This window comes from Mauremys reevesii, linkage group 3, assembly GCF_016161935.1.
Source record: "Mauremys reevesii isolate NIE-2019 linkage group 3, ASM1616193v1, whole genome shotgun sequence".
NCBI classification, from domain to species: Eukaryota; Metazoa; Chordata; order Testudines; family Geoemydidae; genus Mauremys; species Mauremys reevesii.
The window spans coordinates 204,010,159-204,150,545 of NC_052625.1; the positions used below are offsets into that span (position 1 = coordinate 204,010,159).

Here is a 140,387-nt window from a genome sequence, read left to right on the forward strand (position 1 = left end):
GTTGAGTGAAATCAGTGGGGTTGCACTCATGAGTACTGTACTATACACGGATGGAAGTGAGGAATCAGAACAGGTGTGTTTCCATCCAAGAAAGAATACCAAACGCCCATCAGTGCTATAGTCCAGACAGCCCGTATACCCTTAACTCTGCCCCCTTGTGTGTGTTATGAGTTATGTTTTAATTTCACAGCCACAAGCTATTTTTTCTCCAGGACCCTGCCTTGTTCAGGGCACCAGGTGGGTGATGCCCAGCGAATGAGGCAGGGATATATCGGGAATGAAGCCAGGGCCTACCCCGGGGCTGAGCCCTCCGCTCCGCCAATGCTCCTCGACCCTTCCAGCCCGTGATCTCCACTGCTGCTCCTGCCCCTTCCCCACCTCAGGGCACCCACAGACTGCGGTTTGTTCTCTAACACGGTCTGTCCCCACATGCCTCGCCCTGTCCCGATGAGGCACGTGGTGGTCAGATCAGTTGCCAAGGCCACACAGAAATTCGGGGGTAGAATCCAGGAGCTCCTGATTCTCAGGCCTGTGTGGAGGCCACTAGGCCATGCAGAGAAGACAATGGAAAGGAGAACAGCTGCCCCCCTTGAAATCATGGGGGAACTGATGACGTGGGAGATGCTCCCCTGATCTGTGAGCCCCCCACCTGGTGTTAGACGAACAGGGGCGCTCCCCTAGCGATCCCCAATCGGTGCTTCCATGGGGAAGTCAAGATCCGCCGAGGCCCCACTGTGACCCCTTGATGCCCCCTGGCAAAAGGGCACAGGGGCAGCCTAGGAGTTTACAGGGATCCCCTGGGTCTGATCTCAATATAATCATCGAAGGGTGTCTGTGACGTTATTGATATAAATGGGGACTATATAGAACATGGGTTGCAACCAAGGTCCTGTAGTGGCACCAAATCTTAAGTAAAGGGGGTCATATAAGGTGTCTAAGACCAGGTTCTGGGTTGCTGGTTATGATTATGCTGTCTGTATGTCTGTGTATCATTTTGTAGTTGAAGCTGTAAGTATTGGCTCTGTACTGTCTGTATTTTGTATTATGCTCTGCTTCTGGGAAATATCCCAGACAAGCTGGTGTTAGCCCTGCCTAGCTGGCTTGATGGCCCATTAAGGACCATCAGCTACACAATTGACCCATGGAGAGAAGGCAGACACGCCTTGTGACTCAGCAAAGTATGCAGAGACTTGTCCATGTGACTGCAGACTCCATTTTGCTGTAATTTTCCACAGTGAGGACAAAGAGATTCTTACACCTGGAAAAGTCTATATAAGGCTAATGCCTCATCTCCATGGGTCAATTGTGTAGCTGATGGTCCTTAATGGGCCATCAAGCCAGCTAGGCAGGGCTACCACCAGCTTGTCTGGGATATTTCCCAGAAGCAGAGCATAATACAAAATACAGACAGTACAGAGCCAATACTTATAACTTCAACTACAAAATGATACACAGACATACAGACAGCATAATCATAACCAGCAACCCAGAACCTGGTCTTAGACACCTTAGATGACCCCCTTTACCTAAGGTTTGGTGCCACTACAGGACCTTGGTTGCAACCCATGTTCTATATGGTCCCAATTTATATCAATAACGTCACAGTGTCAAGTAAGGTCTCTCCTGAAAGCCTGGTTATTGCCAATTGTCTGTACGGATAATAGGGAAGGAGTTACATGTCCCCACTAAGCTACGGGCTTAAAGGCTGTGAGTTGAGGCTGGTCACCAGACAGTGATAAACAAGTTTCTTTCATGCTTATCTCCCTGTCTGGCTGGCTGTAAACTGAGTACTGGGTATCATAGAATAAACAGGGTTGGAAGGGACCTCAGCAGGTATCTAGTCCAACCCCCTGCTCAAAGCAGGGCCAATCCCCAACTAAATCATCCCAGCCAGGGCTTTGTCAAGCCTGACCTTAAAAACCTCTAAGGAAGGAGATTCCACCACCTCCCTAGGGAACCCATTCCAGTGCTTCACCACCCTCCTAGTGAAACAGTTTTTCCTAATATCCAACTTAAACCTCCCCCACTGCAACTTGAGACCATTTCTCCTTGTTCTGTCATCTGCCACCACTGAGAACAGCCTAGATCCATCCTCTTTGGAACCCCCTTTCAGGTAGTTTCTCCACACCAGTCATGATTTTATAGACCTCTATCATTCATATCTCCTTGTAGTTGTCTCTTTCCCAAACTGAAAAGTCCCAGTCTTACTAATCTCTCCTCATATGGAAGCTGTTCCATACCCGTAATCATTTTTGTGGCCCTTTTCTGAACCTTTTCCAAGTCCACTACATCTTTTATGAGATGGGGCGACCACATACTGCGCGCAGTATTCAAGATGTGGTTGTACCATGGATTTATATAGAGGCAACATGATATTTTCTGTCTTGTTATCTATCCCTTTCTTAATGATTCCCAACATTCTGTTCGCTTTTTTGACTGCGCTGCACATTGAGTGGATGTTTTCAGAGAATTATCTACAGTGACTCCAAGATCTTTCTGGAGTGGGAACAGCTAATTTAGCCCCCATCATTATATATGTCTAGTTGGGATTATGTTTTCCAATGTGCATCACTTTACATTTATCAACATTCAATTTCATCTGCCATTTTGTTGCCCAGTCACCCAGTTTTGTGAGATCCTTTTGTAGCTCTTCGCAGTCTGCCTGAGACTGAACTATCTCGAGTAGTTTTGTAGCATCTGCAAATTTTGCCACCTCACTGTTTACCCCTTTTCCAGATCTTTTAGGAACAGGGATAAAGCCTTGTATAATGCAGCTGACGGTCTCTAACTAGAAGATGCTAAATCCTGTTCATTAAACACAAATGAGCCATTGTGCGAGATCAGTGGCTCTCAACTTTTCCGACTACTGTCCCCCTCTCAGGAGTCTGATCTGTCTTGCGTACTCCTCAGTTACACCTCACTTAAAAACAACTTGCTCACAAGATCAGAGGTAAAAATACAAGTGTCCCAGCACACTCTTACTGACAAATGGCTGACGTTCTCATTTCCCCATATAATTATAAAATAAATGGATTGGAATATAACTCTTGTACTTACATGTCGGTCTAGCATATGGAGCAGTAAGAACAAGTCATTGTCTGTATGAAAGTTTAGTTTGTACTGACTTCACTAGTGCTTTTTATGTAGCCTGTTGTAAAACTAGGCAAATATCTAGATGAGTTGATGTATCCCCTGGAAGAGCTCTGTGTACCCCCTGGGGTGTGTATATCCCTGGCTGAGAATCACTGTTCTAGAGCTAGGATCAAAGACTTTTTTTAATGTATCTCCCCAATCTAAAAAATTTTTTTTTATTAAAAAAAAAAGGTAAGAGAGAGAGGTAGGGTGGTTGGAATCAATCATTACACACAATGCAATGGTTTCTAGTTCAGGCTAGCAGCAGTGTGCTGCAGGTAAACTGCAGGTTCAGATTAGTCTCTGGACATCCCCTGGGCTGGATGGGTCCTCAGTCCCTGTAGAGCTTTTCAGTTTGTGGCAAAGTCCTCCAGCTTTTCCAGGTCAGTTGTGAATTCCCTCTGTCACTGAAATTTTAGCAAAAATGGAGTCTGGAGTCACATGGGCCAGTCCTGCCATACTTTGCTGAGTCACAAGTCTCTGCCTTCTCTCCATGGGTCAATTGTGCAGCCGATGCCTTTAATGGGCCATCAAGCCAGCTATGCAGGGCTGACATCAGCTTGTCTGGGACACTTCCCAGAGCTAGACTTATATGACCCCCCCCCTTTTTTTTTTTGGTGCCCACTACAGGACCTTTTGTTGCAATGTTGTTTATATATGGTCCCTTATATCATCAAACGTCACACCCCCGCTCCCCCTCTTCATGAATCAGGGACCTGTGTGGGAATTGTTGCTATCAGCTTGATTTCTGATGGCAGAAGCTATAAATATGCTAAACCCAGGGTTGTGAGTTCAATCCTTGAGGAAGCCATTTAGGGATCTGGGGCAAACATCTGTCTGGGGATTGGCCCTGCTTTGAGCAGGGGGTGGGACTAGATGACCTTCCAACCCTGATATTCTATGAGGTTCAACCTAGGTCCACCCTAAAAGACATTTTGAATGGACAGATTATTACAGCTCCATCACCTTTAGGAACCATAGATGGTAACTCAGGTGCATGTAGATGTTTCCTTGTTGTAACATGAAAATAAATCTCATTTCATCTTTCTAGTTAATAAACTGTTAGTTTATTCCAGGATTGGCTTTGTGTGTTGTCTTTGGTGTAAGATCTAGGGTACCAGTTGATCTGGGGAAGTGACTGGTCTCTTGGCACTGGGAACAACCTAAATGTGGTGTGATTTTTGGTAAGTGACATGGGATCTCTAAATCCAGCTTGTCTGGGTGGCAACATAGATCCAGAGAGCGCAAGGGGACTGTCTTTGACTCCATGGTAAGACTGTTGCAGTGATCCAGGAGTTCCCACCACCAGTTTGGGGTGTCTGTCCTGCTTTCGACAGTCTGCCCGGAGGTGGGGACTTGTGGTTGTGAGCCCCTCCGGACAGTGTGACAAGCGGGTCTGTGAATTTGGGGAGCATCCAGTGGGCCAGGGGCAGGGCGTGCCAGGGTGATGCTCAGAGGGTTTGGGGTCGGGGTGTGCCTATCGCTAATCTGCAGCAAGACGGCAGGGTCTGCATAGGCTGGGGGAGGGCAGTGCTTGAGTTGCCGGGGGCCGGTGGAGTCGGGGAGCTGATTCCTGGCAGGCACAGACAAGGCTCCCTCACGCTAAGAGCAGGTGGCAACGCTGGGTACCCCCAGGAAGTGTCACACCCACCAACATGCCATGGGGGACCATCCTCCCTCACCCCAATCCGGCAGCCCAGATACCTTCCATCTCCAATTGATACCCAGGGCACAGTTGATGCCTGCCATTCCCAGGGAATGGATCTGGCTGGTGCCCGGTGGGGTGGGGCGGGGGGGGGGGGTGGACAGAGGTTTTTGAAGGCCGATTTCCCTTGGAGGGGAAGAACCCCGTAACAACTTGAGCCATTCGAGGCACACCAGCTGATCACTGCCCACCTCTTCCTGGTGGGAGCCGGCCGCGCCGGAGCGGCCACAGGAGCTGGGAGTGGTGGAGCGCCTCCCAGGTCCCATCAGGGAGAAGTTCTGCTGTAGTGGTGAGTGACCCATCTTGGGAGCTTTGCCATTGAGGTCCCTGTTAATACGTCAGCTGCAATCACACCCCGGGACTGCAGGATCGGCCAGTGGTTCTTGTAAACCTTGATGGTCGGTCGTGCCCCTGGAAATAGCTTTAGTGCAAAAACCATCTGACGGATGAAATATTTTTTCCCCCAATAGGTAAGACAGGCGGTAACGTAATAAGTGCACCATGTGTTCCCTAGCAACAGCTCCAGGGGCTCCTGTCACCTGGAGCTGGCTCGGTGTGGCTTGCTCTTCTGGGTGTTGCAACCGCTGCAGCCAGGCCCCCGCATCAGGGCGGCTGCTGGGCCAAAATGTGTGTGAGCGGCGTGTGCCCGGATGCACGGGGGCGCAGTGCCACTCGCCCAACTTTGGCCCAGCCGATCTCCTGTCATCATGCCGGAGGGGTGGCTGGGCCGAAGCTGAGCGGTGCGGGAACCCCACACACCAGGTCGCAGCTCCCGCAGTGGGGAGCCGAGTCCAGCCAGCCCCATTGGACAGGAGCTGTGCAGGGCAGGCTCTGCAACCTTCCCCCAGTGACAGGACCTGACCCCCCACCCAGGTTCTCCCAGCCCCCCCCCCAGGGGCCGGACCTGATTCCCCCACCTCTCTGGCCCTCCCACAGGTTGAGTAACCCTGGTATAGACACAGTCAGTGAGTCCTGGCTTCATTTGGGGGCAGCGGGAGGTGTCTCCTCTTGGATCCCCATTTTTTGCTCCCTTCCCCGGCACTCTGAGACCTCATGTGGGGAGGGGCCACCCTTCCACCCCTGCTGTGCCCTAAACAGCTGGTCAGCACCAATCTTGGGCCTGCCAGCGTGACTGATGCTGAAATCTCCCCCTCAGGAGGGGAGCCCCTCACCCCCTGAGGTGCCAGCTGGGAGTAGGGTGTCTCCAGGATCCAGCCATGCGTCGGGCACTCGTCTCTTCGCCGAAACATCAAAGCAATGGGAAATGCGGTACACACAACGGAAGGGCACGGGCGCTCCCCATACAGTCGTATCTTTATTGATCCAGGAATACATTTGCCATTATAGCGTGGGTAGATACCAGGGTGAAAAGGGCAGGAGAGAGATGACGCAAACCAGCTGCCCCATGTAGCACACACGCGACATCACACCGGCCTGCGCCACGTCTCATCGCGTAAGGCACCATCACCGCTCAGCAGGAATGGGGCGAGACCCCCTCCCACGCCTGTGCCCAGAGCCAAGGCCAGGGGACTTTGTCTATGGGCTGGTTCCCTCGGGCCTGGCACAGGGGTGGCAGCCAGACCGGGCACTCCCCAGAGCGCTGGTGTTTTGGGTGGGTTTGGGGGGTTGCGGCAGGCCAGGGGATGGTCCTGCAGGTAGGTGCCCGCGCCAGCCCAGGCTCGGCACGCGAGAGGCAGGGTCTGAACCGTAACACAGTGGCTGTTCTGGGGCAGGGCCGGCTCAGGCAGCGAGGCCGAGCGTTGTGTTCACACGGGCCTCTGGGAGGCCGTTTTGCCCAGTTTTGTGCCTGCCACAAACCGTGGGCCCCGTGGCTGAACAGAGGCAGGGCCTGGGCCTGTCATCCTGGTGCGGCGCTGGGGCCACTTGCCAGTCAGGGGCTCAGATCCAGGATCTCCCCAGCCTCTTCACCGCTCCGCTTCCCAATCCCTCCCAGCTCCTGAGTCAGCCCGAGACCTCCCCCAGCCTGCTTCACCTCTAGGCCCCCAGCCAGACGGCTCCCCAGCTCCGTCTCCCCCCAAACACTTCCTCTTCCATTTGGCTCATGACCCCGGCCCCACAGCTCAGCCGCCCCCACCACCCAGGGTGTTCCCCAAAACCCACGTGGTGCCTCTCCCCTAGGCCTCCCCTTCCTTCCCCAGCTGCTGCAGCCACGTAAAGCCCCCCCTCCCCAAGCCTGGTGCCCCCATGCTCCATTAGTCATTGACCCCATGGTGATGGATTGCTGAATGGGAACGGACGAGGACGGATCTCCCTCCACATCTCTAAACTGCCCCTGCAAACAGGCCCGAATGGCAGTAACAAGCAGTGCTCTCCAGCCACACCTCTCGAAGCTGGGGGAGTCTTCTTGTTCCCATTTCACAGATGGGGAAACTGAGGCGCAGAGCGGTGGAAGGGACTTGACCACGCTCACTGACAGAGCTTCAAATGACACCTTAGAGAGGAGCCGACTAAGAAGGGACCTGATCGAAGCCTATAAAATAATGAGTCATCTGGAGGAGGGAGATCGGGAGCTTCTGTTCTCCCTGATTCATGAGACATAAACAAGGGGACATGCAAAGAAAATTAGAAGGGGCAGATTCAGAAGCTGATCAAAGGAAAATATTTTTTTCACACAAGGCACAATTAGTCTGTGGAACTCACTGCCACTGGAGGTCACTGAGGCTAAAACCTTAACATAAGTCAAAGGGACTTGGGCATGTCTATGGGTAACAGGAATATCCAGCCTTCTACCTAACTGTTAGGGATCAGGATTAGCCCTATGTCAGGGGCAGATTCTCCCTCATCAGCAGCTGGGGGGAGGGGGTGTCTCAGACCTTCCTCTGAATCATCTAGTGCTACTGCTGCCTGAGCCAGGACGCTGGGCTAGCTGGGCCGCAGGGCTGAGCCAGTCTGCCAATTCCTGTGAAACCCCAGTCTGCTGGCTCCCACCGCTGGGTGCAAGGTCCTGCAGAACTGCCAGGTGCTGCCGCTTCCTGCAGCCGGAATCCGGAGACCGGGGTTCGGTTCCCAGCTGTACTGTGCTGACTTGCTGCGTGACCCCTTCCTAGATTCTCACTGACTCCCCCCCAGCTTCTGCCAGACGATGAGCACTGGGCGATCTAAATACAATTCCTGAACAGCAATGAGCTGAGCTGTTCAGCCCAGCCACAGAGGGAGCCGTGCTCCTCTCAATCAGCCACCGGCCTGGGAGTGAGTCGGGGGCTTCGGTTCTAACTCCACCCTGGCTCAGCACGTGGCTTTCGGCAGGTCACCCAGGGCCTCTGTAGCTGTCAAAGGAGCTTTTCATGGATCCCAAGGCCAGGAGGGCCCACTGTGATCAGCTAGTCTGACCCCTTCCTCCCCACCCACCTGGCATGACACAGGCCGGAGACCTGCCCCAGATAATTCCTAGAGCAGAGCTTTTAGACAAACGTCCAATTGTGATTTAAAAATGGCACTGATGACAAATCCAGCACCGCCCATGGTAAGCTACTCCAACGGTTAATTACCCTCACTTTCTGAACTGTACATTTTCTATCCAGTCTGAATGTGTCTCGCTTCAACGCCCAGTCGTTGGGTTGTGTTAGACCTTCCTCTGCTAGACTGAAGATCCCATTACTAAATACTTACAGACCGGGATCAAGTCACCCCCTAGCCATCTCTCTGTGAAGCTAATAGATCGAGCTCCTTGCGTCTATCACTATAGCACATGTTCTCTGATTCTTTAATCAGTCACGGCTCCTCTCTGACCCCGCTGCAATCTGTCAGCATCCTTCTTAGGGGCTCTCGATGCAAAGGGGCTGGAGGTTTTAAACGTGAATTCAGAGCCTGTGGCCTTGGCTGCCTAGGGCACAGTGTCTGCTCCCCAAATCCCTCGATCTTGACTTGGAGGGAGCCCTCTTCGGGGGGAGCAGGGCCCGTTCGATCCTTGGCCCCTCTATTGCAAGCAGCCAGTGAGGGTGCCAGCGGAGATGGTGGGTGTAGTAAGATGAGGCCCTGAAATATAAACTCTTGTGTCAGAGGCCTAGTCTGAGGCCTGATGCCTGAACCAAAGTTCTTCCAGGCATTGCTAAGCAAAAGCTGGGCTGTGAGCCAGAGGCAGGCCCCACTCACAGAACTTAGCGAGAAGAGGGTTGTTAGAAGCAGGTGCGTTCACACATAAGGGCTAATAAGAGGAACTTGTGCCAAGATGGCACCCGGACAGCCTGATACAAGGACACTCCATAGACATAACAAGGAACAGGCAGGTGCATCTTAAAGACAGGACAGCACGATGGATAGATCTGTATGTCTGGAACAACATGATCAAAGGGGAGACAGCACCCTAATGAGCCAAGGGGCTGTATCTCAATACGTCAATAGGGATGAGTAATTTGTATAAAAGTAGGTCCCGGAGTGCGCGTCTTTGGCCAGTCTAGGGGGCAGTGGAGAGTCCGGTCACTGACTGAGCTGGTCCATTGCCAGGGGGCACAAATTCGTAGTATGTCTTGTAGAGTCTACGGGGAAGTATTACTGTGCTTCGTTTGACAATAAACCTGGCTCGGGTTCCTTCGTACCTTACTAGAGTCTGTGTCTTTGGGGGTTCTTGTCGGGTCTGCTGTGTCAGCGATCTGCGCAGAGCCGGGGCAGCACACAGAGGGGACACGCATGCAGCCGACTGTTATCATCATCGAACAAGAGCAAAGCACCACACCGGTAGCTACTGACAACAGGGGTGATTGTGCCATGGGTTTCTGCCCACCAGGAGCTGAACGGGTACCAGCAGCTGAGGCCATCTGGACCACGCCCAACTGGCTGCCATGTGGGCCAGGAGGGAGAATCAACGTGTCTGAATACACAGAGACAGCCCCGACCAGGTGTGGAATGAGAGCGCGGGGCCCAGACCCACTTGCAGTGAGCGAGGGCTGGAGCAGAGGATGCAGGGAAAGAAGCGGATGATGGAAACCAAGGCAATGAAGCGGCCGGAGGCACGTCGGTCTGTGCCAGGCAGCAAAACGCCCAGGCTCTGCCAGGGAACGAGAGACGTGGGAGGCCTGCTTGGGCCCAGCTGCAGGGCAAAGCCCAGGGTGTTCTTGGCAAGGCCTAGCACAGTCTCTTTCACACACACGGAGATTTAGCTCTTTGCCTTTCAAACAGCCCCACGTGTCTGGGTCAAACAGGTACAAGCAGGCTCTTGGAAAGGGAAGGGCGGGACGTGGACAGCGCTGGTTTCCCATCCAGGGGGCCGTGCTGCCCTCGGCTGTCTCTGGGGGCTGCCTGCTGTGCAGGTCAGCGTGGATCCAGGTCCTAACAGCGAGCGGGGATCCCAGCCGCTCTGCTCAGGCAGGACGTCCTGGGAAGGGTGCAGGGGGTCGGGCTCCCTGCCGGGATCACCGGCTGAATCTCCCAGGGGGATGCTAGTGACAGGCCTTGGGATGCGCCTCCGGCCAGCTGGCACGTTCACTCAGCACTGCAGAGACCTCCCCTCCCCGTCCCAGCTGGGCCAGCATCCCGTAGGGCAGGGCTGTGGGTGGGGCTGGCTTAGACACCCGGTGGCCCTGGTAAGCCTGGGGGCCCACGCACACCAGGGTCTCCCTTTGGACCTGGTGGGCCAAGCTGGCCTGGAGATCCTGGCTTCCCTGGGATCCCTGGCTTCCCTCGCGGCCCTGCTGGCCCCACCGGCCCCGGAGCTCCCTCCGGCCCCTGAGGGCCCATGTCGCCTTTCAGGCCCATCTGTCCTTTGAGGCCAGCTTGCCCAAAGCTGCCCTTAGCGCCTTTAAAGCCCGGCACGCCCTTCACGCCGATCGGTCCCCTCTCGCCTTGAGGGCCTGGGATGCCTGGAGGTCCTCTGGAGCCCTGCGGGCCGGGAGAGCCCAGGCCCCCGGCGTCACCCTTCTCCCCCTTGCTTCCTGCGGGCCCCTTCACTCCCACGTCGCCTTTGAGTCCTCTGGGTCCAGGGAGGCCAGGCACACCTTGGGGGAAAGGATCAAGTGGTGAGCACAGAGCATTGTTAACCAGTGTTACTTTGGTTACAGTAACCAGGGAACGGGAGAGGAACAGGTGGGGAGTGCAGAGCATCGTTAACCGGTGTTACCTTCATTACAGTAACCAGGGAATGGGAGAGGAACAGGTGGGGAATGCAGAACATTGTTAACCAGTGTTACCTTGGTTACAGTATCCAGGCAACAGGAGAGGAATAGGTGGGGAATGCAGAGCATCGTTAACCAGTGTTACCTTGGTTACAGTATCTAGGCAATGGGAGAGGAACAGGTGGGGAGTGCAGAGCATCATTAACCAGTGTTACCTTGGTTACAGTATCCAGGCAACAGGAGAGGAATAGGTGGGGAATGCAGAGCATCGTTAACCAGTGTTACCTTGGTTACAGTATCTAGGCAATGGGAGAGGAACAGGTGGGGAGTGCAGAGCATCATTAACCAGTGTTACCTTGGTTACAGTAACCAGGCAACGGGAGAGGAACAGGTGAGGAGCACAGCACATCGTTAACCAGTGTTACCTTGGTTACAGTGGGAGCCTGAGTGGTCCTCCTGCCCTGCAGGGGACATGCCACTGGATAGCACGGAGCTCGGCAGCTGGAGACCCCTCTCACCCCAGGCAGATGACACATTAAGGCCACAAAGAACCAAGGTCCACTGACACCTGCCCACACAGTCCCGGGGCACTAGGGTGACTAGACGTCCCGATTTTATAGGGACAGTCCCGATTTTTGGGTCTTTTTCTTATATAGGCTCCTATTACCCCCCACCCCCTGTACCGATTTTTCACACTTGCTGCCTGGTCACCCTACGGGGCACCAATCATGTGGGAGATGCCTACCCCGTCCTAACCCTGCTCAGCGTCACAGGGGAGGGGCAGCCCAGCCAACGCGCCCGGGGAGGGCAGCATCGTTCCTGCCCCTGCTCCCTGCCCCAGGATTTGGAGAGCGACTTGACCCTCTGCCGGAATTGCTGGGGTTAATCGTCCAGCTCCCAGGAAGCGGCTGGTGTCCGAGGAATTGTCCGATCTCCGCTGGGGGAGGCTGCTGTGGAATTGACTGGCAGCACCGGGGGACCACGTGGAGAATTCCACCAGCGGGAGCCAAGGGCAGGCGCCAGGTGCCCATCCCCTGCCAGCGCCTCCTGTTTACCCTCCCTGCCCACTAGAGATGCCGTCATGTGTTGACTCCAGCGGCCCGGCCCGCAGAGGGACACACAGCTAGGCACTGTCTGAGGCCAGGGGCTTTGTGGGAGGAGCTGCACCTGCTGCCTGGCCCTGCCAGATCCACAGCTCGTTGTGCATTGCTCCCTTTTTCCATGGCAGCCAGGAGAGCGGGGTGTGTTTGTGCCAGGGAGGCTTCCTGCTCTTGGGAAGCTGGGATTAACCCCTGCTCCCCCTTCACCTCTAAGCAATAGACTCACGCTCCGTCTCTGGACTGCAACATGCTGCTAGAGGGGGGTTAGCTAACATGGGATGTCAATAGGCGGTTCCCCGGTGCGTTTCATGGCTGGAGCACCCGGGCGTCCTGGCCAAATTCCAGCGTGGGCAATGTTCTCCCTTTCTATACTCCCTCCTGCAGCTTTCTCTCGCCCTTGCTGCAGTGTGTTGCCAACCAGCTGCTGTGCTCCATCCCAGAGGTGGCTGCATTTCAGTGGTCGCCGGCTAAAGTCATTCCTGTGCCCTGACTTTCGCCCAGCAGGTTCCCAGAGCGGTTTCCAAAAGGCTCCCAGGCTCACCGCACACACAGCAGCCTCTGTAGGCGCGCGGGGGCTGGCTCGGCAGCAGGGGGAGGCAGGAGAGCTGGGGCAGGGAACAGGGATCATGCGACAGCTGGGAGGCGGGGGCTGGAAGTCTCTGCAAGCGCAGCTGGGGGAAGAGGGACTAGGCTGGGGAAGGTCTCAGGTGGGAGACTGAGCCTAGGCACTTGTCCGGTGGGGGCAGGAGATGGGGAGGGAGGGGTCTGTAGCTGCAGTGTGTGTGGGGGGATATTGATGATAGTGTTATTTCTAGCACCCCAGTGCGGGTCAGACCCCTCTCACCCCAGAGCAAGACACCGCAGACCTGAAATGGGCCCTGGCTTCAGAATGCAGAGCTGGGTTTCAAACCCACCTGGATCTAGGTCTGGGCTCGGAACAGAACCTCCGGCCCTGACAAGATTGCCCCGTCCTGGTCTCCCGGGGTCACACCCAGCTGTGTTAACATGCGCTCCTTCTCCATGTGCTACACAGCCCTGGGAAACACGAAACCCACTTCCACTTGCTTGTATTGTCACCAAGGTACCTGTCAGTGTGCTGGAAACCTGTGCAGGTATCTCCCTCCTGCTGCAGGTGAGCAGCCCTCAGCCTCCATCTTCCTCGTGCCCACTCCTGGCCCCCAGGTGGCCCAGAGGAGCCCTGTCCCTGGCCACCCCCAGGGTGGCAATGCTGGGGACCCCAAAGCAGACAGCTCTGGGGGCCGGGGACCCTGCTCACAGCACTGCTGTCCCTCTTATAACGGGACTGAAATGCTGCTGGAGGAGATGCGACCATCACCATGTTCCGTAACCAGGCTCCCGGCTCAGAGACAGGAAAACAGGCCCTTGCTGGTTTCGGAGCTGTCCCGGCGCCCGAGCCCTGCCATCAGGATCGGCCCTGAAGACACGGATTCAGCGGCCAATGAATTTACAGGGCATGGCTTCTGATCCAGGCCTGGCACTACCACCCCCTCCCCAAAGGATTTCCAGTCTCTAATAAGCAATAACGTAGTGAAATGAGCTGCTGGGCCTCCAGCAGTTTCTAGTGGACGGGTGTTCCCCAGACCCTCCTGTAGCAGGGCACTGGGCTATCAGGCTGGAAGTCAGAAGGCACACGCTAGGCTCATGCATGTCACCTCCAGGAAACTAGATCTAAGGTGCCCTGTGTCACAGGCAGAGGCTGCAGAGACCCGGAGAAAGGGAAAAGGCTCTGGATGTGGGTCAAGTGAATGGCCCTGGGCAAGGACAGAACATGTCTGGGGTCACCCCAAATGACACGTCTCTGCGGCCGTTAGCTGGTTCGGAAGTAGCTGGCACGTACCACTCCCTGATATGGGGGTTTCCTTCGCTGCTAAGCCCTGTCCCCGGCCACCCCCAGCCCCTATTCCCTGTTGTAAATACTCCGTGCAGAAGAAAGTGGCTATGACTAGATATCTCCTCAGTCCCCGCCAGTCAGCGACAAGGGTGTGACACGTGCCAGCCATTTCAGAACCAGCTAACGCTGGCCAAGACGTGTCAATGCCAAAGGGGATGTGACCTGCACCGTTTGAGTCTGGGTGCTTTCACCATGGTGCGCAGAAGGGGAAACTGAGGCAGCAGACAAGTGACCTGAAGTGGGGAGCTGACTCTAGTACATGTCTGAACTGGAGGTTTCTGACTGCAGACACAGGCTTTTGGGTGGTTCTCAGGCCAGTGATTCTGCCACTAAAATTTCAGGGTGGAGATTTCAAAAGCGATAAGTGCGGGACATGAGATACCTTAAAGGGGCTGCTTTCCCGCGGGCGGGGGCTCAGCGCTTTCGGCAAATCAGGTCCCAGATCAGGTCTCCAGCCGCTGTGATCCGCTCAGCCCAGGGCAGTCGGGGTTACAGCTGTTGGTGTGGTGTGTGCCACACGTACGGGACGCCAGCTGAGAGGGAAACCTCGGCCTGCCAGCTACTTATTGACAACTGGACTGGTGTTCACACCTCACACAGCACCCCTCCTCCCTGCCACACTCCCATCCATCCACACCCACATCCACCAACTCCCATCCACACATCGTAACACACACCCACACATCACAACGCACAGCCGTCCCCCACCCCCACACATCACAGCTCCCATCCTTCCACACCCACATCCACCAACTCCCATCCACACATCGTAACACACACCCACACATCACAACGCACAGCCGTCCCCCACCCCCACACATCACAGCTCCCATCCATCCACACCCACATCCACCAACTCCCATCCACACATCCTAACACACACCCACACATCACAACGCACAGCCGTCCCCCACCCCCACACATCACAGCTCCCATCCATCCATCCACACCCACATCCACCAACTCCCATCCACACATCGTAACACACACCCACACATCACAACGCACAGCCGTCCCCCACCCCCACACATCACAGCTCCCATCCATCCACACCCACATCCACCAACTCCCATCCACACATCGTAACACACACCCACACATCACAACGCACAGCCGTCCCCCACCCCCACACATCACAGCACCCCTCTCCCCGCCACACTCCCATCCATCCACACCCACATCCACCAACTCCCATCCACACATCCTAACACACACCCACACATCACAATGCACAGCTGTCTCCCACCCCCACACATCACAGCTCCCATCCATCCATCCACACCCACATCCACCAACTCCCATCCACACATCGTAACACACACCCACACATCACAATGCACAGCCGTGCCCCTACCACACACATCACAGCTCCCATCCATCCACACCCACATCCACCAACTCCCATCCACACATCGTAACACACACCCACACATCACAATGCACAGCCGTCCCCCACCCCCACACATCACAGCACCCATCCATCCATCCACACCCACATCCACCAACTCCCATCCACACATCGTAACACACACCCACACATCACAATGCACAGCCGTCCCCCACCCCCACACATCACAGCTCCCATCCATCCACACCCACATCCACCAACTCCCATCCACACATCGTAACACACCCACACATCACAACGCACAGCCGTCCCCCACCCCCACACATCACAGCACCCCGGGGTTAGTGTTGTCCTCAGGGCATTTCGAGCAGCTGCATTGGGAGTGAGGGCCTCTGGCTAGCCACAGAACGGGGGGGTGGGATTCCATGCAAGCCGCCCCCACGCTGCCCCCTGCTGGCACGCCCCAGCCCCAACCAGCAGCAACCCCCTGTCATGCGGAGGGAGAAACAAGTGGCCCATTGAATACATAGCCTGTGTATGAGGGTGTGGGAGGAGGAGGGTGCTGTGATGTATGTGTGTGTTGTGATGTGTGGGTGGATGTATGTGGGTGTGGGGAGGTGTTGTGTGTGTCTGATGATGTATGAGTGTGGATGGGTGCATGTGGGTGTGGAGAGAAGGGGGTTCAGTATGTTTAGGGGTGCGTTGTGATCTGTGTGTTACGGTGTGTGGATAAGTGTGTGTGTTGAAGGGAGAGTGGGTTGGGTGTGAGGGGATGTGTTGTGATGTGTGTGTGTGTGTGTATGTGTGGGTGGGTGTGGGAGGAGAATTGTGTAGGGGGGATGCGTTCTGATGTGTGTGTGTTACAGTGTGTGGGTGAGTGTATGTGGGTGTGGAGGAGAGAGGGTGCGTGGGTGTGGGGGATGTGTTGTGATGTGTGTGCGCGCTACGGTGTGTGGATGACTGTATATGGGTGTAGAGTGGAGTGGTGTTGGAGGTGCATTGTGATGTGTGTGTGTGTGTTTGTGACACACACGAAGAAAGATGACACTACAGACACTACAGAAAGGATGTGGACAAATTGGAGAGAGTCCAGTGGAGGGTAACGAAAATGATCAGGGGCCTGGAGCACATGACTTACGAGGAGAGGCTGAGGGAACTGGGATTATTTAGTCTGCAGAAGAGAAGAGTGAGGGGGGATTTGATAGCAGCCTTCAACTACCTGAAAGGGGGTTCCAAAGAGGATGGAGCTTGGCTGTTCTCAGTAGTAGCAGATGACAGAACAAGGAGTAATGGTCTCAAGTTGCAGTGGGGGAGGTCTAGGTTGGATATTAGGGAAAACAATTTCACTAGGAGGGTGGTGAAGCACTGGAATGGGTTCCCTAGGGAGGTGGTGGAATCTCTTTCCTTAGAGGTTTTTAAGGCCTGGCTTGACAACGCCCTGGCTGGGATGATTTAGTTGGGGATTGGTCCTGCTTTGAGCAGGGGGTTGGACTAGATACCTCCTGAGGTCCCTTCCAACCCTGAGATTCTATGATTCTATTCTATGACGTGTGAACTCAGCCCTGTTTTCACCAGGGAGCTGGCAGGTCATGGCTTCCCCCTCAGCTGGTGTCTCCTAGGTGTGGCACCCACAGCAGCAGCAGCGGTAACCCCAGCTGCCTGGGGCTGAGCGCATCACAGCGGTTAGCCCCGATGGAGACACCATAGAGGGGCCTGCAATGCTGCAAGCACTGAGCCCCCTCCCCATCATTGAAAACCAGGCCCTTTCAAGTGTCTCATATCAAGCACCAAAGATCAGTCATCGCTTCTGAAATCACAGCCCTGAGATTTTTTGTGGCAGAACCAGCAGCCTCCAAAAGCCCCTGTCTGCAGCCAAAATCCTCCAGTTCAGACACATACAAGAGCTAGCTCCTCGCTTTGGGTCACCGGTCTGCTGCCTCAGTTTCCCCTCTGGGCTCCCCGGTGAATGCACACACACTCACGTGGGTCACTACCACAGAAGAGCTTTATGAGCTTGCTACTTCTTCCACCCAAGGGCCCTGGTCCTTTACCGCTGGTTCAAGCCCCGGACAGGAGGTACCCACATGCAACTCACCTCGTAAGATGGTGACGTTGCGCAGAATCTCCCCGTGCCTCACGTCCACCACTTTCATTTCCTCCATGATCATGGACAGGTTCCGGATGTCGAAGTCCAGCCGGGCGCTGAGCAGGCTGAACCGCTCCCGCAGCAGGTCCGTGGTGCTCAGCATCAGGCTGACAGACTTGTTCAGGTAATACAGCTCCTCGGCGTGGGAGTGGAAGCCCAAGGTGCAGGAGAGCCGCACGTCGTCCAGGTACTTGAGCATGCTGTGCACGTGGCTGTCCGTGGCGTTGATGTTGGTGAAGATGGTGCTGATCTCGATCTCGTGCGAGGTCATGCGCCCCTCCAGGGTCTCGAACTGCTCCGCCGTCCGGTTCTGTGTGTACCTGGTGTGGTACTGCAGGTCGTGCACGTTCTCCTCGTGGTCGTCCAGGAAGGAGGAGATATTATCTAGCTGCAGCTGGAGTCCCATCACCTGCAGCACCAGGTCATGCATGCCTTCCGCGTTCTGGCTGATCCTCTGCGAGGCCAAGCTCATGCTGGCCTGGATGCTCTTCACCAGCTCGCTGGTCTTGGACGAGGTGGCCCTCAGGTTCCCGAAGAGCCGGGTGTAGTTCTGCCACTCGGTCACCATCTTCTGCAGAGTCAGCGTCTCCTCGTCCGTCTTCCGCTGGATGGCGTGGATCCACTCCGAGGTCTGCCCCACCGTGAAGTTCATCTGCTCCACCACCGCCTTGACGTCGTACCGCTCCTGCAGCAGCCCCTTCAGGGAGTCATCCAGCGCCGAGGTGGCCGCCTGCCAGCCTCTCACCTGGGCTAGGAAATGCCCCAAGGTCTGGTTGACCTGCCGGATGGAGAACGAGCAGCCATCCATCTCACTGGTGATCTTGCTGCTGGTGGATGAGAGCCGCTGGTACCCCTGTGAGGTCTGGTCCAGCAGGATCTCCTGGCCCAAGAGCATCTTCTGAATCTTCTCCAGTTCCTCCTGCAACTTGCTTATCTCCTGCCCCAGCTGCCCTGTGTCATGGCAGAAGGAGCAGTTCCCCGAGGATTTCTGATCTGAATGAGAGATACATAGCTCCGTCATGCTGTGTGCCAAGCAACGACGCACGCGTCAGCTGTGGAGAATGGACACATTCCCCCTCGGACTAGACCCCGGTGTCTGCGAGGCTCTCTCCACAACACGTTCTTCTCCCCATGTGCTCTGGGATTATTCCTAATAGTTGGACACAGGTACTGCTAAGCCACATGTGGGCAAACTACAGATCTCTCCAGCAGGGGAGGCCCAAGAACCAGGATTGCCTGGGTTCTCAGTCATCCCCACTCTGACACTGACTCCCTGCACAGGCTTGGGCAAGTCACCTAATTGCTATGTACCTCAGTTTCCCCCACATGTAAAACAAGGATAGTGATACTTAACTTGCCTTTGGAACACACTTTCCCATCGACCCATAGAGTGTTCTCAGGATTATTATGATCCAGCTTTCCCATGTTTCCTACAGGAACTTGTACAAGGATATTGTAGGAGAGATGTAGGCCTTTCCTCCTCCCCTCCGGACTTCCTCTTAGTTCTTCCTCCAGTCAGGATAGAGGTTCACACTGAAGGCTCTGTGAGACCTTCCCTGCAGCAGCCCTCTTCCATTTGCTAGAGCAAATAGCAGCTTCCCCTGACCACCAACCCCCCTAATCCCATCCAACTAGTGACCCCGCAAAATCCCTTAACTCCAAGGGCTACTCTGCTGCCTGACGGATAGCAGCCCATGGTCAGGAGATATAATGGGGCCAGTGCTCCATGGGGATCAGAACACTCACCGAGCTCCTGGAGGTTCTCCTGGACAGACACGATCTTCTTCTCGTAGTAAGTCTGGGCCGAGCTGATGTCATCAGCTATGGAATTGACCTTCTTAAAGACTGCGGGGAAGAGAGAGATGGGAATATGGGGGATGGTCTGTGCTTTCAGCTCTTCTAGGTTAAGTGAGTGAATAATGATACTTTTCTGGAAACCAAATTGTCTGAAACGGATCCTCTTCCAATAGAAAGAGCTGTTAGTTGGTTTTAGCATTAGCAGACATTTTGGGCCAGAACCCCAGCTGGTAGAAACTGATTAAGCTCCGCTGAACTCAATGGGGCCAGATCCCTATCTGGTGTAAATAAGCACAGCTCCATTTAAATCAATGGGGTCAGATGCCCAGTTGGCATACATTTCCACCAGCTAAAGTCCTGACCTTTCATCTTTTGAATATATAAGAAATGGAAGAAAGCGGAAGTTGAGAGTAATGAAAATAAATCAGAAGCTAGGTGTTGTAGAACAATGATAAGAGATGCAAAGGAACACGTGGAGAAATCCATGGCCTGCAGAGTTAAGGACAATGAGTTTTCTAAGTATATTAGGAACAAAAAAAATCCTGACAATGGTATTGGTCCATTACTAGATGGAAATGGTAGAACTGTCAATAGTAATGTAAAAAAGGCAAAAGTGTTCAATAAATATTTCTATTCTGTATTTGGGGAAAAAAGCAGATAATGCAGTCTCAATATATGATGATGATAACACTCTTTCCATTCCACTAGTATCTCAGGAAGATGTTAAACAGCAGCTACAAAAGTTTCACATTTCTAAATCAGTGGGTCCAAGAGTTTTAAAAGAGTTGGCTGAGGAGCTCGCTGGACCACTAATGTAGATTTCCAATAAGTCTTGGAACACTGAGGAAGTTCCAGAAGACTGGAAGAAATCTAATGTTGGGCCAATAGCTAAAAAGAGTAAATGGGATGACCCAGGTATTTATAAGCCAGTTAGCCAGACGGATTCCAGGGAAGACAATGGAGCAGCTAATATGAGACTCGATTAATAAAAAAATAAAAGAGGGTAATGTAATTAATGCCAGTCAGCATGGGTTTACGGAAAATAGATCCTGTCAAGCTAACCTGATATCTTTTTGTGATGAGATTAAGAACATAGAACATAAGAACTACCATATTAGGTCAGACCTATGGTCCATCTAGCCCAGTATTCTGTCTTCTGATAGTGGCCAATGCCAAACGCTTCAGGGGAAATTAACAGAACAGGGCAATTATTGAGTGATCCATCATCCAGTCCCAGCTACTGGCAGTTGGAGGTTTAGGGACACCCAGAGCATGGGATTGCCCCCTGACTATTTTGACTAACAGCCACTGATGGTCCTATCCTCCATAAATGTATCATCTAATTCTTTTTTTAACCCAGTTATACTTCTGGCCTTCACAACATCCTCTGGCATTGAGTTCCACACATTGGCTATGCGTTATGTGAAGAAATACTTCCTTTTGTTTGTTTTAAGCCTGCTGCCTGTTAATTTCATTGGGGGACCCCTGGCTTTTGTGTTCCATAAGGGAGTAAATAACACTTCATTACTCACTTTCTCCACACCAGTCATCATTTTATAGCTCTCTAGCATATCCTCCCTTAGTCATCTCTATTCTAAGTCCCAGTCTTCTGCATATGGAAACTGTTACTTACCCACAATCATTTTTGTTGGCCTTCTCTGTACTTTCCCCAATTCTAATATATCTTTTTTGAGACGGGGCAACCAGAAATGGATACAGTATTTAAGATGTAGGTGTACCACAAACTTATATACTAGCATTATGATATTTTCTGTCTTATTATCTATTCCTTTCTTAATGGTTCCTAACATTCTGTGAGCTTTCTTGACTGCCGCTGCACATTGAACGGATGTTTTCAGAGAACTAACCACAACTCTGTCACAAACATACAGCTCAGGGGAGCATAAAATCCCTCCTTTACCTGTACGGGGTTAAGAAGCTCAGATAACCTGGCTGGCACCTGACCAAAGGACCAATAAGGGAAGAAGATCCTTTCAAATCTGTGGGGGGAGATTTTGTTTGTGCTTCTCTTTGTTGTTCTCTCCAGGACAGAGAGGGACCAGGGCAGGAAAAACCATCCCCTAAAACCCTACCTGAAATAAGCATCCAAGATTACAAAAAATTGTAAGTAATAGCAAGGAAATGCGTTAGCTTATCTTTTGTTTTAGCTTGTGAATTTCCCCTATGCTAAGAGGGAGGTTTATTCCTGTTTTTTGTAACTTTGAAGTTTTGCCTAGAGGGGAATCCTCTGTGTTTTAAATCTTATTACCCTGTAAAATTAGCTTCCATTCTGATTTTACAGAGATGCTGCTTTTACTTTTTTCTTTATAATAAAGTTCTGCTTTTAAGAACCTGATTGGTTTTTAGTGTCCTAAAAACCCAAGGGTCTGATCTGTGCTCACCTTGTTTACCCATTTGGTTGGTATATTATTTTCAAGCCTCCCCAGGAAAGGGGGTGAAGGGTTTGGGGGGATATTTTGGGGAAACAGGAACTCCAAGTTGTCCTTTTCCTGAATCTTTGTCTAACTCACTTGGTGGTGGCAGCAATACCGTCCAAGGACAAGGAAGATTTTGTGCCTTGGGGAAGTTTTTAACCTAAGCTGGTTAAATAAGCTTAGGTTAGAAATAAGCTTAGGGGGGTCTTTCATGCGGGTCCTCACATCTGTACCCCAGAGTTCAGAGTGGGGAGGGAACCCTGACAGACTCCAACAGCTTTTTCTTGAGTCGGAACAGATCATTTAGACTCCATCATTTTGTATGTATAGTTGGGATTATGTTTTCCAATGTACATTACTTTGCACTCAAAAGTTTGGCTGAGAAAGGTAATAGCGTGGATGTAATAGACTTCTGTAAGGCATTTGACTTGGTACCCCCCCCCATTTTGATTAAAAAAGTAAAAATATAAAATGAACATGGCACATATTAAATGGATTAAAAACTGGCTAACTGATAGGTCTCCAAATGTAATTGTTAATGGGGAATCTTCACTTCGAGCAGGTGTATTTCTAGTGTGGTCTTGCAAAAATCAGTTCTTGGCCCTTCACTATTTTACATTTTTAACCGTGCTCTGGAAGAAAACATAGAATCATCACTTATAAAGTTTGCAGATGACACTAAAATTGGGAGAGGGGTAAATAATGAAGAGGACAGGTCACTGCCACAGAGCGATCTGGATAGCTTGCTGCACCAAGCACACGCAAACGATATGCGTTTTAGAAGGGCTGAATGTAAATGTCTACACGCAGGAACAAAGACTGTAGGACACATTACATGACAGGGGACTCTATCCTGGGAAGCAGAGACGCTGAAAAAGATTTTGGGCTTGTGGTGGATCATCAGCTGAACAGGACCTCCCAGTGAGATGCTGTGGCCAGAAGAGATTCTTGGATTCTTAAAGAGGGGATCTTGAGCAGTAGCAGAGAGGAGATTTTACCTCTGGTACGACCGCTGCTGGAATCCTATGTCCAGCACTGGTGACCGCAATTCAAGAAGAATGTTGATAAATTGGAGAGGGGTCAGAGAAGAGCCACAAGAATGATTAAAGGATTAGAAACCTGCATTTTAGTGACAGCCTCAAGAACACAATCTATTTAGTTTAACAAAGAGAAGGTTAAGGGTTCACTTGATCACAGGCTGTAAGTACCTACGTGGGGAAAACATATTTAATCATGGGGTCTTCAGTGTAGCAGACAAAGATCTAACAAGATCCAATGGCTGGAAATTGAAGCTAGACAAATTCAGATTTGAGATAACTGTAATTTTTTAACAGGGAGGGTAATTAAACACTGGAACAACTTCCCAAGGGGTCATGGTGGATTCTCCATCACTGACCATTTATAAATCAAGACTGGATGTTTTCCTAACAGATCTGCTCTCGGAATTATCGGGGGGGGGGGGGGGCAGGTCTCTGGCCTGTGTTACCCAGGAGGTCAGACTAGATGATCACAATGGTCCTTGGAATCTGTGGCCTCTTCCCTTGTTGCTTCGTTCATTAGGGTCCCGACCTTGCCAGGTGCATAGAGCTCCCTCAAGGAAACTATCTCTTCCTGGCCCCTGCAGGTGACCAGCGGAAGCTCTGAAGCATGAGAATCTGCCTAACCCTAAACCTGGGGCAGATTCTTCCTCTCCCCTCTGCCTCTCTTACCGTGTGTCTATGGTATGGCTAAGGCAGGTCTGACCCTGCAATCGGATCAGCCACTAGGGATGGGCACCGGGAAAGGGTTTGCTCGAATCCTTCGGGTGGGTGGGATTCGACGGGGCTGCACACTCAGCCGGGGGGAGCTGCGAGGAAGTTGATGGCGCTCGGCCACTTTGCACCAGCTGGGGGTCTGGCCCATGGATGCTATTTGTACAAAGGCCCACCTGGCGTTTCCAACCCTTGCCAAGTGAGCCAACCTCTGCGTCAGCTTTGCAGAAACGCTGTCGCCTGCATCACCTCCCTCTGTCAAGAGCTTCTCCCGTATCATTGCTCTGTGGTGGCCTCTTCCCGTCCAAACCTGATTATGGAGGCAATTTTCATGGGATGACAAATGAGAGCGGCAGCCAAAGGCTAAAACGACACTTGCCTCCTGCCGCTCTGGAGTGTGGGATGGGCAAGGAGCCCAGAGCGGGCTGGAATCAGACCCACCAAGGGAAGCCAGCCCTTCTTCAGGAGTTGGGAAAGGTTACGGATCAGGGGAAGGTCACCTACGCTGGGGCGTTCGTTGAGCTGCTGCACCAGGGATCAGCAGGCCGAGGAGAAGGGACGGGCGCTGGCGGGCAGACGGGGTCAGGAGAGGTTCTGGGTTTGGATCGGAGGTACCAGCCTGAAGTGCTGTCTCAAGTGTGTTAACTCAGCCCTGACACTGGGCGGGTGTGACGCTGTGCGGTCTATATGGTTTTATAAAAATATGCTAATGAGTGAATATAATGTCACTGGAACATGCTTCGTGCAAAAGGTCTCTTGTAAGGTATCATTACAAAGCTTATAATCTACTGCGTGTGGTCATCCTATTTGTATGAATGTATCATTCTTGTAACTGAAACTAGGAATATGAAATATAACTCTGAGGGCCTATTGTAATCATGCAAAGTGTGGGCCATTAATGGTGGTTTGGAATCTTGATGACTCACATTAACTAGGACCATTGTCTGCAAATGGCTGTGTTTTACCTGTGAGTCTTCCTGTATATGTGTGTGCTGGCAAGTGACATGTGATCATATCACCTGAACTGGAATCCATCTTTAACCTGGTGTCTTTCCATTGAGAAGGAGGGGGTGGGAACCCAGAGAGGGACAAAGGGTTCCCGCCTTATGCAAAAGATATATAAAGGGGTGGAAGAGAACAAAGGGTGGGGAGGAGCCATCATAAGAATCCCCTAGCGACCACCTGAGCTGGAACAAGAGCTGTACCAGGGGAAAGAATTGTGCCCAGGCCTGGAAGGTGTCCAGTCTGAGGAAAAACTTACTGAAGCATCTCTGAGGGTGAGATTATCTGTATTCAGTTTGATTAGACATCGATTTGCGCATTTTATTGTATTTTGCTTGGTGACTTACTTTGTTCTGTCTGTTACTACTTGGAACCACTTAAATCCTACTTTTTATACTTAATAAAATCACTTTTGTTTATTATTAAACCCAGAGTAAGTGATTAATACCTGGGGGAGCAAACAGCTGTGCACATCTCTCTAGCAGTGTTACAGAGGGCAGACAATTTATGAGTTTACCCTGTATAAGCTTTATACAAGGTCAAATGGATTTATTTGGGTTTAGACCCCATTGGGAGTTGAGCATCTGAGTGTTAAAGACAGGAACACTTCTGTGAGCTGCTTTCAGGTAAACCTGCAGCTTTGGGGCAAGTAATTCAGACTCTGGCTCTGTGCTGGAGCAGACGGGAGTATCTGGCTCAGCAAGGCAGGGTGCTGGGGTCCCGAGCTGGCAGGGAAAACAGGGGCAGAGGTAGTCTTGGCACATCAGTTGGCAGCTCCCAGGGGGTTTCTGTGATCCCACCCGTCACAACACGTTCAGGTTCAGATCTGAGCACAGGCGGAGGGTGCCAGGTTCTGCTTTGGCCCATTGCAGAGACACGGGATTAACAACGTCGCTGGGTTGACGACGGAGCTCGTCAAGTGTACAAATGGGATTCCAGGATGGAGGCACCCAGGAGACCAGGGACCCAGAGTCGATGACCCAGATGGGCCCGGCCAGGCCTGAGTTCCCAGCTGCCACCCGTCTGGCGTTCTGCTGCGAAGGTGCTGAGTTTGGATCCTGCTCTTCGTTTGGCCCCATCTCTACGTCTGTGATGAAACAACTTGTTTGTTCTCTCTAATCTCTCGCAGGTACTCGCAGGGCCCCCATCACCGTCGTATCTGGGCTCCTCACAATCGTTAATGGGTTTATCCTCTCTTTGCCCCTCCCCCTGCTAGCTTCTTGGAGCCCAAGGAATGTGCCAGGCCCCTGCTCGGGGATGCCCAGGGAAGGGAAAGCCCCTTTACCCCAGTGCCGGGTGAGGCCCTGTCTAACGGCACTGTGCCGTGGGCGTGTCTGGGCAGCTGGGTGAGGTCCAGCCGGCTGGTCTCCGCGGGCAGCTGTCACACAGCATAGCAAGGTTGCATCACCAGGTCAGCGTCGCAGCCAGGTGGTGCTGCAGGACCAGCCCGGCAGGGCTCCACTCCCCTGGTGCAGTGGGCCAGCCAGGTGGCAGGGGCCCATGGAGAAGACCTGTGCTCTGGTGGGCCACCCTAGCTGGGGAGGAGGAGAAGCCCGGGGTGTGACGCGTGCTCTGTGTAGGAACTTCCAGAGAGCAGGGAGGAGGAGTAGCTGTTCTAGGCCACCCATGCTTAGCTCCTCAGGGCGGGAGAGAGAGCGGGGCTCAGGCAGAGGCTCCTCCAATACCCAGGGCTGTGGGATCTGGCAGCTCTCTCTGCCCAAAATGAAACTGCAAAAAAAGCCCAAAGGAAACCACCATGCCAATTACTGCACAAAGGCCAAACAAGAGATTCCCCGGGCAAGGCTGCTGGCGCATGGCTCTGAGGGACTGTGGGTGGTCTTCCCTCGTCGTGAGAGGCGGGAACCCACCCTGTGACTTGGGGATTTCTCCAGGCTGTGCTCGCCAAGATCTCTGCTCCTCGGTGGCTGCAGGTCAAGGGAGCCGCGCTGCTTTCCCACTGAAGCAGCCACAAGAGGACCGAGATGCCGGGCTCACTGGTGAGCGGTGCCCTGCCGGGATGCTGGCGGGGTCTCAGACCATGAGCTCTGTGCTGAGAATCAGGGGATGGAGAGGGAGTTGGACGCTGGCTTGGTTTGGATGGGGCTGCTCTAGTGCATGGGGCACTGAAGACCTGGGTTCTCCTCCTGGCCCTGCAAAGGTTGAGAGACAGCGAGGGAATGGACACAGCTAGACAGTGAGGGTAGGCAGCAAAGGGGAGCCATTATGATATAAGGGGGCTCTGGGGTGGGACTGAATTATGAGTGTTCGGGCCGTGGATTGGAGCTGGTCGTTGTTAGGAACTAGGGGTCACCAAATGAAATGAATAGGCAGCAGGTTTAAAACAAACAAAAGGCAGTATTTCTTCACAAAATGCACAGTCAACCTGTGGAACTCCTTGCCGGAGGATGTTGGGAAGACCAAGACTATAACAGGGTTCAAAAAGAACTAGATAAGTTCATGGAGGACAGGTCCATCAGTGGCTAGTAGCCAGGATGGGCAGGAATTGTGTCTCTAGTCTCTGTTTGCCAGAGGCTGGGAATGGGCGACAGGGGATGGATCACTTGATGACTCCCTGTTCTGTTCATTCCCTCTGGGGCACCTGGCATTGGCCACTGTCAGCAAACAGGACACTGGGCTAGATGGACCTTTGGTCTGACCCAGTCTGGCCGCTCTTATGTCTCTATGGCACGGGAGCTCTGCAGCATATACCAAGTCCCTGCAGCAGCAAGCCCCGTTACCTACGAGTGGCTCCTGGAGCAGCTGGGGGAACACAGACACTGTAACAAATCTTGGGCTTTGTGACTGGCTGCCTACAACCACACTCAGAACTTCACAGCGGCAGCGGGGACAGCACCCAGAGCCTTCTGCTCCCAAAGCCCAGGCCCCTGCTGCCATAGCTAAAGGGGAATTTCTGTTAGCAGTAGAGTAGCTATGACACACAGCAAAGAAGTTTGGATTCCATCTGCTAGTGGTATCAGGGGTGCACACGTATACTTAACCCGAGCAGGCGAGTGGCGAGGGCACTGGCGTTAGGAGACCCACGTTCTAGTCCAGCTCTGCCACTGATCCACTGCATGAGCTTGGGCAAGTCACTGCCCCTCTGTGCCTCAGTTTCCTCATGGGTAAAATGGGGGTGATTGTCCTCCCCCGCCCGCCTTTGTGACATGAGGATTTCAAGAGCTAAATACCATTATTATTACAATCCTCCAGACCCCCAGGTGACCAGGTGGGTTTCCTAGGCAGGGAAAGCCCATGTTACGCTGGTCCGCTCGTGTTTCCTGGGGAGGGGCAGGCAGGAAGGAAAAGGGAGTCGGGTCCCCCGAGGCTGCGCTTACCCAGGGACGCCAGCACCATCACGGCGATGATCAGCAAGACGCAGAAGACGTACAGCCCTTTGACGGAGGTCTGGAGCGACAGGTTCTTCTGGCACCGGCTGCAGTTGGTCCGTGTCCTGCCTGAACAGGGACAAAGGCGAGAAGGGAAGGTTGGACTTTTCCGGAACAAGGCCTGGAGTCCACCCTCCGGGGATGGGCAGGAAGGATGGAGCACGGACCAGGGGCATCCCTCAGACCCCGCCCTGCCACACCCCCGCCTCCTGGTTGTGAGCTCTGGGCAGCTACCCCTATTTACAGCAGCTGGCTGCCCAGCGCCATCCGGTGGATCTCTTTAAGCAGAGGGTAAACTCCAGAGGTAAACTCCCCCCAAATCAACCCATTTTGTCCACCAGATCTAAGGGCATCTCCCTGGGTCCCCGCTGGTACTGACAGCAGAAAGGCCAGGCCGGGAGCCTGAGGTAATGGCAGAGCTGGAGAGAGGGTAGAGAAAGGAAAAACGCAGCGTTTCTGCCTCCTCCTGGCTCTGTGTCCTTCATTTGGAGATTCCCTCCACCCCATCCCTCTTCCAAAGGCTATGAACAAGGATCCTGCCCTGCATCCTGCAGTCACCCACCCGGGGATAACAGTCCCATGGGTTGGCCCGGCCCAGGCTTTGGGTAGGAGCCGTTGGCCCCCTCCAGCCGGAGCACAACCAATGCTGGCGGCAGACAGGGCACAGGGCTGCAGGCCAACGTCCTTTGAACGTCATGGAAAGGCTCCCCCTGACTGGGGGGCCTAGGACTAGGCCTGGATGAACTTGCTCTGGCCATGACGAGGGCCGGGTTTGTACAGGTTTTTGTGCAGCTCAAGACGGAGCCGGGTGCCGAGGGGGATTTTTTAAAGCGCCTTGAGGTGCCTAAAGACTTTTAAAAACCCAGGCCTAGGGTCGCAGCTAGACAGGAGCCAAGCCCCCTTGTCAGAGCCCGCCCCGAGCGTCTCCTCAGTCGCCTCCTCTAGCCGAAGTGAGGAGAGATCGGGGTTCTCCATGGCTGGCTGAGGGCTCTGAACCCAGCTGGCTGGGCCCCCGAGCACAGGGCCTGGGACAGCCCCTGCCCTTCCATTAGGTGATGGTCCTGACAGAGGCCTGAGGCTGGTGGGACTTCACAGGAACCCCCCTGACATACAGGCAGCAGCTCCCCTCCATGACTGCCTAGCCCAGGCCAGGGCTTAGCCACGGCATGGCTGTGAGAGTGAATCTGGGAGCTGGAGAACCCCAGGGTCCTTTCACGTCCCGACTCCGGTCTCTACAGCCTACTCCTGTCTCTGCTCTCCTACACCTGCCAGCCAGCAGAGGGGAAAGGCCGCCATTCAGGGAACAAACCCTGCTCGGTCGCCTTCCTCAAACCCTTCCCCAAGATAAGGCACTTCCTCCCTCCCCCAGTTATGGGCACCTGGGCTCATTACAAGTTCTCCCCCGTATAGCACTTCACAGCCTCGGGCCTTGCCATGTGGAGCGAGCATCTAGGGAGCATCCCTGAATGGCCCACGGGGAATGGAGTGGGCGACACCCAATGGGCCTTCTCATGCACTGAGCTTCTCAGGCTGGTCGGTGCCCTCACCATCTGGTCTGTATCTGAAGGATGGCATGTCGTCGTCCTCTCCAATGAGGTCTTCTTCTGAAAGACAGGCAGATGCTTCAGAGCTTTCCCTGACTTTGCTCCACGGAATCACTAGCCGTGACGGCAGAGGGCCAGATTGTGCCACCCGCCCCCACCCTGCGAAGCCCCTTACTCCACAAGTAGCTCCAGTGGATAAGATGCTACTCGGGGTGAGTAGGGGCAGCAGAATCTGGCTGGCGGTGGAAGGTGCAAAGCTGGGTCCATGGTTATGATCTATTTTGGGCCTTTCTCCAATAAACTCCTTTGGGCTCAGTTCCCTCAGGCTTCCACCCGGGCCAGGCATTTTGGAAGGTGGGAAGACGCCCAGGCAGGGTGCTTTGGAAAACTCACCCTCCAAGCGCCGTTTGTTTCTAAAGGAGTTACAAAGCATTGCTCCTCTGCCTGTACACATCTGCTGGGTCCTAAAGCCCTTCTGCCTGGTGGCAACCACCAAGGGCTAGATTGTGCCTTTGGGCACAGGGATAGTGTGGAAACTGAGCCGGCCCAGGAGTAGCCCAAGAGCCGTGGTGTCTCTAAGATACCTCTGGAGTCCCAGTCCTCTCCCTATTCTCATCTTGCTCCTGCAGCACTCATAGACTCTAAGGCCAGAAGGGACCCTCATGATCATCTGGTCTGACCTCCTGCACCTCGCAGGCCACAGAACCTTACCCACCCACTCCTGTGATAGACCCCTGACCTCTGGCTGGGTTCCTGACGTCCTCAAACCATGGTTTAAAAACTCCAAGTGACAGAGAATCCACCGTTTACTCTGGGTCTGCGCTAGCTGTAAATTAACAGCTCCCAGCTCAGCTGCATTGGCCAGAGAGCAGACACCACCCATTCCCTGCCTCGCCCCCTCCACCTGCTCTGGGGCGGGCGTAAGGGCACACAGAGCCCTGCTCGCTCCCGCATGCCCAGCCCTCGGGGCCAGGGAGCCTGTGAAGAGGTGGAAGGGGAGCTCCTGCTCCCTGGCGTGGGGCTGGAGTCTGTGACACCCTGGCCCTCACGGAGCGCTGTAAATGGGCCCCACGCTGCAGCACCCGGCAGAGAGCGGGTCCCTGCTCTGAAGCGCTGGGAACCAGGAGTCACTGGGGTGGGACAGCAAAGGGGGAGCGAGATCCGCTCGCCTGCGGTCAGCCCAGCAGGAAACCTGGTGGGAGTGACATTCGCTTTGCCACTGGAATGAACCTGGGGCACCTCTCGCAGGCAGACGCGCCTGCCTCCCCGCTGGGGGAGCTTTACCCTCAAGGCAGACCATTGGCTTAATCACATCTAGCTCCGACAGAGCCCCCAGGGCCCTTCCTTTGGACCGTTCCCAGCCTGTCCTGCAAGGAGACGTCCCTCTGGGTGCAGAACGCCGGTTCCGTCAGAGGGGGGCCCTGTCCCGGACCCCGCCCCCACCAAGGCCTGGCTCTTCAGCCCTTCGTGCTCCGGGCTCCCAGGGAGTGCCCTGCTCATCTGCCCTTTGCTGTTAATTCCCCTGGGCTCTCCTGCAATTTAAACAAACGCCAGGGGAGAGGATGTGCCGCCTGCACCCTCTCAGACCTGGGAAAATCACCACGGTCAGGGCCGGCTTTAGGGCGATTCCCCCGATCCCCAGGAATCGGGCCCCATTGAGCTGGGTCCTCCTCTAAGCGTCATTAGAAAGAGGAAGGCCCCTTTCAAAATCCCACCCTAAATCCTGCCTCTCTTGTTCAGAATCTGCAGGGCTGTCCTCCCACGCAGACCGAGACCCCGGGCAGCCCCGCTGGGTCAGATCCAGAACCAAAGGGCAGAACACGTGGTGGCATTGTTCACAAATGAGAAGACGCAGTCAAGTCCCTATGGCTATGCCCTACAAATGGCTTCTTAGACCAGCTTGTCCCAAGGGTCGGCTCCCCAGGTCTGGGTTAGATAGAACCGAAATCCTGCAAGAATTCATCACAGGGGACTCCCTAAACCTCACCTGTATCTGAACCCCTCACCCCTCAAATCCATCTCTCTTGGTAACATACAACACGCTGTCACGGGCAAATGTGCACCCCGAGGAAAGGACAACACATTTTCCTTTCTCCCTTTGACCCAGAGAGGCTGGTAAATTAGACCAGGAAAGAGTGAAATACACAAGGAGTGATCCAGGCCGCTCGCTGCCTCTGTAGTGTGTTTTGTTTCACACGAGAACGGTCACAGGACAGGAAAGAGGAAAAAAGATCTCGTCTGAGTCTAATTTCCCCTGACACTGCAGATAATATGCACAATTCAGCTCCTCCTCATCGAGTCGCTGCATTGAATAAAGGGACTAATGAGGCCTAATCTGCTTCCAAATACTGTATTTCCTGAGCCGTAACATTCGGAAGTGGGTTCTGAGGGTGGTTGGATTGGGGTTTCGCCTTGGCATGTCATAAACACGGGAGAGCCAAGTGTGAAATACCGACTGTGCTTTCAAACCGCTTCCCACTAAACTCCAGGGCTGCCTGGGAGAGAATGTTGAACATAGACAGGATTTTGGCGTAGCCTCATCCCGGCTAAGCATCTTACTTTAGACAACTCCACGTCTGGAGGCTTCTTCTCCACGTTTTGCTTTACGGAGCCAAAGGATGGTGAGCGTTTCTGCAGCAGACAGACGACCCGTGCCCCTTCAGGGCTGGAAAGTCACCCGGGAGGTAATAAAAGTGGCGTTTATCAACGTCCACCTGGAGCCCGGTTTGTACATTTTTCTGGACCTGAACCCCAATTCTTGGCATTCCCCCCAAGTACAGTCATAGGAAGGTTGCCGGCTATATTGACTCCAACAACATGCTCTGGAGTTTCTTTGAAATTACAGAGCATGGGGGAAAAAACCTCAGCGGTTAAATGAGATTTATGTAGTAATTAGGATTTGCACTTTCCTTCTACAGCTTGGAGAATCCCCCACCATCTGTCAGCCTCAGATGTAACCAAATTTACTTAGCAGATATGTCCAAAAAATTCCACTGAGATCTCTAGCACATGGAAGAGCCACATCTCAGGGCTTTGATGTAATTACCATGAAACAGGACTGTTTAGCCAATAGGATCACACTATGCAAATAGCCGAGAGTCAGTTTCACGCTGAGTGGCTGAATCCCCTGCCAAAGCCAGAATTCTACAGACCAGGAAGAAAGAACAATTTGTTATTTACTGCTTGGAAGGGAAATTGAAAAGGCTAAAAAAAGATTCTCCCCCTTAACCAGGGCCCGGGGAAGTTCTGCACTATGGGGGTTATGAAAACCTGCTGCAGTTTTGATCTGCATTTGGCTCCGTCCCAAAGCTCTTATCTCAAAGTGCAAAACTCTGTCAAAATCCCCAGGTTTCATATCAAAACTAGAAGAGCACAAAAATAATGGAGGGAAAAATGTGACATTCACAATAGCTTTCTATGGACAAAGGCCGGTCGTTTATCTGGGAGTAACTTCGCAAACCCGAGTTACTGTTTTCATTCTGTGACCAACTCTACTTTTTATTCATTCTACAGGAAACGGCAAACCTGCAGCTTTTGAGGTTTACAAATTCTGCGGTGATTCTCTGACATGGCCCTAGAATCATGAACCATGCAGAACTGACAATGACACGGCTTGATTCTGCTCTCACTTATACCTCCATGCATCTGATGAAGTGGGTTTTAGCCCACGAAAGCTTATTCCCAAATACGTTCGTTAGTCTCTAAGGTGCCACAAGGACTCCTCGTTCTTTTCACTTATACGTGTGTAATTCAGGAATAACTAACCCTGCTGACATCAGAAGAGCGACACTGGTAGTTTATAACACCCCAGGAGCCTGCCCTCGCGTTGCCTAAGGAGAGCGCCACTGAATACCCTGCAGGGAGACATTCACAGGGTCCGGATCAGGGAAGGGAATGGGAGCCTTTCCTCTCTAGACGCAGGCCAGCGGCAGAGTGACCGAGAGCCGTTCCCGTCAGCTTCTGGGTAGGACGAGCTGGGCGGTCTCAGCCCAGTTTGTATCTGTGCCATCACTGCCAGTGGCGGCTCCAGGCACCAGCGCTTCAAGCACGTGCCTTGGGGAGCAAGCCCTGGGGGGCTCCCTGCCGGTCACTGTGCCGCCCCGCTGTGCCTGTGGGAGGCCCTCTGGTCCCGTGGCTTTGGCGGCAATTCGGCGGCAGGTATGCCAAAGCTGCGGGACCGGCGGACCTCCCGCAGGCAAGCCACCGAATCCACGGAACCGGGGACCTCCCGCAGGCGTGCAGCCGAAGGCTGCCTGCCTGCCGTGCTTGGGGCGGCAAAAAAGCTAGAGCCACCCCTGATCACTGCTACAACATGCTCCCCTGGTTGGATGTTGTCACAGGTTCAGAGTAACTGCTCCTGTATTCCCCCTCCGGGATCCCTCGAGGGCACCCACTTAAGGTTTCGGCTCCCAGCTCTCTGGACCAAGACCCGCATCTCTCTCCCACCCGACCAGGTAGCCAAACACTGCAGGAATCTGGAAATGCTACCTGGACAGGGAACTTCAGTCAAAAAAGTGACCAGAATGCTGGGAATGATTAAGAAAGGTGAGCTGAGAACAAGCCCATATAATTGATGGGAACCCATAAATCAGTTGCAGGTTTGCTCTGAGCTAGGTCTAGGTTCACGAGATGGAGAAGCCTCCTGCGCCATGGTCCAAGAGCTTAGTCTGAACCAACAACCTTCAGCGCCAAAGCACAGACTTAAGCTAGAGGAGTAACTCCCTTATCTGGTGCCAGTAGTAAGCGCGTATCCTCTGCGGATGCATAACACCCACATTGCGAGGGCACCCAGCCCAAGTGTGGCTTTATGACCACTCGCAAAACTGGGTGAGTTCTGCACGTTTACAGGCTCCTGCACAAAAATTTCATCCGTCTCTCTTTGCAACACCAGCTCTCTAAGCAAGGTCAAATGTTACCAAACACACACCCAGGAGGGGAGAGGAAACTGTTTGTATACAAGATATTAATGTTTGTGGTTTTAAACCTGTTTGTGATTATATTAATGAGTGGTCAGTCAGGTATTTTTAACAAAACAACCCAGCAAGACAGTCTGGTTTCCTGGTTGTGACTGTATCAAAAAGCCAATTGATTTGTGCTCTGCTGATTTCTGTGATCTCACCATAGACCTCCCTAGGGTGCTCATATTGCTCACAGTCACCTGCACAGCCGTCCTGCTCCTGCACCACCTGTCCCCCCTCTGTGGACGCCAGCAAGGCAGCCTGCAGCCCCGAATGGGCGCACCCCACCTCTCAGTGGTGTCAGGGCACGGTGCCAAGCTGGCAGGCCAGGCCAAAGCAGGTTGTAATCACATGAGATCCATGAGGTCAGTTTGCCCTGGCATTAACCCTGGTGCTTGGCCTTGGTCATTGGCGCCAGATGCCCTGCCCCAGCAAGACCTGACCATAACCGATTGCGGGGTACAACATACCTGCTCCTTCCAGCAGAGCTCCGACTGTGCTCCCCCCGCACATAGCCAGAGAGAGAAGCGGGGTTCTGCGGATGATTCCCGCCAGCAGTAATGGGATGGGTAAAGTATTGGGTGAGGTTCTCAGGAGGTCAGACTAGATGATCATAAAGGGTCTCTTTTAGCATTCGTATCTAAAAAATCCCAGACGCAAACTGCCAGCACACTGAATGATGCTTTGCGTTTCCGCAGCACTGCCACCAGAAGATGGCAAAGGGCTGTCACGACAAACATGGAGCCTCCCAGCCCACGACTGGGAGGCCAGTGTCATTGTTTCCATCTCATAGATGGGGAAACTGAGGCACAGGGGGGGCCTGACTTGCCCAAGGCCACAAAGTAAGATCAATGGCAGGGCTGTGAATAGAATCCAACAGCTGTTATGCCCTGTCTGTGGCCTAACCACTAGGCATGCTTCCCCTCTCAGGTCTATCTCCTCTCTCTGCATCCATCCAGGAACTCATATGAGGACGCCAAGCCAAACACTGTACCAATGGACACGCAAATCAGCAAGCAAGTGACAAATTACGTGCCAATGCCCAACCGTAACTCAGACCTCGCTCCTTGGTTATTTCCTTGGACAGCATATTATGAACACCTATGAAATGGGGCCCATGACTCCATATCGACTATTCGTCCAAATTGGATGGGAGACACCTGCATTCCTGCTAAGGTGAGCCACGCTGAGCACTCCTGCCACTCTACACGACTTCTCTGGCTCACGTGCTGGGCGTGGAGAAGCTGGCAGTGTAGTCTGAAGATAATACTGGTTCTCAAGTTATTAACTAATGTAACAGTGGGAGGTTGGGATTATTAAGGGTGATTTTCAGTCCTTTGATGTGTGCACTGAACAGAAGAACAGCCGTACCGGGTCAGACCAAAGGTCCATCTAGCCCAGTGTCCTGTCTTCTGACAGTGGCCAGTGCCAGGTGCCCCAGAAGGAATGAACAGAACAGGGAATCATCAAGTGATCCATCCCCCGTCGCCCATTCCCAGCTTCTGGCAAACAGAGGCTAGGGACACCATCCCTGTCCATCCTGGCTAATAGCCACTGATGCACCTGCCCTCCATGAACTTATCTAGTTCTTTTTTGAACCCTGTTATAGTCTTGGCCTTCACAACATCCTCTGGCAAGGAGTTCCACAGATTGACTGTGCGCTGTGTGAAGAAATACTTCCTTTTGTTTGTTTTAAACCTGCTGCTATTCATTTCATTGGGTGACCCCTAGTTCTTGTGTTATGAGAAGGAGTAAATATCACTTCCTTATTTACTTTCTCCACACCAGTCATGATTTTATTGACCTCAATCATATTTCCCCCCTTAGCCGTCTCTTTTCCAAGCTGACAAGTCCCAGTCTTATTAACCTCTCCTCATACAGAAGCTGTTCCCTACCCCTCATAATTTTTGTTGCCCTTTTCTGAACCTTTTCCAATTCCAATATATTTTTTTGAGATGGGGCGACCACATCTGCACGCAGTATTCAAGATGTGGGCGTACCAAGGATTTATATAGAGACAACATGATATTTTCTGCCTATTATCTATCCCATTCTTAATTATTCCCAGCATTGTGTTCGCTTTTTTGACTGAAGCTGCCTGTTGGTTGAACTGAAAGGGAGCGTGGGGGAGTGGTCTGTCTGTCTCCCGATGCTAGTGAGCCTGAAGACTGAGATTAGGTTGGGTGTGGCTGTTGCCTAGACTCAGAGAATTGCAGATTTTAAAGCCAGCAGGGACTGTTGTGATCATCTAGTCTGACCTGCATCACACAGGCCCTAATTCCTGTCTGAACTAGAGCAGCTGTTTAAAAAAAATCCACTCACAATTGAAAAATTGCAAGTGATGGAGATATAACTCTTGACTTCAATAAGACTTTTGATACTGTCTCGTGACTTTTTCATGAGCGGACTAGGGAAATACAACCTAGGTGGAGCTACTATAAGGTGGATGCACAACCGGTTGGAAAGTCATACTCAGAGAGTAGTTACCAATAGTCCAGGAAGGGCATAACGAGTGGGGTCCCACAGGGATCTATTCTTGGTCTGGTTCTAGTCAATATCTCCAGAAATGATTGAGGCAATGGCATAGAGAGTACACTGATAAAGTTTGTGGGTAATACCAACAAACATGATTAAAGATCTAGAAAACGTGACCTACAAGGGAAGATTGAAAAAGTTGGTTTGTTTAGTCTGGAGAAAAGACCATTGAGGCGGGACATGATAACGGCCTTTAAGTATGTACAAAGAGGAAGGTGGTAAATTGTTCTCCTTACCCACTGAGGCCAGGACAAGAAGCAATGGGCTTAAATTGCAGCAAGGGAGATTTAGGTTAGACAGCAGGAAAAACTTCCTGTCAGGGTCGCTAAGCACTGGAATAAATTGCTGAGGGAGGCAGGGTGACCAGACAGCAAGTGTGAAAAATCGGGACGGGGGTGGGGGGTAATAGGCGCCTATACAAGAAAAAGTCCCAAATATCGGGACTGTCCCTATAAAATCGGGACATCTGGTCACCCAAGAGGGAGGTTGTGGAATCGCTGTCAAGGGAGGTTTTTAAGAGCAGGTTAGACAAACCCGCGGCAGGGATGGTTTAGACCAGCAGTTCTCAAACGAGTTACCAGGTCTGGTCTGGTTTAGACTTGCTGGGGTCTGAGGCCGACGCTGAAGCCCGAGGGCTTTAGCCCTGGGCGTCGGCACTCAGATGACAGGCCCCTGCCTGGGACCGACGCCCTTGGGCTTCGGCTTTGTCCCACACGCCACCCCCTGGGGCTCGGGCTGGCTCAGGCTTTGGTCCCCCCTCCTGGGGCCATGTCGTAATTTGTATTGTCAAAAAGGGGGTCACGATGAGAAGAAGTTTGAGACCCGCTGGTCTAGATAATACTTAGTCCTGCCTCAGTGCAGGGGACTGGACTAGATTGTCTACCAAGGTCCCTTCCAGCCCGATGACTCTCTGAATCCACTACACCCCTCGGTCAATCGTTCCAGGGGTTAATTACCCTTGAATTGGCCTTAGCTTCGACTCCCAGTCATTAGACTTCGTTCTGCCTTTGCCAGTAGCTTGAAGGGCCCCCTAATATCAGAGCTCTTCCCCCTGCGTAGGAACATTCAGACCCTGATTCAGTCACCGCTCTGAGCCTGCCCGTCCATGAGCTAAACAGCCCGAGCTCCTGAATTCTTTCATTGTAAGGCAGGTTTTCCAGGCCTGTGCTCCTGCTTCCTCGTTAATGCTCGCGGTGTTCTGAGCAAATGCTCTCGAGCGCTAAATTAACCCCGTTTTCCATGGGTGACTCCACAGGCTTTGCAAACAGATAGTCAGCGAGGCCTGAATGGCAGCCTCTGACAGGGCCGCATTTAGCAACAGCTTATAAAACTCCCTCTCGTTTACCAAAATAAAACAGTCCTGGAAAGGGGCTGTCGGGTCGGAGCCCGGCCGGGCACATCTCATTTTCCAAGGCAGGAAAGCTGCCCTCTGATTTTCCATCACGCAGCATCACGGTGAGCGGCTCCAATATTTACCATCTGACGGCGTGGGGGGAGCGAGCTGACGGTTTAGCTGGAACTCTCAGCCCTCGGGTGGTTATTTGGGGGGGGGGGGAGTTTGGAACATGGCCATGCTGCCGCTCATTGCCCCGCAACAGAGCATGAGCCAGTGCCCACTGCTCTCAGATCCCCTGCAAGCGCCTGCGTTACAGCTGCAGGGTGTGTGTGTGTGCGTGGGGGGGGGGGGGGATGGCTGGACCTGCTCCGATGAGAATCAGCCCCCGCCACCACCCTAAACTCTGCCTTTGACCCTAGCGAGCTTTACACATTGTATGCAGGCAGGCAGCATGCCTGAAATGCGGCCCGCTCTGGGGAGGAGGGACCCTGCTGCACGGAACTCAGTTTATCTGCCTTGAAAAGACAAAAGGCTGAGCCAACCCTCCCATGCAGCTGTCAAGTCCTTACCCATTATCATGGCATCCTCCAACCATGTTACAATCACTAACCCTGTCTCCTGTATGACCCTTCCTGGGCAGGGAAACTGTGGCTTTAGGACCTTCCAAACCTGCGACGTAGCCCTCGAAGCACCCTGCTCCGGGGGTACGCAATGCTCTCCAGTGTCTCTAAGCAGGGCTACAGGGCGGCAGGGGGCTGCCAGGTGGGCACTCAGAAATCCCCGTGAGCTAAGATGCAATCGGAGAAGCTTCCACGCTGTTCTCCTGGCCTTGGTTCTCTGTCCCTCTGTCTCCTGCCCCAGGGCTTCAGTGGGAGCGGGATCAATCTCTAGCCGTCCCCATAGTACTCAGTCACGGAACAGACTCACTCCCACTCCCCGTCCCGGAGCTGGCAGCCTGCCACGTGCTCCCCTGCGCACCAGGAAGGATGGATCCCGCTAGGCAGGGTGGCTAGCAGCATCCTTGCTCACCACTGCCCGGTGGCACACAGGCTGGGCTGATGGGGAGGGACAGCGGCTGGCCCAGGGGGATGGGGAGGCAGCTCCTCGTGGGGCTGATCTTGCACCAGTCCCCGTGGACACGCACTGCACCGAGGGGACGACATCCTTGGCACAGGGATGGGGAAGCCCCGGATCCGTGCTGGGGGCTCCCTCTTCAGGATCCTGCCACAGGCAGACGGAGCAGGGGGGTTGGGACAGACAGTGAGGGGCTGGTCGGAGGGGATTTCTCACCTCTCAGCTCCTGACTCCAGTGTCTCAGCCCCTTACCCACTTTGTCCCACAAAACTATCCCTTGCCCCCTCCTCTCTCTGCTCCCAAACCCTCTCTCCCCCACCCTGGCTGCCTCCCTTGCTGTCCCCAGTTCTGTATCTGAATTCAGTGCTGTGTCTAGACCAGGGGAGGGTCTCTGGCCTCCGTTAGACAGGGAGGCTCAGATCAGGGGGTCCCTTCCAGCCTTGGGATCTGTGAATCTGCCTGTCTCTCCTCAACCTCCCCACTTTCAGCACTCCCAGGTCACTGGATCCACCCCGGTCCCCTGAACCCCGGGCTGGATACTCCCACCTTGCCCGAGGCTGCCAGGAGACAAAAGGGCCCCTTGCACCTCGCCCGAGGCCGCCGTACCCGGGTGCAGAACTCACCTTTCATGGTCCTCTCGCCAGGGGCACGGAGGGGCCGGGAGCTGCAGCTGAGTCCAAGCAAGCGGGGTCTGGGGAGAGGGAGGCTGGTCAGCCCCCAGATGGAAAAGGCCCCACAGCCCCCTCCCTGCGGACACGTACTCCCCCTCAGCGCTCTGCACTGGGGTCGCCTCTCCTCACAGACATCCCCGTCTGGCCTGCTGGGCTTCAACGAGCCGAGTGCATGATCCTGGCTCCTCCCGGCTCCCCCTTTCCTCTCTCCCTCTCGCTCCTTGGTCGGCAGCCCAGATCAACTTCCTCGCTATTTCAAAACCACCCCGAGCAGCGGGTCTCCCCCGGCAGCCTCCACTCCTCCCATGGCCGCGGCCTGGGGAGCTGGCTGGGGCGAGCCGGCGTCGGAGTTCTCTCCGCCCGAGCTCGCCCGCCCGCCGGAGTACGACACACAAAGTATGTGCTGGAGAAGACAGGCTGCTCCCCGCTCCCTCCCGCCAGCCCTAATTGCTAACAAATGTCCAGGCTCCAGCAAAGAGCGGGGACTCTGCTGTGTGGGAGGAACCGGGCAGGGGGAGCGGAGAGAAGCTGGGGTGGGGAATGGGCCTCCCCAGAGCTGGAGTTTAACTAGCTGCAAAGTTCGGTTGGCCCTGAGCATCTACAAAACTCCAGGAGTGTTTGGAGCTGGGGGGCTGTGTCTGCCCATCTAAGAAATCGGGGGACAGTTGGGATCCAGTGCAGACCCAAATTCAGGGGGGAGGGAGCTGGGTCAGTGATGCTGATCCTGCCAATCATAGGGGCCAGATCCTGAGCTGGCACCTGGCTCGGGGAGGGCAGGTTTCCCCATCTGGGTTCCTGGCTCAGTCCATTTATAGAAACAGGGGCCAACGGGGCATTTGGGGGAACGATGGTCAGATCTGGGGTGCTGGGTCTGTCGGGCACAAAGACGGAGGAAGCGGAGCCGCGTTAACCCTTTCACTGCTGCTGCGGTGTTTGGTCAGCACGTGAACAGAGGGGCAGAGAAATGGCAGCTGCAGTTCCTCACCCACTGAGCAGCTCCCACATGTGCTGTTCTCCACGGTGGAGCACGGTCACCAGCGTTTAGCAACGGCTTTTCGGGAATGGGCAGCTTGCCCCCAAGCCAGTTTGGAAGTGGTTCCCAGTGTCTTGCAGACACAACAAATCCTGCATCTCGGGGGGCAGGGGGGTTGACTACATGACCCTTGCGGTCCCTTCTAACCCTGTGGTTCCAGGTTTCTAGGATTCCCTGCTTTGAGTAGTCCCCGTCTGGAGTGTCTCACCAAGGCCCTGCCAATACTTGCTGGGGATGGCGACGGAATCCAAGGGTGCATCTAAAAATGGGCCCTTCTGGTTGCGAAGGGACCCCCACAGGAATTACAGTCTGTGGGTCTGTAGCAGTCGTGACAAGCGCACAAAGCCCGGGAAGAAGAATGCAGGCAAATGTGGTTATTTCCTGGGGGTCTATGTTACGTCCTGGTGCATTTCACGAGGCAGAGCCGGTTTGACCACTCCATCGACGACAGCTTGGGCTACCGAATGCACTGTGGCCACGGGAAACGGTCGGATTTGGAAGCACTTTGACCCCAGATGGCACAGCTGTGACGACGATGCGGTTCTGGCAGGACCCAACTGAGAGTGACAATTCAGGACAAATCGCTTAAACAGGGCAGTCACAGCCCTAGGCTGGGGTTTTTCCACCTCTAAGGCAAACCAAACCAGCCAGACAAAAAGGACTTCGGTTTCACCCCACTGGCTAACCACAAGTCTCACAAGCAATTCCCTTAGACACTCCAGTCTCCCAGTATCACCACCAGCGCCACTCGTCCTGGGGATGAATGGTTATGAAAACCAACACCCCAATAAAAGAAAACGGTTCTCTCAATCCCAAAGAATCAAGCCCCAGACCCAGGTCAATATACACATCAGATCTTACCCACAAATCACGCTGTTGCCAATCCTTTAGAATCTAAAATCTAAAGGTTTATTCATAAAAGGAAAAGGGTATAGATGAGAGCTAGAATTGGTCAAATGGAATCAATTCCATACAGTAATGGCAAAGTTCTTAGTTCAGGCTTGCAGCAGTGATGGAGTAAACTGCAGGTTCAATTTAAGTCTCTGGAGTACATCCCCTGCTGGGATGGGTCATTCAGTCCTTTGTTCAGAGCTTCAGTCTGTAGCAAAGTTCCTCCCGAGGTAAGAAGCAGGATTGAAGACAAGATGGAGATGAGGCATCGGCTTTATAGAGGCTTTTCCAGGTGTAAGAACACCTCTCTGTTCTTACTGTGGAAAATTACAGCAAAATGGAGTCTGGAGTCACATGGGCCCGTCCCTGCATACTTTGCTGAGTCACAAGGCGTGTCTGCCTTCTCTCAATGGGTCAATTGTGTAGCTGATGGCTCTTAATGGGCCATCAAGCAGGCTAGGCAGAGCTAACACCAACTTGTCTGGGGTGTCAAGTTTGAAATACAGACAGCATAGAGCCAATACTCATAACTTTAACTATTAATGGCTTGCCAATTACAGAACCAGTTTCTCCTCCCTTGGTTTTCACACCTCAGCTGCTGGAACAGGGCCCCATCCTCCCTGATTGATCTAACCTCGTTATCTCTAGCCTGCTTCTTGCTTGCTTATATATACACACCTGCCCCTGGAAATTTCCACTGCTTGCATCCGAAGAAGTGGGTATTCACCCACGAAAGCTCATGCTGCAAAACATCTGTTAGTCTATAAGGTGCCACAGGATTCTTTGCTGCTTCTACAGAACCAGACTAACACGGCTACCCCTCTGATACGGAACTTTAACTACAAAATGATACAGACACACAGACAGCATAATCATAACCACCAACCCATAACCTGGTCTTAGTCACCTTATATGACCCCCTTTTACATAAGATTTGGTGCCACTACAGGACCTTGGTTGCAACCATGTTCTATATGGTCCCAGATTATATCAATAACGTCACAACAGCCACCACCAGGCACCAGCGCTCCTGGTGTATTGCAGCAACAGCAAGGGATTCTGGGCAACGGGGACTTGGGCAGCTCGCGGGACGTGCTGGGACCCGGCTGAGAACTCCAGGGGGTGTCTCAGGCAGCAATCCCCCATGGCAGTGAAGAGCTAGGCCTGGGCTGTAATGACTCTACCAGGGGAGCTGGGCACAGAGAGATCTGGTGGCTCTCTCTGACTCATGATACCTGCTGCCTGGTGTCACCACGCAGGGTCTCCCTAAGCCCTGGCCTGGACTCCACAGTCAGGGAACCCTAAACTTCCGATTTGGGGTGCTGGTGTCTCTGGGCCTGCACCTCGGGCACAGCGAGGCCTCCTGGCTCTGGGCAGGGTCCCAGTGGACGCCTGACCCCATCTGCCAGCGAGGAACCCCACACTAGGGGGGGGATGGGAGCCAGGCAAACAGGCCGATGCTGTCGCTGCATGTTTCTCTCTAGCCTTGGAGCCAGACCTGAGCAGGGCTGCGGGACCCCGTGCTGCCCTCTGCTGCGGGAAAGGGAAGCGAGAGCACAGAACGCAGCCTTCCAAGTCCAGCGCTCCCTTGATGGCTCTGCAGACTGAAGGCCCCTGACGCAGCGCGGGCAGCACGGGCCTCCCCACCGGAGGGACCCTGCTCTAGGGCTGAGCATGCTCCATGCCTGTGATGCTGCAAGGGGCTGGACAGTTCAGCCTGATCCTCAAAGGTATTTAGGCACCTACCTAACTCCTATTGATTTAGATCAGGGGTCGGCAGCCTTTGGGAAGTGGTGTGCCAAGTCTTCATTCATTTAAGGTTTCCCGTGCCAGTAAAAGGTTTTGCTTGCCAGACCGGCAGCGCAGGTGGCAGATGGAACCCCAGGCTGGCAGCGGGCTGAGCAGCTCATCCCACTGCTGATCTGCAGTTCCGTAATCCAGGCCGGCAGCAGGCTGAGCGGGGCCGGCGGCTGGGACCCCGGCTGGCAGCAGCATGCCACTAAAAATCAGCCCGCATGCCGCAGGTTGCCGACCCCTGATTTAGATCATGGCATAGAGAGCACACATAAAGTGTGTGGATGATACCAAGCTGGGAGGGGTTGCGAGTGCTTTGGAGGACAGGATTAAAATTCAAAATGATCTGGACAAACTGGAGAAATGGTCTGAAGTAAATAGGATGAAATTCAATAAGGAGAAATGCAAAGTACTCCACTTAGGAAGGAACAATCAGTTGCACACATACAGAATGGGAAATGGCTGCCTAGGAAGGAGCACTGCGGAAAGGGGTCTGGGGGTCATAATGGATCACAAGCTAAATATGAGCCAACAGTGTAACGCTGTTGCAAAAAAACCAAACATCCTTCTGGGATGGATTAGCAGAATTGTTGTAAGCAAGACACAAGAAGTAATTCTTCCACTCTACTCTGTGCTGATAAGGCCTCAGCTGGAGTATTGTGTCCAGTTCTGGGCGCCACATTTCAGGAAAGATTTGGAGAAACTGGAGAAAATCCAGAGAAGAGCAACAAAAACGACTAAAGGTCTAGAAAACATGACCTACGAGGGAAGATTGAAAAAATCTGGTTTATTTAGTCTGGAGAAGAGAGGACTGAGAGGGGACATGATAACAGTTTTCAAGTACATAAAAGGTTTTACAAGGAGAGAGAAAAATTGGTCATCTTAACCTCTGAGGCTAGGACAAGAAGAAATGGGCTTAAATTGCAGAAGGGGGGTTAGAAAGATTTTCCTAAAATCCAACCTGTCAGGGTGGTTAAACACTGGAATAAATTACCTAGGCGGGTTGTGGAAGCTCCATCATTAGCGAATGTTAAGAGCAGGATGGACAAACCCCTCTCAGGGATGGTCTAGATAATACTTAGTCCTGCCACGAGTGCAGGGACTGGACTAGACGACCTCTCAAGGTCCCTTCTAATCGTATGATTCTATAAATTAGGCACCTACATACTGCTGAGGATATGGGCCTCAGACACCTCTCTCCTAGGCCCGAACAAGACCCCACTGACTAATTTTGCCTGATCAATAGCTGCTGCATGATGCCCAAGCTGGGCTGGATTTGAACCCATGACTTAGGGGCATGCGACCCCTAACGGCCCAGGGAGCCATCTCCCAAGAGATGCACGCTTAGCCAACCCCATGACCGAGATCCAGACGCAACCCCAGCTCCCTCAGGAGCCAGGGGAGGCGAGCTGCACTGGAGGAATGGATCCAGTTCTAGGCCTGAGCCGGGGAGTTTACCAGCAGAGTTTCATCCAAGCGTTCCCAGATTCCTGCAGTGTTTGGCCGGAACTCGACTGGATCCTGTACCGCAAAGCACCATTAGACGCCACAGGCCTATACACAGGTGCCATCAGGCCTCACCCGTTTTATAACACAAGCCCCACTCACATGTGGTATTTATGCTAATTAGGGAGGGGTTAGAGCCTCTCTATTCTCTTGGCCCAGTCACTTCACTGCTGGGTTATAACCCAGCTCACTAGCCCAAGGCCAGGCAATGTACAGGCCCCCTAAGGGCACCCTCAAGTTCATGTTTCAGAGTAGCAGCCGTGTTAGTCTGTATCCGCAAAAAGAACAGGCGTACTTGTGGCACCTTAGAGACTAACACATTTATTTTAGCATGAGCTTTCGTGAGCTACAGCTCACTTCTTCGGATGCATAGAATGGAACACACAGACAGGGGATATTTATACATACAGAGAACATGAAAAGGTGGAAGTATGCATACCAACAGGCAGAGTCTAATCAATTGAGATGAGCTATCATCAGCAGGAGGAAAAAAAAACCACTTTTTGAAGTGATAATTAAGATGGCCCATAGAAGGTGTGAGGAGAACTTAACATAGGGAAATAGATTCAATTGGTGTAATGATCCAACCATTCCCAGTCTCTGTTTAGGCCAGTGTTAATTGTATCTAATTTGCATATTAATTCGAGTTCAGCAGTTTCTCTTTGGAGTCTGTTTTTGAAGTTTTTTTGTTGCAAAATGGCCACCTTCACGTCTGTCACTGAGTGGTTAGAGAGGTTGAAGTGTTCTCCCACTGGTTTTTGAATGTTATGATTCCTGATGTCAGATTTGTGTCCATTTATTCTTTTGCGTAGAGACTGTCCGGTTTGGCCAATGTACATGGCAGAGGGGCATTGCTGGCACATGATGGCATATATCACGTTGGTAGATGTGCAGGTGTATGAGCCCCTGATGGCGTGTCTGATGTGATTAGGTCCTATGATGGTGTCACTATATCTACCAACGTGATATATGCCATCATGTGCCAGCAATGCCCCTCTGCCATGTACATTGGCCAAACCAGACAGTCTCTACGCAAAAGAATAAATGGACACAAATCTGACATCAGGAATCATAACATTCAAAAACCAGCAGGAGACACTTCAACCTCTCTAACCACTCAGTGACAGACGTGAAGGTGGCAATTTTGCAACAAAAAAACTTCAAAAACAGACTCCAAAGAGAAACTGCTGAACTTGAATTAATATGCAAACTAGATACTATTAACTGTGGCCTAAACAAAGACTGGGAATGGTTGGGTCATTACACCAATTGAATCTATTTCCCTATGTTAAGTTCTCCTCACACCTTCTATGGGCCATCTTAATTATCACTTCAAAAAGTTTTTTTCCTCCTGCTAACGATAGCTCATCTCAATTGATTAGACTCTGCCTGTTGGTATGCATACTTCCACCTTTTCATGTTCTCTGTATGTATAAATATCCCCTGTCTGTGTGTTCCATTCTATGCATCCAAAGAAGTGAGCTGCAGCTCACGAAAGCTCATGCTGAAATAAATTTGTTAGTCTTTAAGGTGCCACAAGTACGCCTGTTCCTCTAGTTCATGTAAGTCTACCTGTGGGTGGGGGGGGGGTGGGGGTTACATTATGAAATTTACCAACAGCCTCCAACACCCTGAGCCCTCCTGGTCTGGGAAGGTGCCTGAAGCAGGCAGGGCTGAGGGTGGGGCAGGGAGAAAGGGCAGCAGGACTGGAAAAATACATGGTGCAGCAGAGGGATGGGAAGGGTTAAAAAGCCACATGTGCAGCCTCTGAGCATCTGGTGAGCGTCCCCTGTCCACAGCCCTGCCCGGAGTGACAGAAGGGGCAGTTTCCCGCAATCTGCTTGGAAAACCTTCTTGAACAACGACGTTTAAGTCTCTTTGGAGTCCATTGTACTAAATACAAAGGGGGTGTTTACTGTGGGCGAGGATCGTATGTAATCTTGCTGCAGGGGATCAATGGGACGGGAACTCTGGGAAGTGTTCTGAACTTCAAAGGGCTCGACAGTGACGAAAGGGACTCTGGGGACAAAGGGTATCAAATGCCTGGGGAAAATCTAGCAGGAGGCGAATGCAAATGCAAATTTCTGCCTCCAGTTGCAAAACCTCAGGCTTTGAAGCTACCCCCCTGAGCGGGGCTATTGTCTGCGGATTACCTGTTCCTAAAGATCAAAGGTCCAGGTGATATAAAGAAACAGGCCCAGCGGCCCAGCTAAACTGAGTTGAGGCTGTTGCAAACTTGCAAAACGCTGTGGTGGGGCTGGAAGGACTGACTCTTCCCGGAGCCCTGGTTGGAATTGGGGTGATCTTTGGTTAGCACGAGTGTCGGTTCTTTGAGTCTTTTTACTACGTTTTCTTGGTAATGCTTTCACCTTAAGAATAAAGGCACTTGCTTAGAAAGGGCAGGGTGGTCACTTCTAACTGGGGGCAATTGCACTCTTTATGGCCTCTGAAGAGAGTGCAAAGCGCAGACGCTGGGCTGTTTAGGCAGTCTGGCTTGCTGGGGATATCGCAGTGTAGGCAGGGAAGTGTCCAGCCTGGGAAAACCCCCGTCAAGAGGGAGAGAGATGTGGGTCTCCACCCAAGAGAGGTGATGGCTGGGAATTAGAAGCCCAACAGTGGGTGCCTATAAGGGTGAAGTACAGGTGAAATTACCCTGAACTGTGCCTCAGATTCAGATTTTAAGGCCAGAAGGGACCATCATGATCATCTAGTCTGACCTCCTGCACATGGCAGGCCAGAGAACCTCACCCACCCACTCCTGTGATAGACCCAGAACCTCTGGCTGAGTCACTGACGTCCTCAAATCATGAGGTCAAGACTTCCAGAGAATCCACCATTGACACTCATTTAAACCTGCAAGTGACCCGTGCTCACACACAGAGGAAAGAAAAAAAAACCCAATCACTGCCGATCTGACTCCAAATACGGCAATTGGTCAGTCCCTCAGCAAGTCTGCAAGACCCACCAGCCAGACACCTAGGAAAGAATCCTCTGTAGGAACTAAGAGCCCTTTGCATCCAATGGTCCATCTCCAGCCCCTGGGGATTTTTGCTAGCTGCCGCTGATGGGCCACGTGCATTGTAGGCAGTCTCATCATCCCCTCTCCTCCATCCGCTTATCAAGCCGAGTCCTGAAGCCAGTTAGGGTTTGCCCCCATCTCTCCCCTTCGAAGGCTGTTCTAGGACTTCACTCACCTGGGAATGAGCCACCCACCTCCTAAGGGCTGCTGTGCCGCCCCTTCTGTGTCCCTGTCCCCCCGACCTTGTGTCTGTGTGTCATCCCCCCACCCCACCTCTCTCAATACACAAGGGCAGGCAGCAGGGAGGGAGGAGCACAACTTACCTGCTAGCCCCAAGGAGCTAGGATCTGGCTGCACAAGCTGTGGGGAGGGAGATGGGCCGGGGGAGCCATTGGGGACATTTTATGGAGAGGCTATGGGAGGACAGAGGAGAAGGGAGGAGGCCGTGGGTAGAGAAAGAAGGGAAGGGAAGGGAGAAGATGTAGATGGTAGAGAGGCCTGAATGGGTTTGTGGTTAATGGAGGGTGGGCAGGACTCCTGGGTTCTAGTTCCAGCTCTACCACTAACTCTGGGCCTCAGTTTCCCCCTTCCCAAAGGGGGATGCTCTTCCTGACCCATCTGTCGGGGGCGAAGGGGGCTGGAAGAAGGAGCACAGTGTAGCATCGTCCCCAGTAACATACCCCTAGATGGCCAAACGGGCGGAGTCACTGCATGAGACCCCAGAGCTAGACAGAGACCGGCAGCTGGAGACAGGGACTGGGCAGGCAAAGCTGAGCTCTGCAGGGGAGCATGATCAGGCCCTTAATCTCCCCTAAGGCACCTGTGGCAGAAGGGGGTATGTGAGCTCCTAGCTCCCAGCCAGGGGCAGGGTGGGCGAGGAAAGGGGCAGTGACGTGCCTGGGGTTTCCCAGACCAGGGTATGGGGCGGGGCTGCAAGCAGACCCAGTGCCTGTTACAGGGGGGGCCGTGAGCCCCCCAGATCGCTGCTGGCCCCGTGCTGGGCTGGGTGACCCCCAGGGGACTGGGCTGGGGTGGCATGGATGGGGCAGGGCCTCAGGGGCACCCAGTAGTTGGAGCAGACCAAGGCACCCGCCTAGACCCTGGCTTAGGTGGTACCCAGCCAGGAGCGCATTTATGGCGCTGCCAGAGAGTGTGTGGCGGGGAGGGGGGCGCCCCTCACCGCAGCCTCACTCCAGCGGCCCCCTCCAACCTGGGAGCCCCCGGGAGGACGCAGCCCGGCCGTGCGCGGTACAAGGGCGCCCACTGGCTGCCGCCGAGACGCAGGGGCCGGGCCGGCCCCTTTCCAGGCCGTTCTGCGGGCGTGACTCAGAGCGCGGCGCGGGTATAAATACGGTCCCCGCGCTGCAGTCCCCACTTGCGCAGCGCAGGACGCGGAGCCGCAGAGGTGAGCCCCGCAGGGCTGCGCGGGGAGAGCTCGGGGGGCGGGGAGGGCTCGTTTGACCCCCTTGGTTGCGCAAACTGCGCGGCTCGCCTGCAGCTGCCAGTGCGCCCTGCCGGGGCGAGGGGTGTGCGCGCCACGGGCTCCGCAAGGGCCGCCCTGGCCGCCGCGCAAAGCTCCGCAGGCGCGAAGCTGGCGCTGGAGGCTCCGGGTGAGGGGCGCTTCGCGCTTCTCCAGCGTCCGGGGCAGTGCGCGCTCCTGGGGAGGGGAGAGAGACGGGCTAGGGGGTGTGGGGGATCCTGATCCGTCCTGGGTGGATCCATGCAGCGATCCCTAGGGGAAGCCCTGGGGAAGGGACCGGCACACCCCCTTTCCAGCTCAAAGCAGGGGTGGGCTTGCAAGGGCTTTCTCTGACAGAGGGGTGGGTGTAGGCACCAGCGCAGGAAGCAGCCAATGGAGAGGGGTGGCACGTCTGGGTCTTCAGCGACAATTCGGTGGTGGGTCCCTCAGTCCCTCTCGGAGGGAAGGACCGGCTGCCGAATTGCTGCTGAAGAATGAAGTCGGCTCTGGTAACTAAGGTCTGTGCACAGTTTGGTCTGGTGGGTGGAGGCATTTAACTGTCCCCCTCCCAGCTCCCACAATGGTCTCCTTGCAAGCAGCAGTGTCCCCTGTAATTCCACCTTCTCTGCAGGTATGTAACCCAGGAGAATTCTTTAATGGTTTTGAATCCTCATGACCTGAGGTCAGGAGGGAATTCCTACATCTTGGCCAGTCCCTTGGGTGGGAATGGGCTGCCCGTGGATATGTCATACTGGGCTACAGGCCCTAGTGATTTGCCATGTCATGGCCATTTCCAGCTTTTCACTGGCATGTCTTGATTACGAAAGTGAGGTGCTAATAAACAACGTATGGGAGAGAAGGCCTGACTGAGAGAGAGTGATGCAGTTAGTGGCTCTTGGCATTTGGTTGGTTCTTGTCATGAGACCATTGGCCTGGCAAACCTGGGAACGGCCTCCAGGAGTTCCCAATGCCGGATGCTTCAAAGGAAGGCAAAATTAGCCATAGAGCACTGGGCCACTTGTGCAATGCAGTAAGGGAAACCATGTTGCTGCCACTGACTGTTTTATTGCAGGTCTTGTGATAGTTGCTGTTTTCTTTCAAAACCCCAGCGAGTGTCAGCCTGGCTTTCTTTTCAGAGTTCACTTCTAGCTCTCCTAGGTGCAGAGCAGCTTGAAAATGGGACCTTTGCTAGAGGCCTGGAAGGCCAATAAAAAAAAATCCAGCTTTTGTTGTTTGTTTTTTCATCTCCAGATTTTGTTTTAAACTAATCTCTTGGGGCTCTGACTCATGGTATTTAAACATTGGGGAAATAACCACAATGCACCTCACCAATTGAGCAGTGTGTGTGTGTGTGTGTGGGGGGAAATAACCACAATGCACCTGGCTAGTTGCCTAGTGTGGGGGTGGGGAATGCATGGATGTTGGTCAAAACGGGGAGAAGTTCCGTAGCAGCGCCTGGTGCGGGGAGCCTGCGCTGATGGGGAGTGGGAGTTCCAGGTAACGGCAAAAAGCTCTCTGACCACAACACTGTATGGCTATGCCACTGTCTGCCTGTGAAGCGATTGCTCTGTAGGGGGGCCCACAGGGAGTATTGTTCCCCCTCCTAAGCCATATTGAAGATATTTACATGGGACCCATGGAACGCCGAGGTAATGCCCAGGGCTCCAGTCAGGTTGTGCTCCGGGCTTAGATGACAGGCAAGATGAGTCTCCAATCTTATCCTAACCCTGACTTGATGCTGGACAACGTCAGATGAAACCTACCCCCCAGTTCAGCAGGGTTGGGGGGGTCTCTGTTTCACTCAGGACTGCAGCATCAGAGCTGTGCAGGCGAAGGCCACGCCCGGAGGAGTAGGGGGGCTGTGGGTCAGGATTGAGAGGGGGGACATCTACAGAGGTGTCTCAGGGAGCTGAGGGCTGGAATAGCAGGGGGCTGTGGGTCAGGACTGGGGGGGCATCTGCAGCACTGTGGGAGCGCAGGCTGGATTAATGGAGTAGCTTCATTCCTTCACTTTCTACAGCTCTAAATAACCCTGGAGCCCATTGCACCGGACACGTTCTGATCGCCCTGGCTTGCTTTGTGTTTCTTTCCTTGTCCCCCTGTCCAGTCCCCCTTCCCTGGGAGAGCTGCTACTTCCCAGCTACACCCCCGACTCCTACACTTCCCTCTGCCTCCCCCTTGGTTGCCTTGTGGCTCCTGCTGCTCAGCTCCGATCGATCCTGCTGCCTCTGGCCTGAGGGATCTGGTGTCTCTGGCAAGGTCGTTCAGCGTCTTGTTATCGCTTTGGCGTCATTCGCTTGGGCTGGGTCCAGCCCCCACGCAGAGCTGGCGCTGAACCCAGTCTGGGTGCTCCCCCCCTAGGGTGACCAGATGTCCCGATTTTATAGGGACAGTTCTGATTTTTGGGCCTTTTTCTTATATAGGCTCCTATTACCCCCCCACCCCCATCCCGATTTTTCACACTTGCTGTCTGGTCACCCTAGGCCCCCCTTCCCCGGTGCTGCTGGCGAATGGGGTCGCCTGTGCAGCATTTCGCTTGATGAGGGACTCTGCGTTGATTCCTGCTGTTGCCAGATGTGACAGTCCCGAGCCCCTGTCCCTTGTAAAAGCCCCCTATGCCAAAGGCATAATTCAAAGCCTCCCCTGCTGCCTAGGACTGGGAGGGAAGCCCAGGGAGGCAATGACAACGCAGTGAAGTGTGTGCTACCTGCTGACCTGCGAGTGCCATTCAGTGGCTACAACACGGAGCTAGGAGGCAGGAGACCTGTACTCTCACAGCTGTCCACCTGCTAGGCGACCTGTGCCTCAGTTTCCCCAGCCGCTGCATGGGGATCGTGCTACCAGCCCATCTTTGAGATCTGCTGATCAGAGGTCCTGACCATTCACTTTATTTCTGCTGATGGTCTCTGCTGTCCTGGTGTCTGACGCACTTGCCCCTGTTGTATCCGGCAGCGGGCGCTACGCTTGAAGGCAAACCCGCTAGCTGGGCTCTCGCCGGTGGAGGAAAACATTTCATGTTCTCTCCTGGCTGGAAAGCACAGGAAGCTTTGCTTAGGCTCCAGGGGTTCTGTTATGCACCTTGGGCTGCTGGGCTTGCAATCTGGCTGGATTTGGGGTGTACCAAAGCGAGGGCTGAGTGATGCTCTGAGCCTGCATCCCGCACGGCTGTAGTGAATTGGAGACGGCAGAGATCGGCCTCTGCGGATCAGTTTTTTTCTCCTACTTTATTCTCTAGCTTCTGGCAGGATTTGACTGAGCTGCTCGCTAACACTGCGGGTGAGAAATCTGAGGCAGCCTGGCCCCAGACTCCCCAAGCCCATGCCAACTGCGCTGTGATTCACTGACCTGTCGGGAAAGAGCCCGGCCCCCAAAGCAGTGCTGGAACTGGTTGTCCTCCAGCTGCTCGCAACATGGGCTGGGGGCTCTTATGTAAGATCTTCCAATTGCTGCACAATAGAGACGTTCCCAGACATCAAGTGTTGGCATCCGCTCCCGGCCTGTGTTCAGGGCTGCGGTAGCCACCCCCCGGCCAGAAATTCATGGGCATTTGGGTCACAGTAGGGACACCGGGGCCTTGTGCATGTATAAATAAGCAGATAACCGTGGTGGGGGTTGAGTCATTAGAATGACTCATAGCTCATTTTTCTCCTGTGGTTTTTTGTTTTGGTTCTCGGGGCAAAGCTCTGCTAAGCCATCCTAATTCTGAGCTCCAGCATGGCTCGCTTGTGGCTGGAGCAGTCACTGTTCAGTCCTCGTTTATTCAGTCCTCTTGCTTTGAGATCTGTGGGTTCACTCGAATCCGGGACTCCTGGGGTGCAGACCCTACTCTGCCTGTGGCCAAAGAGCAGTCTCCCCTGAGCCCAGAACAGCCCTGCTCCCCCCGAGCATTACTCCATGTCCCCAGTCCAGCCACCCACCCCAGCAAGTCTCTGTGGCTCGGATAAAGCTAGAGATGGCGCTGGATCCAAACACCTCACGCTGCTGAGCACTCAGAATCTAGATCTTATTTTTCCAGCTTGCTGGTATCCAAATCCCTCCCCAAAGGGTCACTAGCAGGATAGAACCTGGGACCTTCAGCACAAAGAACGTGGACCTTGAGCTAAATGAGTAACTCCATGAGCTGTAGCAGTAGTAGGCTCTTACCTCCAGGGCTGGTCCACACAGAGGCTATCAGACGCTGAACCAGTGGGTTGGACAATCACTTCAATAAGTGGACTTATCCGGGGTCAGTGCTGGGCATAGCCACAGTGCTAGAGGGATAAACGCGCTGCTGTAATGTCTAGCACTTAGGAAAGGCCTGAGGCTTTCATGGTGCTTCCCAAACACCTGTGTGAGGTAAACTTTCTGCCTTCCACTGTCGTGTGGGGATAAGGGACATGCCCATGGCCGTGACAGGAGCCTGGGTCAGAGCAGAAGTTAGAGCTTAGTTCTTCCTGGCTCCCAGGCCTCTGGTCAGGCTGGTGGAGTTTGGCTCTCTTGTTAAATCCCAGACCATTTTTAGCCCCGTTTCTTGAATGCATTTTTCTCTCTCTCTCTCTCGGGCAGCTGGGCTGGAGCAGCCTGTTGTACTCACTTAGCTGCAACGCAAGGGCTGAAGCTGTCAATAGAACTAGTCACCGTCCAGTGTTAAACCAGGCTGGGGGGTTGCTGTATAGAGATGTCAGCCTGCTTAGCACCCTGGCAAACCCACCAGTAATTGTTTTTAAAACCTTCTATTCAAGATCTAGAGAAGCCTTTGAAATGTCAAGTATCGAGTCAGGCTTTCGTTTGAACAACGTCCCTTGTTCCTTTTACCTGGAGACCATTTTTAGAAGGAAAAGCCCCCAGTTCTGCAGTCTTTGCCCGTATCAGATGCTGATCGCGCCCATGGCAGATGGTGGTTGGGACACATCTGGAGGGGGCAATCTCAGCTGGGTTGCTCTCTGGCCTGTTCTGGCCAGGACATCCCTCAGGGTGAGGCTGAAGGGGGCCTAGGGGATGGCGGGGTGCCAGTCGGGATGGGGACGCTTGCTGGAGTAGCTGGTCTGTTCTTATTTTTTCTTTTCTTTTGTACTTTTTGCCATTCAACTATTTTTCTTTTAATCACAGAATCTCAGGGTTGGAAGGGACCTCAGGAGGTATCTAGTCCAACCCCCTGCTCAAAGCAGGACCAAACCCAACTAAGTCATCCCAGCCAGGGCTTTGTCAAGCCTGACCAAAAGCTTTAAGGACCCCAAAAGCGAGTGATGGGCAGAACAGCCCATCCCCCCCTCACTATTTTGTCCGTGAATTAGGCCTAATCTCCGACGTACTGATTTCTGGCTCTAGGTCCTGTTTGCTAACCAGCATAGTTGCAACGCTGTCCTTGAATCAGATCAACTGGCCTTTTGGTTTAGATTCATTCAGTCTCTCTGTCTCCTTGGCCCTTGGCCCGGCACCACTTGTCCTTTGAGGCTATTGTAACATCCTAGGAGCGTCCACATACTTGTGACAGCTTGAGCTCCTGTGTGGGTAGATGTAGGCCCCGTGGGTTCAATGTGCCTTCGGCCTGGGGGAACCTGTCTGATTTCTCCTCCTCTCTGTCTTTCAGGCCTGCACACAACCTTGGAGTTTGCTAGGGGGTGAGGAAGATGACGCTGCTGCTGCTCTCCTTGCTGGGGCTCCTGCTGTCCTGGGAGGAAGGCCAGGCCCTGGTTCCTCCCAATGAATTGCAACGTAAGTGGCGGTGGGGAGGCTCCGTGCGCCGGGGTGGAAACTCCCCGGGTGGCTGGGGCTGGTGGGATCGGCACATGCAGAGTAATATGGGTTACACAGCGCCACGGACAGCATGAAGCTCTGCTGCAGGGCCAGGCAGGCTGTTACAGGGATGAGTTTATCCGATTTGTGACCTGTGCTTCAGCTGACAGGTGCCTCACCAGCCACTGACTACGGCTGTTACTCAGGCTTTGCTGCTAGGGGTTGCTTCTAGAACCCCCCCAGAAAGCGGATCTATTTATCTATGGCTCCCATCGCCATTGTACTGACCACCTGTAAGAGTCAGGGGAGCAGCATGTGTATGAGGGGCTAAATCAGGGTGTGGGACCCCAGTGTTTGTGTGGGACGAGCAGGGGAGGGAGCTAGGCTGATGTGGGTTTAGATCTGAAATGTGGCAAACCTCCAGGCCTTTGGCTGAGTTTCTCTTTGGATTAGGCTGGAAAGAACCTAGAAACCGGGTGCAAGAGCCCCCAGGAACCAAAACAAAAGGTCTGGGACGGACCCAGTCAGTTTACTGAAGGCCGTGGTGGATTCTCTGTCGGTGATTTTGATTTAACAAAAAAAAGACTGGATGTTTTTCTTAAAGCTCTGCTCTGGGAATTATTGAGGGGCAGTTCTCTCTCCTGTGCTGTATAGGAGATCACAATGGTCCCTTCTGGCCTGGGGATCTATGAATCTGTGGTCCAAACCCCTGAGGCCAGGACCCCAAGCCCTGGGGAAATCTGGATCTGGGGCAGGTGGTGTGGATCAGGCCCATCTAAACAAACTACCCCCCCCCCCCAAAGTTCCTGGCATCAGGAGTGTCATGGGTCCAAGCCAGGTGCTTGCATCATGAGATCATGTCTCCCACAGCTCCCCACCGGGTGACACTGCAAAGTATCGACTCTTCAGGGTTCGCTAGGTAGGGTCCTGCAGAAAATGGTGCACCCGAGTAGCAGACCTGAGAGAAGGCTGCTGCAGCTCAGAGGGGAGTGGGTTCAGGGGGACTGGGTGAGATCAGTCTTTACTCTAAATCTTTGGCACCGGAATTCAGTTGTTGTTGGCTACCTCCCTCTGGCTTGGTCCCAGCCCAAATCTAAGCAAGGTTCAGGCCTCAAAGGCCTGAGAATGGAGCTGGGCAAATAAGTTTTGTGTGAAATTTCAGCTGAATTGGATTTGACCCTTTTTTTGGGCAAATAGGCTTTGGAGACACCAATATTTGGGTGGGGAAGATGGTGTTTGTGGAGTCTGGGCGGCCATCTTGGAAGAGGTGTCCTCAGCTGAAGGCCATCTTAGCATAGCTCTCCTGAGGCAATTAACGTCTCTCCCCCCGCCCCCCTTCAGAAATGTCTGTAACTGGGAGCAAATACATAGACACCGAGATCGAGAACGCCATCAACGGGGTGAAGCAGATGAAAAGCCTCATGGACAAAACCAGCAAAGACCACCAGGAGATCCTGACCACACTGGAGAAGACCAAGCAGAAGAAAGAGGTGAGTAAATGGCAGGAACGCAGGCAGGGGAACCAATGGGAGAACGTCCCTGTAAAGCTTTTCGCTGAATCTCACCACGATTTGGGCCACGGGGCTGACGCTCATGTGGAACAAGGCAAAATGGCTGTGTCACTTGTCCTCTCTGCGTTGGGAGCTTGGGGACAATCTCTAATGAATCCACAGCCCCCCTGAGGTTCCGGTGGTGGGCTTCCCATGCTAGCCAGCAGCAACTTCCTATCAAGAGTGGGGCTAGAACTCTGATTCTCCTGTTCTAAAGACCCAGGCTCCTGCTTTTCGAGCTAAGGGAGAATCCCCATTAGTGGCCCAGCCCCTCACAGTCCTGGTTTTAATGCATTTGCTTCCAGCAAGCCATGCAACTAGCCAAGGAAACGGAGAAGAAGCTGACTGAGAAGCCGGATGTGTGCAATGAGACCATGCTGGCCCTGTGGGAGGAATGCAAGCCTTGCCTGAAGCAGACCTGCATGAGGTTCTATTCCAGGACGTGCAGGAGCGGCTCGGGCCTGGTTGGCCGGCAGGTGAGTGAGCTGTTTGGTCTAGGTCCGTCTCTGGCACTGGGCATCGTGGTATAGGAGAGCCAGGACCTCTTTCCGCCAGGGTGTGGGATGCTGTGAAAGATCAGCAGGGCTTGTACGGGAGAGTGGGCCAGCACATGAACTAGGTGATGTGGCTGAGGACGGAGCCTGTAGGGCTCCCTGGCACCAGGAGACCCATGTGCCAGTGCTTTCTTGGTAGATTTCTTCAATGGCTCCAACTCTGAGATGAACAGAAGGCACCGGGCGGGGGAGGGCTCTAGCCTTGATTGTCTCTCAGCCGCTGGAGAGCCAACAGGAATTAGCTGGCAGCCATTGTCCACCACATCATCCATATGGAGCGTGGGTCTGCAGCACATGTTCCCGGTGGTCCGTAGCCGTCACCGACTCGGCCCAGTTGAGGCCGGTAGGGAGCGGGTCTCCCTGCGATGCAGCAGCGTGGGCCCCAGTGCTGTGTAGGGTGGGGGGTGGGTGGGTCTGCGGCAGCCTGCCCAGCTCACCGGGTCCTGTCCCTGCCTTGCTCTGGTAGCTGGAGGAGTTCCTGAACCGCTCCTCCCCCGTCTCCATCTGGGTGAACGGCGAGCGCATCGACTCCCTGCTGCAGGAGGACCAGCAGCAGGGCCGCTGGCTGGAGGACCTGGAGGAGCGCTACAGCCTGGTGGAGGACAGCGTGGACGACCTGTTCCAGGAGAGCACGCGGGCCTACGGCCACATGGGCCCGTTCTTCCGCATGCCCTTTGGGGGGGGCTCCCGCAGGGCCATGCATGCCCCCTTCCGCTTCCGCTTCCCCTACTCAAATGCCAGGGTGGTCCGGGACACGCACCCCTTCTTCTCCCCACCCCGTCACCACGGCTTCCACCGCCTCTTCGAGCCGCTCTTCGAGATGACCCAGCGCATGTTCGAGGGAGCCCAGAAGGCCATGGAGCGGGATGGCCAGTGGTTCGAAGGCAGCCAGGACCCTCTGCTGGGAGGCTCCACCACAGGTGGGGGATATTCAGGGGCCTCTAGGGGCAGATTCAGCAGAGCTGGTGGGTGGTAATGACTAGCGTGTGCCTGGGGGCAGGGCCCTGGCTCTGGTCACCGGGGGGAGTCCAGAAGGAATTGAGATGACTTATCCAGCACTATCCTTGTGCCCAAGGCACTTTTATAAACAGGGAGGGTGGTTAACCCTTGGAACAGCCCATCTAGGGATGGGGGCAGGAGGATTCATCACCACTGGCCATTTTTAAATCAAGATGGGATGTTCTTCTAAAAGATCTGCTCTAGTTCAGACCGGAACTAACTCAACTAACTACATCTTTGATAGGATAATGAGCCTTGTGGGTAAGGGAGAAGCAGTGGATGTGGTATACCTGGACTTTAGTAAGGCATTTGATACAGTCTCGCATGATATTCTTCTCAATAAACTAGGCAAATACAACTTAGATGGCGCTACTATAAGGTGGGTGCATAACTGGCTGGATAACAGTACTCAGAGTAGTTATTAACGGTTCCCAATCCAGCTGGAAAGGTAGAACAAGTGGGGTTCCGCAGGGGTCTGTTTTGGGACCGGCTCTGTTCAATGCCTTCATCAACGACTTGGATGTTGGCACAGAAAGTTCGCTTATTAAGTTTGCAGATGATACCAAACTGGGAGGGATTGCAACTGCTTTGGAGGACAGGGTCATAGTTCAAAATGATCAGGACAAACTGGAGAAATGGTCTGAGGTAAACAGGATGAAGTTTAATAAAGACAAATGCAAAGTGCTCCACTTAGGAAGGAACAATCAGTTTCACACATACAGAATGGGAAGAGACTGTCTAGGAAGGAGTATGGTGGAAAGGGATCTAGGGGTTATAGTGGACCACAAGCTAAATATGAGTCAACAGTGTGATGCTGTTGCAAAAAAAGCAAACGTGATTCTGGGATGCGTTAACAGGTGTGTTGTGAGCAAGACACGAGGTCATTCTTCCACTCTACTCTGTGCTGGTTAGGCCTCAACTGGAGTATTGTGTCCAGTTCTGGGCACCGCATTTCAAGAAAGATGTGGAGAAATTGGAGAGGGTCCAGAGAAGAGCAACAAGAATGATTAAAGGTCTTGAGAACATGACCTATGAAGGAAGGCTGAAAGAACTGGGTTTGTTTAGTTTGGAAAAGAGAAGACTGCGAGGGGACATGAGAGCAGTTTTCAGGTGTCTAAAAGGGTGTCATCAGGAGGAGGGAGAAAACTTGTTCCCCTTCCCCTCTAAGGATGGAACAAGAAGCAATGGGCTTAAACTGCAGCAAGGGAGGTTTAGGTTGGACATTAGGAAAAAGTTCCTAACTGTCAGGGTGGTTAAACACTGGAATAAATTGCCTAGGGAGGTTGTGGAATCTCCATCTCTGGAGATATTTAAGAGTAGGTTAGATAAATGTCTATCTGGGATGGTCTAGACAGTATTTGGTCCTGCCATGAGGGCAGGGGACTGGACTCGATGACCTCTTGAGGTCCCTTCCAGTCCTAGAACCTATGAATCAGGGCAGTCCCATGGCCTGTGTAGACAGGAGGTCAGAGTAGGTGATAACAGTGGTTCCTTCTGGCCTTAATCTGTGGTGTCTTCCCCCCCTCTGTCCTCCCAGAGAAGGGCTCCTCCCTGGGGACAGACAGTCTGGTTCACATAGCTGGCCCCCCAGCTGGCTGCCTTGGCAGGGCCCAAAGTACAGCTAGTGGGAAACTTTGCAACCAAATGTTTGGGTTCAGCGAAGGGGAGAGGGGACTTTCTATGTTGATTTTAGCAAAGTTTTGTTTAAAAACTATTGGGGGGGGGGGTGGAGGATTCAAGGAAGGGTTTTGCCGCAGTTGGTCAAAACATTCCGTCCTGATGCTTTCTGGTTGGGATGTTTTGACTTGTCTTGAAATTTGTTTATATTCTGTATTCTTTCTTCCCCCTTCTCTTCTCTCCCCCCCCCCCCAAAAAAAAGAAAAGTCTAAATTGACCCCAAACTAATCTAATTTAATTTTTTATTTTGGAAAAATTCCATTTCAAGGGAAACTTCGAACAAAGTTTTTTGTTTGTGTTTGTTTTGTCTTGGGTTGGAGGAAAACCAAGAAATGTTGAAATCCTGGAATTTCCCGCAATATGGAATGTCCAGTTTCCACCCAGCTCCAGTCTCTGGACTGAGCGAGCCCAAGACTGAGTCCCCCCCCCCACCCCAATCCTGTTTCTTCCCCCCTGATCCTGTTATACTTTCAGCAATGGTCAAAGCAGACTGAAACTGCAGGGGAGCTGCAGCATCCAAGTTTGCTCTCAACTGCTGTTAACAAAGGAGGGGGAGCCATCTTCCCCCCCCCCCCCCTGCTCTGATCCCTGGATTTATTTTGCAAGGCAGCAGCTCTCATGGAATGAAAAGGACACTGGTTAGCTTCCTGCTGAGCAGTGGGGTGGCCATTCTGGTTCAAAGCGCCATTCGGGGAAACCGCACGAGCCGCCCCCAGATTCAGTGACGGAGGTTTGCTCTTGTGATCTGAGCACAGGGTGGCAAGCGGGGGGGATGCTGGCTTCTGCTCCAGCACTGGGCGAGTTGTTTTGTCTCTGCCTCGTGTTCCCTAGCCATAGAGTGGGTCTGACTCTGACAAATCCATGGCTGCGTAGGGCTCCGAGATTCTCTATGCTGCACTCGGGAAGTTTAGCAGCAAAGCTAGAACCCAGAGCCTCGCGCTCCTGATAAAACCCAGGCCCTGGCCATTTGAGCTAAAGGAGACGCTCGTAGCAGTGCAAGGCCTGGGACACACAGATGGAGTTCTGATTCTGTCCAGTAGAGGGCAGTGCTGGTCGTCTCACCTCCCTCACAGGGGTGGGCGAAACTTGATTAGTTAATGTATTAACACTTCAGACTATTAACAATCCCACTGGAATTATGTGTATATGTCTTCCCTCCAGGAGCCAGGCGGTGATGTGTTGCCTCATCCTGGCTTGGCTTGAAAGCAATCACAGGAGCATTTTCAAGCCTTGTAGAATAAATACATGTCAGAGTCAGGGAATTATGGCAAAAGCAATGAGAAGCTTATTTGCACTCCTCAGTAGGTGATTCACAAGCTCTTGAATCATTTGCCAGGCTTAATAGGAATAACAGGACAGACTATAAACCTTAAATTCTTGTGCAGGTGTCTTAGGGATAGCTGTTAATTAAAAGACTCCAGGGTCTGGTTAATTACGATATTTCCCTGGTTCTGAATGGCTGCAGTATTCTGTTTCCCATCCTGAGCTGTTGTGCAGAGTTGCTGTGCTCTGTCAAACAGCTGCCACACTCCACCCCAGAAGCAGCCGCATTTCAGTGGGGCGGGAAGGCTTTACTGTCTACATGACTAGTACTTTGTAAAGAGCATTGGAGTGCAAGGTGCTGTACGAATGCACGAGAGCTGGTGCATCTGGCAGTGTCGGGTGGTTTTGCCTGTGCTGAGAAGTAAAGCTATACCGCTGTGGTGTGTCTCCTCCCTCTCTCATCCCCTCAGAGACTCGCAACTCCAGCGACGACCGCATGGTGTGCCGGGAAATCCGCCGCAATTCTGCTGGCTGCCTGAAGATGAAGGATAAGTGTGAAAAATGCCAGGAAATTCTGTCTGTAGGTGAGCGAAGGAGACGCAGTATAACCAGGGGCTGGTAACAGCCTGTAGTTTCATAGATAAACACACCAGAGGGGAAGTAGAACCTGCGTCCTCTAGTTCCATCCCTGCCTGGTGAACGCCTTTCACTGGCACTGGGGCAAATGGGGTCTTCTCTAGATGTGATTTCCCCTTTTCCCCCAGCAGGGGGCAGTGTTGCATCTCTTCTCCCCCCCCCTCCCCTCCTTATGAATTTTGTGTTCCTAGATTAGGCAGTTTCGGTGCAGAATATCCCACGTTTCAGTACCGCTCCAGTATCTTCGGCTTCAATGTGTAACCAACATTTAGGCCCACACCAGATCCAGGACCAGGTTCTCAGTGGTGTAAACTGGCACAGCTCCATGGGAGTCAGGCCAAAATCGATAACACCTCAGAGCTGGCCCTAGAGCTCAGTTACCGCCCACGTGTAACATGGAGGGGGATGGAAGGGGAGACCACCTGCACCAGGCCCTCAGGCCTCAATCTGAGCAGCCTGTGGTTCTCAGAGCAGGTGGCGGCTGGTTGGCTGCAGGTTTAGTGATGGGGTGCGAGTGGACTCGGGTGATGACCACATGCTGTTAACCTCCCCACCCCGAGTTAGCCAGCAGGGCTGGAGGGCTTGGTGCTGTTAGGGGAGACGTTCTCATGTCCTAACACCAGTAGTGGCACTGGTTGGTTTGGCTTTGCTGGTGGAGAAACCGAGGGCTGACAAAGCCAAGGAGCCAAAGTCCCACTCGATCCCTTGGGGATTTGAGGGGGGGGGGGTGTCTCCACAGGGTTTAGATCCACTGGCAGGGCAATGGGCAGGGACCCAGGTGTCCTGCTGCCCTCCTGCTTTCAGGGATCCTGGCAAGGTCATCTTTGACCCCTTCTTGTGTTTATAATGCCCTCTTCTCCTCCTCCCCCGGGCTGAAGACTGCTCCCAGACAGACCCGGCCCAGGCCCAGCTGCGGGAGCAGTTTGAGGACGCCCTGCGCCTGGCGGAGCGCTTCACCCGCAAGTATGACGAGCTGCTGAGGACCTTCCAGGAGGAGATGCTCAACACCTCCAGCCTCCTGGACCAGCTCAACAAGCAGTTTGGCTGGGTGTCCCGCCTGGCCAACCTCACCCAGAAAGGCGATGGCATGCTGCAGGTCACCACGGTGGGTCCCCACTTCCCTTCCTGCGCTGCCTAGGGGGCACCAAGATGGAGCCATGGGCTACCAAGATCTGATTCCCACGCTGTCCGCTGATTTCCCTCCGCTGGCCCATGGGGCACTTCCTGTTGGTGTCCGGAGAGCCGGTGGGCATGTGACACTCACTCTTTGTCACAAAGAGCCTGGACTGGAGGCAGCTGATGGCCAGGAGGGACCAGCTGTGGGGCAGAGCAGGGGGCTGGGAGATGCTCCCCAGAGGAGCAGGGGGAGAGGGGAATGGGGCAGCATGGGCTGGGGAGGAGTGGGGTGGCAGCATGCTCTGGACTAGGGGGCAGGGTGGCTCATTGGAGCCTGGCATTGGGTGCCACCCAAATGGCACCAGCTGGTGCCACCCAGATGAATGAGGCATCAAAGCCTGTTGGGGAAACAGACATCTGAGTGGCTCTGCTGCCAAGACTGGCCCATTCCCCACAGCCCCACCCCATGGATCCTGTGTCACGATGCCCATGCGTCCAGCTGGGCATGGAGCTCTTGAGTTCGGCTCAGCTGCAAATGTTTGCCCCCCCCCTTCCCTCCCTGGAATAGCAGAGAGCCGGGAAGAGGCAAAGTGGGTCAGGAGCGGGATGTGTATAATTGGGCTATTATCTCCAGGACAAAAGTGCTTCTCTGCCCTGACAGCCTCACACAAGCCTTTGAGCTGCACAGGGGCAGCTGCGGGCAGGGGCACCGCTGGGTCACTCAGGGCTGCTGCCGCCGGCCCAGTGAACAGAGTCCACCATGCTTCAGGGGCTCCAGGCTGCAGGTCAGGAGTGAGGGGTCCTGGTGGAGCTCGGGGCTGGACTGGCAGGGATGGGATTCAAGGGCACCAGCAGAGCTCCCAAGTTGCCCCTCCCCTGGTGCCGGATGCCTAAAGCCCTGGGTCTGTGCTAACAGGCTTCTTCCCGCTTCCGCTCCTAGGTGCTTTCCAAGACCCCCAACCGCAAGGATTCCTCCAGCCCTTCTGACACCCAGGTGACCGTGCAGCTCTTCGACTCAGATCCGCTGTCCCTGACTGTGCCGGGCGAGATCCCCTGGGATGACCCCAAGTTCATGGAGGTGGTGGCAGACGAGGCTCTGAAGCGCTACAAGCAGAATACCATGTGAGTTCGCAGCCGCGGCACGTAGGCCATGGTGCTTTGGGGTGTTAGCTCGTCAGAGCTCATAAGCTAAGCAGGGTCAGACTTCCTCTCCCCTAAACTCCTTCCCCCAGTCTCAACAGCTAGAGGCGGCTGCTTCTCCCATTCCCACCCTATGTTGTGTAGTGCTGTGTTCCACTCCAGAAATGGCTGCATTTCAGTGGCAAGTGGGCAGAGGTTTGCAACTGTTAGGTTCATAAATGACCATGGGATGGAAAGGGCCAGAGAGATGACCAATTGCCATCAAAAGGAACCCTGCTCATCCCCTGAAGTGCTCTGATCCAACCTCCCCCCTTACTCAGGCTGGGTTATATTATTCTTTGTATCTGGCACTGCACAAACCCACTAAGACCATCCCCACCCTAAAGAGCTCATGCTCTAAACAGACCAGACACAAGATGAGGGGGAAGGAAGGAACTATTCTGCTTTGCAGCTGGGGAAACTGAGGCAGACTCAATGACTTGCCCATAGATTCATGGGACCTTGAGAGGTCTAGTCCAGTCCCCCTGCACTCATGGCAGGACTAAGCTTTATCAGACTATCCCTGACAGGTGTCTGTCACACCTGCTCTTAAAACCCTCCAATGACTGAGATTTTTACAATTTATTCCTGGGCAATTTATTTCAGTGCTTAGCTATGCAGCCTGTAGCAGAATTGGGATTTAAACCTAGGGCTGAGCCCCAGACTAGGGCCTTTATCACCAGGCCAGCTCTCCTCTGAGGAGGATCTCCTCAGGGCAGCAATCTGATTTCCTTAGCCCTTTCCTGGCCCCATGCCACCCTACACCCCGCTCCGCTGCCCCATAACCTGTGCTGTGCTAAACTCCATGCACTGTCTCTTCTTGCCACCAGCGAGTGACGCCCTCGTCTGCCCTGAGCCTCCGTCTTGTCTTCGGAAGAGAGAAGCCATAGCCTTCAGCACCGCCCTTCTCCATGCTGCATAGACCCCCTAGCGCTGCGGAGGAGCCCGCGGCCTGGCACGCAGCCCTGATTCGCTGTCTGCACTAGTAGGTTAAACACTGTACTGCCTGCACTTTGCTGCTGGGTTGTAGGGACCCAAAAGGGGAAATAAAACTAGATCTGACGCGGAGAAGCTGCCTGGCTTGGTGCAGTTTATTGGCTTGGCCTCGGTGATCAAAAAGGCACAAGGAGCAGGTGGGTGAAGGGGAAACATGGTGATTCTGTAGTGGCTGAAGGAGGCTGCAGGGTGGGCTCTACAGGGCATTCCAACCCCCGGTCCATATCAGTGTGGTCATTATTCCAACATATGGGCCATGCTCTCTGCCCAGATCTATCACATCTTCCACATGCAGCACTCCCTGTAGGTGGGTTGCAGACAGGAACCCAGCATGGGGCCTGTGCATTTGAAAAGCACAAGCCTGCAGTGCTAGAGCTCCACCAACCGCAGGCAGCAGCATCAGATGTGGGCCCTCAAGGCCCGAGCTAGGAGCCCCCCTGTGGCACAGAGAAGCCCTGACGTAGCATATTCATGGGCACCGCAGCAGCCCTGCTGGGGGTGGGTGGAGTGCTGGCTAGGACAGCTCTCTAAAATCCCCCCCGCCCCCGCCACCTGAACACTCTCTGGGGCTGGCTCCAGCCAGGGGCTGTCACCCTGTGACGGAGCGATTCTGGCGGGACCCAACTGAGGTGCCAAATCAGGACCAATTGCTCAAACAGGGCAGTTACAGCCCTAGGCTGGGGTTTTTCCACCTCTAAGACAAACCAAACCAGCCAGACAAAGAGGACTTCAGTCTCACCCCACTGGCTAACCACAAGTCACACAAGCAATTCCCTTAGACACTCCAGTCTCCCAGTATCACCACCAGTGCACTCGTCCTGGGGATGAATGGTTATGAAAACCAACACCCCGATAAAGAAAAAGGTTCCCTCGATCCCAAAGGACCAAGCCCCAGACCCAGGTCAATATACACATCAGATCTTACCCACAAATCACGCTGTTGCCAACCCTTTAGAATCTAAAATCTAAAGATTTATTTACAAAGGGAAAAAGGTAGAGATGAGAGGTAGAATTGGTTAAATGGAATCAATTACATATAGTAATGGTAAAGTTCTTAGTTCAGGCTTGCAGCAGTGCTGGAGTAAACTGCAGGTTCAAATTAAGTCTCTCGAACATCCCCCGCTGGGATGGGTCATTCAGTCCTTTGTGCAGAGCTTCAGCCTGTAGCAAAGTCCCTCCAGAGGTCAGAAGCAGGGTTGAAGACCAGATGGAGATGAGGCATCAGCCTTATATAGGCTTTTCCAGGTGTAAGAACCTTTGTTCTTACTGTGGAAAATTACAACAAAATGGAGTCTGCAGTCACATGGACAAGTCTCTGCATACCTTGCTGAGTCACAAGGGTGTGTCTGCCTTCTCTCCATGGGTCAATTGTGTAGCTGATGGCCCTTAATGGGCCATCAAGCTGGCTAGGCAGAGCTAACACCAACTTGTCTGCGGGGTTACCCAGCAGCAGAACACGCTACAAAATACAGCCTGTACAAAGCCAATACTTACAACTTCCACTACAAAATGACACACAGACATACAGACAGCATAATCATAACCAGCAACCCAGAACCTGGTCTTAGACACCTTAGATGACCCCCTTTATCTAAGATTTGGTGCCACTGCAGGACCTTGGTTGCAGCCCATGTTCTATATGGTCCCAATTTATATCAATAACGTCACACCCCAGTGGAAAATCAAAGAACTATCCAAATCCCCCCCTAACCTGCAACTGATCTGGCCATACACCACCCTCCCCCCCAGCCCGCTGGAGTCTGAAAGATGAGGGGCCAGTGGTTAGGGAGCAGCCCATCGCCAAGAACAGGCCAAGCCAGCACCTTGGCCAGAGCATAACGCTCATTCGCCAGGCCACAGAGCCTCCCTTGGTCTCCCGCTGCAGCCCTGACTGGGCTAGGAGTGACAGGTGCCCAGCACAGTGGCTGCCCTCCCGCCCCCGGGTCCAGCCCAAAGCGCTTCCACACCTGCCAGGCCCCCGCCACAGGGAGGGGGAGCAGCTGTAACAGAATCCAAGAGAGCCAGAGCTTGTCTCATCACACGGCTCGCACGAGATCCCTGTGGGGACCGATCAGTGTTTGTGGGCGGGCTGGGGGCAGTGGGGGAGATACAACCAGGCACAAGGCCCATAGCACAGGCAGGGGGTAGCTGTATAATGTGGCAGGAACTAATGCATCTGCACAGCGTTACCCTAAGTGTGATAGGGAAGGGGAGGGACCGACACGAGGGTAGTTGGTGGGCAGGAGGGGGAGCAGAGGTTGGTAGGACCAGCTCCAGCCCAGAGAAGATCATTCCCACGGGTAACAGTCCAATATGCTACAGCACTGGCCCCACCCAGGCAGTCCCAGCTAGGACTGGTCAGGACAGTACAGTCACCAGGGCGTAACCCAGCCCCATGGACACGCCACATCCCAGCTCACAGATCCCGCCACCTCCTGCAGGGGCTGCCCCCTAGTGGCCGGCCAGGGCCAGTTGCTGGAGGGTGGCAGACACAGAGGCCACAGCAGCAGTGTTGGCCTGGCACTGGTAGAAGCCGGAATGGGTGGAGAAGCAGCCGTCCACGGTGTGCAGGAGTCCCGGGTGCTGGGCCTCCCGCCTGCTGCTGGCGTAGAGCTCGGCCCGCTCGTTGGGCTGGTGATGCAGCACCACCAGGATCATCTTCCTCGCCGCTGGGCCGGAGGGGAGAGAACAGCGGTCAGGGCAGAGGCAGATTAAGGGTTCCTGGGGCCCTCCTCATCCCTTCTACCTACAGCCCCTTCCCCAGGCCTGCCCCTCTTCCACCCAGGGTCCCCCACATTCCTCCCCCACCCCCTGCAGCTGCAAGACCAGAGAATCTCCAGCCCCATGCTGCAGTGGGGGTCAGGGCGCTGGGGCTTCCCCTGCCTGGTGATTCTGCTGGAGGCAGGGATCAGGGAGTGGGGGGCTTCCTCGGCCCAGCGGCAGTGGCTGCAGGGCAGGGTCCGGAAGCCACGGGAAGGGGCTTTCCCCAACCCCAGCTAGTAGCTGCTGCTGCAGAGTGGAGTCAAGGTGCAGGGACTCCCCCTGCCCTGGCAGCCAGGGCTCCAGGCATCCACTAGCAGTGGTGGATTTTTTCCGGGGCCCCCCCCCAGGCATGGGCCTGTGAGCCCAGTGGCTAAGTTAGGGGGCGGAGCACAAAGGGAGGAGCAGGGTTGAGGACCGACAGCTGGGGTGGGGAGCCCGGGGCTGCGGGTTGGGATTGAGGTGCACGAGCCAGGCAAGTCCCTGGCCGTTCGCTGCCTGCACCAGGCAGGCACTTTGGGTCCACCCACTGAACGGGCGTTGCACTTAGTTTAAGGGAAGTGGAGGCGGCAGGGGCCCCTGGCTGGAGAACGGCTCAGCTCATGCAGCTGAAAGGGCCACTCACCGGGGATCCTCTCCAGGGCGTTGCTGATGTCTGTGCCCGAGCGGGACGAGATCGGGCAGAAGAGCAGCAGCGGGCGGCTGGAGTGCGGCTCGTACTCCCCGGCCTGCAGGGAGATGCCCTGGGCCGCGAGGAGCTGGGCCACCTGCTCCAAGAACTGCCTCTCGCAGCCAGCCGTCTTCCCGCTCACGCAGACCTGCAGGGGCAAGGCTGGCAGGGAACGGGGCTGGTTAGCGACACGGCTCAGCCAGCGGGATGGAGGCGCAGCCCTGGTCCTGCGCTGGGCACTCTGCCCCCTAGTGGCTGCAAACCCAGAGGGGTATACGCCCTACTACTGCTAGTGGTAAGGGCAAATCCCCCCTGCCACACTGACTGTACCCAAGGGGGCTGCAGGGGCCTGGCTGTTCTAACCCTGCCAAATCCATCCAACTGTTCTCAAGGATCAGTTGGGTTCGGTGGGGAAAGCTGGGGCTATGATAGGAGTTTGCTGGCACTTGTCACCCACTTACCTAGCAGCACAAGATATGCTCCCGTCCCCCCCACACCCAGCAGCGCCAGCCTTCCCCCCAGTCCCCTCCCACACCCAGCACCACCAACCCCCTCCCAGCCCACCCCCATACACACCCAGCACTGCCAGCCCTTCCCTGCCCCCCATACACCCATCAGCACCAGCCCTCCCCCCACATACACGCCCAGCAGTGCCAGCCCTCCCCCACACCCCATACACGCCCAGCAGTGCCAGCCCTTCCCTACCCCCATACACCCATCAGCGCCAGCCCTCCCCACATACACACCCAGCAGCGCCAACCCCTCCCAGCCCACCCCATACACACCCAGCAGCACCAACCCCTCCCAGCCCACCCCATACACACCCAGCAGTGCCAGCCTTCCCCACCCCCCCATACACACCCAGCAGTGTCAGCCTTCCCCCCACATACACACCCAGCAGCGCCAACCCCCTCCCAACAGTGCCAACCCTCCCCTGCTCCACCTGCAGCTCCCGCAATGGCTGGAAAGTCGTCCTGTGGCCTCAGTGACACAGGATTGTGGGTAACGACAGTCATGGGGGGAGGATGGGCTGCAGGAGGGTCTTTCAGCCGTTTTGGGGGCCGCAGCCCAATCAAGGTGGAGCACTGCTGCCCCAATCAATGGAGGCGACCCCAGCCCCACTGCTCCCTCGGCTTGCCTGGCTCTGGTCCCTGCTCCTCACAAGGGAAAGGAGCCCCCATTCCAGCCCTACCCAGGCTCCCCCGTGTTAACCCGCTCAGGGGAAGTGCCTGCCCAGGGCGCGCCAGGGCCCACCTGTGCTCCGGGTGGCCCACAGGGGCGATGGCTGGGAGGTCCAGGGGGATGATGCCCAGGGAGCTGGAGGCCGGCTGGCTGGTTCCAGGGGTGGTGGGGCTGCCAACCTGCCCTTCAACTCCTCCAACTCCCGCCGGAGCCTCTGGTTCTCAGTGAGCACGCGGCTGGCGATTCTAACGGGCGCTTCTAGTGCCTGCAGGAATTCCAGTGTCTCGGGGTCCGAGGAGCCTTTCAGAGCCTGCGGGGAGTGGAAGGGGCTCAGTGCTATTCAGCATCCCAGCACGGGCAGGCACCAGCCAGAGACACAGGGAGATGGTGTAATATCCCGGTCTGACCATGGGACTGGGGACCAGGACTCCTGGGTTCCAGGACTCCTGGGTTCCATCCCTGACTCGCTGCGTGACCTTGGGCAAGTCACTCAGGCAGGCCCAGATCCTCCAAGGTGTTTAGGCGCCTAACTCCCAGTGCCGTGGTGTCTCTGTGCCTCAGTTTCCCCAGCTGTACAATGTGGATAATAGCACGTCCGAACCGCTGGGTGTTAGGAGGATAAATACATCAAACACTGTGAGGTGCTCAGGGACCACGGCCAGGTAAGCAGCTCAGGTTGATGGAAACTGGGAGGCAGCAAGTACTGTCTAAACCCAGAGGGGAGCCACGGGGCAACCAACGTGACAAAGGAGTGGCTGAGGCCTGCCCTACATACGGGTTTTGTACCCGCAGAACTATGGGGGACACAGAGCTGATTCTTTACTGAGTCATGCTGATAAAAGCCCCAGTGTGGACCCAGTTAACCCGGGATAAAGGTGCCGGATACCAGTAGAGCTTATTCCCCAGGAATTTGAAGTCAAAGTCAGACAAACGCCTGACAGGGCTGGGCTGGATAACACTTAGTCCTGCCTCGGTGCAGGGCCTGGCCTAGAGGATCTGTCGAGGGCCCTTCCAGTCCTACATTTCTAGGAGCCTACGTGTTTCTCAGAGCAACGCTCCAGTCCAAACAGGAATTCATCCCAGGAAGTGCTGCAGCCTGTGTTAGGACAGACTAGATGATCACCTGAATGGGTTCCCTAGGGAGGTGGTGGAATCTCCTTCCTTAGAGGTTTTTAAGGCCCGGCTTGACAAAGCCCTGGCTGGGATGATGTAGTTGGGGTTGGAGTAGATACCTCCTGAGGTCCCTTCCAACCCTGATATTCTATGATCACAGTGGTCCATTCTGGCCTTGGAATCTCTGCACCCCTTCTGGAACAGGGCTAGCTATACCGGTATAAGCACCTTTATACAGTACTGGCATAACTGTGTCCACACTAGGGGGCGTTGTACCACTCAAACCAGACTGGAGTAGTTAATGTGGTACAACTCCTATATGCCTCAGACAAGGCATGAGGCACAGAAACGCTTCCTGAGCCGAGCGTCCCAAGTGCAGGGAAGCGGGAGAAAGCGATCCCACAAACCACCGGGAATCGTCAGACAGCGATGAGGAAAGAAACGGGATCTCGCGCTACCCAGCAACCCGGTCCTTCGATCACCAGCTCTTTGGGACAGGGACCGCCATTTTGTACAGCACCTAACACAATCCTGGCCCAGGACTGGGGCTGCCAGGCTCTACCATATTAGAAATAAACGATTCATGTATTTGCTTGTTATTACTCATCCTCATCACTGGCTCGGTGACAAATGGACACAGGCTCGAGCCCCAGAGACAGCGGGTAGCTTTTCCCTGGGTGTCTCTTACTCTGAGAGGTACACAGTGGTTTGTCTCTAATACGTGCCGTCATGTGTAGATTTGATCATGACGACAAAGTCCCAGTGAATCTGAATGGTCAGAAAGTCCCTCACCTCCAGCTGAGCCTGCAGCCTCTCCGCTGTCTTCCGGAGCTCTTGGGCCGTTCCAGCTGCACCCCGGGCACTGTTAGCGCCGAGCTTAAAGACAAAGCAACAATTGAACAGTAGCGATAATGCCCAGTGTTTTGGCCTGGTTTCAATCTCTTTGTCCTTTGCCATCACATGAGTTTCAGGGGACATCGGCGGATTGCTTCAAATCAAGGGCTCAATCAACCCACAGGTGTTGGAACTAGGGGTGCTGGGGGGCTGCCGCACCCCCGGGCTTGAAGTGGTTTCTATCATATCCAGGGTTTACAGTCTGGTTGAATGGCTCTCAGCACCCTCACTATACAAACTGTTCCAGCACCAATGAATCAACCTGTGGAACAGTCTCCCACTGGGCAGATATCTGAACGACCCACAGCCCTGGAACACAGCTGCAGTGACGGGGGTGTGCAAGAGGGACCTAATGTGCCTTTTCTGTCTCAAATTTTTGTGAGTAAGGAGGGAGCCTATCTACCGGTTAAGGAACAGGACAGAGTCACAACTCCAGGGTCCTATCTCTGGTTCTGCCACTGGTGGACATCCCTTCTTTCTGCCTCGGTTTCCCCATCTATAACAGGGGACTATGGTACTTCCTTTGCCTCCCGGCAATCCTCGATGAATGCAGCTGACCCCAAAGTTGGGGGAATGGTAAATAATGAAGAGGACAGGCACAAGCAAACAAGCTGCATTTTAACAGGGCCCAGTGTAAACGTACATTCAGGCCATAGTTATAGGATGGGGGATTCTATCCTAGAAAGCAGCGACTCTGACAAAGATTTGGGGCTAGTGGTGGATACTTGGCTCAACATGAACCCCCAGCGTGATGTGGCCAAAAGAGCGAATGTGATCCTGGGATGTATAAACAGGGAATCTCGAGTAGGAGCAGAGAGGTTATTTGACCTCGCTATACGGCACTGGTGCGACCGCTGCTGGAACACTGGGTCCAATGCTGGTGCCCATAATTCAAGGATGTTGATATACTGGAGAGCAGTCAGAGAAGAGCCACAAGAATGATTAAAGGATTGGAAAACCTGCCTTGTAGTGATAGATTGAGCTCCCTGAGTCTATTTAGCTTAGCAAAGAAAACAGAACGGCCATACTCTGTCAGACCAAAGGTCCACCTAGCCCAGCGTCCTGTCTTCCAACAGTGGCCAGTGCCAGGTGCCCCAGAGGGAATGAACAGAACAGGTAACCATCAAGTGATCCATCCCCTGTCACCCATTCCCAGCTTCTGGCAAACAGAGGCTAGTGACACCATCCCTGCCCAGCCTGGCTAACAGCCATTGATGGACCTGTCCTTCATGAATTTATCTAGTTCTTTTTTGAACCCCGTTATATTTTTGGCCTTCACAATATCTTCCTGCAATGAGTTCCACAGGTTGATTGTGCGTTGTATGAAGAAATACTGCCTTTTGTTTGTTTTAAACCTGCTGCCTATTCATTTCATTTGGTGACCCCTGGTTCTTGTGTTATGAGGAGGAATAAACACCACTTTCTTATCTACGTCCTCTGCACCAGGCATGATTATACCGACCTCTGTCATATCCCCCTTAGTCGTCTCTTTTCCAAGCTGAAAAGTCCCAGCCTTATTAATCTCTCCTCATCTGGAAGCTGTTCCATACCCCTCATCATTTTTGTTGCCCTTCTCTGTACTCGTTCCAATTCCAATGTATCTTTTGGGAGATGGGGTGACGATCATGGTCTATAAGTACCTACGTTGGGAACAAATATTTAATAACGGGCTCTTCAATCTCACAGAGAAAAGTCTAACATGATCCAATGCCTGGAAATTAAAACTAGACAAATTCATACTGGAAATAAGGCATCAGTTTTTAATGGTAAGAGTAATTAGCAACAATTTCTGCTCTAGGAATTAGTCTGGAGGCAGGTCTCTGGCCAGTGGTATGGGGGAGGGGGGGGTGTCAGACTAGATGATCACAATGGGCCCTTCTGGCCTTGGAATGAAATAATGTTCTTTGAGATTTCTGGATGTCAAGGGAATTAGGCCCAAATCCTCCAAAAGGTATTTAGGCTCCTCCCTTCCATCAAAATCAACAGAGGGGAGGAGCCTAAAATCTTCCAGGATCTGGGCCTTAGTAGCTAAACTTGGCTATTTTTTGTTAAAGTCCTAGTCAACTAGGGAGAAAGGTGGGGTGGGGGGAAGGAAGAGGGGGAGCCCCTTCTCCTGTTATTCCTGTCGCCCAGCTCAGACTCGGCACCTCTCAAATAACAGGTCCCCCCACCTCGGTGCTATTGCCAGGGCTCTCCCCCAGGGCTGCAGTGCTCACACAAAGCATCTTAGAATCACAGAATCTCAGCGCCGGCCGCTGGCAGCGGAACCACCACCCCTGGGCTGGGCCGGTCCCCTAACTCTGCCTTCCCAGCCCGCCCTGCAATGCGCCCAGCTCTGGGGTGGAGCGCAGCCGCCCGTTAGCCACAGACTGCACTAAACCCAGGAGCAAGGGGAGCTCACTGCAAACATCGTCTAGAAGGGGGCAGGGTCGGGGGTACCCAGAGGTTATTTAGACGGGGAACGAACACTGCCCCCCCCGCCCCACAACCAGGGCCTGGGGCAGGGCCACGCTGGGTGTCCTCACCTGAGGCCTCGGGGTGTCCGGCTCCCCGGCCGGCGGGTCCCTGCGGCTGGACGCCTCGGGGCCCTTCGCAATTAAGGAGAGTAACCAGGCCACTAGGGCGGGTCCCCTCCACTCGGCGGGGCTCAGGTCAGCGCCTCGCCCCTGCGCCAGCTCCGGCCCGCGGCGGCCCCCGGGCTCGGCCCCTGCGCGCTGCCCCGGCTCGGAGCTCGCCCCGCCGCCGGGAGACTCCCGGGCGCCCTCCCGTCCCCCCGCCGGGGTGCAGCGCGCCCCTTCGCCGCTCTCAGCCATTTCCTGCGAACCGAAAGCGAAAGCAGCCGGGCCGGCGCGCCCAGCCCCGCTCTCCGCAGCCCGCCGGCTCCTCCCCCGGCCGGCCGGGGATTTCGCGTGGGGCCGCCCCTCCATGCGCCCGGCAAAGCCTCAGGCAGAGACCAGCAGACTCCTGGACGCTGGAGCTGTCGCCCTGAGATATTAACCCTTTGAGCCTTTAACAGGCGGTGACGCTTTAGTTTCTTGTAATCTCACCAGGGAGCTGGTCACACCCACCCGGGACCCAGTTAACCTGTGGAACTCATTGCCAGCGGATGTTGTGAAGGCCAAAGGTATCTTAGAATAGCAGCTCAGGGTTGGAAGGGACCTCAGGAGGTATCTAGTCCCACCCCCTGCTCAAAGCAGGACCAATCCCCAGACTGATTTTTGCCGCAGATTCCCTAAGTGGCCCTCTCAAGGATTGAACTCACAACCCTGGGTTTAGCAGGCCAACGCGCAAACCACTGAGCTTCAAAAAAAAACAACAGTGAAGTTCTTGGAGGACAGGTCCATCAATGGCTGTTAGCCAAGATGATCAGGGACACAACTCCATGTTCTGGTTATCTAGAGCCTCTGATTGCTAGAAGCTCAGACTGGTCGATAGGGGATGGATCATTTGAAATTGCCCTGTTTTGTGCACTCTCTCTGAAGCATCTTCTGGCCCCGGCCACTGTCAGAAGACAGGAGACTGGGCTAGATGGACCATTGGACTGACCCTATATGGCCATTATGGTCAGTTCTGGGACGGTACTCAGATCTTAACAGTCCAACCCTCAATTGTCCACTTAATTTTGTGTTCTCCTACAGCAGTTCTCATCCGTTTCCTGTCTCCGACCCTCCCAACATGCTATAAAAACACCTGGCCTCAGCTGTGGGGGGCTTAGGGCTTTAGCCCTGCAGGACTGGAGGCTCAGGGCGTCAGCTTCTGGGGCGGAGGGGAAAGGGACTCCAGGTGTCTGCCTCGCAGGGCACTGGGCTCCCCAGCGTTAGACCCATGAAGTGGAGAGGCCCATTTCAGCTCCATGGCTCAAGACCCACAGGGGCACCAGGGCTCGGGACTTCTGCCCCATGGGGGACTCTAGGGCTTGTGGCTTCAGCCCTCTGAGGGACACCAAGGCTCTCGGTTTCAGCCCCATGGGGGTGCTGGGGCTCAGGTTTCAGCCATGGGTCCCCATGGACCTGTGAAACCGGCTCGTACGCCCCCACCCCAGGGGGCCATGGGCTCCTGGTTGAGAACCACTGTCCTACAGCGTGTGAACCAATAATCTGTCCCAATTTGGATTTAGCTCAGATCCGCTGGTTCCCTTCCCCAGACCTGGACAAGAGCTCTGGGAAGCCCAGACGCTCGTACTTCCCAATATATGGCCCAACAAAAGATTTTCTCTCACCTACTTTCTCTCATATCCTGGGACCAACACAGCTACATCTGTGCCACAAACATTCTCAGGCGTGGCAGATTTTTATTTTCAGTGGCTAATCTCTGTGTTTTATTCTGAAGCATTTTTTGATGTTTATCAATTTAAATGTTCATAGTTGTGGGAAATCATTGGGGGGAGGGGAGAGGCTGGCAATTATTTAATGTCAGTTAACAGCAAGATTCAAGGAGTGAAAACTGTATAAACTGTTCAAACCCAAATTGTCAATGTCACAGGTCAAAATACACATCAAAACTACCCTTAAATCAACAAAGCAAATCTGGTTTTATTGTTCATTCACATGGCCACTTGTAACCAGCCTAATTCAGAACTCTGCAGCACTGGATTTTCACTCAAATTGAGTTTTCAAGCAGCATTTTTCTTACTTTGACTATGGGTAAATTTTGATGATTGATGAAAACGTTGTTTGCTCAGTTTGTGAGTCTGGTGAAACTGATGTTTGCCAATATAAACTAACCCTTCCAAACCTACCTATTTTATAAGGCTCCCACCACCATGGCATGAGTATCTCATGATCTTTAAACCAGAGCCCATGTGCACAATCTTTGTTGTACTGAAATGTGAGGTAGGGCAGAGTGCGATCATACCTATTTTGCAAAGGGGAAACTGAGGCACAGAATGGCTAAGTGTCTGCAGGGAATCTATGTCAGAGTGGACTTGAACTCCTGTTTTCCAAACCCCTCAGCCATCCTTCCTCTCACAAGTAGCTTATGGTTTCCTTGCTCACCTGATCGTTGTATTTGCCTGCTGCCTCCTACCTTATACTTAGTGCATGAGCACTTCAGGCCAGGGTCTCTCTCTCTCTAAGGATCTGTACAGCACCTAGCGTAACAGGGCCACAATCCTGATAGATGCTCCAAGCTCCATCCCAGTAAACTGCACCGCCTGCGCGTGTGTAAATTGTTGCGTTGCAGACACTGCAGAGGGCATTCCTAGGAGAAGGGGGTTATGTGGCATGGCAGGGGCAACTTCTTCAGGGTCAGTGGAGAAGTTCCCCCTTCACCTAGCAACGGGGGTTCCTCCGTGGGGAAGGGGAGGAATTCAGCCCTGGGTTGAGGGCCAGTGCAAGGCCAAGGCAGCCCCCTAAGCAGGACTTAATTTGTGCATCTGCCTTCATTTGGCCCTCTCCCCAGGGCCAAATTCCCCCCCACCTCTGGCATGAGCCATTGCACACGAGTGCATCCCCCACAGCTCTGCAAGGAAGCCCAAGCCCTCAGCTCCGTCATGACCTCCTCTCTACCCTCCTCACGCTTCTTACTGGGAGGAAAGTGGTGTCTGATTGGGAGCACCACCTGCAGGAGATTGTAGGGGGGTCCCTGATACAGGGAAAGGGCCCCGACACTGCTGTGCAGAGCACTGCATTGCATTGCAAGGGACATTCCAGGACCCTCTGCTGCAGCCTCCTCTATCCTAGGATCTTCAACAGCCGCCCATCACCCTGACATCTGAGCACCTGCTGCAGGCCCCGTGTGCAGTGCCCCCAAGTGGTGGCATGGGGCCGCAGCACCAGTGCCCTGTCCAGCCAAGGTACACAGGGCAGGGCAGGGCACCTCTGCAGGCTAACGGGGGGCATCTCTGCCAACCCAGCCAGAAGGTGCTTTGCCTCAGCATCGGCTCCAAGGATGCTAGTTTCTCCAGGCTGCAGTTCCACATCAGAGGAGCCCAGCAGGCCCTACATGCAGCTTCTCTAACCCTCTTGTCCCAGGTCTCTCACCCCCCTTCTCAACCCGGGGATGCGCTGGAAGTGCACATGTCTACAGAGCTGGAAGGTTTGAGGGATGTAACATCCATCATAGGAGCCCCAAACATGGGCATGGTCCTCTTGGTACCAGTACCTGCCATGCTGCTGGCATGCAGGGGGTGGAGGGTGTACATAGGGGACTGCACACAGCTGGCTACCTGGAAGGAAATCTGCTACCAGAGCTGACTGGGGCCTGCGGATGGAGGATCCCACACTGCAACAGGGAAGACCAGCTCATGGCCTGTTGGCAGAAGCCAGGTGGTGCATACTTGGCCTGAGCCCTACAAACAGAACAGGAAAGCGGGTGGGCAGAGGGGGCACATGCCAGTGGATAGAGGGAGAAATGGGGCTTCTTTCACTCCATTATGTAAGGGAGAAAAGTTCTCAATTTTATTGGAGGTTTGGAGGGTGCATGGGAAGGAGGGAATTAGCGAGCTGGGGAGGAGAAATGCAGAGAGCAGAGCAAGAACCCAGGCTCAGCTCCCTCCAGCCTGACCCCCTTCTGCAGTAGCCTGGACAAGCCTCGGGGAAGTCAGATTCACGTTACTGAAGTGAGTTAAACGGTAGTGAAGGAGGGTTAATGCCACGGGGTCCATTGTGTTCAACATGCAATTGTGCAGCTGGAGGGGGGATGCTCCCTAGCTCCTCCGGTTATCCGCCCTTTGAAGCCAGCCCCCGGGGAGAAACACAAGTTCAAACTCCACTCTCCAGGGGCCAAAGAAAGGATTTCTGGATAAACAGCCTGGTTTTAAAGGCACGCGGGGCCTTCCTCCTGAGTCAGCACAGACAGGACCTCCGGTCCACAGCGGGCCCCATCCTCAGGGAAGGGGTGGGAGGACCAGGCCCCATAAGATGGGGGGCTTGCTGTAAGCTGAAGCTGTGACGAGCTGGACCCCGCCATGGAAACCCCTGGGGTGGGGGGGGTGAAGGACCCAGAGCCCATGGGAGGGGTGGGGTGAGCTGTGCATGCAGGGGCTTATAACGGTTTCTCTGCGATGCCTTTACCTGAACCGTAGAAGAGGCCGGCAGAGGAAGTGCTGGAGGGGTGCCAGACCTATGCCAGTCACGGGGAACTGGCTCAGAGGGGAAAGCAGGCAGGCCTGGCCGGGCAGCCTGGCTGTGCAGGGCACAACCCAGGGAACCCTGGCCAGAAGGGAGGGAGAGGGGTCTCCATCCCAGAGCGGCAGCAGCTGGGGGCTGAGAGCGGGTGTCCTTGCCGAAGGGGGGGATACAGGCACGGTGGCTGTGAAACGGGACCACCTCCCTCCTGCGCTGGAAGGGGCAGGGAAAGCAATGGGGACGGGCACGGCGAGGCCCTGGGCCACTCCAAGCACACGGAGGGACCGGGGAGCCCTGTAAAGGCCCAGCTCTGCCTGGGAGGAGGAGGCAGGCCCAGGCACGGCTGGGAAGAGAGAACCCCCCTGGCTGCAGCAGGCCCAGGAAGCCCCAGCAGGAGGGTGAGCGATTCAGGTAAGAAGGAGACAAGGCCCAGGGTTCTCCCCCGACCCCAGGCAGCTGCTGCAGACGCGGCTCCCAGGGGACTGTGCTTTACTGGTTACAAGAGATGCTGCTCAGTGCTCCAAGGCAAGAGTGACAGCACGTGCCCCCCCCACAGCCAGGCCAGGCCCATATCTCCCTCGCTGCAGGGCGGGTAAGGCAGCGACCGCCCTGGCTAATGCAGGTCCAGCAGCTTCCATTGCTCCCTGCCGGGCGTGACAGCCCACAGAGCGTCCCATCAACAGCGGGAGCGAACCAGCCACCTACGCACACACTACATGCCCCAGTCCTACGGCCGATTCCACCCAGCCCCCACAGGGACGACGCCATTTTGTAGAACAAAATGGCCCCCTGCGCCCAGCGTGACCTTGCACACGTGGTTTGCACAAGGTCACGCCTTGCACGCAGGTGTGGAATTTCACACTTTACTGCATGTGGCATAGCGCGACCCTGCCCCCCACATATGCTCCACTGGCCCCCGGCAGCCCAGCACCCAGGGGCCGGTGGAGGCAACGGGCAGCATTAAAATCCCCCAATGCCACCCCAGGTGCAGCAAACAGGGCCCCACCCTGCAGACGGCTTCAGCTCTGCGCAAGGAGACAGCCAAGGCAAAGAGCTTCCAGGGTTTACGGCCGTAACCAGTGCTCGTCCAGGCTCCATCTGCACGCGGGACAGAAGAGGGGTCGTGGGCCTGTCCCACCAGCCTGGAAAACGGTTTCCTCCAGTTACACCGTTAGACGCTGCAGGTGGCGCAGGAACTAGGTGGGTAGAGCAAGTCCTCCTCCTTGGGGGGCAGGGGAGAAGGTAAAGATGCCCCCCCATGAAGGTCACCAAGAAGTGCATGCACGGCCCTGAGCCCAGGTGTCTCCTTCAGAGGCAGCAGCTCCCAGCATCGGTCTGATGTGCATTCGCCGGTGCTGGTCCAGAAACCCATCCTGGCACAGCCCTGGGTCGTGCAGCCAGCCAGGCGGCGGGGGGGACCCACAGAACAGGATGTCACTGCAACCCCCTGGGAGAAAGGGGTGGATAACCCGTGTGCGCTGGCGGCATGGCAGGGCCTCCTCTGGGGATGGGCAGAGGCATTTTAATCAGGAGGGGAGCACCTCTAGTGACCTTCACTCTCCGAATCCCACCTCCCATCCCGGAGGAGCTGGACTGAGCCCCAGAGGAGCCGTGCCCAGAACGCCTGAGGCCTGGAGAGCCGACAGAGTACAGCGAGGCAGGCTCCGGTGTCCCAGCCCGTGCCAGGGGACAAGGGGGTGCTGGGATCTGGCGTCCATGCCCCGTGGGGTCCGGCTCCTCAGTCGTCTGCATTGATGGGTGCCCTCCCCCCTCCCAGCAGATTCTGCCTCTCGGCCTCCGAGCCCAGGGCACCCGCTGGGGGCCGGCGCCAGGGCAGCCTGGCGAGCAGGGGCTGGTGCAGGCCGTTGTAGAGGGCGGCGCCGGTCAGGAGGATGAGGAAGCCCAGGATCTCCAGGCCGTGGAAGGTCTCCCAGCCCACGGCCAGGCTGACGGCCCAGATGACCACGGTGCGCAGGCTGTCCAGCACCATGCGGGTGGTGGCGCTGATCTCCTTGGTGACGCTGATGCCGGCGAAGTTGAAGAAGGCGATGCTGCTGATGTTGCCGGCCAGGGCCAGGGCGATGAGCGGCTGGCGCCCGATCTGGCAGAAGGCATCCAGCGTGTCCTCCAGCACCTGCCGCGGGCTGCTGCTGAAGCTGCCCGCCGGGATGTAGTACATGGGGATCAACAGCAGGGACAGGATGACAAAGCCAAAGAAACCTGGGAGGGAGCAAGGCAGGGGGTGGCGGTGCAGAAAAGCCAGGCGCTGCTGGCTGGGGCTCATTCCCCGGAAGATGGTCCGTCCGACCCCTTCCCAACACGTGGCATTTCCTGCCCCAGACCCCTGAACGCTGGATCTGGGTTTTGCTGGGGGCCGGATTTCGGGAGAAAGCTGCAGTGTTTCACAGGCTGTCCTGGGTCAGGAGGATCTAGTCGCCCCTCCCGCCAGGCACAAGTGAGCCGCAGGGGTGGGCAATGAACCACGGGGTTTTAAGGAGGCCGCCCCTCGAGTCGCTATATTCCGGCCCCTTGCCGCAGTATCCGCCCCGCCGCTGTCTCACACACACGGAAAGCAGCCTGGCTAAAGACAGCTCTTCCCAGCCCCATTCACGTGGGCTGGAGGGGTGCGTGCCCAGCAAAGAGACCCTGGCTCCCCTCCCGCCTGCTGCCAGTTTGCCCTTGCTGCCTGGGCGCAGACCCCGGACCCCATGTCTTCAGCAGACAGGGACACTTCCGGTGCCCCCCATAAAAGCTTCAGCCCCCGCAGCCTAGCGCCAGCCTCGGAGGCTGGGATGCAGGAGGCTGGGATGCAGGAGGCCGCCCGCCGCATCTCCCAGCATGAGTGACTCCGCCACAGGCTCCTTGCTCGGAGTCAGTAGCCCAGATCTGCCCACAGGGCATCAGAGACACTTCCCCCTCCCCGTCCTTGCACCCGGTATGGGGTTCCCCCCACCCGGCCCCAGCCCCCTGCTGCCACCTACCCTCCGTGCCGACGGCCCGCAGCGGGTGCACGTCGTGTTTGTAGATGAACTTCTCCTCCAGCACCATCTGAATGGCGACGATCACCTGGGCCATGATGATGAGCAGGTCACCTGCAGGGGGGCGGGGAAGAGAGAACGTGGGGGTCTCCAGACGCAGCCCCGTCCCAGACTCCCCACCCGCCGGGCGGCGTAACCGGGGCAGGAATCTATTGCATTCAGGACCTGCGTCCCCGCAGCCAGTTCCACTCGGAAAATCTATCCCCAGCGATGGCCCCTTCTCAGATTCCTTCGTGGCCCTCCCAGGACGTCCCCTCCCCCCAGCCTCCCCCCACGCACCTGTGATGACCTCGCTCAGCTTGTGCGTCTGGTCGCGGGTGCCGAGCATGTCCGCCAGCCCCACCACCACCAGCCCGGCCATGGTGACCAGGATCCCCAGCCACTGGCTCGGCACCAGCTTGCGGCCCAGGAAGGCGACCGAGAGCAGCCCGGTGAAGATGATCACCGCCCCGCGCAGCATCTGGAAGCTGGAGGCGCTGGTCATGTTCAGGGCTACGGCGAGAGAACGTGCTTGTGGGTGGAGCTGCCGGGCCAGACGCGCCTCAGTCCTGACCCCCAGCTAGTCCGTTCCTCCCCTCCCCCGCAGACGCACCCCAGCCCCCCTGCTAGTCCTGTCCCGCCAGCTGTCTCCAGACCCGGCCATTTTAGGAGCCCAGTAAGCCAGGGACTCGTACCCCTGCAGAGTAGCTCGTGGGTGGGTGACTATGTCGCCCTCTGGTGGCTGGAAGCCCAGAGGCTAAAAGCCTTTATACCAGTACAGCTTGCGGAGCGTCTCCTCCTACTCAGGCACTAGAGCTCTGGTTTATCACAGCTGAGGGTCCTGGTTCTAGTCCCCCCAAACACAATGAGGCGTTTCAAATCTGGGAGGCATAGAGGTAGTGACTGTGCCCAGGCAGAATATTTCAGCCATGGCATCCTTCCCAGCCTGCATTCAAAGCTTCCCGCGCTCCCCCTCCCTCGAACGGCTCCCGCCAGCGGGACAATGCGGCCGGAGAACACAACGACCGGTCGTTAAATAGGGTTTAATCAGCGTCAGTCTGAGTGACGTCTCCTTTGATGTGCTCACAAGTAACTGCACTTCATCCATCGCGCATGGGGTGGGGGGTGTCGTTCCCAGCCAGGGAGCTTTTGGGGGTGACTTTAATTGGAGCTGTGAGCTCTGTGCTGAGGCCTTGTGGAAAGGGCCCCACCCCCTCTGCTTGTGGGCAGGACAGCTCACGTTTTGTGGTGGACGGTTAAAATCAGGAAATAAAACGTGACCGCACCAGCTGAGCGAGAACCCCTTTCAGAGCCTCCTCTCACGGCTGTGGGTCAGTGCCACGGGCCAAAAATCTCCTCACGCCACTTGGTCCAGGAGTAGCCAGAAAGAGATGCGTGCCCCCACCCCCCTTGTGTTATTTACAGCTGGGCAAAGCGAGCGCACCTCACGGGATTTCCCACCCACTCTGCCCGGGGGCAAATGAGGATGACCAAGGTGCCGGGCAGTGGGGAATCGGGCCCTGAGTTTCTAGGGGGTGGGGTGTTATTAAAACTGATTATTTACATAAAGGACATCGGACCGTCAGGGCTTCTTTGCCATTTGCGGACACAGGGCGTCCGGCTTCCCTTTGACTGGTTGGAGGAAGGAAGTGGTCAAAGCAGATGATTCGGAGGATGGCTAGCTTAGAGGAAGGACTGTGACAAAGTTAAGAGGCTACCCTGGGAATCTGGAGGCCAGGGTTCAAATCCTCGCTCCGCCAGATTCCCTGTGTGACTGTGGGCAAGTCGCTGCCCTTCTGTGCCTCAGTTTCCCCTCTGTACACTAGAGCGACTAGCTCTCCTTGCAACCCCTCTGTGAGGCAAAGCGGCATTCCAGAGTGTGAGGTGCTCAGACACTACAGTAACGGGGTCAGACACGTACTTAAGATAACTTCGGTTTCTGTCCACCTAAGAGAGGGCGCCCCCTACAGGCAGCAGGCCTCACTCCAAGAGAAGGCGCAATCTCTGGAGAGCTGATAGGGGAACATACATTGCTTGGTGGCCTGTTGGTTTGTTCTCTTTGTAATACAGATGAGCAATGAGGGGTGGTGGTGGGGAAACCAGGGGTTTTCTCCTCCCCTCCCCCCTTGCCAATTTGGTTTGGTTGGTTCAGTAACAGGGGGTAGTTTCCAAATGAAAAGTGTCACTTTTAAGCCATGTTCAAAGCTGGCGTTTTCTTTGCCTTTCTAAAAAACCAAACGGTGGGGGGTTAACCCCCCAGGAAGGACCATCTGCAGAAAGTCGTGACGTTTCACAGAGTTTTAAAGACAACTCCACTTGCCCCTTGTGTACCAGGTGCCCCCTGTCGCCCCCCAAGCCGGAGCTGCGTCGGAGCCCCCAGCACTTACCCACATACATGATGCTGGTCCCGGTCATGTCACACAGCGCCGGGGGCAGGAAGAGCAGCGGGTTGAAGGGCTGCGCGGGGGCCAGGCTGGGCTCTGCTCTCTGCCGGTCCCTGCAGAGCAGGATGTAGAAGGCAGCCAGGCAGGAGAATTCGCCCAGGAACATCCCCACGGCCTGAAACACGGACACAGCCGCTCTGTAACGACAGCGCCTGGGGAGGCGGCTCGGCAGAGGCTGGGCGCTGGTATCTCAGGGGGCAACCGCAGCTCCTCACCCAGTGACCGTTCCCTGGAGCGGGGCAGACCCAGGAAGCTCTGCCGCCCCACAGCTCCAGCCGTGCCCCTCAGTCCCAAACTGTAGCCTCCCCTCCAGCTGGGCCAGTGGATCCCGGAGCCGCTGGATGGCAGGACAGGCCAGAGTGTAAAATCGTATACGATCTGCTACGCAAACCTGCTGATCCGGGAAGGGGTGGAGAGGCGGGGGGAGGACAGGGCACCCCTCTTCCCCAGAATAACCCCCTCTGCTCCCCGAAAGGCACTGCCATCAGGGCCGGCCAGGGAGGACGCATGGTCAACACGCTGGCCTGGGGCTCTGTATTGCTGGGTTCATCTCCCTCCCCCCCGGGGGCTGGGAGGAGAGATCCGCCACGAGCGGGGTGTGCGCGCGCTCTGACCCCACACCCCGGGCGAAACCCAGGGCCGTACCTGGAGGAAGGGATGCTGGAAGCTGTGCTCTGCGCTCCCGCCGCAGCCCCCCGCGGTGAAGTTGTCAGCCCACCTGGAACCCAGACAGAGCGGGGGTTGCCGTTAGAACAGGAAACCTGCAGAGAGTGAAACCCGGCGCTTCCCCTTTCTTCAACAAACCGGGGACGTGCTAGTGACCCCAGCTACCGCTAAGCCAGGGTCCCCCCCCAAGCCAGGGCCAGGAGCGGGGGGACACAGACGGGGGTAAGGGGGCTGGGGTCATAGCTAGAGGGACTGAGGCCGGCAGCCGGGATCTCGGGCATGGGGCTGGCAGCAGGGACTGGGTCCAGGAGTGGAGCTAGGGGTGCTCCCTCCCTGACCCCATGTGGGGGGCTGGCCCAGGCCCCAGTGCGCCCTCCCGAATGTTCCTCCATAGGGATGCCTCCCCCCCCCCGCCGACTGGGGACCTCTGTGCTAAGTCCTGCTTTGGCTGGCGGGCTGGAAAACACCAGCGTTCTGAGGGTGAACAGCGGGAAGGCTGGGGCCGGAGGCTCCTGCATGCAGCTACAATCGGGAGACAGGCCTTTCTGAGCGACCAGATCCGCTCCGGGTCTCGCAACACTCACTCCCATCAGCCCAGCGCAGCGCTGGCAGAGCGAGCTGGATTCTACTCCGGCTCGTGCATCCCCCAGAGCGGCGCTACCGAACGGCCACTTTGCAGAGCAGATGGGCAGGCCCCGTTCCTTTAGCCTGCGGGGGAAACCGGCACGCAGCTGTAACGGGGCGAGCTTCTTCCGCAGCCCGCGAGGAAAACTAGTCTCCAAGTACCGCAGTCGGAAGCAGAGGAATCTCTGGCATTTACCGAGGAACACGACTCAGCCGAGGACACTTCCCCACCGGGCAGATGCAGTGCAAACTGCGCCAATGGAGTGCTGCGTTTTAAAAACGAGCAGCTGTCTGCACAGCTGCATCGCCTCGGCCCGCTCCTGACTGGGAGCATGGCCCAGCTATTCGAGCAGGGCCTGGGGCCCAGGACTCCTGGGTTCCAGCTTGCTCCGTCAGCCCGAGCCGTTATTTGCCGTTTCATGGCTGGATGGGGAATATTTGCCTCCCGGGATGCTGGGAGGGGAGATGATCGATCTGGAGATCTGTGGCGGACAGGAGCTAGGGAGAGCACTGGCGGATCTCTGCAGCGATCCTGTCTTCGCCCTGCACTGGCCCACGTCTATTCATGGTTCCCTAGGGCTGGCTGGAAGACAGGAGGAATTCCTCCCCCCGCCCCCCCTTCTCTCAGACTTGTAAAGGTTTGGACAAGCGCTTGGGTTACCCCCAACCCACTGCCCTTTAGACAAGCGCTTGAGGTCACGGATTGTCTCACAGCATTTCGAGCCAGATCACGGTATATCCGGGACGGGGAACGCGCCGTCGTCCTGCCCCCCCAACCTGGCCTCGACCCTGAGCAGCCTGAACCCTAGAACTGAGAGGTGGCGGGCGTTTCAGGTCAAGTCCAGCTCTCTGCAAATGCAAACTCATGGCCTGCCATCAAGGCCCCAGGCCCAGCACCCGGCAGCCTGGTGTCAGCACACTGCAAGTCCTCTAGCAGCTTTAGGGAGGGGGTTTTTGGACTGAATTTAAAGGGATGAATCCAATCTGTGCATGTCCTTTGCACTAGGTGTTTTGACATTACGTGTTTTAAGCTGCACCCAAGTTCTCCGTGCGTTACGTGTTCGTGCACTGACAACATAAACCTCACATTGCTGAAGATTAGATTGCAAGGGGGAAGGGTAGAGGTTTCTGGAGGGAACAGCTGGGGCTTTTAGTAGTTTGAGAGTGTAGGATAAACCCACCAGCTGGATGGCTCTTAAGCAATCAGCAGTGAAGCAGTTGGCAATTTAAGCGGCACGGTCATCATTAGGTTTCAGAGTTAACACGTCAAGCTGAAGGGGGCAATCCACCCCTCCCTTAGGGGGTGTTTCAGCCTGGCTGCCACCCCAGCAAGACGACACTGCATCTGTTTGCATTTGGAAGGCTTACTTGACAGCCATAAATACCAGCCACTCGCAATTCTGGAGCAAAGGATAGATTTTGCAACTGAGGAGTCTGCTGCAGAATACACAGGGCCTGGCCTATTGGACACATACTGCTGCTTTATCTAGCCTAGCACGTCACCGGGACTAAACGGGCAATGAATCAGAACAGAACGAGACTGCGTTTGTCTCACTCCAGCCACCTCGGCTGCCCAGATTTCTGTTCCTGGAGAATAAGTCCAGCTTGTTCAGGCGGGATCACTAGGCTGGAGCTGTTCCAGCTAGTCTGGGCCAGTGACGCTCAGAGCTCTTCGATGGGAGCCCTTGGGCACGCTGCACGGGCTTGCAGATTTGGGGAAGCGGTTAGGAGCAGCAGTGGGCTCAGTCCGGTGGGGAACGAAGGGAAGAGTCTTGCTTTGAGACGCTGTCCGAGCTCTAGCAGCGGAGGTGAGCCACAGCACACTGTTTGAGCAGAGTCACGGGTTCAAATCCCCCACGGCCATGACACCCAATATCAGGGCCACCTCCCAGCAGTGGGCAACACAGTGCCCCAAGTTCCTACGCTGCTGTCGGTGCTTTTGAGACTGACCGCAGCTGGGCTGCCCACTCCTGCCCTCCCTTGGGGCAAGCTGGCAGAGGGGCTGCTGATTGGCAGCCATGGCCTTAGGGGGCAGGTGTCTCGCAGTTCACACTCGGCAGGGAACGCTTCTCCCATCCCAGGAATATTTTCAAGAGTTTTACATTTTTTTTACCATCCCGAATTGGAACCGCAACAAAGATCTTGACAACGTCTGTGGCCGAACGAGTCGTCAGAAGATTTTTGTTGGGGTCAAGCCAAGTGTTTCATTTTGATCCTCTCTCTTTTTTCTTTTCAGCCGAGCGAGCTGACGTTTTGAAACAGTCGCTTTGAATGGGAAACTTGCTGCGGTCGAAAGGAACAATTCCCAAACTTTTCTGCAACTTTTTTCCCAGGTTGGGAGATTCGTCCAAGCTGGCCCTGTCTTGTGACCCCTTTCTGCTTTGACAAATTAGCATTTTTTTTGGACAAAAAGGGATTTGTCAAAGAGTTCCCAGCCAGCGTTACAGTTTACAAAACTCCTGACATGCAGCCAAGGTAAAGTGCTCTTTGGAGACCACCCCAGCAGCAGATACTTCCCAGGAAGGAAAAGGCTGCTTTCTAAGGGGCCTGCAGACGCAAGTGCTGTCACTTGGCCAGTTGCTGCACAGACTTGCCTGCAAGCCCAGTGATTAGCACAAAGCCTTAGGCTTCCTGGCACCGATTCCAGCCCCTCCCTGGCCGGGAGTGACAGTGAGGCGAACCGGACACCTCTATGTAACAGACAGAGTAAGGGAGCCTCGGCCCCAGGGAATCAGATGTCAGCCCGGCATTAATCTTCACTAGATCAGTCGTGGAAAGAGAGGTGTCTAGGGAGAGCCGGGGGATCCCGCGAATCAGGGAGCAGCACCCCCTTTGCAGACAGCCGATCCTCTGCACACGGAGATGAGGGAGCAGGAATGGCAGCGTTGCCCTTTGGGAGGTGAAGAGGGTGCCGCCACCTCCCCACCCCTTCCCCCCAACATTAACCCATCTGGAGGCAGGTTTCTGCATCCAGCAGAGACAGGCTAGCGAGCTCGAGGGGCCACTCCTCTGCCCCAGCACTGCTTGCCCAAGGGCAGCTTTCAGAACCGTGCCATCGGCTGCCCCGGAGGTTTGCATCAGCTGCAGGCAGGGGCCAGGAAGGGGAGAGCGTTCTTCCCCTAGGAAACGGCACTGCCTTTGCCCCGGGATGCGAGACGGGCGGAGGCTCATCCTGGGCCCGATTCCCCCCGCCCGGTCACACCCATGTTACGCAGATGCCGGGCAGGGAGAGACAAGGGCCCGTGATTAGCTTCCTTCCCCGAGCACGTTCGTTCTATGCCACGTCCACACTCGGCTGCAGCCTCCCTTGCCAGCAGGTGCTGCTCAGTGGGAGCTGCCAGCCCAGCATCCAGTTACGCCAAACTAGAGGGAACAGCTATGGGATCTAGGCACCAGCTCTGGATTTCAGCCACGCCCCATGCGACAGATCAGAATCCTGGCTGCTGCGACGTCTCTGCCTTGGAAAGACGCAGGGCCGAGCCGGTCTTACGTTTGAGGCTCTACCTGCTCCGTGGAGGAGGTTGCTTCAAGCCGATGGTCTCCCTTGTCCCTCCAACGCTGCACAACCACCTCCACCCCAGAGGTGGCTGCAATTCAGACCCAAGGTCTCACAACTAACTTTCTATCCTGTGATCTGACGTGCTTTAGGGCCTGCCTCTGCGGGACTCCCAGTCTGTTCCTAGACTATGGAGCCCAGGAGAGGTGGGTGACGGGTCTAGCGATGGATCTGTCTTGCCAGCAGTTTAATTAGTTCCCACGTGCGCCTAACAGCCCCACTCCACCCTCAAGACACCCGCACATCAGAGAGCCAGGATAAACCCGGCTAGCTTAGCTGAGGATTTCACACGGTCAATACCCAGGTCATTACACAGAGGCAGGGAGGTTCAGGAGTGCCTAACTGGGGAAGGGAGGTTTGATATGTGGGGAAAGGGGATGTTTCCAGGGCTTTGTTCTTAGATCGCTGAGCTGCTGAGAAGAGCTGAGTTATCAGCCTGAGACGCCAAGGCCCTTTTATCCACAAAACAAGGGTAGTAGCTAGTGGCAGGGCAAACACTCAGTACCGCTTCCAGCCTCCCCATCTTCTCCACACCCCTCCCCATCTTTAAGAGCCCAAGATTCGCCACACACGTTTTCACCCTTCCTAGGGGCAGAGCTGCTCAAAACGTTTCTGTGGAAAACACGTGCAGGCTCCTGCAGTGGATGCCGGTTACGTGCTGTCTGGAGCGGCCGAGTGCCCAGCTCCGGGCAGACTGTTGGAAAACAGGGCAGACCCCCCAAACGGGTGGGGTGTCTGTAATTACATTAGTTACTGGCGTGGGGAAATCCGAACTCCTGGGTCACCAGACCGGTCTCAACACGGAGTCAGACGTGCCCCTCGGCCTCTCCAGTCCATCTCGCCACCCAGACAAACTGGCCTTTGTGATCAATGGTCGCTTACACCAAAACCCACACCCCAGCAGGCTGCTCCCAGTCCGAAGAGACCAGGCACTTGGTACCACAGATCGTACACCAGACTACCCGGGAACTGGCTCCCAGTGTTAACTAACTAATGGCTTATTAGCAAAGAAAAGGTGAGTTACTGAGGGGTTAAAGCAGGTACAATACATGCACAGGCGAGTCAGAGTCTATCTTTCCAAATGGCAGTGGAGCTGTAGCAATCTGCCCATTCCCCAAACGCCTCTCAGAGCTACCCAGAATAACTCTGGGGTTCTCCCTCGTCTCGAGCCGTCCCTTAGAATCCGAACAGCCCAGAGACAAGGATCTTTCCCTGAATTCACACTTCTCCCAGAAAGAAAGCCGCCAGGGTCGCTACCCACAGGTGGGCTCTGAGGAAGGAGAGTGAGAAATGCATCTAGCGTCTTATCTCCGGTCACCACACACAATGGCCACTGCTTTGAAAGTGACATTTCCATTAAAGTTCTTCATTTGCATCTCAAGGTTTCTCTCTCCTTTGAGAGGTTAAGGGGATGTCCACACTACACAGCTTTTAGCGACACGGACATGGCTGGGTCTGAGCCGCTCGCGCAGCGGAGCCGGTGTTTGTCGGCTCTCCTGCTGACCACGCGCTGTTCACACTGGCATTTGTCATGGCAAAACTTGTGTCTTTCGGGGGGGGAGGGGGTTTAACACCTCTGAAAGACAAAAGTTTGGTTGTTCAATTGCCAGTGTAGACCCAGCCTTAGTGACAGGGGTACATGCTGTGGAAACATTTGCTGCGCCATTATAATGGGAGACAGAGACGTGAAAACAGCACTGGCATAGGCACCGGCTCCGAGCACCTGTAACCCACACGCCTGCTGGGTGTGGTGTGGTGTCCCATCTAGCGGCACCAAGACCACTTAGAGAGAGGTTAATGAGTCTGCGCTACAGCCTGAGCTAAGAGCCATGGGGCTTTTAGCCCATGCAGTAGAGGTTCATGCATTTAGCTCCAAAGGTCCCAAGTTTGATCCCACCCGCCGACGTCCAGGTTCTGTCAGTGTTACACACATACACACACACACACACAAATAAGCAGGGGCTTAACACCCACCAGCAGCCAAGCTCCCCACCTCACCTGCTGCAATCAGCTGTTCTGTGGGGAGGTGGCGGGAAGGGGGGGGAGCACCCCCTGCGTAGAGAGGAAGTTGGCGCCTATGAACACAGCTAACATCCCACTAGTTTTCAGGAAGTTTATAAACCAAACACAGTCGCTTTGAGCCAATAGACAAATAAATCAACCTGGCCTCCAGCTCTGCATTTGTCAGCGTTCAGTGAGGCCTGGGGCTTTGGCATGAGTGGGCCTGGCGCTGGCAATGCTGATGAAGACAGCTTTCTGCTAGTAGCAACTGATCCCGTCCCACGGACTTTAACAGGAGTCAGATATTAGCACCATTTTTTAGCAGGGAGAGGTGCCGTGCAGGCCCACGGGCCCCCATTCCCCACTGAAAGCCCCAGCTGCAGGCAGGATTGTAGGGCTGCAGCCAGGGAAGGAAGCTCTGGGACATGCCAAGCCTAGGCAGCCAGGTGCCAGGGCAGGGCACAGCCCAGAGATAACAAGGAGAGGTACCATGCAGTCCCACGTTCCCCAGCACCCCTATCCCCAGTGGAAAGCCCCAGTATCGAGGCTGCAGCCCCCCACCCCCCTGGCCTCCCCTCCCACTCCACAGTGACAGGACTCCTGCGTTACCTCCTGTGCAGGTGGCAGGCCCCCTGCCACCCCAATCTGCTGTCCCAGGCAGGGGCCTTTCACTCCTTGGCAACCTCCGGCTAACAACGCTTTGCTGGGAACGGAGCAGTTGCAACTAACCAGCATCTGCTGTACAGCACAGAAACAAGGGGATTTCAACCAAGTTTCCCAAACAGGAAAAAGTCAAACCCGTTTAGGGTGACCAGATGTCCCAATTTTATAGGGATAGTCATGATATTTGAGGCTTTTTCTTATAGTTTTGTGTGAAAGTGAAAGGGATCCAAAGCAGGTTTCACTGCTCCCAAGAGGAAATATTTTGGAATTTCCATTGTGCAGGATACACGTGCCACCAGCCTGAATTTAAAGATCTACCATGCAAATTAAGTTGCCCTTGGATTTGAGGTCACTTCTAACTGGGGTGGGGAAATCAGGAGAGGCAAAGATGTTTTGTGGGAAAGCAGAGAGCAGGGGTTGCATCTTGCACCATGAAAGTGGGTAGGATCCTGCTTCGTGCTTTGGGCACCAGGAAGGATGTGTTGGGAACATGTAAAATTCAGCCTCAAAGCTCAGCAGGAAAACCTAGAGGGAGCAGAGGTCACAACCCAGACAGTCCTGAAGTAGGGCGGGGGCGTGGGGCGGAAGGCGCCCAGTACGTCACAGAGCAGAAGCCGCTTTCTTGACTTTGCTCGTGTCTTTCACGCTAAGTCAGCAGAATTTCTGCACAAGTCAGGGCAGAGCCTGACCTCACCTGCCACATGACCAGACACACCAACAACCCAGCCCAGCTGACCACCACACTGACTCAGCTCTGCATTTTGCAAGAGGCATTAAAAAAAAAAGAAGGGCTAATCAGCGGTTTCTGTTGAGACCTTTGCCAAGGCAGGGACTCAGGAGATGGGGGGGGTCGCTTCCTGGGCCCCCTTGGGCAAGTTGCTTTAATTTCCCCGTGACTCAGTTTCTCCATCTGGTATTTCATTAATTGCGGCAAAGCGCTTGGATACAACAAAGACGGGGCACAGACGAGCGGACAGACGACGCTCAGAGCTAGCGCTCCGTCCCCCTGCTCGCATGAGGGCAAAAGAAGCCGGGAGATCAGCGCTGGCTTCCTATCTCCCTCCACAGGCGGGCTTTGCAGGAAGGGAAGTGGTTGAATCCCCATTCTCAGCTCCGTCACTGGCTGCAGAGGGAAAGGAAGCCCCATTTCTAACCTACTGCATGTCCTTGGCTTTAGAGCACTGCACCCTTTGCAAAGCCTAGGGACCAGTATCAACTTAACAGCGAGTTTACACCCGGCCCCACGGCGGGAATGAACTCCGGCTTGGTGAAGAGTCAAACCCCACAGCTGGGACCAGCCCATGGACAGACGAGGCTCTTTCAGTCTCCTGCTTTTCTGCGTAAGTCGTAGCTGTAGAGCTGAACAGGTGCAGGTGTGCAGCCCGTGTTCAGCGATCTCAGCACATACCTGATTGGCAGTGGCCTGGCATTTTGGGGGCAGGCAGAGAAATGGCTAGAAGAAATCTCCCCTCCTCAAATGGTGCACCGCTGCCCAGCGAGGGATAGCACCACTTCCCTTGCAGAACAGGGCATTAGCCAGCCTCAGGGGAGGGACTGCTCTGTTTGCAGGCGCTACTCCTCACGTTGAGCCTTTTTGTGCAAGGAGAACCCCAACCCAGTCAGGATTCGAACTCAGCAACCGGTTAACTCTCTTTGCTGAGCCTGGCAGGGGGCTGTTCTGGGCCAACCATTATCTCCGCATCAAAGGTGTGGCTACGTGCCCCTGCGGAGCAGGCAGGTTTCTCCAGGGCCAGGGCCAGAGCCGCCCCCTACCCTTGCCCCTGAGGGGCATCCGGCTGTGGAGCCGAACACACCACAGACATGCCAGCGGGCTAAGCACCGGCCAGACACGGCGCAGCAGGTGGAGAGCTGAGGCACCGAACGGGCCGTGTCCACACGCACGGCAGCCGGACTTTAACCGCACTGGGGTAGTTACAGGGGCACAACCCCCCGTCAACATGGAGAAAAGGGCCCATCCCACCGCAGCGCCCCCCTATGGGAAGGGAGGGACATTCCTCCAGCTCCCCCAACCCTGTTCCCAGGAGAAATAGGGTCCCTTCGACATCCAGCCTCCCCCGCATTTACTGAGGGCTGGAGGGAGATAGAGCCCCCCCCCGGGGGGAGCCCAGATCAGAGCCCATCTCCTAACCCCCCTCCAGCCACCAGACAGATCCGAGGGGGCGGGCAGCCCACAGGAAGCACCCCCTAGCGCTTGGCACCCCGCATTGCTCCCCGGGACCCGGGTGCAGCCCCCCCGCCAGCAACCCCCCCCGCATTGCTCCCCGGGACCAGCCCCCCCCAGCAGCCCCCCCCGCATTGCTCCCCGGGACCCGGGTGCAGCCCCACATTGCTGGTGCAGCCCCGCCAGCAACCCCCCCCGCAGTGCTCCCCGGGACCCGCCCCCCCCAGCAGCCCCCCCCGCAGTGCTCCCCGGGACCCGGGTGCAGCCCCCAGCAGCGCCCCCGGGGTGCTCCCCGGATGCAGCCCCCCAGGAGTCCCCCCCGGCTCCCCCCCAGGCGACTCACTTGGCCGAGAGGGTGTTGATGGAGCCGGTGAGCAGCATCAGGCCGGCCAGGAAGAGCTGGTACTTGGTCCAGGCCATGCTCGGGGCCGGGCTCGCTCTGCACCCACCGGGCCCGGCCGCAGCGCTCGGGAGGGAGGGAGGAGCGAGCGAGCCCCGGGCTGGAGGAGGAAGGGAGGTCACATGACCGCAGTCAGCTGAGAGACCCCGCCCAGCCCGCGCTCCCCGCCCCCAGGGCCCCGATCCGGCTGCCGCGCCCGGCCCCCCAGAGCAGCGGGGGGTACCCAGACACGGGCCCTGGGGTGCGCCGGGGCAGGCAGAGCCTGGGGGGCCCTGCGCCGAGGAGCCGGGCCCCACTGGGGGCCAACGCAGGCCAGAAACCTGCCCCCCAATAATCCCTCCAGCAGCTGATCCTTTAGGCAAACAGCCCGTCCTGATTCTAAAACCTGCCAGTGGTGGGGAGTCCACCAGGCACTGGGGTAAATTGTTCCAGTGGTTAAATCCTCCCCCTCTGACGAACTTGCAGTATTTGCCTCTGAATTTGGCCTTCTGCAGCCATTGGCTCGTGGGAGCCATTTCTCTGCTAGGCTGAAGCAGGGGCGGCTCTAGGCACCAGCAAAACAAGCTGGTGCCTAGGGTGGCAAAATCTAGGGGGCGGCAAAAGGCTGGGGCCCCAGCTCATCCCGCCGCTGCGAGCCGAGGAGCGGCCCGTCCCCTGCAGCCGGGGGGGGGGCGCGGCAGGCTGGGCCGGCGGACCTGCGGGAGGTTCACCGGAGCCCCGGGACGACTGGACCTGCCGCAGGCATGACTGCGGAGGGGGCGCTCGTCCCGCGGCTCGGCTGGACCTCCCGCAGGCATGACTGCGGCAGCTCAAGCGGAGCCGCCGGACCCGCGAACCGTCCGCAGCCGCGGGAGGTCCAGCCGAGCCACGCGGGACCAGCGGTCCCTCTGCAGTCATGCCCGCGGGAGGTCCGCTGCTCCCGCGGCTCCGGGGCGCCTCCCGGGCATGACTGCTTGGGGCGGCCAAAACGGTAGAGCCGCCCCTGGGCTGAAGAGCTCTTTCTTAGCACAAATATTTGTTCCCCAGGTAGGTAAATACAGACAGTGAGCGAGTCACTCTGTAACCTCTTTGCTAAGCTTGACGCTGTCATTACAAGGCAGGTTTTCCAGTCCTTTAATCATTCTCAGGGCTGTTCTCTGAACTGTCTCTAATTAATAAACCTCCTTCTTGAACTATGGACACCCAGCACTGGACACAGGATTCCAGCAGCGGTCGCACCAGTGCCAAGCACAGAGACAGAATAACCTCTCTGTTCAAGATCCCACTGTTAATGCTTCCCAGGATCGCATTAGCTCTGCACTGGAAACTCAGGGTTAGCTGATTATCCACCATGACCCCCCCCAATCTTTTTCAGTCCCTGCTTCCCAGGATCGAGTCCCCCATGCTGTAAGTGCGGCCTGCAGTCTTTGTTCCCAGATGTACATGTTTACATTTAGCAGCTTACAGGGGCGGCTCTAGCCATTTCGTCGCCCCAAGCACGGCGACACACCGTGGGGGGCACTCTGCCGGTCGCCGGTCCCGCGGCTCCGGTGGACCTCCTGCAGGCGCGCCTGTGGGAGGTCCACTGGAGCCGCCTGCCGCCCTCCCGGCGACCGGCAGAGCGCCCCCTGTGACATGCCACCGCAAGCATGCGCTTGGCGTGCTGGGACCTGGAGCCACCCCTGGCAGCTTACCAAGTGATCCAGATCTCGCTCTATCAGCGACCTCTTCTCTTCATTATTTACCACTCTCCCAATCTTTGTGTCATCTGCAGACTTTACTAGTGGTGATTTCACACTTTCTTCCCATTCATTGATAAAAATTCTAACTATTACAGGGCCAAGAACTGATCCCTGCAGGACCCCACTAGAAACACACCTGCTCAGTGATGATTACCTATTTACAATTATATTTTGACACCTATCGCTTGGCCAGTTCTAATCCATGTAACGTGTGCCATGTGAATTTGGTATCATTCTAGTTTTTTAATCAAAATGTTATGTGGTACCAAGTCAAATGCCTTACAGAAGTCCAAGTATATTACATCAGCCTTATCAACTCGTAATCTCATCAGAAAGATCTCCCATTAGTTTGACAGAATCTATTTTCCATAAACCCGTATTGATTGTCATGAATTACACTACCCGCCTTTAATTATTTAGCAACTGAGTTCCATATCAGCTGGTCCATTGACTTGCCGAGGCTCAGTGTCAGGCTGACACACCCATACTGTAGCTACCTGAGTCATCCTATTGTCCCTTATAAAATACTGGCACAACATTAGCTTTCTCGCAGTCTTCTGGAACTTTCCCAGTGTTCCAGGACTTACTGGAACTCATTATTCATGGCCTAGCGAGCTCCTCAGCCAGCTCCCTTGACAACTCTTGGAAGCAATTTATCCGGAAATATCTTCCCGAAAGGCATTCAGTCTTGATATGAAGACATCAAACTTCCTTTGTTTGTTCCAGTGACCATCACGGTCCTGTGACCTGGCTGCCATCTTTGGCTCAGACCTTCCTGTAGGCCCTCACAGCCAGACTCTCTCTAAATGTTGCTGGGTTTTTTTCTGCATTACATCTCTAAGGTTTGGCCTTTCCTATCCATACCCACAGCTACTGCTCTCATCCCAGCTCATCCTCTTGCACCTTGATTGCTGCAACATCCTCCTCTCTGGTCTTGACAGACGCGAGCTTGCCCTGCTCAGGTCCATTCAGAATACTGCTGCCAAAATCATTTCCCCAGCTCATCGCTCTGCAGCCCTCCATTGGCTCCCCTTTCTCTAGCATATCCTCACAGTCAATCCTCACCTACCTCTTTTCTCATTCACTGCTGAGATATTGATTCCCAGCCAGGTTCAGAAAAGGGCCACAAAATGTTGAGGGGGATGGAACAGCTTCCATCTGAGGAGGGATTCATAAGACTGGAACTTTTCAGCTTGGAAAAGAGACAACTAAGGGAGGATATGATAGAGGTCTATAAAATCATGACTAGGGTGGAGAAAGTGAATAAGGAAGTGTTATTTACTCCTTCTCATAACACAAGAACTAGGGGTCACCAAAGGAAATGAATAGGCAGCAGGTTTAAAACAAAGAAAAGGAAGTATTTCTTCACACAATGCACAGTCAACCTGTGGAACTCCTTGCCAGGGGATGTTGTAAAGGCCAAGACTATAACAGGGTTAAAAAAAGAACTAGATCAGTTCACGGAGGATAGGACCATCAATGGCTGTTAGACAGGATGGGCAGAGATGCAGCCCCATGCTCTGTGTCCCGAGTCCCGAGAAGCTGAGACTGGACGACAGGGGATGGATCACTTGATGATTGTCTGTTCTGTTCATTCCCTCTGAAGCACTGGGCATTGGCTGCTGTTGGAAGACAGGATACTGGGCTGGGTGGACCATTGGCGTGGCCGTTCTTATGTTCTTACCTCCGATTAGCCCATGATGCCAGGGTCCACCGCCCACTTGTTCAGTTTTCATACGAGCACTTTTGTGTGCTCTCCCCTGCTGCTCCTCGCCTTTGGGACAAGCTCCCCACAAACACCCACAAAACGACCTCACTCTCCTCCTCCACTGCAGAACTCTCCTGGGCTGCAATGCCTGCAGAAAACGTCGTGACAGGCCGCTGCTGGGCCCAGACCATGGCCTGTTGTGGGATCGATAGTGTCTCATTGCTTCCTTGTACTCCCCCATCTGTCTGCCTCCATCTGATGCCTCTTGTCTTATACTGTACTGCCACTGCCAGCTCTTTGGGGCCAGGGACCGTCCTTTTGTCCTGTGCTTGTATAGTGCCTAGCACAATGGGGCACTGGAAGGGTAAGGCCTTTTCCTGTAGCCATATTGTAAGGCCTGAGGCCTTTGTCTGCAGCCAATAGAGAGCAGCAGCTATCAGGCCAGAAGCAGAAAGTCACATCCTCAGATTCCATCTAAATAACATTCAAACAATGTAATATTGGGCCATGACGGAGACTCTCCTGTCCTGCTAGTACCCACTGTGATGAACTCAGGACAGACAGCTGCAAGGGTGGGAGGGAGGGGGTAGGAAACAGTCCCAGAAGGTTAAATGGGCCCCCTCCCGATCAGCCGAGGAGGGGCAGCCAAGCAGATCACTTCTGTGAGCCGTCAGCTCTCCAGAGATCTGTGTCTTGGATCAAATGATCCACCTGAATGGAACATACACATCAGCCCAGAGGCGCCCTTAGTTACTGTCTTGGTGACCTCTTCTAAACATCCCAGCCTTATCGAAGGGCAGCGTTCCCCTTCCGTCTCAGTTACACGAAACCAAAGACCTCAAGAGCCAAAAATCCATGTGCTCCTTTGCCTTTAGACCCAGAACACAGCGCGGGGAGCTGGTCATCTCTCTGCCCCATGTGGATTTCTGAAGCCACCCCCATCTCCCCTGACTGCACCTCAAGGATCAGACCCTCCACAGTCTTGCCTCAAATCCTTGTTACTTGAAAACAGACTGACGGATTGCTCCCTAGCCCCACTTCTGTGTCCTTCCCCCTCAGCTGGTTTGTATGTTACACCCCCATGTATAGAGCTTTGGTATATTTAAATACATGAACTTGTGGAAACAAAACAAACCTGAGGAGGGGTAACTACAGGTCAGTCAGGTTCAGCTGAGACCGGGTTACCAGAGAATCAATTAGGATCAGCTGAGAGGTAGTTACCTGAGGTCACTTAGGATCAGCTGGTTCCAACTAAGGGCTGCCTGAGACCTTTTTAAACCCTCCTCTGTTGGGTGAAGAGGGGGAGAGAGAGAAGGAGTCATGCTGCCAGTAGGTTAGGAGCAGTGAGGCTCTCCAGGAGGGGAGGCCGCGTTCCTTCCCCTAAGGGAGAAAAACAAGCCCACAAGACTGGTGGAGAGAAGGAATGGGCTTCCCCTGTGCAACCAGGAGGGACTGTTTTACCCAAGCTTGTCTCACCAGGGCTAAACGCCGCGTAGGCTGGTGAGACCGAGAAGGTGCCTTGTCACCCCACCCTCACCAGATAAAGGAACCGATCTTAAGATGATTAAAGAAAACTTAGTTTGACAGCATCCGGTCTGGCAAGGAATCACTGATCAATGGTTGTGACATCCTCATTTCTTTCTTGTTTTGTCCGTATGGTCCCCACTTCTCTATTGTTTATCTGTCTGGTCTCTGTCTGGTTCTTCGATTGTTTCTGTCTGTTACGTAATTAGTTTTGTTAGGTGCACATTAATGAAGGTGGTGGGGTCGGATTGGTTAAAGAATTGCTTTACAATATGCTAGGACTGGTTAGAAAATTGTTGAGTAATATTTTAGCAAAAAGATGGGTTACGGTAGAGCTAAGCAGGACTTGAGTTTCACTGTATGAACTGGGCTCCAAAAGGAAGTTCTTGGGAACCAACTCCAGGGCACGGCCCCAGAGCTCAACACGCTGCTAACCACACTGTGCAGCTTCTACCTCTCTCCCCAGCTTAGTGTCACCCGCGAGCTTGCTGAGGGCGCAACCCATCCCATCCTCCAGATCACTGATGAAAATAGTGAACCAAACCGGCCCCAGGACTGACCCTTGGGGCACTCCGCTTGATACCGGCTGCCACCTAGACATGGAGCCGTTGAGCCCGACGATCTAGCCAGCTTTCTGTCCACCTTATAGTCCAGGGGTAGGCAACCCCTGGCATGCGCGCCAAAGGCGGCAGGCAAGCTGGTTTTCAGTGGAACTCGCATTGCCCAGGTCCTGGCCACCGGTCTGGGGCCTCTGCATTTTAATTTAATTTTAAATTAAGTTTCTTAAACATTTTAAACCCTTATTTACTTTACATACAACAATAGTTTAGTTCTGTATTATCGACTTAGAGACCTTCTAAAAATGTTACAATGTATGACTGGCACATGAAACTTTAAATTAGAGTGACTAAATGAAGTCTCGGCACATCACTTCTGAAAGGTCGCCGACCCTTGTTATAGTCCATTCATCCAGCCCATACTTTTTTAACTTGCTGGCAAGAATACTGTGGCAGACCGGATCAAAAGCTTTGCTGAAGTCAAGCTATATCACATCCACCGCTTTCCCCATACCCACAGAGCCAGTTATCTCCTCCTCCTGGTCAGCAGGCTCGTTCTGTGCCGTGTGCTGGGCACTAGTTCTCGATGCCTGGCTGGTGGATCTCGCTCACCTGCTCCAGGGCTAAAAACACACGTGCAGCTAGGAAAGAAATTTCCCTCAGGCCAGACTGGCAGGGGTCCTGGAGGGGATTCATCTTCCTCTACAGCATGGAGCATGGATCGCCTGATCCCAGCATGTCTCACCTGCCCTTGCAGGGGACCGGGGTGTTGGTACCCGCTTGGTCACCTCCTTCGTCTGCCTGTGACACACAGCTTGGCCTGAGCCTCCCTTTGGGCTTAATGCCGGGGCATCTGGCTGGAGAGTGCCCTTGTTGGCAAGAAGGCAAACAGCACATTGGGCTGCATTAGCAGGAGCGTTGCCAGCAGATTGAAGGAAGTGATTATTCCCCTCTATTCGGCACTGGTGAGGCCACATCTGGAGTATTGAGTCCAGTTTTGGGCCCCCCACTACAGAAGGGATGTGGACAAAGTCCAGAGGAGGGCAACAAAAATGATCAGGGGGCTGGAGCACATGACTTACGAGGAGAGGCTGAGGGAACCGGGCTTGTTTAGTCTGCAGAAGAGAAGAGTGAGAGGCAGCATTTGTTAGCAGCCTTCAACTACCTGAAGGGGGTTCCAAAGAGGATGGAGCTCGGCTGTTCTCAGTGGTGGCAGATGACAGAACAAGGAGCAATGGTCTCCAGTTGCAGTGGGGGAGGTCTAAATTGGATATTAGGAAACACTATTTCACTAGGAGGGTGGTGAAGCACTGGACTGGATTCCCTAGGGAGATACTCGAATCTCCATCCATGGAGGTTTTTAAGGCCCTGGCTGGCTTCTCCTCCACCGCTGTGTTCTCTAGCCCAGCAGATGGCACTGCTGCAGCGGCTTTGGGAGCAGCCAGCCCTGCGGTCCAGAGCTGATCTCTTTCTCCTGCTGCTGTGAAGTCATTATTTCCTCGCTTGCTGGCTGGAGAGCAGACAGCAGCAAACCCCCTTTTGCTTTATAGAGCAGGCTGCTCAGGATCTGGGCTGCCAGGAAAAGGAGTAATGAGTATCGCATTCGCAAACCACAAATCAGCCCATCCCCTCTCCCTGCCTCTCCCAAAATATCGTGAGATTGGCTTAAAAATCATCAGATTTTTTTTAAAAATAATAACCATCGGTTCTATTTCTTTGCTTTCTTGTTTCTGCCTTTGGGGGGGTGTGCGTGTGTGTGGTTTTTTCCCTAGGTTTTCCCCATGCAACCAGCAGGGTTAGGAATTTGCTTTAAAATGAAAGCTGAGAGTCTACCATAATCCCAGGCCTCCAGAAACTGGGATTTTAAGAAATGCACTGGAGACAGAAGACTTGTGATAAAACAGCACCGCTGCATCGTGCTCTGCTGGGCTCCGCAGATGCCAAAGAGCATGCTGTTTCGGTGTGGAGGGGACGTTCTCCAGAGGGGGAGAATCACAGTGCTCTAATGCCAGATCCAGGGGTGGCTCCAGGCCACAGCACGCCAAGTGTGTGGTTGGGGCGGCATGCCGCGGGGGGCGCTGTGCCGATCGCTGGGAGGGCGGCAGGCGGCTCCGGTGGACCTCCTGCAGGCGTGCCTGCGGTCGGAGGGTCCGCTGGTCCCACGGCTCCGGTGGAGCATCCGCAGGCACGCCTGCGGGAGGTCCACCGGAGCCGCGGGACCGGCGACCGGCAGAGCGCCCCCCATGGCAGGCCGCCGTGCTTAGGGAGGCGCAATGGCTAGAGCCGCCCCTGGCCAGATCTGAGGTTGGCCCCTTCGGGACTAATTTCTGCAACATGGCACCATCCCGGGTGTCAATTCCACGCCGATTCAGAGTGGCCAGGAACGCCCCTCCCCATGGCATCACCAGCATCTCTCTCCGTGGTTTCCTATCCGAACACTGACCCACGCTGCTGGGTCTGGCACCTGCAAGATGGGATCACACCCCCAACGAGCCCACCTGTACGCCCCAAGCTACCAAATGGCTGCATGAGAATTTCTGCCTGCAGAGGACAGCCCGGTCCCCTGCCATCCATGCCAGCACGGGGAACAGCCCCCTCCAGCCTATTCCACTGGGGTAGGGGCAGTATCACCTCCTCCAGCCTATTCCCCTGGGGGCCAGGATCACCCCCTCCAGCCTATTCCCATTGGGGGGGTCAGGATCACCCCCTCCAGCCTATTCCCCTGGGGGGACAGGGTCACCCCCTCCAGCCTATTCCCATGGGGGGGTCAGGATCACCCCCTCCAGCCTATTCCCATGGGATGGGGGGGGGCAGGATCACCCTTTACAGCCAAGTTCCCCCTCGGCTCATCCTCCCCCAGTGTGGTTCTATAGGGCCCGTGCACTGGGGCTCTCACCCCTCGCCCCGGGACAGCATCCTGCCCCCTAGCAGATTTCACTGCCAGGAAACATTTGCTCCGAGTCCGTGTAGATTTCTCCTCCACTCAGTCTCATCCCCTGACTTCCAGCTAGACCCCCCCTGGAGCTGGGATCCGGAGTATTTCACACGCCAGGGGCCTGGGAGGGCTGCGTTTGCACCTGGTGTGGATTTTTCCAGCCAAGCAGCTAACCCCCTGGAACTGCGCTGCTGTCTTACACTCCCCCCCACCTCCCCCCACAGCACCAGCCCAGAGATAAATTGTTTTTCCATCCAACGTCAGCCTCCCTGGGCCATGACCTGCAGGAGGCCAGGGGGAAAAACATGGAAAAAACACTAAAAAGGCCTTTGCCAAGGTTATTTTCATTCCCTGGCTTCCATCAGCGGCGAAAGGAGCGATTGGCAGGGCAGCGCGGCAGGTTCTGAGTGAGAGTCCCCGCTGCAGCAGGCGTGTTCAGGCCCACGAGTGAGACACGGCATTCCCCCTCTGCCTGCCGTGCTTCGGCCCCTGGGATCCGGCACCTCTGGGCTGGGACACTGGCGCCGCAGCTGTCTCACAGTGACTGTGCAGGACAGGAAGTGAAGGGGAGATTTTAGGGAGGCAGAATGTAATCACCCAACGGGCTTTGCTCACTTACACAGATCGCTTTGCCTGCCACTGAAATGTGGCCACCTCTAGGGTGGAGCACGGCAGCTGTTTACCCGCATACAATAACGCTGGCTAAGAGGCTAACAGGACGTGAAAAAGGATACTGTATACAGGTGAACCTGAAAGCAAAGGTTTGGTAGGCAGCGTGCAATGGCCACACCAGACTTGAGCCAGGACGCAGGGCTAACACCCTGATAAAAGCCCCAGGTTTCATTGTACAGCCCCTAGCACAACAGGGCCCAGTCTGGCTGTGGCCCTGTAGCTGCCACTGCAATCCAAATGTTAAACAATACGATTATTCTTTAACAACTGCAGAGAGTCACAGCTTTGGTTTCATGTCTCACCTCCAACACCACAGCGCCCCCTACCACCATGATGGCGCATTGGTTCAGAGTGAAGAGCGCCCCCTGCTGGCTCTCCAGTGCAGCACCTGGGTTTTCATTGGAGATCTCTCTCTCCACTTCCAGGGTTTGCAGGGACCCCAGCTCTTAGTGGCACAGTACTGCTGCTGTCCAGACCTGGCCTGACCCCGAGATCCTGTGTGCGCAATGCGGAACCAACACGTTCCCACACGGCCATCCAGTCACCACTTAGTGCAGGGTGCTCAGCGCTGTACAAAACTCACAGCAAACTACGTCTCCAGGGACTCACAGGCTAAATGGCCCTACTGCACAGCCCTACTTACATGCCCTGGCTGCCTTTTCCAATATGCCGGGAGCTCCAGCTCTCATGCCAAGCAGAGGTGCCTTCCGAAACGAGAGCCCCAGCAGGTGTCATGCTACGAAACGCGGGAGCTGCGTGAGCAGCAAAGAGCCACCGTGGTCGTGGTTCTTATGGGCCAGCCCCAGTGCTGTGGGGGAAGTCGTGGAGCTCTTCTGGGCTGGCGCCATGACATCACACGGGAGTGGCCTGGCTTTGGTTTGAGTGGTGCCCTTTCTTCCCAGTTTGCTCTGCAGCCAGGTGCTAGGTGGGGCCCAGCTTTGTGCTCAGGTCTTGGGGTTTAGTTTTATTAACCAAGAAAGTAACAATTGCATAAAGTTCAGCTGAAACTGTCTCCTTGGGTTGCACTGCTCCTCACTCGGGCTGACTCAGCCCACACCCTAGATCCTCTCTCCCTCAGAGACCCCTCGCCCCTCCCTTATCTCCAGGCCACTTGCCTCAGGGAGTCAACAGAACCCATTTAACCCTTTCCCACTGGGCCAAACCCTTTGCTAACAGGGCGGGAGTGTTCTAGGCAAACCCCACGAACCTGTTCCCCTTTCTCCTGCTGAACTGGGTCGTTCTCTGCTCCTTTCTCAAGTCCCTATCCAATCTCCAAGGTCCCTGGGGTGCTCTGAGGCCCAGCTGCTGACCCTGTGCTTCTCTCGAGGCATGGGGCTCTGACAGTTGCCCCCAGAGCCAGCCGCATCCTGGTGTGTGGATTAAAGGAAAGTGAAAATGAAATAAAAACCAATGAAAATGCATGGTGTTCTCCCCCCACTCCAGCTCACGGCTTCTCCCTGGCCCTGTAGCCTCATTGATTTCTCCTTCTTTGGTGACACCGAGTGCACACTCATTTTTCATAATCTCTCACTCGAGACAGAAAGACAAACACACAGACAAGCGGGTTTAGAGATTTATAACCAGTGGAAAATAACAAGCTGATAAGATCAGCCCTGGTCCCTCCGTTATCCATAGCGGGGTGGGGGGAGCCGGCGGCGGACAAAGCGCTCAGGGAGAGGGGAGGTCTGGTAGGCAAAGCGTGGCTGTTTGCTCTGTGCCAGGTGGAGCTAGCGACGTGTTTGCACAGGGATTTCATTAGCTCTGACTTGATTAAAACCTGCTTCTCAGACAGCGAGAGGGGTGGGATTTCGTGCGGCTAGGGTGGAGCCGATGCTGGACCTGATCGACGTCCAAAGGGGCACGAGCCGCCTGGCTCGGGGCCCCCGGTTCGTCTTCTCTGGGAAAGGCAGGGGAAATCCCAAAGCTGTGACCTGTGGGGTTTCACGGCTGTCGCGTTGCTGTGTGTGGAACTTCATGGTGAGAAATCAGCCCCCCCTGTTCCAGAAGCACAGACCCTGCTGGCACATGGGCATCCATCTCTCTGCCACCGCAGCGTCTGTTCCTCACAAACATTAACGAACTGAGCCGCAGAGCACCCCGCTGAGGGAGGTTGGTGCTCACATCCCTGTTTTGCAGAGGGAAAACCCAGGCCTGGCCTTACCCTACATCCCACACACACCGTCAGTGGCAAAGCCAAGAGCTGAATCCCAGTCTCCAAGTCTGGTGCCTTCTTCAGGGTCTGACTTGGGATCAGCAGTACAGGGCATAGGAAACACGGCTGGGCAGATTTGATTTATTGCAATAGTAACACACGCTTGCCTCAGTTTATTCCACACAGTCTGGCTAGAGACTACGTAGTGGAGGGCATTCACCGTAACAGGAGATGGATTTGCTTAGGTTGGGGTGAATTTTCACCACGTATGAAAACGTGAATGTGTTAATTAATTACGCCCGGCGCCGGCAGGGGCGGCGGGTCATGCTGATGGTTGCAGGGCGCTTTGAATGTGGAAAGCACTGCATAAGCGCTGGGTTTTATAGCCCAGAAGTGGCAGCATTTAGAAAATGTATAAACAGAGGATGATATAGGAACCCAGGAGCTGCCGTTCTAGTGCTGAGTGGGGCGCTCTGCTTGCTTCTTCCAAAGCTCGGGTGGATAGGGGCTGGGTGGGAGAACCGACGCAATGCTTAGATGCTATGTTCTAGCTCGGTGATGTACATCTTTGGCCCTAGCCACTAGGGGTTGATAGGCACTGAGGCTCCACTGGCAGTGCCAGGTAGGAGACCTTAGGTAGCCGAGCCATCCAGCCTGGGGTTTGGTATCCTAGCCACATACTGTGGCACCTGTACAGATTCCTGCCTCAGTCAGCACCAGCTGAGCTGGAGAGAACAGAGCAGAGAGCTCCCGTGGGGACGGTGGCTTGCAAGAAGCCGGTGGGCCAGACCGCAATGAGAGGCAGAAAGGTCAATGGTTTGGTTAGCTACAGGAATGTGTGTGCAGTTGCGCCACACGGTTAGCAGCTTTCCAGTAACCCGGGCTGCTAGTGTTTATTTATAGCTTCCACTGTTTGTCTTGCGCGAGCTATAAAAATACAGAGCAGCCATCTGTGAGGGAAAGCAGCTGCTAAAAATACCCTGATGGACTGGCCCCTGCGTGTGTGTTACCACTTCCTTCTACTACAGAGATTCAGCACTGCTCAGCTGTGTGTCATATGCCCTATACTGCTAACAGAGATTTCCCTTGAGCTAAACTATGTGCTTTGGGGGCAGGAGGATGCGAGATCTGGTCCCTGTTGCTGCCTGAAAGTTCAAAGGGGCAACAGTAGGGGACAAAAAAGTGACAACTGAGTCTTAGGCTTTGTCAACACTGTCGCTTACCTTAACATCTCCAACTGTTGGTAGCTGTGATGCTGGCAGACCAGGTGCCAGCTCTATGCCACAAGCTCAGTGGAGCACTGACAGATACCTAGCTGGAGTCAGTCTGGCTCACTTGTGTTAAAACAGGTGGTAGAATTATAAGACTGTTTTTAGTGTTTAGACTTTATTGAATGCTTGTCAGTGGCTGCCTGAATTCCTCTCACTTACAACATCTGTGCCCCATACTGTACTCCTGGGGGAACGCTGTGCCACTGCGCATGCGCAGAGTTTGTGTCCCCCGCAGATTTCTTTGCTTCCCCACAGAAAAATGACATTCAGATGGGGAAGCAAAGGGAAGCCCCAAGCGCGGTCATGCGACCCTCCCCAGCAGTGTGTTCTGGGTGCCCAGGGCAGCCGGCAGATCACTGGTAAATCACTGTGGGGCGGGGGCAGGACTGGGGAAGACCCGACTGGTGGCTCCTACCCTGCGCTGGGCTTAGCTGTTAGTCCCGGCTGGGCTGGGGAGGACGCGATTTCCTCTTCCCCTGCACGGCATCCGGGCCTGGGTCAGACCCACCCCCAGATTTCTCCCCCGGTTGCAGGAAGCTCTGCAAACTCCCCTGCCCACTTCCTGCACCCATCACTCCTCAGCTGCAGGGGGAGGGATCCCTGTACGGGGAGCTGCTCCCACATCTGACCAACCCCCGTGCATCCAGACCCCCTCATCCCCAGACCCTCCCACTGAGCCTCACCCCCCTGCACTCAGACCCTTCCACCTGATGAGCCCCACACCCCCTGCACCTGGACCACTCCAAGTCACCCACACCCGGATCCCCACCCCACCAAGCCCCAACCAGCTTCACCTGGATCTCCACCCCACTGAGTCCCACTCCCTCAGTATCTGGACCCCCCACTGAGCTCCCCACATCCAGATCCCCACCCACCTTCACCTGGACCCCCCCTGCAGAGTCCCATTACTGTTGCATCCAGAACCTCCCAACAAACCCTTGTGCATCCATATCCCCCCCCTGGGTCCCCCCCTGAGCTGCTCACACTCAGATTGCCCCACACAGAGCCCTCTCAGCCCACACCTGGTCCCCCACACTAAGCCCCTCCACACTTGGATCCTGCCCACACCTGGTGCACCTGGCACGGAGGGACAAGGCCCTGGGGTGTTTCTGGGGCAGGCCCGGTCCTTGCGCTGCATCAGGGTTGGGTGCAGCCTCACTGCTGAGTTCGTGTCCTGCGGGGGATCTGCACCGTGATCTCCCACCTCCGTGCAGCCGGTGGCCTGTGCTCCCCAGTGCCAGGCTGGAGCCTCCATATTTATTTGACATATAAAATTTGCAGAATTTTAAAATATTGTGCGCAGGATTTTAAATTTTGGGGCGCAGAATGCCCTCAGGAGTCATATTGCAAGGTAGTATCTGAGCGGTTGTATTGTAAGCCTCTGTGACTGCATAAATCACCAAACAGGAGAGAGAGAGACATAAACTAGTGTGAAGCGCTGATCTCTAACAGAAGGCGTAATGTCCTGCACCACAGGGAAGGTCCATCGACACCAGACCGACTAGAGTGGAGTGTTAAAGAGGATAAAAGGCATCGTTTGTTCTGCCCTCTCCCCGCCGTGAAGACGAGTCATGCCAGTGGATTCCTCCTGTCAGCTGAATTTGCAGCTCAGAGCACAAGGAGGAGGGGGACAAAAACTCCTAACAAGAGGGACCTGGATCGCTAAGCTGCTGGGACTCTGGGGGTCCAGGTTTACTAGGCATAAGCAAGAGATCCCCAGTGAAATTAGACAAAGGTTTCTAACCATTAGAGAAGTGAAATTCTGGAACAGCCTTCCAAGGGGAGTAGTGGGGGCAAAAGACATATCCGGCTTTAAGACTAAGCTTGATAAGTTTATGGAGGGGATGGGATAGCCTAATTTTGGCAATTCATTTGGCAACTGATCTTTGATTATCAGCAGGTAAGTACGCCCAGTGGTCTGTGATGGGATGTTAGATGGGGTGGGATCTGAATTACTTTCCTGGGTGCTGGCTGGTGAGTCTTGCCCACATGCTCAGGGTTTAGCTGATTTGCCATATTTGGGGTCGGGAAGGAATTTTCCTCCAGGGCAGATTGGCAGAAGCCCTGGAGGTTTTTCGCCTTCTTCTGCAGCGTGGGGCACGGGTCACTTGCTGGAGGATTCTCTGCACCTTGAGGTCTTCAAACCACGATTTGAGGACTTCAATAACTCAGACATAGGTTAGGGGTTTGTTACAGGACTGGGTGGGTGAGATTCTGTGGCCTGCGTTGTGCAGGGGGTCAGACTAGATGATCATAATGGTCCCTTCTGACCTTAAAGTCTGTGAGTCTATGAGCTGCTTGGCCTGGGTTAGCTCTAAAGGTCGTATAGCGCTTGCTGATTATAGAAGCTTCTATTACTTTTTGAAATGTAAGATGATAACTCATTGGTGTGTTGGTTTACCTGCTTACGCCTTGTAAACAACTCCTTGGTTTCCTTTTCTTACTTAATAAATCTGTATATAGTTGATTACAGGATTGGCTACAAGTGTTGCCTTTGGTCTGAGATCTAAGGTGCAATTGACCTGGGGTCAGTGACTGGTCCTTTGGGACTGGGAGTAACCTTAATATAGCTGCAATCCTTGGCATAAGGGACCATCTATCACAAAGGCAGGCTCACCTGAGTGTCAAGCCAGATCTGAGTGCCCAAGGGGACTGTCTGGGACTCCATGCTTGGGCTGTTACAGTGCCTGGGGAGTTCACACGTGGGGAAATCGGAGTACAGAACTCACAGCCAGTTTGGGGTTTGTGCCCTGCTCTCGAGTCACCGCAGGCAGCGTTACAGTAGTAACCGCAGGCATCAGAGGGTCTGTCCAAATGCCTGGGCTGGCATCTAGCTACCACAGCTCAAAAGATGCCAGCCCGCCCCAGGGTCCACGCCACTGCCCCTTCCCTGCTCTTTCTGGCCATGCTAGTTAGATTAAGGGCAGCGCAGTATTCCAGCCCCTGTTGAAGTGTAGACGCACCCATGTCAGATCAGCCTTCGCTGCGCTGGTGGCAGATTTTAAGGAGATCCAGGTGCAGACACAGACATGGGCGGCCGTGTATTTTTTTATCATATAAAATCTCTCCAAAGGAAACACCCCAAAGCCTGGGGAGCAACATGCAGGGGTGAGAGCAAACCCTGGTGGTTGGAACTGCCTGGGGCTGTACCCAGAGCTGGACGGAGAGATGGGAACTCTCCTTGGGACCGTGGGCTGTTGCAACCTCTGTGATGTGTGAGCTGGTGCCTGGCTCACCTCAGAGAGACTGGCAGTTCTCCTGGGCAAAGCCCACCTTGGCCTGGCACAGCAAGGCATCTGGGGCGGCATGGCCCCAGCTACGGGGGGCGGAATTTTCTTCTTCTCACCCACAAAATTTTTGATTTTTCAGCAAAAATTTGAATCCTGCAAAATTTCAGCCGAAAACCTAAAGATTTCGATTTAAAAAGACTGCCGTGGTGGCTCATGGGAGTTGTAGTGCAGGTGCCTTGTGCTCCCATTCTCCTCTATAGGTGGGGCTCCCTAGTCAGACTACATCTCCCATGATGCACCATGGTCTCCCCTCGTGGAGATCAGAGGCCTTGTGTCATGGAAGTCTCTGGATGCGCTGCATCCTGGGAGATGAAGTCTGACTTTCATGCGTTACAGCACAGACCTCTGAGCTAAAGGAGGCGACGCCTGTAGCTGGCAGCAGCAGTAGGCTGTTACCCCGCATGTGGCGCACGTAGGCAGGAATGAGCTCTGTACTAACCATGCTCCCAGATTAGCTCCTGAGAGGCCCCAGTCTGTAGCGTGGCACTGGGAGGTGGGTGGGCCCCGTCTACACACCAAGACCAGACTGGAGTGTAGCTTCCTCAGCACAATGGTGGCACAGCCCAGACGGTGCCTTAGTCCCGGATGGACACAGAGGTGATTTCATCGATGAATGGCCCTGGAGCCAGACGCGCTCTCTCCACAGGGCCGATGGGCAGTGGCAAGCTGCCCCACAGCCCCTGCTGGCATTGCCATCCCCTGGGGGCCCATTCTACACTGAGGGGGGCCAACAACCCTGACCGCTGCCCGTTCCGCTGGCATTTCCCGGTGTGACGTTATTGGTATAAATGGGGACCATATAGAACATGGGTTGCAACCAAGGTCCTGTAGTGGCACCAAATCCTAAGTAAAGGGGGTCATATAAGGTGTCTAAGACCAGGTTATGGGTTGCTGGTTATAATTATGCTGTCTGTATGTCTGTATCATTTTTAGTTGAAGTTATGAATGTTGGCTCGATGCTGTCAGTATTTCAAGTTTGTGCTGTGCTTCTGGGGGAAGCCTCCCAGACAAGCTGGTGTTAGCTCTGCCTAGCCTGTTTGATGGCCCATTAAGGACCATTAAGGACACAATGGACCCATGGAGAGAAGGCAGACACGCCTTGTGACTCAGCAAAGTATGCAGGGACTGGCTCATGTGACTCAAGGCTCCATTTTGCTGTAAAATTCCACAGTGAAGACAAAGGGATTCTTACACCTGGAAAAGTCTATATAAGCCTAATGCCTCATCTCCATCTTGTCTTCAATCCTGCTTCTGACCTCTGGAGGGACTTTGCTACAAACTGAAGCTTTACACAGGGGACTGAACGACCCATCCCGGTGGGGGATGTATTCCAGAGACTTAATCTAAACCTGCAGTTACTCCAGCACTGCTGCAAGCCTGAACTAAGAACTTTGCCATTACTGTATGTAATTGATTGCATTTAACCAATTCTACCTCTCTTCTCTACCTTTTTCCCTTTGTAAATAAACCTTTAGATTTTAGATTCTAAAGGATTGGCAACAGCGTGATTTGTGGGTAAGATCTGATGTGTATATTGACCTGGGTCTGGGGCTTGGTCCTTTGGGATCGAGGGAACCTTTTTCTTTTATTGGGGTGTTGGTTTTCATAACCATTTATCCCCAGGACGAGCGCACTGGTGGTGATACTGGGAGACTGGAGTGTCTAAGGAAATTGCTTGTGTGACTTGTGGTTAGCCAGTGGGGTGAGACCAAAGTCCCTTTTGTCTGGCTGGTTTGGTTTGCCTTAGAGGTGGAAAAACCCCAGCCTAGGGCTGTAACTGCCCTGTTTAAGCAATTGGTCCTGATTTGGCACTCTCAGTTGGGTCCCGCCAGAATCGCTCCGTCACACCCGGGCAGTGGACACAAGTCCAGGCAGAATGGGTCTGAGACAAGCCAGCTCTCAGCGGGGCCTTTACTTGGCCCCACTGCCCCGTGGGGTGAGAGGAGTGTCCCTGAGGGCACCCCCATTTCCTCTCATTCCCTCACACTCACCCTGCTTGTGTCCAAGCAGGACCAGACAGGGGTCCATGGACGGGGTGAGAGGGTCTGTGTGTGGGGTTATAGGGCCGGTGTATAGGGTGGAAGGGGCTGTGTGTGGAGTTATAGGGCTGGCGTGTGGGGTGAGAGGGGCCATGTGGGGGGTTATAGGGCTGGTGTGTGGGGGGAGAGGGGCCATGTGGGGGGTTATAGGGCTGGTGTGTGGGGGGAGAGGGGCCATGTGTGGAGTTATAGGACTGGCGTGTGGGGGGAGAGGGGCCATGTGGGGGGTTATAGGGCTGGTGTGTGGGGCGAAAGGCTCCTGTCCCAGGAGCGCGAGGCCAGCAGGCGGGGAGGGGAGCAGGCAGTAGCTATGGGGCAGGGAAGAGGGGAACCTGGCCCAGGCACTATGGCTGGAGGCTGCAGACATTGGCAGGCCTGGGCGGGGGCGGGACGCATCTTGCCCCGTGCTCCACAAGCTGGCCCGGGCAGATTGCTGGGGGCCCTGCTCCAGAGGTGGAGGTGAAGGGAGCTGGTGGGAATTTGCCCCTCCTCACCTGCCCCAGGACTTGGGACCAGAGCAGAGCCCATGCCCCTGTTTCCACTCGGCCCTGTGCCAGCAGTGGGGCTGGGAACGTTGTCAGTGCCAGCCTGACAGCCGGCCCCTCGCCTGTCCCCTGGAGGCGAAGCAGCAGCTGGTGCTTCGCTTGGAGCCCTGTTGTGACCTGCCCCGGGCGGCCTGCCCTGCTCAGCGGGCGCCCGGCCCCGGCCTGCACCGGCCGGCCCTGCTTGGCGGGCGCCCGGCTGCGGTCTGCACCGGCCGGCCCTGCTCAGCGGGCGCCCAGCCACGGTCTGCACTGACCGGCCCTGCTCGGCGGGCGCCCAGCCACGGTCTGCACTGACCGGCCCTGCTCGGCAGGCGCCCAGCCACGGTCTGCACTGACCGGCCCTGCTCAGCGGGCGCCCAGCCACGGTCTGCACCGGCCTGCCCTGCTTGGCGGGCGCCCGGCCACGGTCTGCACCGCCGGCCCTGCTCGGCGGGCGCCCGGCCACGGTCTGCACCGCTCAGCGGGCGCCCAGCCACGGTCTGCACCGGCCGGCCCTGCTCAGCGGGCGCCCGGCCCCGGCCTGCACTGGCCTGCCCTGCTCAGCGGGCGCCCAGCCACGGTCTGCACCGGCCGGCCCTGCTCAGCAGGCGCCCGGCGGGGGGCTGCGCCGGCCGGCCCTGCTCAGCGGGCGCCCAGCCACGGTCTGCACTGACCGGCCCTGCTCAGCGGGCGCCCAGCCACGGTCTGCACCGGCCTGCCCTGCTCGGCGGGCACCCGGCCACGGTCTGCACTGCTCAGCGGGCGCCCAGCCACGGTCTGCACTGACCGGCCCTGCTCCGCAGGCGCCCGGCCCCGGCCTGCACCGGCCTGCCCTCCTCAGCGGGCGCCCAGCCACGGTCTGCACCGGCCGGCCCTGCTCGGCGGGCGCCCGGCCACGGTCTGCACCGGCCTGCCCTGCTCGGCGGGCGCCCGGCCACGGTCTGCACCGGCCGGCCCTGCTCAGCGGGCGCCCAGCCACGGCCTGCACCGGCCGGCCCTGCTCACCTGACAAACTGCCCTGACCGGGGCATGGACGTCACCTGCGCACGGCTCGGGCAGGCACCTGGGGCCAGATGGAATCGAGATAAGGTGCTGGGGGCAGTGTGAGAGGAAGGGGCAGAGGGGTGGGGCGGATGATGAATCATGGAATCATAGAATATCAGGGTAGGGAAGGGACCTCAGGACTTAGCAGGACCAACACCAACTACATCATCCCAGCCAGGGCTTTGTCAAGCCTGACCTTAAAAACCTCTAAGGAGGGAGATTCCACCACCTCCCTAGGTAACCCATTCCAGTGCTTCACCACCCTCCTAGTGAAATAGTGTTTCCTAATATCCAACCTAGACCTCCCCCACTGCAACTTGAGACCATTGCTCCTTGTTCTGTCATCAGGTACCACTGAGAACAGCCGAGCTCCAGCCTCTTTGGAACCCCCTTTCAGGTAGCTGAAAGCAGCTATCAAATCCCTCCTCACTCTTCTCTTCTGCAGACTCAGATGAAGGCCGCAAGTGAGTTCTCTGTGCGTCAGCCATCAGCCCTGCTGCCGTGAGCCGTCGACCGCCGCTTGCTCATGCTCTGGATTATCCAGGGATTTAGATATTTGTTGATTAAAAAAAAAAAGCCACCTCGCACGGCGCATGTGTCCCAGCCGCTGCCCCAGACGGTGCCGGAGGCCGGGCCATGGGGGCCACGGGCTGGAGCTTCAGCAAGGGACATAGTTATCACTGGGTCGGCACAGGCCAGCTGTCTCTCTAGGGGCCCTGCCTCCAGCTGGGGCCAGTGCAGAATGCTGCAAAGGAAGCTGCTCCATTGCAGTCCTGCTGGTGTCCCAGGTCACTGGGAGCATGGGGGGAATCCTTCCTGACCCTGGATGCTCATGCCCTGCAGCATGAGGATTTGTCCCTTGTACCCTAATTACTGTAGAAAGCATTTTACTTGGCTCTGTTCCCCAGTATTAGCCTCGTAAGGGGGGTGGGGGAAATAGCAAAGCACAAAGTATCGATCATCTATTCCCTGAGCCCCGCCCAGGAGGTTTACGGCAATGGTAGTGCTTGGTGCTGCCACCTGGGGGCGCTGTGTTCCTTCAGCTTGACACCAATTGACGTCAGCTTTGACGGGCGCCTGATGGAGGTGGGAGCAGGTCCAATCGCTCTTTGGCACCCTCGTCTGGCTGATGCTTGGAGTGGCACCACCAAAGAGTAATAAAGCATCCCTGGCTCTTATCTAGCACATTTCATCCGCAGATCCCAAAGTGCTTCACAGAGGAGGTCAGGCTTATTAGCCCCTTTTTGCAGATGGGTAAACTGAGGCACAGAGAAGGGAAGTGACTTGCCCGAGGTCACCCAGCAGGCCAGCAGCAGAGGTGGGGAGAGAAGCCAGATCTCCCGGGTCCCAGTCCGCTGCCCCTGCCGGCAGACGGAGCAGCACCCTCAGGCTAGGACCTTGGAGGTACAGGAGTAGGGGAGTATAAAGGGAGAAAAGCAGAGGTGCCCAGTAACTCCTTCCCCACAATTCTCCCCCCATCACCACTGCCATTTGGTGGGTTCCCCAAAGAAAGCCTGCAGCGGATTCCCCAGCACAGGAATCTTCCCTGGTGGCTAGAAAATCCAACCCGTGGAAGGGGAATGGAACTGTATTGGGGGGCATCTGGGGACATGGCCATCTGGGTTAGGGAGGACTCAGACACACTGCCCCCAGAAACTGGCATCATGTGGGGCTGCCTGAGATGCTTCCCTGGTGGGGTCTGTCCTGGCATGAGGAGCGTAGTCTGCCCTAGCTCAGCAAGTGACCATGTCGCCCTCTAGTGGCTGGGACCACAGGGCGGATAAAAGGCCTCCTATTGCTACCAGCTCAAGGAGCTGAACGTCCCGCCCACAATGCCACATGGGCAGCGTTGCCGGTGAACATGTGTCTGCACACACACACACGCCTTGGCTGAAGTGTGAGCAGCGCCGCCAGGTGTGTATGGGGCCTGAGGAGCGTTGGGACTTGCCGTTCGGTGCTCGGACAGTCCCCTGGGACAACGGTCTGAGCGGATGGGGGAGATGGGAGCAAAGCAAATCAGGTGGACAATGCCCCTGTGGAGGGGGGGGGAGGACCGATCTGGGGGTCCCCCGCTGCTCTCACACTTCAGATCCCCCAGGTGACTGCCAGAGCTGCTTGAGTGACTCGGCCCAATTGAAGCGGCTCTTTGGGCTGTTGATTTGCAGGGTTGTGGGGTGGGCTGGGACAGACACATCGCGCTGTGATGAGTCCAGTCACACAAGGCAAAGCTCCCTCTCCTCTGCCCCGCCCCCGATGGAACCATGCACTGGAGGGGCTGGTGTGTCAGGCAGTGCCCAGGTAAGTGGGATGGGATGACACTGACCAGAGGCTGAGGGCTCTTGAGGGTGAAATCTACCAGACTCGGGTGGGGGGACAGTTTCCCAGGGAGCCCCATTGCTTGGGCCTTTTGAAAGTGGACGGGGGCAAGCCCAGAAGGGAGTAGCCCTGCGCTGGCCAGGGACGGGGACCAGTGCAGAAAACAGGTCCCCATTCTCCTGTCCTCCTTGGCTCCCTCCTGGCTTAGCATCGTGAGCCCCAGCTGGGGAAACTGAGGCAGAACCATGACATGCCTAAGGGCACACAGCAGAGCTGGGGCAGCTAGAGCTCTAGACATGTCCTCTGCCCACTCAACCATTGCTGCTTCCCCAGGAAGCGAGTCTGAGACCACCTCAGCACCCGCAGCGTATCCTGGGCCGTCCCTCGTGTCACGTGAGAGGGAACGTGTCTCCGTGTCACACAGCGAGGAGGGGGTAACCAACCTTCTTCCCTCCATCCTGCCATGGAGCCCCGAGCGCACCCCATCTCCGCTCCCCCTCATTTGTTGGCGATTGGTCCTGCTTTGAGCAGGGGGTTGGACTAGATACCTCCTGAGGTCCCTTCCAACCCTGAGATTCTAGGATTATTTCACAGCCCCCACTCCTGGGCCCAGGAAGCAAGACCTCAGAGCAGCTCTATATGTCGCTTAAGTCAACGCAGGTTACATCGCTCGGGGGGTGTAAACGCCCCCCGAGTGACGTAACACGTCTTCCTAGGTCACACATCTGGTTCTAATCCCAGCTCCGCTACTCACCAGCTGTGCGACCCGGGGGCATGTCCGTTTCCCTTCTCATCCTTCGTCTGGCTTGTCTGTTTAGACTGTGAGCGCTTTGGGGCTGTGTTTGTGTAGCACCTAGGCACAATGGGGCCCTGAGCTCAGCTGAGGTCTCTAAAGCCGCTAGAGCGCCCAGCACCCCTTGAATCAAAGCTCCGCTGAGCCTAACGGTGCAGGTACCACTCCCATGAGCAGCCATGGTAGCGCTCCGCCACCACCAGCAGGGGGCAGCCAGCCCTGGCAGGGCAGGATTCAGTGCCCCTCCCCTTCCCGAGCGGTCGGAGTTCATCCCAGTGACTCTGGAGGGTCAGGGAGGTTAGTACTGCAGGGTTCTGCATTGTCTCATTTCCACATTCCCGGCGATCACTGGCTCCGAACTGGAGTTTGCCCCCAGCACAGGTCCCATCGCTCGGCGGGCGGTTTTGGCCCAGGTGCACGTGTGCAAACGTGGATCTGGGCATGAGGGGGTGCACAGACACGGGAGCGCACACCCCTGTGCTGTACATGCACGTACAGTGCGCACATGGGCATGCAGCTATATAACGGTGTGTGTGCAACAGCCTGGCTAAGTGTGTGCCACAGCCACCTCTAGTGGCTGGTCCCCTCGAGGATAACAGCCCACTACTGCCTACAGTGACTGGAGATACCAGTGGGAGAGACTGGTGCTGAAGGTCTGGGGGTTGAACTCCGCTGACTACCCTGAAGGGGGCCATTCCATGTGCGCTTACAGCCGAGAACACACATGATCACATCGATGTGAGCACGACGTGTGAGTTCACGTCCTGTCTCAGCAGGGACGTGCACTGACACACACACAGCGGTGGTGAGTGCCGTAAGTCACATGGCATTGTGTCCACACTCTGATTGGATGACTTGCTGGCTAGTTATGAAAACGATCCACTCGGGGAACAGCAACGGCACCACGTAACTGAACCAACACCATGAGAACTGCCTAAGGCAAGAGATCTCCAGCTTTAGCACCCACGCCCAACGCATGTCACCCAGGTCACCTCCTGCCTGGACACAGGAGGCCCAGGAGGGCAGGGGAGGGTGGGGACAGGGGCATGCTCAAAGCCTGTGCTATTTTTGTTTGAAGTTAGTCCAAGAGAGAGGAATCACCTAGAAGGGTTTTTGTTTCTCTCTGCCTGCCTCCCACTGGGCTGAGACTCAGGGAGTTAGTTCCACGCACCAGAGTCTCAGCCACCTCAAACGAGCTCACTGCATCGACTGTTCTCCCTACCGTCATGTGGTGGAACCTCCTTCCTTAGAGGTTTTTAAGGCCTGGCCTGACAAAGCCCTGGCTGGGATGATTTAGTTGGGGTTGGTCCTGCTCTGAGCAGGGGGTTGGACTAGATACCTCCCGAGGTCCCTTCCAACCCTGAGATTCTATGATTCTAGGCTATCAGTTACTGTGTCACTCCCTGCATTCAGCTAGGAGCCTAAGAACATAAGAGCTGTCATACAGGGTCAGACCAATGGTCTGTCTAGCCCAGTATCCTGTCTTCTGACAGTGGCCAATGCCAGGTGCTTCAGGGGGAGTATATAGAAGAAGGCAATTTTGGAGGCATCCATCCCTGTCTTCCCCTCCTGGCTGTCAGAGGTTTAGGGTCACTCAGATCATGCAGTTGTGTCCCTGCCCATCTTTGCTAATAGCCATTGACAGACCTATCCTCCATGAACTTATCTAGTTCTTTTTTTGATTCCATCTATACTGATGGCCATCACAACATCCCCAGGCAATGAGTTCCACAAGTTAACTGGGAGTTCTGTGCAAAAATATTTCCTCTTGTTCACATTAAACCTGCTGCCTATTAATTTCACTGGTGACCCCTGGTTTCTGTAGTGTGAGAGAGGGTAAATAACACTTCTCTACACAGGTTTTCCACACCATTCACAATTTCATAGACCTCTATCATATCAGCCCTTAGCTGTCTCTCTTCTAAACTGAACAGACCTCATCTCCTCATATGGAAGCCACTCCAGATCCTAATCAAGTACATTGAGGCTGGTGCGTGTTATGCCAAAGCACTTAGATAAAGGGTTCATGCACAGAGAGCAAAATGTGCACTTTCTATCTCAAATGGTAGTTGGTTTAGATAAAGGGAAGCACAAAAGAGCTAAAAGTCAACTCTCTGGGAGAGAGCAGAGGGTGTGTGTCGTCCCTGAAACAGTCTGCGGCAACTCAGAGTCCCGAATGGACTCCGAATGCAGGGACAGTGGGCAGCCATTTAAAGGCACCATTTAAAGAAAATAAAGGCACCATCAGCTTCATGAATGGCAAGGAGTTTCTAAGGAATTACTTCTCCTCTGGGTCAAAGCTGTGGCATGCAGCTGCAGGGTTTCTTAAAGGCTTTTGAGATGTTGTGAGCCGGATAAAAGTTCTGCATATTTTCCCTGCAACAGTTGCGAACATCAGAGAGCATCAGGCCTTATGCAGCTACCTCAACTCCAGGCAGGGAGACCCCAGCCCCGATCTCAGGGCTTGCAGGGAGAAGAGGAGGTGTGAAGTGTTGTGAGCTGGTGGGCTGAGCCAGCTCACTCAGCCATTCCCAGTGAAATTTGGTATCAGAGCCAGTCTCTGGGCAACCTCAGGAGTGCAGCCCGCCTGTAGTAGATGCCTGATTGGCTACAGCAGACTGTGTGATCTTGTACATCCTGCCAGGGCCCAAGCTCTGTGTGGGTGCTCCTACTGCTAACTCAGACATAGATGCAAACCGGGAGGCCCCAACCGGGCAGTACCCTGACCACGGCATGTGCCACTCTGCCTCCATCAAAGGCCATGCCCCATTCTGATTACCAGGCAACGCAGTAACCAGGTGATGTGGGTATCTAGCACTCCCTGGACACCCTCTAGGGTATAATTTGACCTTCAGCCTCCAGCAATGCCCTGTCTGTGTGTGAGTTAACTCCCTGTGTGTAGTTCATACTTGGATACATGATAACAGCCTACTACTGCTGCCAGCAAATTTTGTGCTCTGGTACTGAAGATGCCAGGTTCAAACCCTGCCGATGACCCACTGTGGAGGTGATAACAAAAGTGATGCCCCAAGAGAAACTTAAACAAAGTCATGTGGTTCTCATATGCTCTGGACAAGTTTCCCCTGTTAAACAGGAGTAGGTGTGTGTCTTGTCCCACTCTTGTGGCTGATCTGTATAGCAGATAACAGCCTTCTATTGCTACCAACTAATGGAGTTACTCCTTTACCTCCAGTGGCAGAGATCAGTGCTTTGGGACTGAAAGTCCCTGCATTCTCACCCCGCTGGCTGACCCCTGGTGGACCCACTGTTGCCCTTGCTGGAGAGTGAACCGGACTTTGGATCCAATGGCTAATAGCCTGATTTACCGATTTTCAGCCTGCCAAGCTCTGACCCCCAATTGCTGAGAGAACAAACGGCGGCTGCTTGAACCGTGACTCCTTTAGCCAGTTATTTCCTGGCACCAGACTTTCCATGCATGTTCTTCTTCTGCTCTGTTGTCTTAAGAAGAAGCGATTTTTCCACCCGCCAGATTTCCAGGCAATAACAACGGGCTCTCTTACGACACACCTGCTTGTACTTGAGCACAAAGGGGAATTACAGTTAAAAGCATCAGCGCAGCCTTGATGTCAGGGCTGTTTATCGTACGGAGAGGCACTCTCTGCTCTGTCATAATTAATCAAGACATGTGTCCTGTGCTCTTCATTAATAGAACATTCAATTCTTTTTATCTCTCTACCTCTCCCAGTCCAGGAAACAGGTCGGCTAACTAATCTGATTTGCCAGCTCGGAGCCGCTCACGCAGCTGGGGAGAGAAGCTGAGAGCTGGAGATTTTCCATGACACCTCCTTGGTAATTTTTATGGCCCTTCCTTCGCTGCAGGGAGAACGGCTCCATTTTTATTCTTTAAAGCACTGATCGCCATGCTGAGCTGAAACAGAACGTAGACCCGTAGACTTTAATGCCAGAAATGATCATCGTGATCATAGTCTGACTTCCTGTATAGCACAGGAGGTCATCCACCCACTCCTGCTTTAGGCCCATCACCTCTGGCTGAGTCACTGATGTCCTCAAATCACAATTGAAAGACTTCAAGTTACAGAGACTCCACCATTTATCCTACTTCAAGCCAGCCAGTGACCCATGCCCTGTGCTGCAGAGGAAGGCAGAAATCCCCTAGTGTCTCTGCCAATCTGATGGGAAGGAACATTCCTTCCCTACCCCAAATCTGGTGATCAGGGAAAAAATTCTCTGTAGCAACTCAGAGCCCTCCCCGTCTAGTGTCCCATCACTGGCTGTTCAGGATATTTGCTATTAGCACTCACAGATGGGCCATATGCCATTCTAAGTAATCTCATCACACCACCCCCTCCAGAAACTTATCAAGCTCAGTCTTGAAGCCTGTTCAGTGTTTTGCCCCCACTGCTCCCCTTGGGAGGCTGTTCGAGAACTTCACTCCTCTGATAGTTAGAAACCTTGGCCTAATTTCAAGCCTAAACTTGTTGATGGGCAGTTTATAGCCATTTGTTCTTGTGTCAACATTGGCCCTTAACTGAAATAATTCCTCTCCCTCCTTGGTGTTTATCCCTCTGATGTATTTATAGCAAGGAATCATATCTCCCCTGAGCCTTTGTTTGGTTAGCCAAGCTCCTTAAATTTCCTCTCGTAAGGTAGGTTTTCCATTCCTGGGATCATCCTAGTAGCCCTTCTCTGCACCTGCGCCAGTTTGAATTCATCTTTCTTAAACATATGAAACCAGAGTTGCAGTGATGAGGTCTCACCAGTGCCGTGTATAACAGTGCTAACACTTCCTTATCGCTACTGGAAATACCTTGCCTGATGCATCCTAGGACTGCATTAGCCTTTTTTCATGGCTGCATCACATTGGTGACTCATAGTCATCCAGTGATGGACCAATATGCCCAGGTCTTTCTCCTCCTCTGTTGCTTCCAACTGATATGTCCTCAGCTTCTAGCAAAAATTCTTGTTGTTAGTCCCTAAGTGCAATGACCATGCGCTTTGCACTGTTAAATTTCATCCCATTTCTAGTACTCCTCCGTATTGGTAATACTGCCCAACTTTGTGTCATCTGCATATTTTATTAGCACACTCCACTTTTTGTGCCAGGATCACTAATAAAAATGTTAAATAAGATTGGTCCCAAAATCAATTCCTGAGGAACTCCACTAGTAACCTCCCTCCAGCCTGACAGTTCACCTTTCCTCTCTCCTTTTACCAGTTCCTTACCCACCTTTCAATTCTCTTATTAATCCCCATCTTCTCCAATTTAATTAATAATTTCCCATGTGGGACTGTATCAAATACTTTACTGAAATCCACGTAGATTGGATCTACTGCATTTCCTTTGTTTAAAAAATCAAGTATCTACTCAAAGAAAGAGATCAGGTTGATCTGGCACGATCTACCTTTTGTAAAGCTATGTTAGATTTTATCCCAATTACCATTGACCTCTATGGCCTTAGCTACTTTCCCTTTCAAAGTTTGTTCCAAGACCTTGCACACAGTTGAGATCAAACTAAAGGGTCTGTAGTTTCCTGGATCACTTTTTAAAATCAAGGATGGTTACTACAATATTAGCAATTCTCCAGTCCTAGGGAACAAGCCCTGAGTTTACAGATCCATTACAAATTCTTGCTATTGGTCTTACAGTGTCATGTGCCAGTTCCTTTAATATTCTTGGATGGAGATTATCCGGACCCCCAATGTGGTCCCATTAAGCTGTTTGAGTTTGACTTCCACCTCAGATGGGGTAATTTATACCTTCATATCCACTCCCATTAGCCACCTTGCCTCTACCTCTAAGCTCTTCATTAGCCTTATTAAAAAATGGAGGCAAATATTTGTTTAGGCGTTGGGCCTGCCTAGATTATCTTTAATCTCCACTCTGTCCTCAGTGCTTAGCAGTCCCCCTTCTTCTCTTGTTTTCTTTCTATTTACCTTTTACTATTGGTTTTAATTCCCTTTGCAAGGTCCAACTCTGCTTGGCTTTGGGCAGTTCTCACTTTCCTCTTACACTTTCTGAGCTCCAGGAGGCAGTTTTCCCTGCTGATTGTAATGTTCCTGCTTCAGCGGCGTTGGGGAGTCAGTACTCACCTGGATTAATCTATTGGGAGTCCTGGCCTGTGGCTAGGCAGCTGAAGATGTAACAGTGCGAGACCAGGGGTAGGGGGACCTGGGTCCACCTGCTCCATCGGCTCCCAGCCCAGGGCCCTAGATGCTAGAGGTGACCATGTCATGGGGTTGGCGGGGAAATGTGAGGTCGCACATTGCAAGCTATTCTTCACAGCAGGGGCTTCCCAAGCCTTTGCCCAGGGCTGACCTCCTGTCCACGGAGAGATTCTCCCCTGGACCCACCTTCCCCATCAGTTCCTGATTCTATGACATCCTGGGGTTACCACAGTGGCTGCTGGCATGGAAAAGTGATGCTAGTATTTTCTGCTTCTTTGCATGTGATTGGCAGCTGGATACAAGCAGGCATGAGCCCCATGTGACCAGCCAGCTCTCCGTGCACCCCACCTCTGCAGACCCCGACTGTGATACAGGCTCCGCAGACTGGAAAGCACACCTGTAGAGGAAACGCTTTGCAATGGTTGAAATGAAGCCACCTCTGGGGCGAGATGCAGCACCTGTTTAACAGCTCACAGCAACACCACACAACAGTTCAGAACAGGAAGTGAAGAAGAACATGTCACACTGACACTTCAGGGATCATGTCGGGCTGTGGAATGGATGTGCTAGAGTTGAAATTTCACTTTGAGTACCCAGGTTAACCCCTCTACTCACCTGTAAAGCACTGTGGACTCTTTATCGAGCGCAAGTGAGCAGGGCTTTTGCTTCACATCTCATTCCAAAGACAGCATGAAGCGGGGTGTTGACTCAGAAGGGAGAGTGCCCCCTACTGGATCTCCAGCACATTGGTCACATATTCCTCAAAGACATGGCTCTGCTGATTTCCAGGGGCCAGCCTCACCCCTCGTAAGGCACTGAAGTGTGGGAACTGTCTCTACCTGCCCCAAACCCCTTCTTGGCGTACCCCAGCTGCCAATACCTTGCTGAGAGCCTGCTCCCCCTTTCCCATAGGCAGGGCTTGATTTGTCCTGAAAGAGGCGCAAGCAATTTTATTTAATTTCATAACTAATGTGGCAAATCCAGAGGTGCCGGGGCTCTGAACTGCCAGGCCCGGAGGTGCCGGGGCTCTGAACTGCCAGGCCCGGAGGTGCCGGGGCTCTGAACCGCCAGGCCCGGAGGTGCTGGGCTACGAACCGCCAGGCCCGGAGGTGCTGGGGCTCTGACCTGCCAGGCCCGGAGGTGCCGGGGCTCTGAACTGCCAGGCCCGAAGGTGTCGGGGCTATGAACCGCCAGGCCCGGAGGTGCTGGGGCTCTGACCTGCCAGGCCCGGAGGTGCCGGGGCTCTGAACTGCCAGGCCCGAAGGTGTCGGGGCTACGAACCGCCAGGCCCGGAGGTGCTGGGCTATGAACCGCCAGGCCCGGAGGTGCCGGGGCTCTGAACTGCCAGGCCCGGAGGTGCCGGGGCTCTGAACTGCCAGGCCCGGAGATGTCAGGGCTCAGCTCTGGCAAGTCCCGGCACAAATGAAGCCCTGCCCATGGGTTTGGAGCTGCAGGGCTGGTCAGCTGATGGAGTTACCCTGTGATCCCAAGAGGAGCCAAATGGGCCCGAGGAGGGAGAAGAGGCTCAGCAGCAGGACAGTGGGCAAAGCAGTGATGTGGGGGGCAGTGCTGTGCCTTGCCAGGCCGGAGAGTCCCACGTCCCACCCCAAGGTGTGGTGCTAACACAGTGTGCACAGCCCTCAGCGGGCGGGCGGGAGCCCCAGTCTCCTGCAGGTGAGGCCTTCAAAGGCGAGGCCCACCCGGCAGGCCAAGGTGTGATGCCGGCCATGGGTGTTCTGGGGCCTAGGGGAGTGGGCAATGGACGGGGGCCCAGATAACAGGTGTCCTTCCCTCCCCCAGACCCAGGCCCTCTCTGGCGATGAGTGGCAGCCCTGTGCGAGGGGGCTGAGCCCTGGCTGGGAAGAGCCGATCTCCTCAGTGGAGGGTAGCACCAGACGAGCCACAAGGATCACCGTGCTCCTTCTGACCAGAGACTGGCCAAATCGCCAGCCAGAGCTGGGGCTTGAATCCCCTCCCATTTGTCCTCATCCTAAGTGGAGTTAGCTTAATGAGGAGGATTGAACTGGGTTACGTAGCTTCCTTTTCCGCCTGAGTGCAAGCAGCTCCAGCCCCAGCCCGTGGCACGGGCTCTCTGGTCTCCGAAAGAGCGCTGTTTATTTTCTGTCAGTGACTCCACAGCAAATTCGCTCGGTTTACCAGTAAAAGGACGGGGAGGAGATGGAGACGCCGCAGCCCCAGCCGAGGATCTGGCTGAGTCAAGCTGGGTTTTTTCCTTCTCAGGCCTCATCCCAGTCATAGAGATTTTTCAGGTCCAGTGCTGCCCTGTGAAGCCATCGGTTTCCATAATACCCGGGCAAGCCCCTTGGTTTCAATCACAATGGTGTAACTGAGGGCACCATCTGGCTCTGCGTTTGCAGTTCGGCTAGGGAATCTGTTGCTGATGCACAGGCCAGAGTGAAATCTGGCTTGCTCTCCCCGAGCTGCACAGGGCCAGCAGGCCTAGAAGGTAGCGAGCTCTTGTTTTGGTCCGTAGAGTCAGTTGATTTGACCCTGAGATGGACACAGGCCAAGGAGGCAGAGCTGCATGGTCACAGCGGGACAGACTCCAGCCTACAAACATCCGAACCCATGCATTGATGGGGCTGAAAAATCCAGCTCCCAGCTTGGAAGGCATGTTGGCCTCATGAAGGGGAAGGGGATCAGCTGGGGACCATGAGCCTTGCACCAGACGGCACCTCCTAGGTCATCAGACCCAGTCCCCTGCTATTGCAGGCACAGAATGCTGTTCATAAATGCATCAGGCTCACTCTTCAGAATCGCTCCATTGTTTGCCTGTCAGCATCTCTTTCGAGGACGCCAACAGCCGCTCTTCCCTGGACCTGATCAGCTAGAAAGGGCGGCTCTGAGCCAGGGCACAGGATAGCAGCAGAGTCTGAAAGCTGCCTGTCTAACCTCCGCAGGGTCACCGGGGGGCAATAGTCTGCCTCTGACCATGTCAGGCTACAGCATCCTGGTCTGTCACGCGAAGCAGGGTCAGGTTGATTAGTGTGTGGATGAGAGACGGCTACGGGGAACGCAGCAGACCGCTGCAGGGACTGAGCCATGAACCAATCTGGGTCAGCAATGAACTCAAACTCTAGGATGGTGCTAGCTGGTGATGCCCATAGGGCAACTAAAACCCAAGTCCTGACCCCGTCTGGTCTGCTGAAAGATCTCCTGAGTAGGGGGTGTTAACTCCGGTATCCTGACCAGAGTCACATTTGGGTAATAAGACTGCCTAGCTACAATTCCCTTCACATTGTCCGCTGGAGAGAGAATCGTTCTACATGCTGCTCTACACTGCTGTGTTCCACCCCAGAGGTGGCTGCATGTGCAGCTGTTTGTCTATAAATGGGCATTGTATGAATGGCAGTTTTGTCATTGCTACCCTCGGGGGAGGAGACTAGGTAAAGAATCTGGTGTTTCCATGATCATTCACATGCTGGATCTTTTCCTTAGCTTGCAGCTCTGCACAGGCTCACCCCAAGACACGACGTGAATGAAAAGTTGCTAGTTGTGCTGGGTGATGGAGAACCAGGGAGACATGAAGCCAGCATTTTCTGGTTCTTGTCTGAAGCAGCAAAACAAGTAGTAAATTAAAGGTCCAGACCTTAGTCAAGGTTGGAAGGCTCAGAATATCACCTCCATATTTTCGGTCTGTTTGCAAAGTCTGTGCAATTTCTTTGATTCCCATTCCCTTAATGCATCAATGCTTATTTCTTAAAAAAAGAAGACAAAAAAAGAAATCACACCAATAGAACTCATGTGCATGCAGGCCAGAGTTCACAGGCAGCCCTACAATAACAAACCAACGTATGTAGTCCCCCCAACTGAGCCACTCTACAATAACACACCAATGTACGCAGCCCACTTTAATTGAACGACCCTATAATAGCAAATTGGTGACTTGGGCCCACTCTAAAGAAGCAAACCTGTAACAAATCCATGCACTCAGACCCTACTGTCGAAGAAAAACTTAGTTCTCGCTTTTTGTTTGGGTGCAGCAAAATTAAATACTTTATTATTTCTCCAGTAATTACCATGGAGGGAGAGAGTGCCATAGGACACAGGGTCACCCCAGTCCTGGACAGGTCTCTCAACTGGTAAACAATCACAGCAAGCCTTTATACCTTTTACAGACAATTTCTAACAATAATACAGACAGTAAAAAGCAACAATTACATTTTGTTTATACATAGCAAAAAGGCTTATCTTATTTGTCTCAATCCTAAGAAAAGCAAGCCTGCATTTTGGTTAGTGATTGCAAGGTCGTAATAACTTTGTACACAGTTCCTGTCCTGTCGCCTCGCACTATCTTTGCTCCTACAAGTCTTACGTCATTAAGGTTACAGTATGGCCTGACTCTTGCTAACTAACATTCATTAAGATCTCTTCAAATCCTTGTTAATTATTTACTGGCTTCCACACTCCCCCCTTTTGTACTTCTAGTACAATAAACAATTTCAAATCTCAATTCACATGAAACCATGGACTTCAGATTCTACAGCAAACATGTCAACCGTCATGGGACGTAATGACAATGCATGATTAGCATGAACATGAAAGGTATTGCTATTCTTACGTTATTTACAACAACAACAACAATAATATAATCCTAAATTAACTAACAACACTACAAACAATAACAATCCCATAGGAATAATATAATGGGGCTGTTGTACAAATAACGTAAGAATAGCAATACCTTTCATGTTCATGCTAATCATGCATTGTCATTACGTCCCATGACGGTTGACATGTTTGCTGTAGAATCTGAAGTCCATGGTTTCATGCGAATTGAGATTTGAAATTGTTTGTTGTACTAGAAGTACAAAAGGGGGGAGTGTGGAAGCCAGTAAATAATTAACAAGGATTTGAAGAGATCTTAATGAATGTTAGTTAGCAAGAGTCAGGCCATACTGTAACCTTAATGACGTAAGACTTGTAGGAGCAAAGATAGTGCGAGGCGACAGGACAGGAACTGTGTACAAAGTTATTACGACCTTGCAATCACTAACCAAAATGCAGGCTTGCTTTTCCCTTCCAACAGCCACTTTTATCAACTCAAATCACCATTCCAAATATCCTCTTGAGTATTTGAAATCCTCATGCTTATATTCACTTACTCCTTCTTTCCACTACACCCTCAAAAGTTTCCAACCCGTTTTCCAAATCTCTTTGTCTGTTGTCTTCCCGCTTGGGCCTGATCCTTTTTCCTCACTGAATCGTCCCGTCCATGGACACGAGCTTGTTCCACAACCAGTTCTTAGCTAGGAGGGTGGGCTACTCAACTAGCCCCCACCCTTCTGGTCTTGTCCCCAAAACATTTCTACTCACAAGACTACCTGAGTCCTCCCTAGTAAGGCTTGCCACCTGGGCAAAAATACATGGCCATTCACTTAACACATAATCCAAACCCCTTTGGGGGTCTACCCAGAGACCCACCCATTTGTCTGCTGACACTTAAACAGAAAAGAAAATTACACAGAGAGCCAAGAAAATTACAGTCTAAGCCAGATTTTTCCTACTTCTATTACATTGTCCGCTATGGGGGGGGCGGGACTGTAAAATCTCAGGACAACCTCAGAGCTTCATCGCACACATGGCTTCCACCCTGAGGAATTACGAACGAGAAGTTCAGTTCCGCTCACACACCTAACGCCCAAATGAACAGAGCAGAAAAACATCAGTAACCGGTTAAACAAAACAGAGCCAAAGCTAAATAGTGCACCAAAACCAAATAGTGTTTCCTTATTCTATTAGAGCTCACCTATAATCATGCTATTCTTAACACATAACACCAACAGTACCAAACAAAGCAAACATAAACTAACAAGGGTAAAACAGATAGATGGTGTAAATTCTGCAGTGCCCCCCATTCTTAATTGCTCACCAAACTGTGACAAATTCCTGTTACTAATTTATCCCTCATGTCAGGTGATCAGACCGACAGAGCATATAATCAAATTTTAAAGCTTCATTAAAAATAATAAAACAACAATGGAGAGTGTTGGGAATGCTCCCACATCACTCGGGAAAAATATGAATGCCCCAAGCCTTAAACCACTTTAATACTCACACATGTCTCACTGGGAAGTTAAGCTTTGCAAATATAATTCCAATTCTGTAGCTCCTGCTTTTGGTTTGCCTCAGTTTCTATTTTCCACAAGCAGCTGGGGCTGAAAGCAGTTTTTCTTTGCACTTAGCATAGTCCGCACTAATTCATGACCTTGAACACAAAACAACTTCTCCTTTATCTCAGGGCTAAGCCGAATTTCAAATTAACCCGTTCCTAGACAAATTGCTCACACTGTGTCAGAGGTTTTTTTCTCTGTGATTAAAGCTCCACTGAGATATATGATCTTATCTAGATTGAAGGTACCTTCTAATGGGCATTGTTTAAATGAATTTTCACGCGTGTACAGATTCCAATCATTTAAATACCTGCAGGTTTTAGGACCATAATGTACGTACATGTAATATGCTGGGGCACCCTTAGGGGGTAAGGTGGAATATTTAGACTGTCCCTTACCCATTTTCCACTTACACACACAGAGAGGGTGTCCTGTCCGCGCTAGCGGCTCAAAAACCAAGGAGATGATCAGACTGTCAGTAGCCCACACGGAAGGGAAAGGGGAGGGAAGATGGGTTCACACACCCCTAGACCCAGGCAGCTTCCTCGCCGGACTATGCCAGGCTGAGTCAGCCCACCGTGGGTCGGATCTCCTAAAGATCCACTAGTTACCGGGCTAGCCCGGTAACAGCCACTCACACTGGTGTACACACACACACACCAAGGCCTCTTTTTCTTCCTTTTTCTTTTTTTTTTAACCCTTTTTTTAACCTTTTTATCTCTTTTTTTTTTTTTTTTAACCATGATGCATCTTTACCTGGTCCGGACCAATACCATGAGGCGGTATGACAACCCCTCTTGAGGCGGTAAAAACCCCTCAGCACCGGTGCATTCTAATGCATTTACCTATGCATTACCTTATGCATTACCTTGGCCAACTCAGCAGTTCCCAGTACTGCTATAACCTAACCTTATTGGGGCCTCTCCCCAATACCACTTTGCATCTGATCCTGCTGCACAGTCAATAAGTTCAGATGGCGTGAGCCCAACAGAGAGACAGACGTCCTCACGGAAAGTCCTCCTCCGATACCCCAATAGAGATTTCAAAAGGTCTCATACCTCTCATGTGGCGCCATGGGGTTCGAAGGGGAATGATCCGTAGTAGCCGTCTGTGGGTCCGTGGGCGTTGCCATCCCGGACAAGCCCCCAAATTGTCGAAGAAAAACTTAGTTCTCGCTTTTTGTTTGGGTGCAGCAAAATTAAATACTTTATTATTTCTCCAGTAATTACCATGGAGGGAGAGAGTGCCATAGGACACAGGGTCACCCCAGTCCTGGACAGGTCTCTCAACTGGTAAACAATCACAGCAAGCCTTTATACCTTTTACAGACAATTTCTAACAATAATACAGACAGTAAAAAGCAACAACTACATTTTGTTTATACATAGCAAAAAGGCTTATCTTATTTGTCTCAATCCTAAGAAAAGCAAGCCTGCATTTTGGTTAGTGATTGCAAGGTCGTAATAACTTTGTACACAGTTCCTGTCCTGTCGCCTCGCACTATCTTTGCTCCTACAAGTCTTACGTCATTAAGGTTACAGTATGGCCTGACTCTTGCTAACTAACATTCATTAAGATCTCTTCAAATCCTTGTTAATTATTTACTGGCTTCCACACTACAATAGCAATCCCCTGTATGGAGGTTGTCCCAGCTGAGCAAGCCTACAGTAACAAACCAACCTTAGCAACCCACCTCCAGTGAACAACCTTACAAGAACTAAGCGGTGTGCTTAGCCCAGTGCTCACGAGCAGTCCTACAATAACAAAGCAGTGCACCCAGCACATGTTTTGCCATTAAGAGAGGGGTGCACGGCCTGGCCCAGTTTGTCTAACTGCCAATCATTGCCCAAGGGTGGCTGAGGGCGAGGGCAGCACGTGGGCAGATGTAGGTGCCTGGAAGGAGTTTGCCGTGAAGCTCACTAGATTTGGGGTTGGATTAGATGAAGCATGTGTTGTTATTGCGGTGGGTCACAGAGGGTGAAATTCACCCCAGGCACTGATTAAGCTGCACTGGCAGCCCTCTGCACAGGGGTGACTTGCACCCAGAGTTTTATAGGTGCCAGTTCCTAGTGATCTTTTCGCCATACAGAGACCGGGCCCAGATTCCAGCTGTTACTTGGAAATGTTACACAGCTGCCTTAGCAATAACAAGGCCCTTTCCAGTCCAGGCTCCTCCCCGTGTATGCAGCTTGTGGGTCAAGCCGGACATTTATCTCTCCTGACAAGCCAGAGTCCTCGTCTGACAAATGGACTCAAATCCATCCTGTCACCCTGCCCGAGAGGAGAAACGCGGCAGGAGATCAAGGGAGGCTTTTCCACAGATGTCAAAACTGGCTCGATTCCGGTTGCTTAAAATCATCTGATTATACTCCAGAGACAGCTGCAAACTTGCAAAGCTTTCCTGCAGGTCCCCGTGGTGCTGGGCGGCCCCTGGAGACCTCCCACTTCAGTGTGTTCTTGCAATTCCTATGGGGCCCGTGTATGGAGCTTTCCTTCGCTCCCATGGGTCCTTCACAGCAGAACATCCCACAAGGTCCCAGTGGTTCATTCTATGGGGAGTAATGCCCCAGGCCCCCTCAATTCACAGCCTCCCTGCTGGGCCAATGGGTCCCTTATGCGGTTCATTCCCTGACTGCTCAGCAGTTTTCCAGCGGCTCATCTGGAGGTAGAAGATTTCTACAGAGTCCTTCAGAGCAGAAGATCCATGCAAGTCCCAGTGGTCATGTTATAGGTACCTCAGGACTGAGCAATCCCAGAGACCCTACACGGCCTAATCTGTCACTGCTCAGGGTAACTGCATCTGTATTCCTCATGATCCACCCAGGGTCCCTACACTATATCCCAGGGTCCTCTGCCACCACCTCTCTTGGGTAGAGACCTGCATCTCTCTCCCTCCTCACTGGGCTTTGCCCAGGCTTCCCACTTCCTGGTCTACACTGCGATATCCCCAGCAAGCCATACTGCCTAAACAGGCCAGCATCTGTGCTTTGCTCTCTCCAAAGGCTGTGAACAACTGCACTTGCCAGCAGTTGTCAATTACCACCCAGCCCTTTCTAAGCAAGCACATTTATTCTTAAGGTGAAAGCATGAAAGAGATAACATCTTTAAAACAATAAAAGAACCTACACTGCCTGCTAACAGGCTTACCAGAGAGCATCCCAGCTCCAACAAGGGTTCTAGGAGGAGTCGGGCCTTCCAATCCTACCAAGGGGCTTTTGCTGTCGTTACAAGCCCATAACAGACCCCCATAAATAGCTCAGTGTTTCCTTTATACAGCCTGGGCTTTTGATCTTCAGATTCTGGGAACAGGTAATCAGCAGACAGTGGTGCCTTCCTCAGGGCATAGCTTCAAAAGGCTGGGGTTTTGCATCGCTAGGGGTGGGAGTGGGATTTGCATTCACCTCCCACTGCCGCCACTATTTCAGAGTGGTAGCCGTGCTAGTCTGTATCAGCAAAAACAACGAGGAGTCCTTGTGGCACCTTAGAGACTTAGTCTCTAAGGTGCCACAAGGACTCCTCGTTGTTTCTCCCACTAGATATTTCCCAAGAAATCCACTTCACACGTGTTATCCCATAAGAACGTTCTTGATCACCACATTGGTCAATACAGTCCTTTCACCATCCAGGCCCACCATCGTACATGACCATTGCATTGAATACAGTGGACTCTGGCCACACACAGATGTAATTTGATAAGGTTGTTTCTAGGATATTGCAGGGAATTGCCCTGTCCGTCACAAGGTCCCTCCTTTCTCACAGCTGCCTCTGAAGTAGGACATTCCCACAGCGCCCCTCCAAGCAGGACAACCCTGCAGGTCTCAAGAAGGGATGTTCTGAGAGCAAGGACTCTGGGAGGTGACCATAAAAGCACCAAAGAATCCTGTGGCACCTTATAGACTAGCAGACGTTTTGCAGCATGAGCTTTCGTGGGTGAATACCCACTTTGTCGGATGCAAGCACCGTGGCTTGACTGTCCACTCACATGCCTCAGGATGAATCAGGATTAACTCCACTCTAATTAGTAGGGTTCCATTGGACAGATGATGGGCTTGATTTTATGGGACTGAAGGGAGACTTGGGAAAGCTGGTGGCAGTTCTCAGCTCTGCTACACACTTCTTGTGTGTCCTTAAGCAAGTTATTTAATCGTCCTGGGTCCCATAGTCCCCATCTGTGTGTCATGGAGTTTAAGGCCTGAAGGGACCATTAGGACATCTTGTCTGACCTCCTGTAGATCACGGGCCACCAACACCACCCAAAGCCCTGGCTGGGATGATTTAGTTGGGAATTGGTCCTGCTTTGAGCAGGGGGTTGGACTAGATACCTCCTGAGGTCCCTTCCAACCCTGATATTGTATGAGTCTATGATCAGGGGCGGCTCCAGGCACCAGCATGCCAAGCACGTGCTTGGGGCAGCAAGCCACGGGGGGCACTCTGCTGGTTGCCGTGAGGGCGGCAGGCAGGTTGCCTTCAGCGGCTTGCCTGCGGAGGGTCCGCTGGTCCCGCGGCTTCGGTGGACCTCCCGCAGGCATGCTGCCTAATCTGCGGGACTGGGGACCTCCCGCAGGCAAGCTGCCAAAGGTAAATTGAGGTAAAGAAGACTCCCCGCATCCTGCACCTAGGAAGAAAACAGACAATGCATTTACATTCGTGACCCAACCTTGCTGCATGAGAGAAACTTCTTTCTACAGGAGGTTAACCTGGTAGTTAAGTTTAGTCTCTAGAAAGCGTGTTGGGATTTTTTTTTCACTATGTGACTCTTTGTTTCCAATATCCTCACTCACTATCTCCTGAATCTCTAGTCCTTGGTAATAAACGCCAGTATCAGGGGCGGCTCCAGGCCCCAGCACGCTTGGGGCGGCATGCCGCGGGGGGCGCTCTGCTGGTCGCCGGGAGGGCGGAGGCAGGGCTCCGGTGGACCTCCCGCAGGCGTGCTTGCGGAGGGTCCACCGGAGCCACGGGACCGGCGACCGGCAGAGCGCCCCCCGTGGCATGCCACCGTGCTTGGGGCAGTGAAATAGCTAGAGCTGCCCCTGGTCACTATCAATATACCTCAGGGCTGTGGTGTTCAGCAAAGTACTGGTCCTGACCTGACTCTTACAAGCTGGCGTGTCCTGTTCCTTTGGGAAAAGCAGACCTGGTAGTTTTGCAAGTAGCCAATGTTGAGGCTGGATATTGAACATTTCAAAGGGACTCGGGATTGGGGTGCACCTACTGTTAACCTGCAAGGCGGAGTAAGGACTGGCATAGCCCAGAGGAGAGTGCTTGGGTGGCTGACAGGCTGGGGGTGTTAGGAAGCTGACAGCTAGCTCAACCCAAGCCAAATTCTCTCCTGGTGTACACCGGGGATAACAAGGTGACTCATGGTCTGGAGTACTCTGAGAACCATCACACTGGAACCATACTTTGCTCATCCAATCAGTGAATAGAAAAAAAATACCATGTGACTTCTTTGCCCAATGAACATCTCACTGAACTACCTGCCGCCTCCTCCCTTCTTTTTGTTTCTCTTCTCTGTCTCTGATTTCTCTCCCGTGTGTGTTTCTGCCCCTAACACACAGGTACGACTGCAGAGTTGGTTTCACTGGAGCCTTCAGCAGATCCATGGATGTTAAGGCCAGAAGGGACAGTCATGCCCACCCCGTCTGAGCAGGGCTGTAGCGGTAAACAAAGAAGAGGGCAAACTAACCTTTTAGGTGATTCAGGGGTGTTTCAGTGGCACGGTAGGCAAGAAGATTGTGCAGCGATGCCTTTATGCTGAATTGGGTTTAGGCTAGGATGACATCAGGGGCGAAAACCAGACGTTCCATTAAAATATCTTTCTGGCTGAGTGTAACCAGCCAGTACGTAACATGCACGTCAGTTGCGGGGGTTGTGCAGCGAGGAGTTGCTTCTCACAGCAGAGTGGGAGTGAGTAAACGCTGTATTCCTTGACGGAGAGGTGGGTAAAATGCCATATTGCCCAAATGAGTAAACCTGTGTTTACCCTCCACTCTGCTACTAAGCCTGATCTACGGCTTAGCTCCGGCAGGAAAGGTCACCCTGTGATTCCTGCATCAAACCCAGATCTTGTGGTTGCCCTAGAGCAGCTCCATTAGAGAGAGACACCCAGTCCTGATTTAAAGACTCCAAGTGATGGAAAATCCATCCTGTCCCTAAGTAAATTGTGCCAGTGATTAATTACCCCTTGGTGTAAAAAACCCATGCCTGGCTTCTAGGCTGAATGTGTCTAGCTTCAGCCTCCAGCCACTGGATGGCAGTAGAGAGACTATTACTTCCCTGCTCTAGGTAGCCCAAAAGGCACTGGGCCCAATTCGTCTCCACTGACTTCAATGGCTGAGTCGGGACCATTCGCTTTTCTTGTCGCTGCCGTGTCGCATTGCAAGCTGGCTTCTCACCTGCTGACTGCTCCCACCCTCCAGTTTCCAGATCTGGGAAAGCTGAGCTACCCTGTCTACTCTGCTTGTGCAAACGCGTTCAGTCCCCAGGCCCACCTGCCTGGCAGAGGATCACTTCTGCTCTCTGGGATGGGCGACAATGTGGATGGAGGCAGGCTGCTGATCCCTGAGCACCATTAGCAATTAGCCCGCATCACCCCGACATCTCTGTAGCTGATGCTTCCGGCTTGATGCACCGCGGGGTGGCTGCGCGTGCAGAGAGCTTTGCAAACAGCTCTCAGGACTCTTCAAAAGGAGATGGGAGATTTGTGGTTTGGAAACCGGGACTGGGAGGCTGCTACTTCAGACACTAACATCTAGATCACTTTGCACTGGCACAAACTGTTAAGCTGCAGTCTCTGAAGCCTTCATCTGGAGGAGAAAAATCAGGCAGGCAGAATTATGGCCTTTGTGATTAAGACATAGGAGAGGGTGTCAGGAAATGGGGTTTCGTTTCCCACCTCTGCCGCTGATATCCTGTCTGACTTTGGAGGAATCACTTAGCCTCTTCTCTTTGCTCATCTATAAACTGATGCTAATGAGCCCTATCGCAGAGGTTCATTGCAAAGCTAATTTCTTTGGTCTTGTAAAGTGCTTTGAGATCCTGGGATGGAAGACGCTACAGAAGTGCAAGGGATTGTAATGAACTGCGGGGTGGTGGTGTATGTATGAGAGAGAGGGGAGGGGGGAAAGACACCACTGCCCTCTAGTGCTTGGAATCAGAACCCCTGTAGTGTGTGTCATAAACCCTATATTGCTAACAAGTACAAGACATACAGAGCTTACAATCTAAAGGGAAGATGACCTGAATTAGGGCCATAAACAGACTGAAGGAAGAGAGACAGGGAGATGGGAACAGATGATGTCATTCCTCAGCTCTGAGAGTAGGTTCTCATCTTAAGGGCTATGTTGCTTTTATTATGAAGACACGGTACCGTCTCGAGAGATTAATCTGAAACTGTGGAAAGATGAATTTTCCACTCTCTGTAAATTCTGCTCCCAAAGTCCTGTCATCCTGAAAAGTGAGAGGTCAGGTCAGGGTCCAGGGTAGATATTCCTAGGAACATGTAAATTCATTTAGTCTCGGGATTCCTGTGGTACGGGGCACCCTAAATAATCAGCCATTTTTAAAGTTGCAAAAATCCCATGCTTGTTTGTGCATCAATAGGTGAAAACGTACTGAAAGCACCAGCTGCGACCTAGAGTGTGTGTGTGTGTGTGAGAGAGAGAGAGAAAGAGAGAGAGAGAGAGAAAGAGAGAGAGGAATGGACAAGAGCTGATCAGGAGTGTGAAGGAATTGGCTCTCTGAAAGGAATTTCTGTGATACAGAGGCTGTGGAAGTGCACCAGCGGAGCAGTGCTTCGAAACATGTCACAATATATAAGCAGCCGTGCCGAAAGCAGCAAAGCGAAGGCTCCATGAAAGATTAATGTTTGCAGGCAGAGAGACTGCGGCATCCAAAACACACAGGCCTCACTCACGTCACCCTCTCTCTATTAGCAAAGCCTTATGAACACATCCTGTTAAAAACAAACTTGGTCAATGACCCCTCCTGCGATGGCTTCTCTGCAGCCACGTAGAAGGATTTAGAGTCAATTAACTCCCCTAATTAAATGTATTTGAGTATTTTAATGATCATATACCAAATATGAACTTACAAGACAGCCTAGGGAACAAGATCAGAACATGTCTCTCTCTACCGCCAGTATGTTTCTTAAAGGGACAATGCCACAATCAAGCAAATTTTCAACAGTTTTAATGAAAGAGCCACTGTTTTTGGCAATGTTGTGTGTTGGCCCTTTAAGGGCCCAACACACAACAGCCTATTACAGCTTTTTCCTTAGCCTTGGATAGTAGTGGGCTGTTGTGTAGTGGGGACGTTTCCAAGTTCAAACCTTGTTGCTGAGATAGTTGCAATTTGACGTTGCTTTTACAAAACTCAGGATCAGTAGAAACACTGGGCATGTTTAGTTTTGAAAAAAAACAAAACAAAACACCTGAGGGACCTGAGAACAGTCTTCAGATGTGTCAAGGGCTGTTATAAAGAGAATGGGGATCCGTTGTTCTCCATGTCCGCTGAAGGTAGGAGGAGAAGTAATGGGCTTAATCGCCAGCAAGGGAGATTTAGATTAGATATTAGGAAAAACTTATTAACTCTGAGGGGAGTTAAACTCTGGAATAGGCTTTGAATGGAGGTTGTGGAATCCCATCACTGGAGCTTTTCAAGAGCAGGTTGGCCAAACACACTTGTCAGGGACGGTCTAGGGTTACTTGGTCCTATCTCAGCACAGAGGGTCAGATGACATGATCTCCTAAGGTCCCTTCCAGCCCTACATTTCTATGATTTCCAGGAGTGTTAACCCCCTCCCCCCAAAACAAAAGTAGGTTTTAAAAAATCAGAATTTCCGCCAGAGTGTAACAATGCATGAGAAGCTGGCAATGAAATTGACCAGAACTGGGAGAAATGTTTTCATCAAATCATGTTTTTCAACAAAAAAGTGGCTTTTCGACAAAAATGTTTCGGTCAAAAGTTTCAATTAAAAGCCTTTTTAAAAAACCCAACCCCTAAAATATGTACTGGAAATTGCTTTGAATGTTTGGTTTTCACGTCTGTTTTTTCATTTTAAAAAACCCGCTCCCCCCCAGAAATTAAAAAATAAACAAATATCCCCCCTGAATCGCCCACAAACCGTGTTTGGTGTTTTTTGAGCAACTCCATTAAAACTGAAAGGGGAAGTGACCCAGTCTAATTGCACTGCCCAAAGGCAGAAGCTGCAGAATGCCTAGGTGCTGCAGAGACATAGTGGGAGAGAGTCTCTACCTCGCAATCTAGAGAGACAAAGTTAGGTTGTTCTCTCCTTTTCAGACAGGGGCCCAATGAAGTGAGTGGCCGAAGGGCAGACAAGGAGCCTGTGGCTAAATCAAGAACTGAACACAGCTCTCCCATGTCCCAGTTCAGTGCAGTAGTCACTAGACAACCTTTTCTCTCTCAATGGAGGGCCAGGACTTAGATTCCCAAGTGGCAAATATTTGGGAAGTCCCATAGCTAGACGAGATTAGCGTTACAGGGTATGTCTTCACTCATTGTAAGCCTGGGTCTGTGGGACCCGTGCTTATGGACTTGAATGGGCTCGTGGGCTTGCACTTGATTGGCCACACTGCATTGTAAACCTGGGTTTACACATTGCTGGACATGGGCCTCACAGCCTTGCTAACACGTCCATACGGCACTACCCTTCTGACTCGGGTCTGTGGCTTGAGCTGCGTCCACACTGCAAAATGCCGCGGCACACTTCCGAGTCACAACAGGACTGGGCTTGGGCTTAGGACCCAGGTCCTGAGTGCTTGCTGACCTGAGTCAAACAGATTTGTGTGGGGATGGTAGGGGGTGTTGGGCTCGATCTCGAGTCTGAGCCCAGGTTTACAACGCATAAAGACATAGCCACACTGCAGGAGTCCATAGCAGGTGACTCGCATTCCTCACCCCCTCCCTTTGCCGCGTGCCCTTGCATCTGTGAGTCTCTGGTTAACAAGTCACCACTAAATTCGTTGCCATCATAGACTTCTCAGAAGCATTTTCTTTTGCACCGAGAGCTGGTGATGACAACCAGATAATTACCCCAGCAGGAGAGGTGGATGACAATTCTCCTCACTTATTTCCTTGGGATCATTTGCATCATATTCCCAAATTAAGCCAGTGGCATAAATAACCATTAATTCTCCTATAAGGCAGCTAATGCACTGTAGGAAGGTCTGCCGTGCTCCCTAATCACAGGGAAGAATTTTAAATAGTTACAGTGGATTGTAAATATTTGTACAGTGATATACAAGGAAATTGGAGCGCTCGCAGGGTGAAATTCATCCCTGTCCAGGGACTGAATATGATGCGTAGGCAGCATTAAAGTGCCACTTTGGCCCGTAGGGCTGAAATAGGACTTAGTGGATGCCTAGATCTTGTGCTGGATTTCCTGCTGTGACGGCGGAGTGGGAAGAGCATCAGAAACCAGTGCTCTTGCTCCAGAAAACAGGACTGGGTTGGTTTGGAATCCTCAGCCTTGGCTTCCCATGTGTTGTATGGAAGAGCTCGGTGCCGGAGGCCTGGTCTACCTTCAAAAGCTACGTCACTCGGGGATATTAAAAACTCCACCTCCCTGAGCAGTGTAGCTAAGCCAACCTAGCCTCCGGTGCAGACAGTGCTAGGTTGACAGAGGAATTCTTCTATTGACCTAGTTACCCCATCTTGGGAGGTGGATTGCCTACAGGTGAACCCCTCCCCTTGGCGTAGGTAGTGTCTACACTGAAGCGCTACAGCTGTAGCCCTGCGGCTGAAGCTTTCCAAGTGTAGACAGGCCCTGAGAAAGGGCTTTGCAGAAGCCAGCAAGCTGAGTGGGGAGTTGCCTAAGCTAGCTGGTAGGAAATGCTCTGGAGAGGGGCGAGACCTGTGTTCACCACAACAGTGTCTTAGGGTATGCCTGCCCTGCAATTAAACCCTGGTTGCTGGCCCGTGTCAGCTGACTCAGGCTACGGGGCTGTTTAATTGTAGACGTTCGGACTCGGGCTGGAGCCTGTGCGCTGGGACCCTCCTCCTACAGCCCAGGCC

At 54.1% G+C, this 140,387-nt stretch overlaps 4 protein-coding genes across 7 annotated transcripts; 1 reads left to right on the plus strand and 3 right to left on the minus strand.

Moving 5' to 3' along the window:
- Positions 1-6,140: 6,140 nt before the first annotated feature.
- SCARA3 (scavenger receptor class A member 3) lies at positions 6,141-40,331 on the minus strand. 3 transcript variants are annotated; one of them, XM_039532747.1, is made up of 7 exons: positions 39,853-40,331; positions 32,373-32,470; positions 29,330-29,386; positions 27,732-27,851; positions 19,158-19,256; positions 17,361-18,404; positions 6,141-10,788 (listed from the first exon to the last, which is right to left on the minus strand). In XM_039532747.1, the coding sequence occupies exons 3-7, from the start codon at positions 29,355-29,357 to the stop codon at positions 10,358-10,360; spliced, it is 1,722 nt and encodes a 573-aa protein (XP_039388681.1). In that variant the 5' UTR covers positions 29,358-29,386; positions 32,373-32,470; positions 39,853-40,331; the 3' UTR covers positions 6,141-10,357. The 3 variants fall into 3 exon arrangements, with proteins under 3 accessions (XP_039388681.1, XP_039388680.1, XP_039388679.1); XM_039532746.1 differs by lacking the exon at positions 32,373-32,470 and having other exon boundaries at positions 29,330-29,383; XM_039532745.1 differs by lacking the exon at positions 32,373-32,470.
- A 9,098-nt stretch (positions 40,332-49,429) lies between these two features.
- CLU (clusterin) lies at positions 49,430-65,362 on the plus strand. Its single transcript, XM_039531949.1, has 9 exons — positions 49,430-49,548; positions 55,172-55,296; positions 56,659-56,807; positions 57,173-57,343; positions 57,888-58,341; positions 61,831-61,944; positions 62,875-63,101; positions 64,053-64,234; positions 65,122-65,362. Exons 2-9 carry the CDS (start codon positions 55,212-55,214, stop codon positions 65,126-65,128), a joined length of 1,389 nt encoding a protein of 462 aa, XP_039387883.1. The 5' UTR covers positions 49,430-49,548; positions 55,172-55,211; the 3' UTR covers positions 65,129-65,362.
- Positions 65,363-67,161: 1,799 nt separating this feature from the next.
- On the minus strand, positions 67,162-74,899 carry LOC120400051. Its single transcript, XM_039528419.1, has 5 exons — positions 74,432-74,899; positions 71,805-71,888; positions 69,972-70,209; positions 68,673-68,879; positions 67,162-67,956 (listed from the first exon to the last, which is right to left on the minus strand). The coding sequence occupies exons 1-5, from the start codon at positions 74,831-74,833 to the stop codon at positions 67,739-67,741; spliced, it is 1,149 nt and encodes a 382-aa protein (XP_039384353.1). The 5' UTR covers positions 74,834-74,899; the 3' UTR covers positions 67,162-67,738.
- Positions 74,900-76,418: 1,519 nt separating this feature from the next.
- Positions 76,419-94,624, minus strand: SLC35F6 (solute carrier family 35 member F6). Of its 2 annotated transcripts, none has more exons than XM_039530756.1 (6): positions 94,470-94,624; positions 85,080-85,152; positions 84,378-84,549; positions 82,291-82,503; positions 81,955-82,065; positions 76,419-81,193 (listed from the first exon to the last, which is right to left on the minus strand). In XM_039530756.1, exons 1-6 carry the CDS (start codon positions 94,544-94,546, stop codon positions 80,712-80,714), a joined length of 1,128 nt encoding a protein of 375 aa, XP_039386690.1. In that variant the 5' UTR covers positions 94,547-94,624; the 3' UTR covers positions 76,419-80,711. The 2 variants fall into 2 exon arrangements, with proteins under 2 accessions (XP_039386690.1, XP_039386691.1); XM_039530757.1 differs by lacking the exon at positions 94,470-94,624 and adding an exon at positions 91,891-92,696.
- Positions 94,625-140,387: the final 45,763 nt, after the last annotated feature.

What these genes read in the sequence shown, in the direction of transcription:
- SCARA3 (XM_039532745.1), bottom strand. An exon ending in GGAGAACCTCCAGGAGCTCG is followed by an intron (nt 18,405 to 19,157) that starts GTGAGTGTTCTG and finishes TCTCTCATTCAG; the next exon opens with ATCAGAAATCCTCGGGGAAC. An exon ending in CAACGTCACCATCTTACGAG is followed by an intron (nt 10,789 to 17,360) that starts GTGAGTTGCATG and finishes CTTTCCCCCAAG; the next exon opens with GTGTGCCTGGCCTCCCTGGA.
- CLU (XM_039531949.1), top strand. Translation starts at nt 55,212, where the DNA reads ATGACGCTGCTGCTGCTCTCCTTGCTGGGGCTCCTGCTGTCCTGGGAG. An exon ending in TCCTCCCAATGAATTGCAAC is followed by an intron (nt 55,297 to 56,658) that starts GTAAGTGGCGGT and finishes GCCCCCCTTCAG; the next exon opens with AAATGTCTGTAACTGGGAGC. An exon ending in CCAGGAAATTCTGTCTGTAG is followed by an intron (nt 61,945 to 62,874) that starts GTGAGCGAAGGA and finishes CCCGGGCTGAAG; the next exon opens with ACTGCTCCCAGACAGACCCG.
- LOC120400051 (XM_039528419.1), bottom strand. Translation starts at nt 74,833, where the DNA reads ATGGAGGGGCGGCCCCACGCGAAATCCCCGGCCGGCCGGGGGAGGAGC. An exon ending in GGCTGCAGGCTCAGCTGGAG is followed by an intron (nt 70,210 to 71,804) that starts GTGAGGGACTTT and finishes CACTCCCCGCAG; the next exon opens with GCTCTGAAAGGCTCCTCGGA. An exon ending in GTGGGCCACCCGGAGCACAG is followed by an intron (nt 68,880 to 69,971) that starts GTGGGCCCTGGC and finishes GTTCCCTGCCAG; the next exon opens with CCTTGCCCCTGCAGGTCTGC.
- SLC35F6 (XM_039530756.1), bottom strand. Translation starts at nt 94,546, where the DNA reads ATGGCCTGGACCAAGTACCAGCTCTTCCTGGCCGGCCTGATGCTGCTC. An exon ending in ATCAACACCCTCTCGGCCAA is followed by an intron (nt 85,153 to 94,469) that starts GTGAGTCGCCTG and finishes TCTGGGTTCCAG; the next exon opens with GTGGGCTGACAACTTCACCG. An exon ending in GCGGGCCGTCGGCACGGAGG is followed by an intron (nt 81,194 to 81,954) that starts GTAGGTGGCAGC and finishes GCTCCCTCCCAG; the next exon opens with GTTTCTTTGGCTTTGTCATC.